This window comes from Dermacentor andersoni, chromosome 4 (assembly GCF_023375885.2).
Source record: "Dermacentor andersoni chromosome 4, qqDerAnde1_hic_scaffold, whole genome shotgun sequence".
NCBI lineage: Eukaryota > Metazoa > Arthropoda > Arachnida > Ixodida > Ixodidae > Dermacentor > Dermacentor andersoni.
Genome location: NC_092817.1, coordinates 158,869,789 through 158,996,833, shown reverse-complemented (window position 1 = coordinate 158,996,833; position 127,045 = coordinate 158,869,789). Strand labels below are relative to the sequence as shown.

General features: G+C 49.4%; 3 protein-coding genes and 130 non-coding genes across 133 annotated transcripts; all 133 read left to right on the top strand.

Moving 5' to 3' along the window:
• Positions 1–15,670: 15,670 nt before the first annotated feature.
• Positions 15,671–15,741, top strand: TRNAG-GCC (transfer RNA glycine (anticodon GCC)). Its single transcript has one exon. It is a non-coding gene; the product is annotated as a tRNA-Gly (tRNA).
• Positions 15,742–23,930: 8,189 nt separating this feature from the next.
• Positions 23,931–24,001, top strand: TRNAG-GCC (transfer RNA glycine (anticodon GCC)). Its single transcript has one exon. It is a non-coding gene; the product is annotated as a tRNA-Gly (tRNA).
• A 12,588-nt stretch (positions 24,002–36,589) lies between these two features.
• TRNAG-GCC (transfer RNA glycine (anticodon GCC)) lies at positions 36,590–36,660 on the top strand. The gene has a single exon. It is a non-coding gene; the product is annotated as a tRNA-Gly (tRNA).
• Positions 36,661–41,790: 5,130 nt separating this feature from the next.
• TRNAG-CCC (transfer RNA glycine (anticodon CCC)) lies at positions 41,791–41,861 on the top strand. Its single transcript has one exon. It is a non-coding gene; the product is annotated as a tRNA-Gly (tRNA).
• Positions 41,862–41,931: 70 nt separating this feature from the next.
• On the top strand, positions 41,932–42,002 carry TRNAG-CCC (transfer RNA glycine (anticodon GCC)). Its single transcript has one exon. It is a non-coding gene; the product is annotated as a tRNA-Gly (tRNA).
• Positions 42,003–42,072: 70 nt separating this feature from the next.
• TRNAG-GCC (transfer RNA glycine (anticodon GCC)) lies at positions 42,073–42,143 on the top strand. The gene has a single exon. It is a non-coding gene; the product is annotated as a tRNA-Gly (tRNA).
• A 70-nt stretch (positions 42,144–42,213) lies between these two features.
• TRNAG-CCC (transfer RNA glycine (anticodon CCC)) lies at positions 42,214–42,284 on the top strand. Its single transcript has one exon. It is a non-coding gene; the product is annotated as a tRNA-Gly (tRNA).
• Positions 42,285–42,354: 70 nt separating this feature from the next.
• Positions 42,355–42,425, top strand: TRNAG-GCC (transfer RNA glycine (anticodon GCC)). Its single transcript has one exon. It is a non-coding gene; the product is annotated as a tRNA-Gly (tRNA).
• A 70-nt stretch (positions 42,426–42,495) lies between these two features.
• Positions 42,496–42,566, top strand: TRNAG-GCC (transfer RNA glycine (anticodon GCC)). Its single transcript has one exon. It is a non-coding gene; the product is annotated as a tRNA-Gly (tRNA).
• Positions 42,567–42,636: 70 nt separating this feature from the next.
• Positions 42,637–42,707, top strand: TRNAG-CCC (transfer RNA glycine (anticodon GCC)). The gene has a single exon. It is a non-coding gene; the product is annotated as a tRNA-Gly (tRNA).
• Positions 42,708–42,833: 126 nt separating this feature from the next.
• Positions 42,834–44,039, top strand: LOC126530406 (uncharacterized). Its single transcript, XM_050177694.3, has one exon. It carries the CDS (start codon positions 42,834–42,836, stop codon positions 44,037–44,039), a length of 1,206 nt encoding a protein of 401 aa, XP_050033651.2.
• Positions 44,040–47,746: 3,707 nt separating this feature from the next.
• TRNAG-GCC (transfer RNA glycine (anticodon GCC)) lies at positions 47,747–47,817 on the top strand. The gene has a single exon. It is a non-coding gene; the product is annotated as a tRNA-Gly (tRNA).
• Positions 47,818–47,887: 70 nt separating this feature from the next.
• On the top strand, positions 47,888–47,958 carry TRNAG-CCC (transfer RNA glycine (anticodon CCC)). Its single transcript has one exon. It is a non-coding gene; the product is annotated as a tRNA-Gly (tRNA).
• Positions 47,959–48,028: 70 nt separating this feature from the next.
• Positions 48,029–48,099, top strand: TRNAG-CCC (transfer RNA glycine (anticodon GCC)). The gene has a single exon. It is a non-coding gene; the product is annotated as a tRNA-Gly (tRNA).
• A 71-nt stretch (positions 48,100–48,170) lies between these two features.
• On the top strand, positions 48,171–48,241 carry TRNAG-GCC (transfer RNA glycine (anticodon GCC)). Its single transcript has one exon. It is a non-coding gene; the product is annotated as a tRNA-Gly (tRNA).
• Positions 48,242–48,311: 70 nt separating this feature from the next.
• Positions 48,312–48,382, top strand: TRNAG-CCC (transfer RNA glycine (anticodon CCC)). Its single transcript has one exon. It is a non-coding gene; the product is annotated as a tRNA-Gly (tRNA).
• Positions 48,383–48,452: 70 nt separating this feature from the next.
• TRNAG-GCC (transfer RNA glycine (anticodon GCC)) lies at positions 48,453–48,523 on the top strand. The gene has a single exon. It is a non-coding gene; the product is annotated as a tRNA-Gly (tRNA).
• Positions 48,524–48,593: 70 nt separating this feature from the next.
• Positions 48,594–48,664, top strand: TRNAG-GCC (transfer RNA glycine (anticodon GCC)). Its single transcript has one exon. It is a non-coding gene; the product is annotated as a tRNA-Gly (tRNA).
• Positions 48,665–48,734: 70 nt separating this feature from the next.
• Positions 48,735–48,805, top strand: TRNAG-GCC (transfer RNA glycine (anticodon GCC)). The gene has a single exon. It is a non-coding gene; the product is annotated as a tRNA-Gly (tRNA).
• A 70-nt stretch (positions 48,806–48,875) lies between these two features.
• Positions 48,876–48,946, top strand: TRNAG-CCC (transfer RNA glycine (anticodon CCC)). The gene has a single exon. It is a non-coding gene; the product is annotated as a tRNA-Gly (tRNA).
• Positions 48,947–49,016: 70 nt separating this feature from the next.
• Positions 49,017–49,087, top strand: TRNAG-GCC (transfer RNA glycine (anticodon GCC)). The gene has a single exon. It is a non-coding gene; the product is annotated as a tRNA-Gly (tRNA).
• A 70-nt stretch (positions 49,088–49,157) lies between these two features.
• Positions 49,158–49,228, top strand: TRNAG-GCC (transfer RNA glycine (anticodon GCC)). The gene has a single exon. It is a non-coding gene; the product is annotated as a tRNA-Gly (tRNA).
• A 70-nt stretch (positions 49,229–49,298) lies between these two features.
• TRNAG-GCC (transfer RNA glycine (anticodon GCC)) lies at positions 49,299–49,369 on the top strand. Its single transcript has one exon. It is a non-coding gene; the product is annotated as a tRNA-Gly (tRNA).
• A 70-nt stretch (positions 49,370–49,439) lies between these two features.
• TRNAG-CCC (transfer RNA glycine (anticodon CCC)) lies at positions 49,440–49,510 on the top strand. The gene has a single exon. It is a non-coding gene; the product is annotated as a tRNA-Gly (tRNA).
• A 70-nt stretch (positions 49,511–49,580) lies between these two features.
• On the top strand, positions 49,581–49,651 carry TRNAG-GCC (transfer RNA glycine (anticodon GCC)). The gene has a single exon. It is a non-coding gene; the product is annotated as a tRNA-Gly (tRNA).
• Positions 49,652–49,721: 70 nt separating this feature from the next.
• Positions 49,722–49,792, top strand: TRNAG-GCC (transfer RNA glycine (anticodon GCC)). Its single transcript has one exon. It is a non-coding gene; the product is annotated as a tRNA-Gly (tRNA).
• Positions 49,793–49,862: 70 nt separating this feature from the next.
• Positions 49,863–49,933, top strand: TRNAG-GCC (transfer RNA glycine (anticodon GCC)). The gene has a single exon. It is a non-coding gene; the product is annotated as a tRNA-Gly (tRNA).
• A 70-nt stretch (positions 49,934–50,003) lies between these two features.
• Positions 50,004–50,074, top strand: TRNAG-CCC (transfer RNA glycine (anticodon CCC)). The gene has a single exon. It is a non-coding gene; the product is annotated as a tRNA-Gly (tRNA).
• Positions 50,075–50,144: 70 nt separating this feature from the next.
• On the top strand, positions 50,145–50,215 carry TRNAG-CCC (transfer RNA glycine (anticodon CCC)). The gene has a single exon. It is a non-coding gene; the product is annotated as a tRNA-Gly (tRNA).
• A 5,044-nt stretch (positions 50,216–55,259) lies between these two features.
• TRNAG-GCC (transfer RNA glycine (anticodon GCC)) lies at positions 55,260–55,330 on the top strand. The gene has a single exon. It is a non-coding gene; the product is annotated as a tRNA-Gly (tRNA).
• Positions 55,331–55,400: 70 nt separating this feature from the next.
• Positions 55,401–55,471, top strand: TRNAG-UCC (transfer RNA glycine (anticodon UCC)). Its single transcript has one exon. It is a non-coding gene; the product is annotated as a tRNA-Gly (tRNA).
• A 70-nt stretch (positions 55,472–55,541) lies between these two features.
• Positions 55,542–55,612, top strand: TRNAG-GCC (transfer RNA glycine (anticodon GCC)). Its single transcript has one exon. It is a non-coding gene; the product is annotated as a tRNA-Gly (tRNA).
• A 70-nt stretch (positions 55,613–55,682) lies between these two features.
• Positions 55,683–55,753, top strand: TRNAG-CCC (transfer RNA glycine (anticodon CCC)). The gene has a single exon. It is a non-coding gene; the product is annotated as a tRNA-Gly (tRNA).
• A 70-nt stretch (positions 55,754–55,823) lies between these two features.
• On the top strand, positions 55,824–55,894 carry TRNAG-CCC (transfer RNA glycine (anticodon CCC)). The gene has a single exon. It is a non-coding gene; the product is annotated as a tRNA-Gly (tRNA).
• A 70-nt stretch (positions 55,895–55,964) lies between these two features.
• On the top strand, positions 55,965–56,035 carry TRNAG-GCC (transfer RNA glycine (anticodon GCC)). The gene has a single exon. It is a non-coding gene; the product is annotated as a tRNA-Gly (tRNA).
• Positions 56,036–56,105: 70 nt separating this feature from the next.
• TRNAG-CCC (transfer RNA glycine (anticodon CCC)) lies at positions 56,106–56,176 on the top strand. Its single transcript has one exon. It is a non-coding gene; the product is annotated as a tRNA-Gly (tRNA).
• Positions 56,177–56,246: 70 nt separating this feature from the next.
• TRNAG-CCC (transfer RNA glycine (anticodon CCC)) lies at positions 56,247–56,317 on the top strand. The gene has a single exon. It is a non-coding gene; the product is annotated as a tRNA-Gly (tRNA).
• Positions 56,318–56,387: 70 nt separating this feature from the next.
• On the top strand, positions 56,388–56,458 carry TRNAG-CCC (transfer RNA glycine (anticodon CCC)). Its single transcript has one exon. It is a non-coding gene; the product is annotated as a tRNA-Gly (tRNA).
• Positions 56,459–56,528: 70 nt separating this feature from the next.
• TRNAG-GCC (transfer RNA glycine (anticodon GCC)) lies at positions 56,529–56,599 on the top strand. The gene has a single exon. It is a non-coding gene; the product is annotated as a tRNA-Gly (tRNA).
• Positions 56,600–61,588: 4,989 nt separating this feature from the next.
• Positions 61,589–61,659, top strand: TRNAG-GCC (transfer RNA glycine (anticodon GCC)). The gene has a single exon. It is a non-coding gene; the product is annotated as a tRNA-Gly (tRNA).
• Positions 61,660–61,729: 70 nt separating this feature from the next.
• Positions 61,730–61,800, top strand: TRNAG-GCC (transfer RNA glycine (anticodon GCC)). Its single transcript has one exon. It is a non-coding gene; the product is annotated as a tRNA-Gly (tRNA).
• A 115-nt stretch (positions 61,801–61,915) lies between these two features.
• Positions 61,916–61,986, top strand: TRNAG-GCC (transfer RNA glycine (anticodon GCC)). Its single transcript has one exon. It is a non-coding gene; the product is annotated as a tRNA-Gly (tRNA).
• Positions 61,987–62,056: 70 nt separating this feature from the next.
• TRNAG-GCC (transfer RNA glycine (anticodon GCC)) lies at positions 62,057–62,127 on the top strand. The gene has a single exon. It is a non-coding gene; the product is annotated as a tRNA-Gly (tRNA).
• A 70-nt stretch (positions 62,128–62,197) lies between these two features.
• Positions 62,198–62,268, top strand: TRNAG-CCC (transfer RNA glycine (anticodon CCC)). The gene has a single exon. It is a non-coding gene; the product is annotated as a tRNA-Gly (tRNA).
• Positions 62,269–62,338: 70 nt separating this feature from the next.
• TRNAG-CCC (transfer RNA glycine (anticodon CCC)) lies at positions 62,339–62,409 on the top strand. Its single transcript has one exon. It is a non-coding gene; the product is annotated as a tRNA-Gly (tRNA).
• Positions 62,410–66,534: 4,125 nt separating this feature from the next.
• Positions 66,535–66,605, top strand: TRNAG-GCC (transfer RNA glycine (anticodon GCC)). The gene has a single exon. It is a non-coding gene; the product is annotated as a tRNA-Gly (tRNA).
• A 70-nt stretch (positions 66,606–66,675) lies between these two features.
• TRNAG-CCC (transfer RNA glycine (anticodon CCC)) lies at positions 66,676–66,746 on the top strand. Its single transcript has one exon. It is a non-coding gene; the product is annotated as a tRNA-Gly (tRNA).
• A 70-nt stretch (positions 66,747–66,816) lies between these two features.
• On the top strand, positions 66,817–66,887 carry TRNAG-CCC (transfer RNA glycine (anticodon CCC)). The gene has a single exon. It is a non-coding gene; the product is annotated as a tRNA-Gly (tRNA).
• A 70-nt stretch (positions 66,888–66,957) lies between these two features.
• Positions 66,958–67,028, top strand: TRNAG-GCC (transfer RNA glycine (anticodon GCC)). The gene has a single exon. It is a non-coding gene; the product is annotated as a tRNA-Gly (tRNA).
• Positions 67,029–67,098: 70 nt separating this feature from the next.
• On the top strand, positions 67,099–67,169 carry TRNAG-CCC (transfer RNA glycine (anticodon CCC)). Its single transcript has one exon. It is a non-coding gene; the product is annotated as a tRNA-Gly (tRNA).
• Positions 67,170–67,239: 70 nt separating this feature from the next.
• TRNAG-CCC (transfer RNA glycine (anticodon CCC)) lies at positions 67,240–67,310 on the top strand. The gene has a single exon. It is a non-coding gene; the product is annotated as a tRNA-Gly (tRNA).
• Positions 67,311–67,380: 70 nt separating this feature from the next.
• On the top strand, positions 67,381–67,451 carry TRNAG-GCC (transfer RNA glycine (anticodon GCC)). Its single transcript has one exon. It is a non-coding gene; the product is annotated as a tRNA-Gly (tRNA).
• Positions 67,452–67,521: 70 nt separating this feature from the next.
• On the top strand, positions 67,522–67,592 carry TRNAG-GCC (transfer RNA glycine (anticodon GCC)). Its single transcript has one exon. It is a non-coding gene; the product is annotated as a tRNA-Gly (tRNA).
• Positions 67,593–67,662: 70 nt separating this feature from the next.
• Positions 67,663–67,733, top strand: TRNAG-CCC (transfer RNA glycine (anticodon CCC)). The gene has a single exon. It is a non-coding gene; the product is annotated as a tRNA-Gly (tRNA).
• A 70-nt stretch (positions 67,734–67,803) lies between these two features.
• TRNAG-GCC (transfer RNA glycine (anticodon GCC)) lies at positions 67,804–67,874 on the top strand. The gene has a single exon. It is a non-coding gene; the product is annotated as a tRNA-Gly (tRNA).
• A 70-nt stretch (positions 67,875–67,944) lies between these two features.
• On the top strand, positions 67,945–68,015 carry TRNAG-GCC (transfer RNA glycine (anticodon GCC)). Its single transcript has one exon. It is a non-coding gene; the product is annotated as a tRNA-Gly (tRNA).
• A 70-nt stretch (positions 68,016–68,085) lies between these two features.
• On the top strand, positions 68,086–68,156 carry TRNAG-GCC (transfer RNA glycine (anticodon GCC)). The gene has a single exon. It is a non-coding gene; the product is annotated as a tRNA-Gly (tRNA).
• A 70-nt stretch (positions 68,157–68,226) lies between these two features.
• TRNAG-CCC (transfer RNA glycine (anticodon CCC)) lies at positions 68,227–68,297 on the top strand. Its single transcript has one exon. It is a non-coding gene; the product is annotated as a tRNA-Gly (tRNA).
• Positions 68,298–68,367: 70 nt separating this feature from the next.
• TRNAG-CCC (transfer RNA glycine (anticodon CCC)) lies at positions 68,368–68,438 on the top strand. Its single transcript has one exon. It is a non-coding gene; the product is annotated as a tRNA-Gly (tRNA).
• A 70-nt stretch (positions 68,439–68,508) lies between these two features.
• On the top strand, positions 68,509–68,579 carry TRNAG-CCC (transfer RNA glycine (anticodon CCC)). Its single transcript has one exon. It is a non-coding gene; the product is annotated as a tRNA-Gly (tRNA).
• Positions 68,580–68,649: 70 nt separating this feature from the next.
• On the top strand, positions 68,650–68,720 carry TRNAG-GCC (transfer RNA glycine (anticodon GCC)). The gene has a single exon. It is a non-coding gene; the product is annotated as a tRNA-Gly (tRNA).
• A 70-nt stretch (positions 68,721–68,790) lies between these two features.
• On the top strand, positions 68,791–68,861 carry TRNAG-CCC (transfer RNA glycine (anticodon CCC)). The gene has a single exon. It is a non-coding gene; the product is annotated as a tRNA-Gly (tRNA).
• A 115-nt stretch (positions 68,862–68,976) lies between these two features.
• On the top strand, positions 68,977–69,047 carry TRNAG-GCC (transfer RNA glycine (anticodon GCC)). The gene has a single exon. It is a non-coding gene; the product is annotated as a tRNA-Gly (tRNA).
• A 70-nt stretch (positions 69,048–69,117) lies between these two features.
• TRNAG-GCC (transfer RNA glycine (anticodon GCC)) lies at positions 69,118–69,188 on the top strand. Its single transcript has one exon. It is a non-coding gene; the product is annotated as a tRNA-Gly (tRNA).
• A 70-nt stretch (positions 69,189–69,258) lies between these two features.
• TRNAG-CCC (transfer RNA glycine (anticodon CCC)) lies at positions 69,259–69,329 on the top strand. Its single transcript has one exon. It is a non-coding gene; the product is annotated as a tRNA-Gly (tRNA).
• Positions 69,330–69,399: 70 nt separating this feature from the next.
• Positions 69,400–69,470, top strand: TRNAG-CCC (transfer RNA glycine (anticodon CCC)). The gene has a single exon. It is a non-coding gene; the product is annotated as a tRNA-Gly (tRNA).
• A 70-nt stretch (positions 69,471–69,540) lies between these two features.
• On the top strand, positions 69,541–69,611 carry TRNAG-GCC (transfer RNA glycine (anticodon GCC)). The gene has a single exon. It is a non-coding gene; the product is annotated as a tRNA-Gly (tRNA).
• Positions 69,612–69,681: 70 nt separating this feature from the next.
• Positions 69,682–69,752, top strand: TRNAG-CCC (transfer RNA glycine (anticodon CCC)). The gene has a single exon. It is a non-coding gene; the product is annotated as a tRNA-Gly (tRNA).
• Positions 69,753–69,822: 70 nt separating this feature from the next.
• Positions 69,823–69,893, top strand: TRNAG-CCC (transfer RNA glycine (anticodon CCC)). Its single transcript has one exon. It is a non-coding gene; the product is annotated as a tRNA-Gly (tRNA).
• Positions 69,894–69,963: 70 nt separating this feature from the next.
• TRNAG-GCC (transfer RNA glycine (anticodon GCC)) lies at positions 69,964–70,034 on the top strand. Its single transcript has one exon. It is a non-coding gene; the product is annotated as a tRNA-Gly (tRNA).
• A 70-nt stretch (positions 70,035–70,104) lies between these two features.
• TRNAG-GCC (transfer RNA glycine (anticodon GCC)) lies at positions 70,105–70,175 on the top strand. Its single transcript has one exon. It is a non-coding gene; the product is annotated as a tRNA-Gly (tRNA).
• Positions 70,176–70,245: 70 nt separating this feature from the next.
• On the top strand, positions 70,246–70,316 carry TRNAG-CCC (transfer RNA glycine (anticodon CCC)). The gene has a single exon. It is a non-coding gene; the product is annotated as a tRNA-Gly (tRNA).
• Positions 70,317–70,386: 70 nt separating this feature from the next.
• On the top strand, positions 70,387–70,457 carry TRNAG-CCC (transfer RNA glycine (anticodon CCC)). Its single transcript has one exon. It is a non-coding gene; the product is annotated as a tRNA-Gly (tRNA).
• A 70-nt stretch (positions 70,458–70,527) lies between these two features.
• TRNAG-CCC (transfer RNA glycine (anticodon CCC)) lies at positions 70,528–70,598 on the top strand. Its single transcript has one exon. It is a non-coding gene; the product is annotated as a tRNA-Gly (tRNA).
• A 70-nt stretch (positions 70,599–70,668) lies between these two features.
• On the top strand, positions 70,669–70,739 carry TRNAG-CCC (transfer RNA glycine (anticodon CCC)). Its single transcript has one exon. It is a non-coding gene; the product is annotated as a tRNA-Gly (tRNA).
• A 70-nt stretch (positions 70,740–70,809) lies between these two features.
• On the top strand, positions 70,810–70,880 carry TRNAG-CCC (transfer RNA glycine (anticodon CCC)). The gene has a single exon. It is a non-coding gene; the product is annotated as a tRNA-Gly (tRNA).
• A 70-nt stretch (positions 70,881–70,950) lies between these two features.
• Positions 70,951–71,021, top strand: TRNAG-CCC (transfer RNA glycine (anticodon CCC)). Its single transcript has one exon. It is a non-coding gene; the product is annotated as a tRNA-Gly (tRNA).
• A 70-nt stretch (positions 71,022–71,091) lies between these two features.
• On the top strand, positions 71,092–71,162 carry TRNAG-CCC (transfer RNA glycine (anticodon GCC)). Its single transcript has one exon. It is a non-coding gene; the product is annotated as a tRNA-Gly (tRNA).
• A 70-nt stretch (positions 71,163–71,232) lies between these two features.
• On the top strand, positions 71,233–71,303 carry TRNAG-GCC (transfer RNA glycine (anticodon GCC)). The gene has a single exon. It is a non-coding gene; the product is annotated as a tRNA-Gly (tRNA).
• Positions 71,304–71,373: 70 nt separating this feature from the next.
• On the top strand, positions 71,374–71,444 carry TRNAG-GCC (transfer RNA glycine (anticodon GCC)). Its single transcript has one exon. It is a non-coding gene; the product is annotated as a tRNA-Gly (tRNA).
• Positions 71,445–71,514: 70 nt separating this feature from the next.
• Positions 71,515–71,585, top strand: TRNAG-CCC (transfer RNA glycine (anticodon GCC)). The gene has a single exon. It is a non-coding gene; the product is annotated as a tRNA-Gly (tRNA).
• Positions 71,586–71,679: 94 nt separating this feature from the next.
• Positions 71,680–72,918, top strand: LOC140217255 (uncharacterized). Its single transcript, XM_072287655.1, has one exon. The coding sequence runs from the start codon at positions 71,713–71,715 to the stop codon at positions 72,916–72,918; it is 1,206 nt and encodes a 401-aa protein (XP_072143756.1). The 5' UTR covers positions 71,680–71,712.
• A 4,565-nt stretch (positions 72,919–77,483) lies between these two features.
• TRNAG-CCC (transfer RNA glycine (anticodon CCC)) lies at positions 77,484–77,554 on the top strand. The gene has a single exon. It is a non-coding gene; the product is annotated as a tRNA-Gly (tRNA).
• A 70-nt stretch (positions 77,555–77,624) lies between these two features.
• On the top strand, positions 77,625–77,695 carry TRNAG-CCC (transfer RNA glycine (anticodon CCC)). The gene has a single exon. It is a non-coding gene; the product is annotated as a tRNA-Gly (tRNA).
• A 70-nt stretch (positions 77,696–77,765) lies between these two features.
• Positions 77,766–77,836, top strand: TRNAG-CCC (transfer RNA glycine (anticodon CCC)). Its single transcript has one exon. It is a non-coding gene; the product is annotated as a tRNA-Gly (tRNA).
• A 70-nt stretch (positions 77,837–77,906) lies between these two features.
• TRNAG-GCC (transfer RNA glycine (anticodon GCC)) lies at positions 77,907–77,977 on the top strand. The gene has a single exon. It is a non-coding gene; the product is annotated as a tRNA-Gly (tRNA).
• Positions 77,978–78,047: 70 nt separating this feature from the next.
• Positions 78,048–78,118, top strand: TRNAG-GCC (transfer RNA glycine (anticodon GCC)). The gene has a single exon. It is a non-coding gene; the product is annotated as a tRNA-Gly (tRNA).
• A 70-nt stretch (positions 78,119–78,188) lies between these two features.
• Positions 78,189–78,259, top strand: TRNAG-CCC (transfer RNA glycine (anticodon CCC)). Its single transcript has one exon. It is a non-coding gene; the product is annotated as a tRNA-Gly (tRNA).
• Positions 78,260–78,329: 70 nt separating this feature from the next.
• On the top strand, positions 78,330–78,400 carry TRNAG-CCC (transfer RNA glycine (anticodon CCC)). Its single transcript has one exon. It is a non-coding gene; the product is annotated as a tRNA-Gly (tRNA).
• A 70-nt stretch (positions 78,401–78,470) lies between these two features.
• On the top strand, positions 78,471–78,541 carry TRNAG-CCC (transfer RNA glycine (anticodon CCC)). Its single transcript has one exon. It is a non-coding gene; the product is annotated as a tRNA-Gly (tRNA).
• A 70-nt stretch (positions 78,542–78,611) lies between these two features.
• On the top strand, positions 78,612–78,682 carry TRNAG-CCC (transfer RNA glycine (anticodon CCC)). The gene has a single exon. It is a non-coding gene; the product is annotated as a tRNA-Gly (tRNA).
• Positions 78,683–78,752: 70 nt separating this feature from the next.
• Positions 78,753–78,823, top strand: TRNAG-GCC (transfer RNA glycine (anticodon GCC)). The gene has a single exon. It is a non-coding gene; the product is annotated as a tRNA-Gly (tRNA).
• Positions 78,824–78,893: 70 nt separating this feature from the next.
• Positions 78,894–78,964, top strand: TRNAG-GCC (transfer RNA glycine (anticodon GCC)). The gene has a single exon. It is a non-coding gene; the product is annotated as a tRNA-Gly (tRNA).
• A 70-nt stretch (positions 78,965–79,034) lies between these two features.
• Positions 79,035–79,105, top strand: TRNAG-CCC (transfer RNA glycine (anticodon CCC)). The gene has a single exon. It is a non-coding gene; the product is annotated as a tRNA-Gly (tRNA).
• A 4,954-nt stretch (positions 79,106–84,059) lies between these two features.
• On the top strand, positions 84,060–84,130 carry TRNAG-GCC (transfer RNA glycine (anticodon GCC)). Its single transcript has one exon. It is a non-coding gene; the product is annotated as a tRNA-Gly (tRNA).
• A 70-nt stretch (positions 84,131–84,200) lies between these two features.
• Positions 84,201–84,271, top strand: TRNAG-CCC (transfer RNA glycine (anticodon GCC)). The gene has a single exon. It is a non-coding gene; the product is annotated as a tRNA-Gly (tRNA).
• A 70-nt stretch (positions 84,272–84,341) lies between these two features.
• TRNAG-CCC (transfer RNA glycine (anticodon GCC)) lies at positions 84,342–84,412 on the top strand. The gene has a single exon. It is a non-coding gene; the product is annotated as a tRNA-Gly (tRNA).
• A 70-nt stretch (positions 84,413–84,482) lies between these two features.
• On the top strand, positions 84,483–84,553 carry TRNAG-GCC (transfer RNA glycine (anticodon GCC)). The gene has a single exon. It is a non-coding gene; the product is annotated as a tRNA-Gly (tRNA).
• Positions 84,554–84,650: 97 nt separating this feature from the next.
• LOC126516341 (uncharacterized) lies at positions 84,651–85,867 on the top strand. Its single transcript, XM_050166506.3, has one exon. The coding sequence runs from the start codon at positions 84,683–84,685 to the stop codon at positions 85,865–85,867; it is 1,185 nt and encodes a 394-aa protein (XP_050022463.2). The 5' UTR covers positions 84,651–84,682.
• Positions 85,868–89,736: 3,869 nt separating this feature from the next.
• Positions 89,737–89,807, top strand: TRNAG-CCC (transfer RNA glycine (anticodon CCC)). Its single transcript has one exon. It is a non-coding gene; the product is annotated as a tRNA-Gly (tRNA).
• Positions 89,808–89,877: 70 nt separating this feature from the next.
• Positions 89,878–89,948, top strand: TRNAG-CCC (transfer RNA glycine (anticodon GCC)). Its single transcript has one exon. It is a non-coding gene; the product is annotated as a tRNA-Gly (tRNA).
• Positions 89,949–90,018: 70 nt separating this feature from the next.
• TRNAG-CCC (transfer RNA glycine (anticodon CCC)) lies at positions 90,019–90,089 on the top strand. The gene has a single exon. It is a non-coding gene; the product is annotated as a tRNA-Gly (tRNA).
• Positions 90,090–95,086: 4,997 nt separating this feature from the next.
• TRNAG-GCC (transfer RNA glycine (anticodon GCC)) lies at positions 95,087–95,157 on the top strand. Its single transcript has one exon. It is a non-coding gene; the product is annotated as a tRNA-Gly (tRNA).
• A 70-nt stretch (positions 95,158–95,227) lies between these two features.
• On the top strand, positions 95,228–95,298 carry TRNAG-GCC (transfer RNA glycine (anticodon GCC)). Its single transcript has one exon. It is a non-coding gene; the product is annotated as a tRNA-Gly (tRNA).
• A 70-nt stretch (positions 95,299–95,368) lies between these two features.
• Positions 95,369–95,439, top strand: TRNAG-GCC (transfer RNA glycine (anticodon GCC)). Its single transcript has one exon. It is a non-coding gene; the product is annotated as a tRNA-Gly (tRNA).
• Positions 95,440–95,509: 70 nt separating this feature from the next.
• On the top strand, positions 95,510–95,580 carry TRNAG-CCC (transfer RNA glycine (anticodon CCC)). Its single transcript has one exon. It is a non-coding gene; the product is annotated as a tRNA-Gly (tRNA).
• Positions 95,581–95,650: 70 nt separating this feature from the next.
• On the top strand, positions 95,651–95,721 carry TRNAG-CCC (transfer RNA glycine (anticodon CCC)). Its single transcript has one exon. It is a non-coding gene; the product is annotated as a tRNA-Gly (tRNA).
• Positions 95,722–95,791: 70 nt separating this feature from the next.
• On the top strand, positions 95,792–95,862 carry TRNAG-GCC (transfer RNA glycine (anticodon GCC)). Its single transcript has one exon. It is a non-coding gene; the product is annotated as a tRNA-Gly (tRNA).
• A 70-nt stretch (positions 95,863–95,932) lies between these two features.
• On the top strand, positions 95,933–96,003 carry TRNAG-CCC (transfer RNA glycine (anticodon CCC)). Its single transcript has one exon. It is a non-coding gene; the product is annotated as a tRNA-Gly (tRNA).
• A 70-nt stretch (positions 96,004–96,073) lies between these two features.
• Positions 96,074–96,144, top strand: TRNAG-CCC (transfer RNA glycine (anticodon CCC)). The gene has a single exon. It is a non-coding gene; the product is annotated as a tRNA-Gly (tRNA).
• A 70-nt stretch (positions 96,145–96,214) lies between these two features.
• On the top strand, positions 96,215–96,285 carry TRNAG-CCC (transfer RNA glycine (anticodon CCC)). The gene has a single exon. It is a non-coding gene; the product is annotated as a tRNA-Gly (tRNA).
• Positions 96,286–96,355: 70 nt separating this feature from the next.
• TRNAG-CCC (transfer RNA glycine (anticodon CCC)) lies at positions 96,356–96,426 on the top strand. Its single transcript has one exon. It is a non-coding gene; the product is annotated as a tRNA-Gly (tRNA).
• A 70-nt stretch (positions 96,427–96,496) lies between these two features.
• TRNAG-GCC (transfer RNA glycine (anticodon GCC)) lies at positions 96,497–96,567 on the top strand. The gene has a single exon. It is a non-coding gene; the product is annotated as a tRNA-Gly (tRNA).
• A 70-nt stretch (positions 96,568–96,637) lies between these two features.
• Positions 96,638–96,708, top strand: TRNAG-GCC (transfer RNA glycine (anticodon GCC)). Its single transcript has one exon. It is a non-coding gene; the product is annotated as a tRNA-Gly (tRNA).
• Positions 96,709–96,778: 70 nt separating this feature from the next.
• Positions 96,779–96,849, top strand: TRNAG-CCC (transfer RNA glycine (anticodon CCC)). The gene has a single exon. It is a non-coding gene; the product is annotated as a tRNA-Gly (tRNA).
• Positions 96,850–96,919: 70 nt separating this feature from the next.
• TRNAG-GCC (transfer RNA glycine (anticodon GCC)) lies at positions 96,920–96,990 on the top strand. Its single transcript has one exon. It is a non-coding gene; the product is annotated as a tRNA-Gly (tRNA).
• Positions 96,991–97,060: 70 nt separating this feature from the next.
• On the top strand, positions 97,061–97,131 carry TRNAG-CCC (transfer RNA glycine (anticodon CCC)). The gene has a single exon. It is a non-coding gene; the product is annotated as a tRNA-Gly (tRNA).
• Positions 97,132–97,201: 70 nt separating this feature from the next.
• Positions 97,202–97,272, top strand: TRNAG-CCC (transfer RNA glycine (anticodon CCC)). The gene has a single exon. It is a non-coding gene; the product is annotated as a tRNA-Gly (tRNA).
• A 70-nt stretch (positions 97,273–97,342) lies between these two features.
• TRNAG-CCC (transfer RNA glycine (anticodon CCC)) lies at positions 97,343–97,413 on the top strand. Its single transcript has one exon. It is a non-coding gene; the product is annotated as a tRNA-Gly (tRNA).
• A 70-nt stretch (positions 97,414–97,483) lies between these two features.
• On the top strand, positions 97,484–97,554 carry TRNAG-CCC (transfer RNA glycine (anticodon CCC)). The gene has a single exon. It is a non-coding gene; the product is annotated as a tRNA-Gly (tRNA).
• A 210-nt stretch (positions 97,555–97,764) lies between these two features.
• TRNAG-GCC (transfer RNA glycine (anticodon GCC)) lies at positions 97,765–97,835 on the top strand. Its single transcript has one exon. It is a non-coding gene; the product is annotated as a tRNA-Gly (tRNA).
• A 70-nt stretch (positions 97,836–97,905) lies between these two features.
• TRNAG-GCC (transfer RNA glycine (anticodon GCC)) lies at positions 97,906–97,976 on the top strand. Its single transcript has one exon. It is a non-coding gene; the product is annotated as a tRNA-Gly (tRNA).
• A 70-nt stretch (positions 97,977–98,046) lies between these two features.
• On the top strand, positions 98,047–98,117 carry TRNAG-CCC (transfer RNA glycine (anticodon CCC)). The gene has a single exon. It is a non-coding gene; the product is annotated as a tRNA-Gly (tRNA).
• Positions 98,118–98,187: 70 nt separating this feature from the next.
• On the top strand, positions 98,188–98,258 carry TRNAG-CCC (transfer RNA glycine (anticodon CCC)). The gene has a single exon. It is a non-coding gene; the product is annotated as a tRNA-Gly (tRNA).
• Positions 98,259–98,328: 70 nt separating this feature from the next.
• On the top strand, positions 98,329–98,399 carry TRNAG-GCC (transfer RNA glycine (anticodon GCC)). The gene has a single exon. It is a non-coding gene; the product is annotated as a tRNA-Gly (tRNA).
• Positions 98,400–98,469: 70 nt separating this feature from the next.
• On the top strand, positions 98,470–98,540 carry TRNAG-CCC (transfer RNA glycine (anticodon CCC)). The gene has a single exon. It is a non-coding gene; the product is annotated as a tRNA-Gly (tRNA).
• Positions 98,541–98,610: 70 nt separating this feature from the next.
• Positions 98,611–98,681, top strand: TRNAG-GCC (transfer RNA glycine (anticodon GCC)). Its single transcript has one exon. It is a non-coding gene; the product is annotated as a tRNA-Gly (tRNA).
• Positions 98,682–98,751: 70 nt separating this feature from the next.
• TRNAG-CCC (transfer RNA glycine (anticodon CCC)) lies at positions 98,752–98,822 on the top strand. The gene has a single exon. It is a non-coding gene; the product is annotated as a tRNA-Gly (tRNA).
• Positions 98,823–98,892: 70 nt separating this feature from the next.
• On the top strand, positions 98,893–98,963 carry TRNAG-CCC (transfer RNA glycine (anticodon CCC)). Its single transcript has one exon. It is a non-coding gene; the product is annotated as a tRNA-Gly (tRNA).
• A 70-nt stretch (positions 98,964–99,033) lies between these two features.
• TRNAG-CCC (transfer RNA glycine (anticodon CCC)) lies at positions 99,034–99,104 on the top strand. Its single transcript has one exon. It is a non-coding gene; the product is annotated as a tRNA-Gly (tRNA).
• Positions 99,105–99,174: 70 nt separating this feature from the next.
• TRNAG-CCC (transfer RNA glycine (anticodon CCC)) lies at positions 99,175–99,245 on the top strand. Its single transcript has one exon. It is a non-coding gene; the product is annotated as a tRNA-Gly (tRNA).
• Positions 99,246–99,455: 210 nt separating this feature from the next.
• TRNAG-GCC (transfer RNA glycine (anticodon GCC)) lies at positions 99,456–99,526 on the top strand. Its single transcript has one exon. It is a non-coding gene; the product is annotated as a tRNA-Gly (tRNA).
• Positions 99,527–99,596: 70 nt separating this feature from the next.
• TRNAG-GCC (transfer RNA glycine (anticodon GCC)) lies at positions 99,597–99,667 on the top strand. Its single transcript has one exon. It is a non-coding gene; the product is annotated as a tRNA-Gly (tRNA).
• The last annotated feature ends 27,378 nt before the right edge of the window (positions 99,668–127,045 follow it).

Below are 127,045 nucleotides of genomic sequence, written 5' to 3'. Positions count from 1 at the left end.
TGGAAGCACAACGTCAAGCACCACGGCGTCAACTTTGTCGTCGGAAACGCCAACGAAGTGCGTGACATCGCCAGTACGCACTTCAAGGTCTTCGAGGTACGTAATAGACTGCACTGTCGACTACAGCGTAAGAAATGCTAACCCAGCCAGCACTTTCTAACGTGCGACGTCGCGCTAGAGAGCTTGGAGTTTGCCGAATGGAGTTTGCGTTCGCTTGCGTTTGGAGAGTTTGCGTTTATCTACGTTCACCGTGCATAATATATTTTCAAACCGTGCGCACAAATAAAGTGTTTTGTTCACTCTGATAATCGCACTATAATGTATGCTGAGCAAATGGGTGGTGCGACTCGCATTTAGAAAAAGACGCGAAAGCGGATGGGTAGCGAGGAAGGAGCACGCAGGTGACAGGTAACAATTCGGATAATGTAAGAAGCATTGAAGGGATACTAAAAATAAATGTCCAGCTATAGTGGTATCTGACACAGAAAGAGTGACAACTAGGATATTCTTTGATGTTACCAAGGATCGGAAAACTAGAAGTGAGCTAAAAACAAGCTGTTGTGGTGACTTCAACGTAAAAGTTCTTTCACTGTACATTCCCTTGACACAGCTGATTTTGGCAGCGTTTCAGGAATATTTAATTTGTAAACAAATGTTATATTATAAAGTATAAGCACTGTAAACTTACTAAGTACTAATAATAAATTTAGTGGGAAGACATTACAACGCAAAGGGGGCACGAACACCAGCATCGGAACTTCTGTGAACGTTTTATCCCAGAATGCTGGTGAAATAGCCGAAAACATAGGTAAATGCTTGACGTCACTATTGCGTCATTGGTACCCCAGATAAGGCGCGACCGAAGTTAAATAAGGAAGGTTTTACTCTATTGTTTTAAATAACTGCTTTCTTTTCACCAAGAAAATGCTGAGGGAGTTTTTAAATAGTCGCCCAACTTATCAATCCTAAACATTTGTATTTTCTACTCCTTTAACGTAACCAACATTGCAGGTGCATGTCATCGATGCCACAGGCACGCTGCAGCGGCGGGTCGGTTTACCGGGCCGGAATAGCGGGCTAAAGCAGTGATTAGGACACGCGGTGCATGTGCAGATGATTTATTGCTGCAGTTATCCTTTCAATATTGACGCACTTTCAGCCACCGTGAAAATCGGGGTGCTGCCATCTGAGTTCATGAACTCAGATGGCAGCACCCCGATTTGGCAGCACCTCGAGATCAAGCATGCATGCTTTATCTCGACAAAGTAAGAGGTTCATAACAACTCCCTGTCACGTACTTAAGCAACTCGCTTTTCAATGTCACGCTTCGAAACGAACCTCAGGTAATCCCTGCGTCTTTTCCACATCTACCCCATGCAGTGCACGTCGGCCGCCGTACCACTCCGCCGATGCTCCCGTGTGCGACGCTTTCGATGCGCACGCTCTCATTTGCTTCCTCGGCACAGTGCGACGCGATTCGACCTTGTCAGCTGGGTGGCAAAAATAAAAAAAAAGCTGGGAAGAGATTGATACTAGCTGATCCGTTACAGGTATAGCTAGTGGTAGGACGTACAGAAGTTCTGAGGAAGAGAAAAAAGTCGTAGTTTCGCCCGAAAGGCCAAGCATCGATTGCGATAGCAAAAGTAGCTTCGGAGAATTGGAATTCCTTGACGCTTTCTGGAATTAGCGCCACTTGGAACGAGTGAAGGAAACAAGGCGCATGACAGAAAATAAAATATAAGAATAAACAACATGGCACAAGGTTATTTCTTCTGATGTACTCTTTCTTATGCGTCTTGTTTCCTTCACTCGTTCTGAGTTGGGCTAATTCAAGCAAAAATCCCTCTACTAGCGTCCCATGGAGTCGTGAATTTTGCCATCGCCTGCTCTGGATATTCATTAATAAAAAAAAAGGACTAACATTTTCATATCGGAGAAGAACTCAACATATGCAACACTTCAACTCTTTCGACGCATAAATGAGCCCATGACGTGAAAATATCTTGAAATCCATGACGTCACGCTCGCATACCGGCTGTGTGGTTTGGGTGCAAAATTCACGAGCGGCAACATAGCGCGCCCTCCCCGCCCCTCCTTAGTTTTCTCCCCCAATAATGAACTTCTTCCCCCCCAAATCTTCACCCCCGTATTCAGAAATGCAACTTAAGTCGAAGCCCATGCTTGACTTGATTTAGATAACGCCTGGCGTTAGCGTGCCAAAAGACGCTCACAGCGTTTCCGTCGGCTCGTTCACGATAGGCGTCACTTGGATGAAGTCAAGCACGAGCTTCAACTTAAGTTGCATTTCTGAATGCGGTGGTTAGAGTACAGTTTTAAATACAAATGGGCTTGATGTGCGAATATAGTTAGTACATATTAGATCTAAGGAAGCTTGAAACCTTTTCCATCTTTATAATTTTAGATTGATGACACACGCACATAGCATAGGTACGCATTCTATAACCTCGCCATGAAGTAAGCAATTCAGGCTAGTAGCTGCTAGTTTCTTTTGTGGTGCATGTGTGTGCCTGTACATTTTCTTACAATGTGACGAGCTTTGCAAAAAAAAAAGACAAATTATTTTTCTAGCCGGAACTGGGGTGCTATGCAGGATGCGCCGAGTTTCTCGTTCACCCGAGTTTTACCCGAGTTTGCTCGACGGCAGTCAGTGAACGGAGATAGCGCGGGACGCGCGAAGGCTGCAGGCAAAAAAATACGTAGACAAAAAGCCGCGTATGGCAACATGAGCGCACCCTGCGCGGGACGCTGCTTTCCCGTTTCAAGCGCAGACGGCTGCACAACGAAACGCGCCAGCGCCGCGTATAGTTTTCAACGGATTATCGCAACTTAGCAATACCGTGACCGTCCCGCTGTCTGTCTGCACACTTGCCGTGAGCCGCTTGCCACGCCTTTTGCGGGCGCGTCATGGGCGTGCCTCCTCTTTCGGGGACTATCTTTCTATCCTCCATCGAATGCGAACAGGGTACATGCGGCGCATTCTTGAACTTACGCTTTCGCTCAAACGAATACGTTAAAATACAACAAATAAAATAACGAACATTTTTATTTCTTTAAGTATCTGTTTTCCGTTTTGAATGCTAGAAATTTTTGATGACAAACGGAGATCGAGCAAATTATTAAATTTTGCACTTCTTGCCGCGAGTGGCGACAGTGAGGCGAAAGCTTAGAAGCGGATACATTGAAGCGGGTCGCGCGCCCGAGGCAGTTCATACGGTGAGAAGTCACCTAGGGGCGCTACAGTACTATTCTCAATAACGTCAGTGATCACCACTCTTTCTCCAATAGGGGAATAGAAACGCAGCGCCACGGTACGGCTCATCATCGCAGGCGCTTTAAGGCCCCTGCTTTAACAACTAAAAATGACACACTAGTCATAAATACGGGAACAACGGCTGTCGCTGCAAAATGACCACGGAGGAAGGAAACTAAGGAGAGGCCCTGACGTCACTCTTTGTAAAGCAAAAGTGAAGCCGGAATTTGGCGTTGCTCATGGCGATGCTCCGCCTTTTGGGCCACCCTCCTCTCTTGTTTACATCTTTCGCGAAACCACGCCGCGCTGCGCGTGGTGTCGCGCGCTCGCGCAACATCTGGCAGAGCACAGTGCAGGTAACACAGCGCAACAAGACACGGTGACTAACGAAAACCCACCCACTCAGCGCCTTTGCCACGGCCCGAAACCTACCAGAGCAACACGTGTGAGCGCTCAAAACCATAACAACGCCGCCATTGTGGCCCAAAAGGCGTGGCCATACAACAAAAAAAAATAAAAAGCAGCAAAAAAATGAGAACCTACTACGTCATTTCCGCCACACTTTTCTTCTAGCGCGCGGAGGGGGTAGGGCCTCTCCTTAGTTTCCTTCCTCCGTGAAAATGACGGTCCGTAGTGCCCGTAGTGACGCAGTTCAGTGAAAATGTACCAGTTTATCATTGTGCGCGAAGCCTCGGCGATGCATTGCGTAGAAGTGCGTGCTTCCCAGCGACACAATTCATCGCTTGTCATCGCTTGGTCAGTGAAAGTGCCTCTGAGCGCATGTACGCAGTATTTGAGTGTTTTGTGCGTATCAAGGTGCTTGCGGATTACTTATGCTGGAGCCAGCAGCGATCGCAGAAGGATATCGTTAACGACACCGCAGCAATTGCATTTTGGCAGGTGAGGGCTCTTGTGTGTGGTTATGAAATAAGACTTCGAACTGAGGAAGGTGTTGGAACTGTTGAGTGCGCAGTGCTTGTGATGAAGAAATGCCATTGCACTGGGTCTAGAAGAGCGAGCGATTCTCGGACGCTGATCGTGTTTACGACGTTGTGGCTCCGATACATCACCGATGACAGAGCAGCCATCTCAAACGACTGCTGCGATACGCACTCCTCAGCATCGTCGTCACCCTCGGTGCATCGACGCCTTGCAAGCAGCTACAGTGACGTGCCGATAATTATTTACTGTGCGCTACGTCGCCACAATGCAGGCAATGAAACCGTGCTGTGGGGCCATCTCAGCCCGAGAAGATATATGCATAAGCCAGCGACAGTCAACGCTTTGTTTTTGATAGTAGTGCGCAGTACATCGCCGATGACAGTGCGTTGTGCGTGTTTTATGTCGGTGGTGAATATTGTTGATGCCTGTCAGCTCGGCACCGCGTCGCTGTTACCGAAAGATAAGTTGGGCGTGGCCCAACCGTGGTGGGTGCGCGCACAAGAGTTACATGCCTCGCGCGGGGCGTGACCTATGGCTTTGATTGACAGGCGAACTCGTGCTAAACTCGTGCATCGCGAAACCCCTTCCGAGTTCAACTCGGGAACATGGCGGCGGCAGCAGCAGCCTGTGTTATTTCATCCAGCGGCAGCAAGCGTCAGTATGACCGTCTGGACCCGTTCACGTACATGACCGCCGTGGAGTTTCAGCGTCATTTTCGCCTGTCGAAGACATCAGTGCGCTGGCTGTGTGACGAGCTAGGCGAAGACTCTCGTATATGGAGACAGCGTGGCGGGCTTCATTCGCTCACCGTCGAAGAGCAAGTCCTCTGCGCCCTCAGTTTCTACGGGACTGGGAGTTTTCAGGAAAGCGTCGGCGCCGAGCGTTACATTGGACATCATCAGACTACTGTGAGCCTCTGTGTCAGAGATGTCTGATGCGCTTGTTGATGCGGCAGTGCGGAAGCGGTGGCTGGCTTTCCCGAAGACTGCGGCTGAGCGGGCATTTATAAAAAAACGCTTCTTACTTCGCGGAAACATTACGAACGTAGTCGGGTATGTCGACGGAACGTACGTAGGAATTAAGGCGCCTTCAATGTCAGCGTTACTGTGATTAGCATTGAAGCAATGTCTAGACGCACCATATTGCCAAATTTGTCACTTCTGTGTAGCCGACTTAAATTTTGTGTTACCGACATCACACATGCGACAGCCTATGATAATGACTTTTTCGCTGGTTGCTGACTTTTTACCGATTGTTCTACTTGTCTATCAGGGTGCCTTCCAAATGGCTCACTTTTTTGGGGAAAGAGGTTAATGAAGTATAAATAGATAAATGGATATCACAAATTGTGTGAAGTACCCTGTGAATACTAATCTCATAAAGAACTTGGTTTTTCTTATGAGATTACTTAGTACTTAGTACAAGTTAGTATGCATAATGCTGAATTATGGTCATGCGTCATATATCGGCCGCACTATGAAACAGCAAGGCATTGCACTATTCGTTGCAGTGCGAGATGTGGATGTCGCGCCAAGCCGGTTGTGCCTATGCATTTATGGCGAAATGAAAATGCATTGAGAACCTTAGTGTGCTGGCTTGCATGAAGAAAATACTTCAGAGTGTTTGCTGTGTTCACTGTTGTGCATCTGCCAGTGGTTCAGTGTATGTTCTTTTTTTTTTTTTTTTGGGGGGGGGGGGGGGGCAGCGTTATTCTGTGTGGACAAATCATATATTTTCATCTCATAATGGGGCTCTAATTCTTCAGCAGTAGAACAATGCAGATCCACTGCTCTGCAGAACTCGGTGTGCGTGAAGATGTCGTGAACCACCAAGGCAAAATTACATATCGGGAGAAATGTGGTGCAGATGCCAATGAAAAGTGGGTCTTTAACCCGCCATGATAAAAATAAAGATTGCAGAGGGAATAGACCTTTTGTACAGCTTTGGAGCAATGATTACACAAACTGTGACATGCTCAAACGTGTAAAAGCTTGCCGCAATGCCAAAGTAGGATGAGCTATATGTAGCGTATTTTGGCATTGAACGTGTCTTGTAACTGCTATTTTTATTATAAGCCTCGCTGTCACTCCTTTCCCTCCGGCACTCCCTTTACTGAAACGCAGCACTGTCTTTCTATTGTTGTCATGATGATGGTGGTAACGGCAGCAGTAAGGCTGGTTAATGCTTGCCCCTTTGATTCCTGCGAGTTTAGTGGTACAGAATATGACACGTGCATACACCTGTGCAGCAAAATTTTATGCTTGTGGTGATTTGTTGGAGAGCTAATTCGTGTTGGGACATTTCAAAGATGTGCGCCATTGTGGCTTAATAACTAGAGCATTTATGAGGTTGAAGACTGGTTGTATTGGTATAGAAGCTTGAAGTTGAATTGCACAACAATTCGACGGGACACAAAGAAGAGAAATACACACAGCAGAACGCTACGCTGTGTGTGTTACTCTTCTTTGTGTGCCGTCGAATTGTTGCGCGATCCAACTTCAAATAGAGCATTGGGCTTCTTTGTTCTTTGGTGCAGGACCGAGGAAGTGTGAGCTATTCGACACCATGCCAGTGCCTTGCCACACAATTATGGAAGTCTGAAGGTTTGCAAACAAAGCTTTGCTTTCAAATCCACCTGCTCATGTAATACAAGCACTGATTGAAAGAACCGTCATACAAAAATAATGGTGAAATGAATGGCCTTTGAAAATTTGTATGTTGACACTAATGACATAATAGGTGCCACACCGAACTCGACAATTGTACTGGACAGAGCAGTTTGTTTCCTATGTGAAGCACAAGCTTCCATTACATGCTGTGCAGATAACCAAGCTCAGTTTGTTTTAACGTGGTTCACAACATTCACTGTAATCTGTTTTTGATTCTAAAGAAGTGCCAAACACCACCTCTTTTTCAAGGGTGTCATGGGAATATTTGGCGAGACCTTTTTACAGCCCCTCATAATGGAAGTGTGGCCAGCCAGCTTTGCTTGGGTGCCTTTATAGATTTCTGTTCCTGATCATTGTGTGCTATCAAGTTGCTAAAGTCTATGCAACCAGCGCTAGGCATTACGTGATTCTATAGTCGGATACAACTTTAGGAGGCCGCAGAATCTGCACTTCAATGGCAGGTGAACACAAGCCTGCACCAATGGGCACACACTCTACACTGACGTCGTGCCGCTGGACGCACTAATACCCGCTCATTGGAGAGGGACTATTTCTTTAGACGTGGAGGCAATGGGCAGCTGCACTTTGGTCATCTGGGCGGGGCCTCTCCTGTCTTGTGAAGTTGTATCCGACTAGAGGATGCCGCTTTTCATACAACACAAAAGGACAAAGTGTACAATTATTTGGCCTATGAAATGGATACATCACAAGTGAGCTATGCATGGGCTTAAGCTGTGTGAAAATTAGTACATGCAAATATATGACATTGTTAAAGAATATGTGGTATCGAACATGCATGTAATGGCACGTTTAAATCGGGGAGTGTTGCATTCATATGCACAGTCTATAGGTGATAGCATTATTAAGCTCATGCAGTTTCCTGTCTTTTCATTGTGAAATACACACACCATTCATCTTGTGGCTAATCAACACCCACTGTATTCTTGCACATAGAAAGAACAAACAACACAATGACGTATATGCTGCATTAGTGTCTTTTTCATTTACACAGTCCAAGAGTGGCACAGGTTGTCTTACGTTCTTGCCCATTTTGAAGAGACATCAAGTGCATGTTACAAGTGTCCCAATATGCACAGCACAATGTTTACTGCAATAATTTTATTCATGCTCTTGAATAATAAACAAAATAATAAACTGAAAGCTCCTTTATAAGGTGTGTTCTGGGGGCTCGACTGGAGAGCAGACCTTGCCACACTCTCAAGAGCACATGCCTGGCGCTCGCCTACTGCCACCAGGTGGTTGAGTGCCTCCAGCAGCTGAATGTTTTGCTGCAAAAAAAGTGGATTGTTGGAATGAATCAACCGCATATAAACCATTATTTACAAATAAAAATGCTCATTGCACTATTGGTACTAAATGCCCTTAACTGTGGAAGCCTTTATTGTATGCATAATAAAACAATTTGTCGGGAAAACGTTGCTTTATTTTTCATAACGGGTTGTTTTTTTCAGAGCCAATTGTAATTTTTATTAGTGTGCCAACAGCTGAGGTGTTCTCGCACCTTCACGAGTCTCTACTGTCAGCACCACAAACCTATTTTTGTTCACTGCAAAACCAATGCCGCTCCCTACAATCCCGTCTTATGCGAGTTGATTGCATCCTATGCCTACAAACATATTTTTGCCCATTACGCAATTTTCTACCATCCTCGGCTGCAGTTCTTGACATCTATTCTGTCACGATTATGTAATCACCGGTTATAAATTGGCAACAAGTGATTGAAGACGTGCATGGCCTGCCCGCCGATTCCATATTTTTTTTTCTTAATCTCAGCTAGCATATCAGTTGCCACGGTTTACTCCGCCACTGTCTTCCTGCCTTAATGCTATCTCCAACAATTTTTGTTATTTTGCTTTCTGCACAGTCCTCGACTTCTCAAGTTTCTTTGTTAACCTCCAGGTTTATGTGCCATATTGCATAACCGGTACAATGATTCTAAACATTTTTCAAGGATATCAGTAATGTGGCGATCACGATTCGGGAATGCCTCGCATGTGCTGTTCAAACCATGAAATTTTTGTATAAGTTTCCTGCTTTACATCAGTACCTGCTATTGATATTTCACCTGGATAAAGATACTCTTCCATAGATTCTGCGGGCTGAATGTCACTGATGAATTTCTGTTATCTCACCAAGTTAGTGAAGGTTACCTTTATCTTTTTCATATTTTCGCGGGCCCACGTACATGTAAAAGCACTAACACTCATTGGTTCTCAATGCCTTTTTTAAACTGCTGGACATTCAGTTCGTTACTATGATAGTGACTTAATCCGTGCACTATTATTATGCTAAATATGAAACAGTAGAAATATACTTATCTGCAGTGTGTCGATGTCTCCTTTACTGTGTTGGTTGCGAGATCCATCATCGGCACCGCCTCCTTGTCGCATCTTAGCTATATCGGCTGTCTTCCTTTAGCACACGCTATGCAATATTCGTGACGCTCGCAGTCACGCAGAGGGGAGGAACTCTGCGCACTCACAGAAGCAGCACCGGATAAGTTGTTTGTTCAGGATTGTGCCGTGAACAGTAGGTGCGCGTTGCGATCTGTAAAATCGCCTAAGCTATTGGCAGTCTTTCGGGGTGCACGGAAATATTGCTCACGGAGGAACAGAACTATCCAAGAAATAGTGGTCATCGTCGAGCCTGATCACTACGTCGCGCACTGCAAGCTCGTTGTACGAGTTTGTTTACACTGGGCTTCAATGTTTAGCCGCCATGCTCGCCCGATGAATGTATGTGATGACGCGACCACAGCGTTCCCTCGTGGTATAATGCGAAGCGTACTAAATAACAAATTAGTCGAATACACATTCAGTCTACATCTTGTAAGCTTTAAAATGCTTTTAAACCACGTTAAACTAACTAATAATATTGTACTAAATGCATTTGTTTTATAACTCGCTTGTGCGTGTAATGCACTCAGTGGAACGACAAACGAGTGAAAGAAGGCACGACCATGCACCGACGGTATGATCACGTGAGCCCCTCTTTGTCGACCGCCCAGAAGGCAACGCCCAAGGAATGATAGCCACCCAGAGTGAATCTAGATAAACCAATGAAGCTGGAGGCTTGTGGAAAGATAAACTGTGTCTCGGTACCATTTGTGCTTTCATCTTGGGGTGTCGCCAGAGCTCGTGAAGATCCCGAGTTTCGCCAAACTCGGCGTATCCTGCATAGCACCCCTGATTTATCGTGCGGTATAGCCGGCGCAAAGAATACGGACATGAACAAACGCCACTACCTACTGTAACTTGTTTGAGCGGAAATAATATTTATATGCTTCTCAGTTCTTCGCGTATTTCTTTATATGGGAGAAAGAATACTTTCTTTATATGGAAGAAATAATACTTACACGGAAATAATTTATGCATAATATACATGTACGCGTTTAAGAATTCTTTCTGTTCAAGATAAACTTCAGTTGTAGTGGCGTTACTTAGTGCATATTTTTGGTTGTGACCGTTTTCTTCGTGCAGGACATGTAAGCACCAACTATCTCGCCCAACAACAAACTGAGCTGATTTGATTACTATGTACAAGTTTAGCGTATCATCAGTTCCCTTCCAGCCATCATGCTATTTCCTCGTCTTCCTCTCGCAGTCGTTCCATGACATTCAGCGCATCCTCCACGCCTTCCACGACACCGACGCCAGGGAGAAGTCGTACACGCTGCTGGGCCTCCAGCCCCGAGATGCCGGCACCCAGACCGCCGACTGGGCCACGCTGCTGCAGTCGCTCGTGAAGTGGGTCGGCTGTGCATACTCCGTTTCATTTCATTTTTTTCATTTCATTTTATTACCTTAAAGGCTCCAATAAATCGAGCGTTACATAAGGGTTGGCAAGAATAAAAATACATAGTCACAATAACAGGAAGTTTTTTACATTTTCGATGAACTTGGATGGGCACATAATGACAGCAACGTCGTTAGGAAGGCCGTTCCAGTCTGCAGCTGTGCGAAGAAAAAAAGAATTTAAAAACGTGACAGTGCGTGAGCGTGGACGGGCAACCTGCAGCTGATGGCTGGTGCGGTGAGATATGCGTGTAGGAGGAAGGATATAGGTGCGATGCGCATAGGGCTATGAAAGAATTTGTGAAATAAAGATAGGCTGGCAATGCGACGACGGAGCGATAAGGGGGATAATGCGGATGCAGTTTTTAAGGAGGAAACGCTGATGTCAAAGGAATATGACGAGTGGATGAAACGAGCGGCGCGATTTTGTACAGATTCAAGATTATTAATTAGGTATGCCTGATGAGGATTCCAAATAGGCGATGCAAATTCTAGTTTTGACCTGACAAATGATTTGTAGGCTAACAATTTTACGTGTTGAGGAGCATGATGCAGATGGCGTTTTAGAAATCCTAACGTCCTGTTCGCGGATGATATTAGGTTAGTAACATGAGGATTCCAGGAAAGATCGCTTGAAAGTGTTACTCCTAAATACTTGTATGAATGAACTAGTTCAACCGGAACTTCAGATATTACATAAGGAAATAGGAGAGAATTACGGCGACGGTGAATGGACAAATATTTACACTTACGCGGGTTAAGTTCCATTAGCCACTCGTTACACCAGTCCTGGACTGCATTAAGATCACTTTGAAGAGAAGATTGGTCAGCGGTAGAAGTAATAACACGATATATCACGCAGTCATCCGCGAACATACGTATGCTAGATGTTACGTTTAATGGTAAATCATTTATGTATATTAGGAAAAGTAGCGGGCCGAGCACGGATCCTTGTGTAGTAGTTCCTTGCATCAGGCACAAGGCTACCAGTCCTGGGAGCGCAGATTCTTGAGCAGCGAGATGTAGCGTGATAGTACGACCCGCTGCTGGACTAATTGTCCTTGAGAAGGGGTCTTGTCGGGATGTGTTTACTTGGAAGCTGCACCGCAAGGGGCAGCTGCAGTTTATTGCACGATATTGCTTCGTTCCCTACTAAAATAACTATTGAGGCTCTACAATACCTAAAATACAGTTCTCCACTTCTTCGAATGAAATTGTGCAAAAAAAAAAAAAAAGATAATGGACCTCGTGCGCGTAGACAGTAATTTGTATCTAGAAAGTACAAACAATATTTGTTGTTACAGTGGTGAAATGCATGCGTGTAGTCAGCACGACCACAACACAACACGGTGGAGGATTCCCTTCAGGGTAGTTTGTCTTCGCCCTTCGCGAAAAATGACGCCTGCAGACTCGCTTGTGTGGTATCGTTCTAAGCGGCTCTTTTACGTGCCTCATAATCCAATCGTAGTTTTGGCAAGTAAAACCTCGGGATTCAAATTAAGTAACGAATTTTCCGATAGCGAATCATTCGGTTTCCCAACGAAATGACTCCGGGCACTGTGAACCGCGTAGCTTCGAACAGTGGATGGTTGAATGTGTTCGAATCGCATTGCTCAATGTAAGAGGGACTGCAGCTCCGGGGGTGTGTTCGTATACTCAGCACCCTTGCATTTCGGTATCACTTGTCGGAAAATGCACAAGATAACATGTTTTGCGTATGCACTTCCGTAAGACTTTGCAGAACTGATCGATAGTACGACGAGTGACAGTATAGTCAAAGGCGTCTGGGCACGTTGCAGACGCATCGTGCTCAGCAGAGAAACCAAAGGGGAAGAAAACCATGGGAGAAGCCCAGGTCATAGCCAGTCTGCCTGCAATGCATAAAATGAGACTTAAAGGGAAGCTGAAGAGTCTGTCGAATTCAAGAAGACGCTCATATACTGATGCGGGAAGCTTATAAACCATGTAGGTAAAATTTGGGTTTTTTTTTTCAATTAGGAGCAAGGTAATCGTCGGTTGAAATTGCGCTGTAGCTCCGCCCCCCGTCGAATGCCGCGCGCTGCTGCTGACGCTGACGATGCGAGCGGAGACCGGACACCGCGGTGTTGTGACGTCAACTCTAGTGTTTCGCTCCTTCGCAGCGCCCGCGACCGTGCCTGACCGCGCTTGTTTCTGCGTGCGTGCCATCGTAATCTGCTTCGGTCGACCCTGCATTCTTTTGTTGGTGCGTCTGCGTGTATGTAGAGTGGTAGTCAACGTGCGTGGTAGTCAACGTGAGTGGTAATCAACGTGAGTGGTAGTCAACGTGGTAGTCAACAGATGAAGGTCACTACACGTACCGCATGAACCGGGAAGCTTTTCACGCGTTTAAACCGTCTTTGTAGATTGCCGACAGCTTTGGACAGCGCACAAATGCCGATGATCGTATCCCCGCTTACGTTCCACGAGGAGGCATGCAGGAACACAACACTACAGTTGTTTGACCGGAAACGAGCTCACTAGATCGGCGAAAGATCGGCGAGATCACTAGATCGCTTTGCAAAAAACATACTCACCAAAGAGCATTTCCAACACGAGGAGATCCCAAGACTTTGCTTTCGTTCGCGTCGAAAGCACTGCTCACACCAGCATCGTTTGCTTCTTCGAGAGGCCGGCTCTTCGCAATCGGCTCGTACATGTAGGGAGTAACGCCGAACTCCTCAGAAAAACGCAGTCTCTCTAAATTTTCCATTACCGTCTCAGAAAAACAGCACCAAACTACCTGGCACCGCGCTTCATGTGTAGCGGCAGCGGTCGGTTACTAGTGTTGACGTCACGAGGCGCCCGACCAATCACAGGCGGAAACGAGACGCGCCAGCTGGGCGTGTCCGCTGCTGCACTTTTCGTCGAAATAAAATATATTTGCGCTTTCTTTCGCTCAATTTCGATACGATATTCGAATTCGGAGGGTTGAAAACCATTATGTACAGATGTTCACTCATTTTTTCTGGAAAACCTTTCAGCTTCCCTTTAACTCCCGTGCTCTTTTTCTCGCAGAGAAGCTCTACGGGACAAATGGAACAATTAGCAACGTCGTCAGTGAAACCGCTTGTGGGTTGCACCGCATTGCAGGGCAAGCAGGCGATGCGACCGCGCTTCTTTTAAGACAGTTATGCTGCCATAGTAAATTACCGTATTTCTGGGCAAAACAGGCGACCACTGAGACATACACTATGGGACAGCCTTCTGTATGGAGAATCTGTTAAACTATGTACATCTACATAGGAACAAAAATTGAACCTGACAAAAATAAGCGTATAAAAGTAAAAAGGGCATACATGTATCCATCCCTTTGTGATCGTCTGTTCCGTCTGTAATATAGGTATTCACCATCTCGGAGCATCCACTAGCCTATCCAATATGTTCTTAAGTACTTTTTATTATTTAGTATGCTCACACGGCGAGCACCCTTTCCTAAATATGCGTGTAAGGATGCCTAATATGTGCTCATCTGGTGACAAGCGAATTTGCATCCTTCATCGTCTTTGCAAGCATCACACACGACCGCAGTAGATTGACGCCAATTAGACCTCATGTACTGCAGAGACGAAAGGCACAGTTGGCATTCAGAACAGTAGGTGAAGTCCTTTCAAAGTATTTTTTTTTTTCAATTTCTTTAAAACTGGCAATGCATGCAATCTCTGGTATAGTCGTCGGTACAGTCGTCTGCAATTCGTTGTCTTCCTGATCTTCCTTCCTTTCTTTTCTCTTTCATTTTACAGCACGTACAATATCGATTTACTCGTCCTTAATACTCACTTGACAAGCTGGGCTAAGGACTGCGCAGTAACCGGGCCAACGATCCTCCGAAACACGCTCACGCAACAGCTTCCAGACATTGTAAGTCTCTACGCAACACATTTCGCTTCAACTTAACTATCTCCATGGCTCATGCATGACCACAAGTTTTTGTCAAGTGGGAAACGCACTCACGCCTCTACCCAGCGTCATAAAGACCCACCGTGGTGGCAGATAGTGGCTTGGGCGTTGCATTGCTAAGCACGAGAGCGCGAGATCAAATCCCGGCCGCGGTCCCGACCGACCGTTCCCGACCAAGACCACCCGGTCTTTCCTGGGCGCGTTAACAAACTTGATTTACTACCATTGTTATTATTATGAATAATAATGTTAATAATGGTAATGATATTATTAGACCTTATGGTTGTTCCTGGGCCCGGTGAATAAATGATTGCCTGATTGACTACTATTATTTGTAGGCTAGGCAAAATTCCATCAGAACAGTATACAAAAGACCAGATAGTGAAGCCAAAGAAGGCACAGAGAAAGTTAACTGTTATGTTTAATTTACATCGATAAATAATGGCGACCATCCTGAAGAACACTTCATTCAGCATATGTGTACGTATACGTGTACTACATGATTAGCACTGGGAGTGTTAGCCAGCGCCACACACGGTCAATGCGTCCCCTGGGGCGTCTTCATTGTCTCTGGCTTCGGTGTATTTTTCTTCATACGTGCGTTTATAATAGAGCCCCTAACTCGAATCCCCTCATTCTACTCGCTCACTGAGAATTCTACGAGGCACTTCTAGAGTGTGGCTAAAGCATGATTCAAGCGGATTATCTACATTTCTCGCTAATTATTTTTGAAGCAGAGCACTGTGTTCCTTACGCTGTGAGAAGTGTTCTGGATGTCCGTTGTCAAAAGGAGCTCGTAAATTTCTTTCTTGCGGTCTTACATTGCATCGAACACAGAAACACTTGCAACGCCACTGTGTACTATTCTTGTCTGAGTACTCCATCTTAGAGCACCCTACTTTGTCTCGCGCCGCGCTCTATATTTCGCACGACCGCACATGTTTCCTCTGACGAAGTGGCGTGTTTTCTGCAAGCAAGCGCTCGTCGTTACGATGACCTTTATGCAGCAGCCGGACGTTGGAATGCAAGACGCGCTGTGGCTGGATAAGGGGTAGGCGTCGGTGGTTCAGTGGTAGAATACTCGTCTGCCACGCGGGTGGCCCGGGTTCGATTCCCGGCCGACGCAGTTTCTTCTTTATTCGAGTGCACTTTTTTTTTGTTTTTACCTATCCATGATTTAAAAAATACAAGTTGTCAGACACTGCCTACAACTCGGAACTGTTTGTCCGAATCGGTTTTGTTCTTAAACATATTTATGTATTTTTTTAGTACGTAGGTGAAGTGTTATCCGGGTGACTAGGCTTCTTGAAGCTGTTTCTAAGTAGCTGTTCCCGCACTCCCCGTCTCTCTTGGCGGTTAAAATAATGTAGATTTCTTTTGATTTGAATGTGCTTCTGGAATGCACTCTTTCAACCACACCCCAGTGAAAGCTGTATACGGTCCTTGCATAAACTGAAGTACATTACATTTGTACCAAAGCCATCCTAAAGTAAAAAAAAAAAATCTACTGTTGTTCCAAAATAAAGAAACCTTTCTATGCTTTCAGTAGATTAGTTTTTACATGTGAAAAAAACGATAACTAAACAAGCACGAAGGCATCATTAACGTTAATTTCAACGTATTACGAGAATAACAGAGTTATGACTATAGCCGCTATAGCAGTGGATCATCATACTCGTAAGAGAAGTTAGAGCGAAAATAGATAGAAAATAGGGTACGGAGAACAAGCGCGGCATTAATCTCTGAATTACATCTCACATGAAAAGGATCCTCAAAGCACAGTCCTTTTAAGTAGCAATGAAGGAATTCTATAATGCGGAGCTGCCAAGTGTCCGCTTCAACTATATATTACGCAGAAGCGTGTGACGTGTCAACCTTGTACCTCTTGGTCGGAAAAGAAAAACGATACGAAAAGTTCATTTGCTTGCTACGGCTCACACGATTGGCGACATCCAATCAAATCACTTATTTGCACATATCTACGGCTAGCGGTCTACACTCTACGCCCACACTTTTGAAAGCCAGAACTTCTTGCTAAGAGCCTTGGCACCCCTTTTCTTTAAGTGTCCCCGCCAAAACCACAAGATCGTCCTCCGTATAGGCAACAGTAAGTGGAGGCCATTGCGTGACAAGAAATGCTCCCGAGTACTTCGTATCTTCCCGTGTGATCGTGTCTGTACTTGGCCTCTTTTTTTTTTATTTATAGCGTGTCAATACACGATATATATAGGCCATGAAAAAGCTTTACTAGAATTTAGCTTATCTTAACGAACCATTGGGATCCTTACATTTTCTCAACGCAGCGCTTTAAGTGCGCCCTTCTGGCACGTCCGTTTTGCGTGTGTTGCCATCGCGCCAACACCACCTTCATCGCTATCGTGCACGTTGCCACTTTTTAATACGGTTCAGTGATTAAACGGTGCAACGGGTTGCGAAACAAGATGAATTGTGTGCTGTTGTCTTGTTGTATGCAGATTAAGTTTTGTTGTTGTATGACAACCAAAAGATCGCGCGTACGCCCGAGAAGGTGCAACAATTTCTAAAACGCTGTGCCGCCCACTGCACGCCGGAACAAAGTCCAATCTGCTCTATGACGGAAAAGACGCGTGCATTAAAAGAAGGGCAAGTCGCAAAATACCTTTACAAATAACACAAGGAAAATGGCACTAAAATTAGAGGCATAATTATGCATAAAGAAACGTCAATATTCGCCAGAATGCAAGGTAAACTAAAGAATGCAGCAAGAAGAAAAGGAAATGCGGCATAACAATGCACAGCTCAGAACGAAACCACTACCGCACAACGGCGAACTTACATGAAAAATGTTCACGGCACCAAGATAAGTGTTTACACGCATCGTACCCCATGCACAGTCGAATGTTGCTCATATGAGAGTTAAAAATGCGAATCATCTATCCCTAGCGACATTCCGCAGAATCCTAAGCACACTATTCTGCTGATGAGTATGCTAGGGGCATGTGAGGATACCAGGAACAAGGCATAATATTTATTTTCTTTGTAGACTTGCTGAGAGCGTTGTTACTTCAGTCGTGGTGCGCTGGTTTCAAGATTGTAAGCTACGCCCAGTGGTTTACACCCCTCTCACACCTCAAATATGTTTTCGCGAAGGATGTCCCCTCCCCCGTCATCCTTTCTCTTGCGCTGGTGGCACTGCGAAATGCCGGATGGGCGGGAACAGACATAAATGCAGACAAAACAAGTTTGCAGACTGAACCGTAGTTGTCGCCTGCGTAACGCCAAGTACTGAATAATAACTGTTGTGAAGCAAACGTTTATGTAGAGATTATATACTGTAGCATTTATATTTATAATAATTAAGGTAGAATGTTTCGAATGGCGAAATGTGAGTTGATAGCAAACCAAAACCCAGTGGCTGAGTGGCCACCGGCGCACATACACTCTAGCAAGCGTGTTCGCATGACAGCGTACCAAGTGGCATTACAATGTCGTAAAAGCAGTAAGTGGCCATCTGGGTGCGCACTGCAAAAAGTGCAGTTGTCGGCCTTAATTCGAAAAGTTTGACGAGTTAGCAAAAAACTGGAACCTAATGGTCCGGGAAATAATAGAAACCACTTTTGGTATTTCTGTATGTTCTATGTCTGCAAATAAAGAAATGAATTGAATTGAATGCCCTTATTGAATGAGACATGTGTCAGTGTGCCATCTGTTTTGCTATCGACAAGGAAATTGCACATTTATCTCCTAACCAATCACAATACGAATTTACTGTGCGTATGCACCATAATGTAAAGAAGACAACCACTGCCTCGTTTTATTTTTTTAAAGTTTTTTTCTGCCTTTGACGAGTCGTTCTACCATACATAACTTTTTGTCTGTCGCAATAATAAATCAGTTGATAGAGAGCGTACCACGTGCCTTACTACGATGATCACATACACAGGTGAGTAAGAGAAAAGTCAGACGGCTCATGACAGTTTGTGCACGTAAGGAAGAGACTCATAACTATCTCCCTCTCTCTGCATATATATATATATATATATATATATATATATATTATAAATAAATGAAAACGAAGGTGGATGAAAAAACAGGTGGCCACATACGAACCCACGTCTTCGCATTAAGTGTGCGTTGCTCTTACCGATGACGAACCGTCGCTGACGTTAGTCGTAGGCAGGAATAGATAATAGCAGTTGCTTAGTGCGTTCAATTCACAGATAAAATATGGGCGCATCGCTCTTTTTTTAACGATCTCATGAAAGTACAATTCGAGCGACCAAAGAAGCCAATGTTTCTTCGCCATCACTCTCTGTCGACGGTAGAGCATGTTTCGCGAACACGCGCTTGCGGGGCTTTGTGACCTATAGTAAACTAGATGTAAGCCAAACACTGGCGCTTTTAGAGGAAAGCGTGTCTTGCGCGCGCGCACGCGTCGGTGGTTCAGTGGTCATTCTGCTTCCGGCTCCCCAGCTGAACGGATCGCGGGATCATGGGCTCCAATGGAGCGGCATATGCGGCTGTTAGCCGCGGCAACAGGCTTTCGACGGAAGAAGATAAGGATTACCAGATAATTTTGCCTCGGCTACCTACAGGACGTGTTGTTTTAAACACAGTTTTTTTGCACGGCGACGCTCGTGTTCGCCCGTTTCGTGTAGAAGATTTCCGGGACGCGCTTCAAGCTGTTGGTATGCTCTCTGGCGTCGTCGCCCTTGGAGCATACCAAATCAACCATGTATGGGCGGTGACGATGAAGACAGCCGAGGCTGCCGAAAAGCTGGCGGCCCTGAAGGAGCTGCAGGTGAAGGGGCGTCGCTGCCTGGTCATCGACCCCAAGAAACAACAGGTGAAGCTTCGTATCCACTGGCTTCTGCATGGGGTGGACGACGAAGACGTGAAGACCGCGCTGGCCTCCTTCGGCAAAGTGACGGAAGTGACCCGGGAGCGCTGGCGAGTGGATGGCGTTTCCGACAAGGGCTCGACGACCCGAGCAGTGCCGCTGCAGCTGAAGGCAGGAATGAAAGTCGACGACCTGCCCCACCAGATCCGCGTCGCCGGCGAGCTTGCGCTGGTGGTAGCCCCAGGACGTCCCATGCAGTGCCTGCGCTGCCGGGGCTCTGGCCACGTTCGTCGTGAATGCAAGGTTCCCCGTTGCTCGCGGTGCAGGCTTTTTGGACACAACGACGCGGACTGTGTGCGTTCATACGCAGTAGCCGCGGGTTCGGCGGAGAGCGAGCCGTCGACGTTAGACTATGTAATGGACGTGACCGAGGCGGAGGAAGCGGCCACGGGAGCTGGAAACGGCAAAGTGGCGGCAGAAACCGGCGCGACGACCAAGCAAGCCGAAGGAGGAAGGAATATCCCTCCCCCCAAAGAACCAGCAGCTACAGTCGAGAGCGTGAAGACGGCCCCGCAAGAAAATGAGAGCCACCAGCCAGTTACGGATGCAACGCAGGCAGAGGCGGACGACAACGCGACCCCTGCTAGCGCCCGTGCCGAATCCGTCTCGGCACCGGTCAAGAGATCCCTGCAGTACGAGGAGAAAGTCGACGGAAAGGCCGGCGGTGACTCCGAGGCACCACCCGCTAAGACGCTACCTGGAAGGCGCTCCACCCTCAAGCCTAAGCCGAACCTGGAGACTGACCGTAGGCTTACCCCGAAGCCGACCAAAGAGGAACCCGGGCGACGCCCACCGGATGGCCACGGAGGCGTCTAGCGGTCAGCTAGACGTTAAGGTGAGCACCATGCTCCGGGCCTTCTCCCCTCCGGTTTTCACCAATAATGGCTACCAACCCGTCGCTTAGCCTCGGCACGCTAAACGTTCGAGGTCTGGCCGCCAAAAGGAAACAGAGTCAGGTTTACAGACTACTAGTGGACCACGACCTCGACGTTTTAGCCGTGCAAGAAACCAAGGTAGACGGCGAGGAGGAGACCGGGAGCATGGTGCAAAGGTTCACGTATAACTACTATACGGTAGTGAGCCACGCCTTAGGGACTTCGGCAGGGTGTGTGCTGTTCGTGAGGAAGCTCCCTGGTCTTGTTATAGATGGTTACTTCTCCTGTACTTCTGGTCGACTTGTCTTTTGTGACTTCAGCTATTGTAATGTCCAATGGCGCGTGTTTTGCATTTATGCGCCTAATACTGTGCAAGAGAGGGCAAATTTCTTTTTGAGTTTAAAGCATCATTTACATGTGCAAAAAATGATAGCCTGTGTAGGCGACTTCAACTGCGTATTGAAAGCTGAGGATAGGTCTACGCGTCGCGTGGTTTGTGACAAAAGTAGTGATATCCTGGCGCAGATTACACACGAATTCGAATTAGAAGATATCGCAGAATGTTTTCGCGGTCACGGACACGTAAGCTACACTCACTTTCAGGGCACAAGTCACGCACGCTTAGACCGTATCTATCTTTCATATGATTTAGTTGAAAAATGCCAGTGCTACACAGTTACGGCCATATCATATTCTGACCACTGCCTGGTAAAATGCACGGTGGGCAGGAAGAAAGAACGAAACAAGTTCGTCTGGGAACTGTGGAAATTGAATGCAGAGCTGTTACAGGATGAAACTTTTAACGAAAATGTAGTGGCTGCTCTGAATTCTTTTGGAGCAGACAGTTCTACGAAATTTGGTGAGGAATGGGAGTTGCTGAAGCAAAGCATTAAATTGAAGGCAATCGAAAGAAGTAGCGTACTGCGATATGAACAAAAGGCCAGAGAAAAGGATTTAACAACATTGCTAGAAAAATTTGCGAAGCTTGAATGCATGCAACCTGGCGCCTATCAACAAGATATGCGCGCCGTTAAGAAGCTCGAGGTATTCGACGAAGATCGCTTCCGAGGTGCGCCAGTGCGCGCCAGAGCAGAAATGCTATCATGCGGGGAAACGCCAACGAAAAGAGCACTGGGGCTAGAAAAAAAAGCACTCGAGACGTAAGCAGATTGAGGCTATCGAATATGAAGGGGTGGTATTAACGGATAACAATGATATAGGGCGTGCTTTCTTTGAGCATTACAAAGAACGTTTTGCATTCAGGCCTGTCAACATGCACGATTTCAAGAAATTATTTTTGCAACGAATCCCACAGCTGTCGAGTGAGGTTAAAGAAACCTTAGAACGACCATTAACAGAACATGAAGTGATGAAAGCCATCGAAGACCTGAATCCTGGGAAGTCGCCAGGTCCAGACGGTCTTTGTGCCGCTTGGTACAAATCGTTCAAAAGCCACCTAGCTCCTATCTTAACAGCAGTTTTCAATGAAGCATATGGACTGAAAATACTTCCACCATCCTTTGGCCAGTCCCATACAGTACTAATACCGAAAACAGAAGAGACCGAAAAGCTCAAGCAACTTTCCTCCTACAGACCCATAGCGCTTACTAACTGCGACTACAAAATATTGATGAAGGTGTTGGCACGACGGGTCCAGTCAGTTATTCAGGATGTAGTCGGCCCACACCAGACGTGTGGTATTCGTGGAAGAACTATTTTCACTAACATCCATAAAATGAAGTGTGTGCTGGAGGGTTGTGACGCCATGTGCGATGCAGTAGCCATCCTCCAGCTAGACTTGGAGAAGGCGTTTGATTGTGTTTCTCACGACATATTGCTTACCATCCTTGAACACGTTAATTTTGGCCACATAATAGCTGAAGGGGTGACCATGGCGTACCGGAGCTGCTATACCAGACTTATAATTAATCAGATGTTGGGGGCCCCCATTAACGTGAAGCGCTCCGTTCGCCAGGGTTGTCCACTCAGTCCACTCCTGTTTTGTGTCTACATAGAAACGCTATGTCTGGCCATCATCGAAAATGAATGTATTAAGGGGTTTAGTCTTCAATCAGCAGAAGTGAAGCTACTGGCATACGCTGACGATGTGGCTGTGTGCTGTAAAGACAAACAAAGTGTATTGAATACTGTTAATATCGTCAAAAAGTTTGGTAACGTCACTAACAGCTACGTTAACTGGCAGAAATGTTTGGGGTTTTGGCATGGAAGATGGGCGTCTACACCAGACCACTTTTCGAACGTAAACTGGGTCACGACGCCAGTTAGGTACCTTGGAGCACCCCTTGATGCCTACAAGGACAGTAGCGAGTACTGGAAGGAGCGTACAAAAGAACTAAAAGAAAAAGCCGACCGATGGAACGCCTGTCACTTGTCAATGTTCGCGAGAGCGACAGCGTGCAACATGTTTCTCGTGTCAAAGATCTGGTACGTAATGCAGGTCCTACAGTGCTCTCGTATTAATGTGCAGAAACTGCACCGCGTGTTCGCTGTATTCGTGTGGGCATCGAGCTGGGAGCGATGCAGCCGAGATAATCTCTTCCGACGTGTGAAGGATGGTGGTCTGGGGTTGGCGCACCTTTTCTTGCGTCAACTGGTGAATAGATTCTCCTTCTTTCGAGATACAAACGACCCATTTCGGCGCACGGTGATCCAAATGAGGCTGTCAAGATCACTTCCCGAATTCGTTGTAGGTACGGAAATAATGCCAGGACCAGTCCGTGGTTTCTTGCGGGAAATAGTTCAGAGTGTTTCTTTTTTGCGTGTTCGTTTTTCAAGTGCATATTTGTGGAATGTAAAACGGAAAAAGTTATATCGTGATTTATGTGACAGTGTTTTGCTGGTACCTATGTACAGAGCCCCGTACAGTGGAGGCCCAGGCCTAGATGTATTGAAAAGGGTGAAGAAGATGCCAGTTCAACCAGCCACTAAATCGTTCTTTTTTAAATTACACACCGGTACTCTACCTGTTAAAATCTTCCTTGAACAACGTGGGTTCTACATGCCATGGGGAACCCACTGCCTTATATGTAAAAAAACAGAAAGCATAGATCACGTCTTCATGCACTGTTGGGAAGGGGTCTTTTTCTGGGACGTGTTACAAAGGACTCTAAAAAAGGAGCTACCTATAGATCCCCACGGAATCAGGTTTCTGCCAGTATATGACGACGAAGGTTTCCCGTACGACCTGATCATGCTTACGGGCCTCCACTGTTTATGGCGCGCAAGAATGGCGGGTCACCATTGTGACCCGGATGCCCGACCGGCGCGTCTGTACTTTTGTGAATCCATGCAACGGTATGTGGAAGTGATCAAGTTGCAACAGCCTGTTCCTGAGTGGCTGTCGAGGGTTGAACCCCTTACAGCACTAAAGGAATTTTAATCCGACAACGTCGTGCCACAGTAGCGGACGGCAGCGAATGTAAATATTACTGTTCTTTGTTCCGTTTGTGTATTCATTCCTTTTTGCTTCTTTGGTCTTTGTTTATATCATTTAGGAATTTGTGTTGTGATATGTCGAGGACTGGCAATAAAGAAAAAAAAAAGTCGGTGGTTCAGTGGTAGAATACTCGCCTGCCACGCGGGTGGCCCGGGTTCGATTCCCGGCCGACGCAGTTTACTTTTGAAAGGGGCTGTGAGAGGAAGCGGAAAGAACCAAACTGTGTAGAACCAAACCGAGCGCAAGAGCAGACGACATTGCGGCCGGCCTCAACAAGATGAAAAGAAAGACGAGGGAGGCTCGTGCAGCGCATGAAAAGGTGCTTGCGCAACGGAGATGGTTGGAACGCCGGCACGACTAGGGCCGCAGGGCCTACAGAACCCACATCTACCGGTGAGGTTCACCTAACCGAGCGTCCGTCTTCGGGACAGGGAACGCCTCGGGTCGTTGCACGGCACGAGACCCCGGAACGGCCTGCTGCAGCCTCGAACCCGCATCTACGCGCGAGGTTCGGGAGAGCGAGCGTGTCCTCGTCGAGACGAGGAGCGCCTCGGGTCGTTGCCTTGCACGAGGCCTCAGGTCGGCCTGCCGGCATCTTGGAACCCGCTTCTACGCGCGAGGTTCGGGTGACCGGGCGACCGAGTGGCCTGTTCTCGTCTACGGAGCTGTGGGCCGTCCACCTTTTCCTGCCCCGTGCTGCTGCGTTTGCTCTTCCACGCCGGTCATCACTCTACCAGCGAGTGTCCCACCTCAAGGACTCTACGCCTCACCACATTCCGGACTTCAACCGCAACCTCGTGAGACTATTTTTATGCGAAGCATACTAGCCGCACAACCACGCTCTTCCTTGCTGCGCCGCGCGCGGCCGCGTAGCTACCATATGACGTCATAACAGCTGCAAAGGCGGAGGCTCAACTCGTGCGCTCACTTGCGGCCGCGTAGCTACATAGCCGGGTCTCAGCTCGTGCGCTCGCCTGCGGTCGCACAGATGGTACTGCGGCCTAACTCCCGCTCCTCCCGCGAGGGCACTGACGTCACAACAGCTGCAAGCCGGGCTCAACTCTTGCAAGATGGGCTGGGTGGGAACCGAACCAGGGTCTCCTGAGTGTGAGACGGAGACGCTACCACTGAGCCACGAGTACGATGCTTCAAAGCGGTACAAAAGCGCCTCTAGTGAATGCGGTGTTGCCTTAGAAACGAGCTGTTTCTAAGGCTCAGGCGTGCGTCGCTTGCTCAGGCGCACATTTCGTTGCCGCGCCGAACGCTGCGTTGCTCGACGCTCACCGCGTCCAATGCGGGGCGCGTAGTCGCTGCGCCGTAGCCCATTGTCTTACACCCCTTCGCGGGTCGACGGGAACGCTGTCGCGTTCCACTCTTGAAGGCGAAGCAGAGTAACGCATGAGTTGTTTCTTCGTCTAGCCGAACCAAATATAGCCAAGCAACAGCCGTTCACCAGGCTAAACAGTGGTTCAACAACTAAAATAAAGGCTAGTATGCTTCGCATCCTGGGCTTAACCTTAGCTAAGCCACAGCCATTTTTTTTCCTGTTTACGAACAACCGTGTATGTGTGGGGCTAGTTTAAGATATTCTTCGTGTTTACGTGCCGTCCAATATAATTGTCGTCTGTTTGCTCATCATGCACTGTCTCCTCCATCTTCCTCGCGTCACACGCTTTGCAACGTGACGATCCTAACCTCATCACATATCTGGCGTCCGCGACAGGACTGCTCTTACGCTATAGAGAAGAGCAGCACATTGCATATGCGTGTCTGACGGGTGAGGATGGAGACAGACAAGCTTACGGCAATTGGAAAAGAACTGGGGTTGACTGGCCAGGCACTGAAACAATGGGTAGACGAAGAGCGCGCACGCGAAAGAGAAGCGCGTCAAGCACGTCTGGCTGGACGCAATGCAGCAAAAGAAGCTGATGCCGAAGCGCTAGCTAGATTAAAGGCGGAAAGGGAAGTGCTCGAGCTCAAGTTAAAGTTGAGGGAGCTAGATGCAACAGCGGGTAGCATGACTACTGAGCAGCTTACAGAGAGTGTGCACGCAGGTGCTACCGAGAGCTACCAAAGTCCGCACAAACTAATCCCAGCATTTAACGAAGAACGCGATGAGTTGGATGCATACATTCAACGATTTGAGCGCGTCGCAACGAGCCAGGGCTGGCCACAAGACAAATGGGTCCTATCGCTAAGCCTCTGTTTGACAGGCGTAGCTCTGAGTGTTGTCGGCAGAATGGCACCGGATCATGCCATGGACTATACGACACTAACAGACGCTTTTGCAACGCTTCAGGTTTACGGAGGAAGGCTACCGACGGAAGTTTCGGTCGGCGAAACCCGATAATTCCGAAACTGGTAGACAGTTTGCCGGTCGTCTATTGGGATATTTTGATCACTGGCAAGAAATGGCCAATACGGACCGGACATATGATGCTTTGCGGGACAAGATTGTCTCAGAACAGTTCCTGTTGACTTGCCATGAGAAACTGGCAGTCTTTTTGAGAGAAAGGAACTGTCAGGGGCTTGACAAGCTAGCGGAAGCTACTGATGACTACCTGGAGGCGCAAGGGTTAGTCAACCTTGGCAAAGGTAAAAACGAGAGAGAACCTAGCAAGCCACCAGCTCAAGCTCGAACTCCTGAGCAACAAGAAGAGAAGGAAAGACCACGCTGCTTTCTTTGTGGTAAACGCGGTCACAGAGCTGCTGATTGCTGGACCAATACGAAAGGTCCAAATACAAATACATCTTTCTGTGGAAAGTGCCGCCGCTGTGGGCATAAGACAGGTGACTGCCCCAAAAAACCCAGCAGTACCGAGAAGGCTTCGTGCTCGATGAAGCAAGTAGATGTGTCCAAGGTTGTTAACGAAAAGACGCAGACCTTGCGTCGAGTTCCCGGAAGTTCTGAACGCGGGAGAACGCAGACGCATAAACGAGACGAAAAGTCTATGTCTACGGCCAAAGGTGTGCTTGAAGGACATCCCACTACTGTCTTGCGAGATACAGGATGCGACTCTATTATTGCCAAAAGGTCCCTCGTACCAGACAGTAAGCTGACAGGAAAAATTTCCTCGGTCTGTCTTCTGGACAGAAGATTGTTGAAGTTACCTGAAGCAACCGTGGAGATCGCGTCACCGTTCTTCACAGGCAAGACTAGGGTTTTATGCATGGACAATCCTTTATATGATATTGTCCTGGGAAATGTGAAAGGTGTACGGAATGCCTCCAATCCTGACAATGAATGGAAAAGACATCTTTATACACCGAGCGCTGCGGATGAATCATTTAGAGCAGAAGGTGGAAACTGTTCTACCAATGAATCCATCTCTGCTGACACTTTATCATCGGCTACTAGAGAAACCAGGGACAAGTCGGAAGTGGCAGCGGCAACCAGACAGACAAGATCAGGTTCGCATTCATTACCAGTACCAGCTCTAAACCCCCTAGACATCAGCCCAATCGACTTGAAAAGCAGGCAGAGGGAGGGCAGCAGTCTACGTAAATGCTTTGAAGTAGTGGACCAAGAAATGAAGACGAGGTTCGCCGACGTCCAATTCTTTGTAAAGGAGGGAATTCTTTACCGAAAATACACACTGCGGTCAAAGAAACAAATGTAACAGCTTGTCGTGCCCAGAAGCCTTCGTCATCTTGTGATGAAAATGGCTCACGAAGGGATCCTTGCCGGACATCGAGGAATAAAGCGAACCACGGATCGTGTGAGCGAAGAGTTCTACTGGCCTGGATTCCAATCAGACATCACGCGATTTGTTAAATCTTGTGATACGTGCCAGAGGACTTTTCCCAAACATTTAATAGGTCGAGTACCATTGGGAAATGCTCCCGTCATTGATACCCCATTTAAGAGAGTTGCCATTGACATTGTGGGACCATTAACTCCCATGTCAGAGAAAGGGAATAAGTAAGTTCTGACAATGGTCGATACGGCAACGCGGTATCCTGACGCTGTGGCACTGCCTAGCATTGAAACAGAAAAAATAGCTGAGGCACTTCTGGAGATGTTCTCTCGTGTGGGAGTCCCACAGGAGATAATCAGTGACAGAGACACATCATTCTCGTCACGCCTGATGAAGGAGCTGAGCCGTCTTCTCTCTTTTACGCAGTTGCCAACAACTCCATATCATCCGATGGCAAATGGCCTTGTGGAGAGGTTCAATGGCACCCTTAAACAAATGAGACGAATGTGTCAAGAGAGCCCGAAAAAATGGGACCGGTACTTCTCACCATTGCTTTTTGCTTATCGCGAAGTCCCTCAGACAAGTCTGGGTTTTTCACCCTTTGACTTGTTGTATGGCCGTTATGTCAGAGGACCCATGGCGATATTGAAAGAATTATGGACAGGTGATGATATTGATGATGACGCAAAAACTTCATACGGGTATGTAGTTGAGCTACGGAAGCGTCTTGAAGACACTTGTCGTTTGGCCAAGGAGGAGCTTCAAGAAGCAAAACTTTTACAGAAGAAACACTACGACCGGAAGGCCAGACCACGTCATTTAGCTGTTGGAGACAAGGTCTTGCTGCTGCTGCCTTCGGACAACAACAAATTGATTATTACGTGGCAAGGTCCATTCACTGTACTTGAGAGGAGAAATGACGTCGATTACGTTATTGACCTCGGGACCAGGACGACACTGTTCCATATAAATCTACTGAAAAAGTATGAGGAACGGCCACCTATATCACTGCCATTACCGGAAGCGTCAGCTGCTTGTCAGACTGATGATACCGAAAATGACGATCTACCATGTGTACCATTTCAATGGAAAGAATCGGTGGCCGACGTGAGTCTATCGGAATCGCTCTCTCCTGACCAGCGCGCTCAAGTCACGGGTCTACTGAGCATATACGAGAATTTATTCACCGAGGTTCCCGGCAAGACACATCTCGTCCAGTGTAAGCTGAAACTTACCACGAATACACCCGTAAACATGCGGCCCTATCCAATACCATTTGCTACCCAAGAAGCGGTACAAAAAGAAATTGGAGAAATGCTACGACAAGGCATCATAGAACCATCTGAGTCCGCCTACCAATCACCTATAGTTATCGTGAAGAAAAGAGACGGGACGACGCGTCTATGCATTGATTTCAGGCAACTCAACAAGATACTGGTCAATGACAACAAGCCTATACCTCGGGTGGATATTATCTTTGGGAGACTGGGGAACGCACAGTATTTTTCAAAGTTTGACTTTTCTAAGGGTTACTGGCAGGTGCCCATGGATGAAGAGTCGAAACCAATGACAGCTTTTGCTACGGCATCGGGCCTATATCAGTTCCGCTTCATGCCGTTTGGCATTAAAACCGCACCAGCTGTTTTCAACCGCCTCATGAGAAAAGTAGTAGCAGACATACCACATATTTACAACTACTTCGATGACGTGCTCATTGCCACTGAAACGTGGGACGAACACGTGGGTACAATTGAGTCATTTCTACAACGAGTGAGAGAATCTGGGTTGACAATTCGTCCAACAAAAAGTGAAATTGGTCAAAGATCAGTGAAATTCCTCGGCCACCTTGTTGGAAACGGTGTCATGCAACAGCAGGTCGAAACACTAGACAAAATACAGGCTGCGAAGCGTCCACAGACGAAAAAAGAAGTACGCTCGTTTCTCGGACTTGCGGGGTATTACCGAGACTTCGTCCACAATTATTCCGAAGTAACTTACCCGCTCACGGAACTGACCAAGAAAAGAGGCCCTAATAAAGTAATTTGGGGAGAACGTGAACAGAAAGCCTTTGATGAACTCAAGATCCTCCTGTCTACACCACCTATATTGAGAGCACCAGATTTTTCCAAACCGTTCGTACTCCGCACCGACGCATCATCAACAAGTATAGGTGCCATACTTATGCAGCGCCATGAAGGAATTCTGCACCCGGTGTCATATGCAAGCCGCCGACTACAACCACGAGAAATTGCATATTCGACAGTTGAGCGAGAAGCCATAGCTCTTACGTGGGCCGTCCAAAAGTTACACATCTACTTGTTTGGACGCACGTTCATATTACAGAGCGACCATAAGCCCCTTGTTTACATCAAGTCGGCCAAGCACATCAACAGCCGTGTTTTACGTTGGAGCCTCATACTTATGGAGTATGACTTCTCGGTTGAGTATATTAAAGGCAGCGAGAATGTAGGCGCAGACTATATGAGCCGGTTGCCAAGCACATAAAGAGTGTGTCTGCGGAAACATATTGTTTCAAACGCACGAACTTCAAACCAGTGTAACTTTAATGTCCAACATTTGTTGGCATGTTAGTTCTGTGGATATTTTTTTTCACCCTCAATCGTGATGTTGTGTCTTGTTAATGTTGTCAGCATGGCGAGTGTGCGGTGCTCGGAACTCTAGTGTTATAGTAATTTTTATGTGTACTCTTACATGCCGAATGTGCGGTGCTCGACACTGTAGTGCTGTGGTAATTTTCGTGTGTACTCATACGTACCGAGTGTGCAGTGCTCGGATATGCGGTGCGGTGGTTATACTCTTGTGGTGCGTGTGTGCTACGGTGGACCAGCAGCTGTCGAGTACCCTTAAGTTCTTTGAACGAAAGAACTTTCTTAAGTAGGGGGTGATTGTGAAGAAGTATTCACAAAGTACCGAGCGCAAGAGCAGACGACATTGCGGCCGGCCTCAACAAGAGGAAAAGAAAGACTAGGGAGGCTCGTGCAGCGCATGAAAAGGGGCTCGCGCAACGGAGATGGTTGGAACGCCGGCACGACTAGGGCCGCCGGGCCTACGGAACCCACATCTACCGGTGAGGTTCACCTGACCGAGCGTCCGTCTTCGGGACAGGGAACGCCTCGGATCGTTGCACGGCACGAGACCCCGGAACGGCCTGCTGCAGCCTCGAACCCGCATCTACGCGCGAGGTTCGGGAGAGCGAGCGTCCGTCGTCGAGACGAAGAGCGCCTCGGGTCGTTGCCTTGCACGAGGCCTCAGGTCGGCCTGCCGGCATCTTGGAACCCGCTTCTACGCGCGAGGTTCGGGCGACCGGGCGACCGAGTGGCCTGTTCTCGTCTACGGAGCTGTGGGCCGTCCACCTTTTCCTGCCCCGTGCTGCTGCGTTTGCTCTTCCACGCCGGTCATCACTCTACCAGCGAGTGTCCCACCTCAAGGACTCTACGCCTCACCACATTCCGGACTTCAACCGCAACCTCGTGAGACTATTTTTTTCCTGTTTACGAACAACCGTGTATGTGTGGGGCTAGTTTGAGATATTCTTGGTGTTTACGTGCCGTCCAATATAATTGTCGTGTGTTTGCTCATCATGCACTGTCTCCTCCATCTTCCACGCGTCACACGCTTTGCAACGTGACGATCCTAACCTCATCACACGCGGCACGGGCCACATTCGTCGCGAGTGCCGTATTCCACGGTGTGGTGCCTGCCGACGCTTCGGTCATGAGGACAGCCAGTGCGAGCGCACGTACGCTAGCGTCACCGGACCCGTGGGCAACGACGACAACTCCGCCCTACTCATGGACGAGGCGGACATGGAAGACACGTCGTCCGCGGCGGGTGAAGCAGCTGACGTCGTGGCAAAGCCGGCGGTGCGCCTTGAACCGGAGGAGAAACAAGTCGCTCAGGCTGTTGTCACAGGACACCAACAAGCGACTGCATAGGGTACCGCGGCCATGCCGAATGCTGAAGAGAAAACCCCACCTGAGGCGGAGGTGACCTCCTGCCTCGTTGAACCTGAAGGCATGGACACCCTTACCGGCCCAACTACCCAACCGACGGGGAAACGGCCCCACAACCAGACCGTTAGCCGGACGGCGAAACAGGACGGCAGCGGCGGAGACGAGCCATCGCCCAAAGCGCCAGGTATAAGGAGGTCGACCTTGAAGCTTCGGCCGAACGTTACGGTCGATGCCCGGCAGGCGGGTAAAAAGCCGCCTCCGTAATTCCGTGCTGTCTAGTTCGAGTGGAGTTGGGGGGTTGGTGAGTGCAATGGCCGTCATCCTGAGCGCTAGTTTTTCAGAACCTTGCCAGGAAGGGGGGCCCAAGTTCCGGAAGGTCGAGCGGCGTCTCCTTTAAAGGCATTCCACGTGGTTATCGGCGCACCTTTATGAGCGCTCATACCTGTATAACTGTGATGGGCACCACTCTACCGTGTAGCCATGGCGGTTAATGTCGAAGGAAGGCTACGTGTAGCTACGTTAAATGTACGAGGGCTCAGTGCAAGAAGACGGCAATGTCAGCTAAGTCGTCTCCTCTTGGATAATGACTTACATATAGTAGGAATCCAAGAAACGAAAATTGAGAGCCAAGAGCTAACCGACAGAATGGTGTCCAATTTTAGAGCTCACTTTGACGTGTGCGTTTGTCACGCGGTTGGTGGATCAGGCGGCTGCGCTATATTCCTAAGAAATAATTTTGGCATTTGTGTGCAGTCAGTGTTTTCGTGTGAAACTGGGCGCCTCTTAGTGGCTGATTTCTGTTTTGTGGATGTGGATTACCGTGCTATTTGTATCTATGCGCCGAATATTGAAACGGACCGTCGATCCTTCTTTGAGCGTCTTGAAGCGTACGTAAACTGTTCCAAGGTCGTAATACTGCTGGGTGATTTTAACTGTGTTTGCTATGCTGAAGACCGAGCAAAATGTTCACGCGTTCGTGATAAGAGTGCCGAATTTCTAAACGCAGTGGTGCATGATTATGACCTGGAAGATGTGGGTACTGTTTTTGCCAGCGGTACTCGCCCGCGATTTACCCACTTCCAGCGTGATAGCCACGCTCGATTAGATAGATTATACGTGTCAGCCGAATTAGTGCCCTTATGTTGTTAATATGATGTGCAAGCTGTAGCATACAGTGATCACTGCTTGGTAACTGCCACGTTCGGGAAAGGACAGAGCAAACGGCCCTTTAACTGGGATCTCTGGAAAATGAATGCGCAGTTGTTAAATGACGATCCTTTTGTCGATGCTGTAGCGAAGGAACTAGAAAACCTGACTTCAACCAAGCCATTAAGCTTTGCCATTCAATGGGAAGAACTTAAACAGAAAGTAAAAACAATGGCCATTGAAAGAAGCAGTGTCATTCGACACAACCTGAAACAAGCAGAAACAAAGCTTCACCAGCAACTGCAATTCTTTATTAGCATGGAAAGTGTCGAGCCTCGTGTGTATGTTAACGAACTAAAGGAAGAGACAACTGAACTAGAAAGGATAGATACAGAAAAATACAAAGCAGCACTTGTAAGATCAAGGTCTGAGAAGTTGTGGGCGTTAGAAACTCCAACGAAACGAGCTTTATCAGACGAGAAAAAGTACGCTTGTCGGAAAGAAATCCGCCAGCTAGCTAAAGGCAATCACATTACATCTGACAAAAATGACATCAAGAGAGGGATCGCCGATCACTTTAAAGCAATTTTAGCTCATCCGCGGAATCCTAAATGTAGCTACCAGAATGAATTTCTCTCGTTGATGCCAAAGCTCGATGAAGAAGACAGGACACGGCTGGAACTGCCAATTAGCCTAGGTGAGATAGAGTGCGCAATGGACGAGTTATCCATAGGTAAAGCACCTGGGCCAGATGGCTTGGGGGCCACTTTCTATAATACCTTCAAGTCTGCATTGGCCCGTGTTCTTGACGAAGTTATCAGCGAAGCGTATGAGCGAAAAACATTGCCCTTGTCATTCACAACCTCGCATATCGTGCTAATTCCGAAGAGTGATGACGAGAAAAAACTTTTGTTGCCAGGGTCATATCGCCCGATAACTCTAGCCAATGTCGACTATAAAATATTCACGAAAGCTTTGGTCAAAGTACTGCAAAGTGTAATGAAAACATTGGTAGGGCCGCACGAGACTTGTCGCATTAAAGGCCGCAGCATTGCAACGAATGTAAACACGGCTCGAAGTGTGCTTGAGTGCTGTGATGTGATTGGCGATCACGTCGCGATGATGCAGATCGATTTGGCAAAGGCTTTCAACCTCGTCCCGCACAAGGCTTTGTTCTCCATACTGGAACATGCGAACGTTGGCAAAGTCATAACGGAAGGCGTCATGATGGCGTACAGAGAATGCTTAACGCGCAGCATTGTTAATGGGGAGCTCACCGATAGCTTTCCCGGGCTCTCGTCGGTGCGGCAAGGATGCCCGCTGTCGCCCCTTCTATTTGCTGCTTATCTCGAACTACTCTGTTTGGCGATCAGAAATAACGAGCGCATAGCAGGCTATCGGCTGCAGGCAGCACACGTTAAAATTTGGCATATGCCGACGATATCGCGATTTTCTGCACAACCAAAGCGAGCATTAAGGAGGCAACGACTGTCGTTGAAAATTTTTTTGATTCAACTGCAGCCCAGATAAACAGCGATAAGAGTTACGGCTTCTGGCATGGTAGTTGGAAAGACACGCCGGAGACCTTTTATCGACTGAAGTGGTCGACGTTACCAACGCAATACTTGGGTGTGCCTCTCGGAAATTACCGTGAACCTGAATCGTACTGGCTAGATCAAGTGTCGAAAGCAAAGGAAAAGGCTGACGGGTGGAGAGGAAAACAATTGTCAATGTTTTCTAGAGCCACTGTTTGCAACCTTTTTTTAGTTTCTAAGATATGGTACGTTATGAATGTGTTGTGTGCTGCGAGGGTAAGCGTACAAAAAGTTCCCCGTGTTTTCGCTATTTTCATTTGGGCCTCCACCTGGGAGAGGATGAGTCGAACGAACTTGTTCCTCCCGGTCAAGAAAGGTGGACTTGGTTTAGCTCATTTGTTTCTGCGACAAGTCGTCTCACACTTTGTGTTTTTACGGGATCAAAACGATCCTTTTCTCCGCACAGTGATACAGGTACGGCTGTGTAGACAACTTCCAGGATTCATTGTTTCGACTGTTCACAATATGCCAGGAGCAGTGACTGGTTACCTACGTGAAGTGGTAAGTTCATATAAGATGTTGAACGTACGTTTTTCACAGCAATACGTGTCCACCGTTACCAAGAAAAAACTATACAGAGATCTCGTGGACACGATGTTCCCTCCACCTTTGTACCGTTCTCCGCAACGTGGAGGCCCAGGACAAGACGTTCTAAAGAGAGTGAAAAAATGCCAATACGGCCGTCAGCTAAATCGTTTTTCTTCAAGTTGCACAAAAACACACTTCCCGTTAAGACCTGGCTTCATGAGAAGGGTATTTTCATCCCCTGGAGCACCGACTGCTTATTATGTAAAAAACCGGAAACCAGAGAACATGCATTCTTAGATTGCTGGGACGCCATCTTTCACTGGGATGTTCTGCAGAGAACATTGAAAAAACAGTTACCCCTGGACCCATATGGAATACGCTTCTTACCGATTGATAACGCCGAGGATGTCCCGTATGACCTTATTATAATCCTGAGCCTCCACGCTATGTGGAAAACTAGATTGCAATTTCAAAACGGAGACATTGTTGTTCGACCGGCTCGGGAAAACTTCATTGAGAGTGTTGTGTGTCTAAGAGATGCTTTCAAAGCGCTGCCTGATCCACCACAATGGATCTCCTTATTTGATGAATTAGCGTTGTTAAAAAGATTTTAGTACCGTGTTGGCCAAAGTGTGGTCCACACGTTTTATCTTTGTAAACCTTGATTGAGTACGTTGAAGTCGGCAATGAAGAAAAAAAAAGTCGGTGGTTCAGTGGTAAAGTACTCGCCTGCCACGCGGGTGGCCCGGGTTAGATTCCCGGCCGACGCAGTTTATTTTTGAAAGGGGCTGTGAGAGGAAGCGGAAAGAACCAAACTGTGTATAGTTACCAGCCAAAGGCGTCGGTGGTTCAGCGATGTCGTCGGCGATGTGCGCGACCCTTTTCTGCGCACCGTATGTCAGCTAAGGTTGAGTAACGCTTTGCCGGCACATGTTGTTAGCACGGCAAGCATGACGGGAACGCTGCGTGGTTATTTCAAGGAAGTGGTCGACAGTGTACACTTCCTTTCTGTTCGTTTTACAAATGATTATCTTTCTGAAGTGAAAAGGAAAATATTGTATAGAGATGTATGCGACATAGTGTTCCCAGTGCCCTTATACAGATCCATATACAGTGGAGGGCCAGGACAGGACGTACTCAAACGAGTAAAACATATGCAGGTGCCACCAGGGGTAAAGACCTTCTTCTTTAAGCTACACACCGGAACGCTCTCCGTGAAGACGTTTCTGGAGGAAAGGGGTTGTCTCGTACCTTGGGGGTCGCACTGCTTGATATGCAAGAAGCCCGAAAATATAGATCACGTTTTCCTACATTGCTGGGCGGCAGTTTTCTTCTGGGACGTCTTAAAGCGAACCCTGAAGAAAGAGCTACCGGTGGACCCCCAAGGTATCAGGTATCTGGCCATTAAAGATGACGACGGGGTTCCCTATGACTTTGTTATGTTGAATGCTCTGCACTGTATATGGCGGGCCCGTATGGCAGGGTACCATTGCGATCCTGACGCTAGGCCAGCTCGTGCTTATTTCAAAGAATGTATCTCGCGATTTATTGAAATTCAGAAACTAGAGGAATGTGTACCGGATTGGCTGTCAAGGCTAGAACCCCTGACAGCCATGAAGGAATTTTAGTTTGACAACGCCAGTCCAATATGGACAGACGGCTCAATTGTGCGGTTCCTATCCTTAGGCACCTTCCGTTGGTGTTTTTTTTTTTTTTGTGTGTGTTTCTTCCAATGGTTGGAATTTGTGATACATAAGTGTGTGATAACTGTATCGTCTGAGTAATGTCGAAGACCGGCAATAAATAAAAAAAAAAAAAAAAGGCGTCGGTGGTTCAGTGGTAGAATACTCGCCTGCCACGCGGGTATCCCGGGTACGATTCCCGGCCGACGCAGTTTATTTTTGAAAGGGGCTGTGAGAGGATGCGGAAAGAACCAAACTGTGTATAGTAACCAGCCAAGGGCGTCGGTGGTTCAGTGGTAGAATACTAGCCTGCCACGCGGGTGGCCCGATTTCGATTCCCGGCCGAGGCAGTTTATTTTTGAAAGGGGCTGTGAGAGGAAGCGGAAAGAACCAAACTGTGTATAGTTACCAGCCAAAGGCGTCGGTGGTTGATTCTGCTTCCGGCAGCCGAGCTGAGCGGTCGGCAGAATCATGGGCTCCAGTGGAGCAGCGACAGCGGCCACTTTTGGCCGCGGAAACAGGCTCAACGATGATAAGGATTATGCTTTTATTCTGCCGCAGCTGCCTAAAGGACAACTGGTGATTAACACCGTCTTTTTGCACGGTGATGTACGTGCGAGGCCGTACAAGGTGGAGGATTTCAGGGATGCCCTTCTGCCGACGGGCCTGCTGCCTGATGTGGTATGCATAGGGGCTTACCAAATCAACCATGTCTGGGCAGTGACCCTCTGCGATGCAGCTGCAACGAAAAAGCTGCTTGCCCTGAAGGAACTTCAAGTGAAGGGACGACGGTGCCTCATCGTTGACCCGCAGGACCAACAGGTGAAGCTTAGGCTTCACTGGCTGCTCTACGGCGTTGCCGACGAGGACGTCCGGACGGCTTTCGCGGCTTTCGGCAAGGTGGAGGAGGTGAGCCGGGAGCGGTGGCGCGTTGAAGGCATGGGAACCAAGACCTCAACCACCAGGACCGTCCTTCTCAAGCTGAAGGCCAGCATGAAAGTGGAAGACCTCCCCCATCAGATCCGCGTTGGTGGAGAGTTAGCCTTGGTTGTCGTTCCCGGTCGACCGATGCAGTGCCTGCGCTGCCACGGCACGGGACATGTCCGCCGTGAGTGCAGAGTCCCACGTTGTACCCGGTGCAGACGTTTCGGCCACGTCGACGCTGAATGCGTGAAGTCCTATGCCGCTGTGACCGGCCCACCAGCGAATGATGTTGCGGCAGAGCACGTGATGGACGTGGCCGAGGCGGAGGACGCGGCTAAAGGAACCGGTGACATGGTGTCGACAGCGACAACTACAGGGACGACGACTTTGGAGGTAGACGTAAAGGCGGCTGAGGCTACCCAGAAACCGAGTAGGGCGGAACAGGTCGCTACGACTGAGGTGCAGACGACGGGAAGCGTCAGTGAAGACGCACCTGACGACGCGACCGCAATGCAGGAGGACGAGAGCGTCACCGACGACGACCATACTGGGGCTCTTGCTGCCTCCGTCAAGCGCACCCACGACCAGACGAAGGACCGCGAGGATCGGGCAACCAGCACCAGTGAGGGACCGCCGACGAAGACGCCTCATGGGAGGCGGTTGGGCTACAAGCCAAAGCCCAATGTACCGCCTGAAAAGAAGCCTGCCGACAAAGCGGCCACGTCTAAGGACACCAACAAGCCGGGAGGTCCCGGAGGCGGCTAGCCGAGGGCTAGTCGTGAGCGGTAAGCACCATGCTCCGGGCCTACTTTTCTTTTAGATCAAGATGGCTCAAATACCGTCCCTTAGGATTGCTACATTAAACGTGAGAGGCCTGGCGGCTAGTCGTAGGCAAAGTCAGGTCCTACGGTTAGTCATTGACCACGACATAGACGTACTAGCCGTCCAGGAAACGAAGGTTGAAGGAGAGGAGGGGACCGGGAGCATGGTGCGACGTTTCACGACTAGGTTTTTTGTGGTGGTTAGCCATGCGTTAGGCACGGCTGGAGGGTGCGTTCTTCTTGTGAAAAAGCTGCCTGGACTGCAGATTCAAAATATTTTTTCGTGTCAGTCAGGAAGGACTGTTCTCTGTGATATTGTTATGTGTGATGCTGAGTTCCGCGTTATATGCGTATATGCGCCGAATTCAGTAGATGAGCGCGTCCGTTTTTTTTCGAACCTTTCACAATATGTATGTTGTAATATGCGCGTGATGCTGTTAGGTGACTTTAATTGTGTGTTAAGTGCTGGAGACAGAGTCAATAATACAGGTGTGCGTGACCGAAGCAGTGAAGTGTTATCAAATTTAATTAATGAAAATGAACTCGATGATGTTTTTGAATGTCTGGAAGGGGGGCGTCAAGTGACTTTCACCCGTTTTCAGGGCAGCAGCCATGCGCGTTTGGACCGAATTTACATTTCATTGGATACAATTCCAAGATGCCACAGTTATTGTGTAGTACCAGTGTCGTTTTCAGATCACTGCCTGGTGAAATGTAACGTAGGTATAATGAAAAGGAGACATGTATTTAACTGGGATATGTGGAAAATGAATGCCTTGTTACTAAATGACCAGCCCTTTTTACAGGTAGTACGGGATGCGGTTAATGAAGTTCAATGTGATGTTGTGGGAACAATCGTCGACAAGTGGGAAAGTTTTAAACAAAAGATTAAAATGAAAGCGATAGAAAGATCCAGTTGTAAAAAATTCGAGAAGGAAATGAAAGAAAAGGGTTTAAGAACACTGCTTGGGCAGCTGCTAACGCTTGAGTGCAAAGAGCCTGGTGCGTACAAACACGATGTGCGAAACGTCAAAGAAAAACTAGAACTGTTTGACAAGGAACGCTATCAAGGTGCCATCGTGCGAGCACGTGCAGATGCACTAGCGGCAGGGGAGACGCCCACGAAAAGGGCGCTCGGTTTAGAGAAGGCGTATGGACGAAGAAACCATGTCGACCAGATTTTAGTGAATGGGAATGTCGTTGACGACAGTGATAGCATTCGTCAAGCCTTCTTTGAGCACTACCAGTCGCTTTTTGCATTTCAGGAAGCGAATGTTGACGGTTTTAAAGCAGGTTTTCTGCATCGCATGCCACGTTTGAGTGATGATGTGAAAAAGCGATTAGAAGAAAAAATAATGGAGAGAGAAGTCGAAAAGGCAATCGACGATTTGAACATGGGTAAATCACCAGGACCTGATGGACTCAGCGCAGGTCTATATAAAGCTTTTAAAAGAGAGCTGGCGCCTTTGCTAGCACACGTATTTAATGATGCATACGAGAAGAAATCGTTACCACCTTCCTTCGGAAAAACGCACACCATTCTAATACCGAAGAGCGATCAAATAGACAAACTCAGATTAGTGTCATCCTACAGACCAATTTCACTAACAAACGTCGATTATAAAATATTTATGAAGGTTTTAGCTAGCAGACTTCAAGGCGTCATCAAGGAAATAGTCGCAGACCATCAAACTTGTAGCATCAAAGGGCGATCTATCTTTTCAAACATCCATAAGATGCGATGTGTGCTCGAGTGCTGTGACGTCACCGGTGGCGGTGTTGCAGTTCTTCAGCTCGACCTAGAGAAAGCGTTCGATTGTGTTGCTCACGTTATTTTGTTTGCCATCTTAGATCATGTTAATGTCGGTTCCATCATCACTGAGGGCGTGGCCTTGGCGTACCAGAATTGCACAACAAGATTAATTGTTAATAAGTCTCTGGGGGCCCCCATCAACGTCATGCGTTCAGTGCGCCAAGGCTGCCCCCTCAGCCCGCTGTTATTTGCTATCTACGTAGAAGCAATGTGTGTAGCAATTAATGAAAATGACGGAATACGGGGTTTCAGATTGGCAGCGACAGAAGTGAAGTTGCTTGCATATGCAGATGACATTGCAGTGTGTTGCACTGACCAACCGAGCGTAACGGAAACAATCTCTGTAGTAAAGCATTTCTGTGCCGTAACGGGTAGCAGAGTAAACTGGGGCAAATCTCTAGGGCTGTGGCACGGGGACTGGGTTTCTGCACCCGACTATTTCGCGAACATGAACTGGGTGAGAACTCCGACAAGGTATCTGGGTGTTCCCCTAGACAGGTACAATAGCAGCGACGAATACTGGAGGAACCAAACCAAAGAACTGAAAGAAAAAGTAGATAAACGGAAAGGTAATAACCTGTCCATATTTGCAAGAGCGACAGTTTGTAACGCGTTTTTTATTACTAAGTTATATTACGTCCTGCAAGCACTGTATTGTTCTAGAGTAAATGTGCAAAGGCTGCACAGAGTGTTCGCGGTTTTCATCTGGGGATCAACATGGGAACGGTGCAGCCGAACAAATTTGTTCAGAAGAGTGAAGGATGGGGGTGTGGGGCTGGCGCATCTTTTTGTTCGTCAAGTTGTGAACCGATTTTTGTTTTTTCGCGATGTGCGCGACCCTTTTCTGCGCACCGTATGTCAGCTAAGGTTGAGTAACGCTTTGCCGGCACATGTTGTTAGCACGGCAAGCATGACGGGAACGCTGCGTGGTTATTTCAAGGAAGTGGTCGACAGTGTACACTTCCTTTCTGTTCGTTTTACAAATGATTATCTTTGTGAAGTGAAAAGGAAAATATTGTATAGAGATGTATGCGACATAGTGTTCCCAGTGCCTTTATACAGATCCATATACAGTGGAGGGCCAGGACAGGACGTACTTAAAAGAGTAAAACATATGCAGGTGCCACCAGGGGTAAAGACCTTCTTCTTTAAGCTACACACCGGAACGCTCTCCGTGAAGACGTTTCTGGAGGAAAGGGGTTGTCTCGTACCTTGGGGGTCGCACTGCTTGATATGCAAGAAGCCCGAAAATATAGATCACGTTTTCCTACATTGCTGGGCGGCAGTTTTCTTCTGGGACGTCTTAAAGCGAACCCTGAAGAAAGAGCTACCGGTGGACCCCCAAGGTATCAGGTATCTGGCCATTAAAGATGACGACGGGGTTCCCTATGACTTTGTTATGTTGAATGCTCTGCACTGTATATGGCGGGCCCGTATGGCAGGGTACCATTGCGATCCTGACGCTAGGCCAGTTCGTGCTTATTTCAAAGAATGTATCTCGCGATTTATTGAAATTCAGAAACTAGAGGAATGTGTACCGGATTGGCTGTCAAGGCTGGAACCCCTGACAGCCATGAAGGAATTTTAGTTTGACAACGCCAGTCCAATATGGACAGACGGCTCAATTGTGCGGTTCCTATCCTTAGGCACCTTCCGTTGGTGTTTCTTTTTTTGTGTGTTTCTTCCAATGTTTGAAATTTGTGACACATAAGTGTGTGATAACTGTATCGTCTGAGTAATGTCGAAGACCGGCAATAAATAAAAAAAAAAAAAAAAAAAAAAGGCGTCGGTGGTTCAGTGGTAGAATACTCGCCTCCCACGCGGGTCGCCCGGGTTCGTTTCCCGGCCGACGCAGTTTCTTTTTTAAAAGAGCGGTCCGATGAAGCGGAACGATCCAAACTGGTGTTTAGTAGTCAGCAACTTCGCGTCGGTGGTTCAGTGGTAGGATACTCGCCTCCCACGCGGGTCGCCCGGGTTCGATTCCCGGCCGACGGAGTTTCTTTTTGAAAAGAGCGGTCCGATGAAGCGGAACGATCCAAACAGGTGTTTAGTAGTCAGCAACTTCGCGTCGGTGGTTCAGTGGTAGAATACTCGCCTGCCACGCGGGTGGCCCGGGTTCGATTCCCGGCCGACGCAGTTTCTTTTTGAAAAGAGCGGTCCGATGAAGCGGAACGATCCAAACTGGTGTTTAGTAGTCAGCAACTTCGCGTCGGTGGTTCAGTGGTAGAATACTCGCCTCCCACGCGGGTCGCCCGGGTTCGTTTCCCGGACGACGCAGTTTCTTTTTGAATAGAGCGGTCCGATGAAGCGGAACGATCCAAACTGGTGTTTAGTAGTCAGCAACTTCGTGTCGGTGGTTCAGTGGTAGAATACTCGCCTGCCACGCGGGTGGCCCGGGTTCGATTCCCGGCCGACGCAGTTTCTTTTTGAAAAGAGCGGTCCGATGAAGCGGAACGATCCAAACTGGTGTTTAGTAGTCAGCAACTTCGCGTCGGTGGTTCAGTGGTAGAATACTCGCCTGCCACGCGGGTGGCCCGGGTTCGATTCCCGGCCGACGCAGTTTCTTTTTGAAAAGAGCGGTCCGATGAAGCGGAACGATCCAAACTGGTGTTTAGTAGTCAGCAGCTTCGCGTCGGTGGTTCAGTGGTAGAATACTCGCCTCCCACGCGGGTCGCCCGGGTTCGTTTCCCGGCCGACGCAGTTTCTTTTTCAAAAGAGCGGTCCGATGAAGCGGAACGATCCAAACTGGTGTTTAGTAGTCAGCAACTTCGCGTTGGTGGTTCAGGATTCGGCTTTCTGCCGCGCTAGCGAGCGGACGTGCCGATCATGAGCTCCGTAGGAGCAGCTTCAGCGGCCCAGCAGGGCCGCTGTACCAGGAGTTTTGCCTCAGAAGACCCGGAATACCAAGTTTTGCTGCCTCAATTGCCGACAGGTCGGATAGTTTTAAATACAGTTTTTCTGCATGCGGATGTGCGTGCCAGGCCGTATCGTGTGGAACATTTCCGAGATGCGTTGGCTAGCTTAGGCCTACTTGCTGATGTCATCGCCCTAGGGGCGTATCAGATGAGCCACGTTTGGGCGGTTACTTTCAAGAGTGACGAAGGCGTGAAAAAGCTTTCAAGCGCCAAGAACCTCAAGGTGAATGAACATCGGTGCATTGTCGTTGATCCAGCCAATCAGGCCGTGCGGCTGAAGCTGCATTGGATGCTCCATAACGTGTCGGACGAGGATATACGAACAGCCCTGTTACCGTTCGGAAAGGTCACGGACGTTTTCCATGAAAAGTGGAGTGTTCAAGGAGTTCAAGACAAAGCATCGTCGACACGGGCGGTGTCCCTGGTACTGAAGACGGGTATGACCGTAGAAGACCTGCCCCATCAACTTCGTGTAGCTGGTGAGCAGACCCTTGTTGTGGTACCGGGCAGAGCACCCCTTTGCCTGAAGTGCCGAAACACCGGACATGTCCGACGTGACTGCCGCGTCCCGAGATGTGCAGTATGCCGTCGCTACGGCCACCAGGATACGGAATGTGTTAAGACTTACGCATCCGTCGCAGGACCTGCGCTTCGAGAGGACGTGGCTGACCTGTTAATGGACGAGGCTGACGTTGATGAGGCTTCCCGCGTGCTAGTACCACCGGCGGACAGAGTTGCAACACCTTCTGTGCCGGTTGCTAAATCCACGATGGTGGTAAATGTGCTGCCTACGGGCCCGAAAGATGCAGTGCAAAGGGCATGCGACGAAGGAGCCAAAGAAGAATCGGCCGTAAAATCCGCCACTGCCGAGGAGGCCGCCACGGAGCACGGACCGGCAACTCCCTTGATGGACGTCGAAGAATCGAGTGCAAGCAATGCGGCTATGAAAAGAGCGAGAGACTCGACCGGAAACCTGGACGGCAACCTGGACGGCAACCTTGACAACGGGGCCAAAGACGAGCCGCCGCCAAAAGCGCAGGCGGGTCGTCGTGTGCCCGTGCGCCTGAAGCCAAACATCCCGCCGGACAGACGGCCGGCGGCAAAACCGCCTAAGTAGGACCCGGCGCCTACTGGGGCGCCCGGACTAACGTCGTGAAGAGATGGCGTCCTTTTTGGAATCGGGCTTCGCGTACCCTCTAAAGGTACGCGTGTGGATCGAGTGGTTTTCAGTGCAGAAGTTATGCATGCAAATTTGTCTACAGTGTGTCCGGATCGCGTGTTCTTCAGCGGCACCGTGCGATCGGCTTGCTTTTGCAGATAAATGGCGGTGAAACTAGAGAGAGCACTGAGAGTTGCCACGTTAAATGTTCGTGGCCTTGGAGCGCGAAGGAGGCAATATCAACTTAGCCGCTTGTGTATGGAGAAGGAACTCGATGTAGTTGCCTTACAAGAAACTAAGGTCGAAACCCAAGAGCAGACCGATCGCATGGTGACGCCTTTCACGGCGCATTACAATGTGTGCGTGTGCCATGCGAATGGCACATCAGGCGGATGTGCGCTGTTAATACGGAAGAGTGCTGGTATTATTGAAGAAAGTGTAACTGTTTCTGAAACTGGCCGCTTGCTTATTGTAGATTTTTCTTTTTCTCACGATTTGTGGCGGTTCATATGCGTTTATGCGCCAAACAATGTGAATGATCGATTTTTGTTTTTTGAATGTATCGAGCAGTATCTAAGATGTGATCGCTTCGTCATATTTCTTCGTGATTTTAACTGTGTGTGTTCTCCGGAAGACCGACTAAAAAGGGAAAGGGTTCGCGATAAAAGTGCTCTCCTTTTGAGCAGACTAATTGAAGACCACAACTTAGAAGATGTTGGCCTAACCCTCACTGATGGTATGATTCCGCAGTACACGCACATTCAGCGAAATAGCCGAGCAAGGCTGGACAGAGTGTATGTTTCTGACGACTTGATCACCCTTTGTAATAGTTATAACGTCGCACCGCAATCGTTCACGGACCATAGCTTGGTAAGCTTCTCGATTGGGGAAAAATTTAAAAGAACACGATTCAACTGGAACATGTGGAAATTCAACGAAAAGCTGCTTGATGATGAACCATTTGTGCGCAGAGTTAAGGAAAAGATAACAGAGTTGATGACAAATGAGGATGAATATTTTACTGCCACATGGGAGGAATTTAAGATTCAAGTTAAGTTCATTGCAATAGAAAGAGGAAGCAGCCTTCAGCACGATAAAGTACAGAAACAAAGAGAGCTGCAAAGACAGCTAGAATATCTGTCAAGCGCACAAAATGCGGGTCACGATCTATTAGCTGAAAACGTAAAGAAAGTAAGACGCGAGCTTGAAGTTATCGACGCCGAGCGATACAAAGCAGCAGTTATACGCGCTAGAAGTGAACGCCTATGGATGGGTGAGATACCAAACAAACGGGCAATGAGCGATGAAAAGCGTCACGCGTCAAGAAATGAGATCCAACAGATACGTTTTCAAAACGAGGTGACGTCAGACGCTTCGTCGATTGAGAAAGCTTTTGTGGAGCACTATCGCGAATTGTTCGGCAATGTGACGCGTTCTGGACTGGTCTTCGAGAGTGAATTCATGAGCGAGATGCCAAGGTTGGATGACGACGTTAGAGAAAGTCTTGAGAGACCAATAGCTGTGTCCGAGATCGAAAGGGCGATAGAAGAACTGCCATCAGGCAAATCGCCAGGGCCGGACGGCCTAGGCGCCGCTTTTTACAAGGCATTCAGTCAGGAGTTTGCGTGTATATTGCACCGACTACTCTCAGAGGCGTATGAAATTAAAAAAGTACCACCCTCATTCCGGACTTCACACATAGTATTAATTCCGAAAACCGATGACCGGGAAAAACTCCTTTCAGTAGGTTCATACAGACCGATAAGTCTGACCAACACAGATTACAAAATATTTATGAAAGTACTGGCTCAACGATTTCAAAGCGTGATTCAGCAGCTTGTAGGGCCACACCAGACGTGTGGCATTAAAGGCCGCACCATTTTTACGAACACCCACATTGCAAGGAATGTGCTCGAATGTTGTGATGGCATTGGGGGTCGGGTGGCCATGTTGCAGCTAGACCTTGCGAAGGCGTTCGACCGGGTGTCACATGAGGTGCTTTTCGCTATACTGCAGTACTGTAATGCTGGGAGTGTCATTGTACATGGCGTTAAAATGGCTTATGAAGACTGTTACACGCAGCTTATAGTTAATAAGTGTCTTAGTTCGCGGGTGCCACTCCGCTCGTCTGTACGGCAAGGCTGTCCCTTGTCTCCTTTGCTTTTTGCCCTGTACCTCGAACCCTTTTGTATGGCAGTCATACGGGATGAAAACATTCGTGGTTTTAGGCTGCACGCCGCAGAAGTTAAAATGCTAGCTTATGCAGATGACGTCGCCGTCTTTTGTGAAGACAGGGAAAGCGTGGTCGAGGCTGTCCGCCTTGCAAGATCCTTTTGTAGGTACACTGGTGCCCAGATAAACTTCGAAAAAAGTGTTGGGATATGGCATGGAAGCTGGGACGCGACACCCACGAAATTCGCCGGTATGCAGTGGACTACAGTGCCTTCACTGTATCTAGGAGTGCCCCTTGAGCACTATCGGGACTCGACACAGTTGTGGACCGGACAAATAGAATCAATGAAAGAAAAGATAAAAGGATGGCAGGGCCGGGGATTGTCAGTGTTTGCACGTGCTTCAGCTTGCAATATATTTTTAATTGCCAAAGTTTGGTACATACTGCAAGTAATGTTCATGTCCCGTGTAAACGTTCAAAAAATGCATCGAGTGTTTGCTATCTTCATCTGGAACTCCACTTGGGAGCGATCCAGTCGAACAAATCTTTTTCGCACAGTTCGAAATGGGGGCCTTGGGCTCTCACACTTGTTCATTAGACAGATCGTATCGCGGTTCATCTTCCTGCGAGATGAAAGAAATGTTTTTCTACGTACAGTCATTCAGGCGAAAATGACAACAGAACTGCCTGAATTTGTTGTGTCCACATCTAGTGCTATCACTAGAGCGACTGGTTACTATCGTGAAGTCGTTGCAGCTTTTAGAATACTCTGCGCACGTTTTTCGCTGGAGTATTTGTGCTCAGTGAGAAGAAAGAAACTGTACGCAGATTTAGTTGACAGCATGTTACCTATCCCACTGTATAGGAGTGTTCACTGTGGATGCCCAGGAAAAGATGTGCTGAAACGAGTCAAAAGGATGCCTGTAAGACCTGCTGCGAAAACTTTCTTTTTCCACCTACACACGAACACCCTCCCCGTTAAAGTATGGCTAGAACAGAAAGGAATATTCGTACCCTGGACTACCGATTGCCTGCTGTGTAAAAAGCCTGAAACAATTGAACACGCCTTCATTGAGTGTTGGGACGCTGTCTTTCACTGGGACATCTTGCAGCGCACTCTTAAAAAAGAACTCCCCATAAACCCCTATGGAATTCGGTTCCTTCCAGTTGAAAGCGATGACGGGCCACCGTTCGACATGTTCATGTTGCTGGGCCTCCACAGTTTGTGGAAAACAAGAATGGCTATACGTCATGCTGATGTGAATGTGTGCTCTGCGCGAGAGAACTTCATTGAAAGTATGTCACTATTACGAGAAGTGTATCGTGCACAAGGCGAAACCCCAGACTGGGTTAGCATCCTTGATGAGCTGGTGTGCCTCAAGAAATTTTAGCGACCATCCCACCTGATGTGATGTGGGTGCACTGTGTATATGAATTTGTTTTTTTTTTGTGTGTTAATGTCTAAGCAGGCAATAAAGAAAAAAAAAAAAAAGCGTTGGTGGTTCAGTGGTAGAATACTCGCCTGCCACGCGGGTGGCCCGGGTTCGATTCCCGGCCGACGCAGTTTCTTTTTGAAAAGAGCGGTCCGATGAAGCGGAACGATCCAAACTGGTGTTTAGTAGTCAGCAACTGCGCGTCGGTGGTTCAGTGGTAGAATACTCGCCTCCCACGCGGGTCGCCCGGGTTCGATTCCCGGCCGACGCAGTTTCTTTTTGAATAGAGCGGTCCGATGAAGCGGAACGATCCAAACTGGTGTTTAGTAGTCAGCAACTTCGCGTCGGTGGTTCAGTGGTAGAATACTCGCCTCCCACGCGGGTCGCCCGGGTTCGTTTCCCGGCCGACGCAGTTTCTTTTTTTAAAAGAGCGGTCCGATGAAGCGGAACGATCCAAACTGGTGTTTAGTAGTCAGCAACTTCGCGTCGGTGGTTCAGCTGTAGAATACTCGCCTGCCACGCGGGTGGCCCGGGTTCGATTCCCGGCCGACGCAGTTTCTTTTTGAAAAGAGCGGTCCGATGAAGCGGAACGATCCAAACTGGTGTTTAGTAGTCAGCAACTTCGCGTCGGTGGTTCAGTGGTAGAATACTCGCCTCCCACGCGGGTCGCCCGGGTTCGTTTCCCGGCCGACGCAGTTTCTTTTTGAATAGAGCGGTCCGATGAAGCGGAACGATCCAAACTGGTGTTTAGTAGTCAGCAACTTCGCGTCGGTGGTTCAGTGGTAGAATACTCGCCTGCCACGCGGGTGGCCCGGGTTCGATTCCCGGCCGACGCAGTTTCTTTTTGAAAAGAGCGGTCCGATGAAGCGGAACGATCCAAACTGGTGTTTAGTAGTCAGCAACTTCGCGTCGGTGGTTCAGTGGTAGAATACTCGCCTGCCACGCGGGTGGCCCGGGTTCGATTCCCGGCCGACGCAGTTTCTTTTTGAAAAGAGCGGTCCGATGAAGCGGAACGATCCAAACTGGTGTTTAGTAGTCAGCAACTTCGCGTCGGTGGTTCAGTGGTAGAATACTCGCCTGCCACGTGGGTGGCCCGGGTTCGATTCCCGGCCGACGCAGTTTCTTTTTGAAAAGAGCGGTCCGATGAAGCGGAACGATCCAAACTGGTGTTTAGTAGTCAGCAACTTCGCGTCGGTGGTTCAGTGGTAGAATACTCGCCTCCCACGCGGGTCGCCCGGGTTCGTTTCCCGGCCGACGCAGTTTCTTTTTGAATAGAGCGGTCCGATGAAGCGGAACGATCCAAACTGGTGTTTAGTAGTCAGCAACTTCGCGTCGGTGGTTCAGTGGTAGAATACTCGCCTGCCACGCGGGTGGCCCGGGTTCGATTCCCGGCCGACGCAGTTTCTTTTTGAAAAGAGCGGTCCGATGAAGCGGAACGATCCAAACTGGTGTTTAGTAGTCAGCAACTTCGCGTCGGTGGTTCAGTGGTAGAATACTCGCCTGCCACGCGGGTGGCCCGGGTTCGATTCCCGGCCGACGCAGTTTCTTTTTGAAAAGAGCGGTCCGATGAAGCGGAACGATCCAAACTGGTGTTTAGTAGTCAGCAACTTCGCGTCGGTGGTTCAGTGGTAGAATACTCGCCTGCCACGTGGGTGGCCCGGGTTCGATTCCCGGCCGACGCAGTTTCTTTTTGAAAAGAGCGGTCCGATGAAGCGGAACGATCCAAACTGGTGTTTAGTAGTCAGCAACTTCGCGTCGGTGGTTCAGTGGTAGAATACTCGCCTCCCACGCGGGTCGCCCGGGTTCGTTTCCCGGCCGACGCAGTTTCTTTTTGAATAGAGCGGTCCGATGAAGCGGAACGATCCAAACTGGTGTTTAGTAGTCAGCAACTTCGCGTCGGTGGTTCAGTGGTAGAATACTCGCCTGCCACGCGGGTGGCCCGGGTTCGATTCCCGGCCGACGCAGTTTCTTTTTGAAAAGAGCGGTCCGATGAAGCGGAACGATCCAAACTGGTGTTTAGTAGTCAGCAACTTCGCGTCGGTGGTTCAGTGGTAGAATACTCGCCTGCCACGCGGGTGGCCCGGGTTCGATTCCCGGCCGACGCAGTTTCTTTTTGAAAAGAGCGGTCCGATGAAGCGGAACGATCCAAACTGGTGTTTAGTAGTCAGCAACTTCGCGTCGGTGGTTCAGTGGTAGAATACTCGCCTGCCACGTGGGTGGCCCGGGTTCGATTCCCGGCCGACGCAGTTTCTTTTTGAAAAGAGCGGTCCGATGAAGCGGAACGATCCAAACTGGTGTTTAGTAGTCAGCAACTTCGCGTCGGTGGTTCAGTGGTAGAATACTCGCCTCCCACGCGGGTCGCCCGGGTTCGATTCCCGGCCGACGCAGTTTCTTTTTGAAAAGAGCGGTCCGATGAAGCGGAACGATCCAAACTGGTGTTTAGTAGTCAGCAACTTCGCGTCGGTGGTTCAGTGGTAGGATACTCGCCTCCCACGCGGGTCGCCCGGGTTCGATTCCCGGCCGACGCAGTTTCTTTTTGAAAAGAGCGGTCCGATGAAGCGGAACGATCCAAACTGGTGTTTAGTAGTCAGCTACTTCGCGTCGGTGGTTCAGGGATTCCACTTCCGGCCACCACAGCGTGCGGACGCGGAATGTCGGCTCCCGCAAGGGCGGTGTTTGCGGCCCAAAAGGGCCGCGGTATCAGGTTTATGGATGCTGCTACACAGGAGTACCAGATTATTTTGCCGCAATTGCCGAAAGGTACGACCGTCTCTAATACCGTCTTTTTGCACGGGGATGTCAAGGCGAGGCCCCATCGCGTAGAACATTTTCGAGACGCGCTAGACCGTCTGCAGTTGATGCCGGAAGTGTTGGCTTTAGGAGCCTATCAAATGAATCACGTATGGGCTATTACCTTCAAAGATGAAAAAGGAAAGAAGTTGCTGACTACGGAAGCGTTAACTGTGAAGGGTGAGCGATGTTTGGTGATTGACCCACGCAACCAAGACGTACGCATGAAGCTTTACTGGCTGCTGCACACCACACCAGATGAGGACGTGCGAGCGGCGCTGGCACCCTTCGGAACAGTGACCGAGATGTCAAAGGAAAAGTGGCGTGTAGCCGGATGCAGTGACAAAGGGTCGCACACAAGACTCGTGTCTTTATGCTTGAAACCTGGCCTTACCACAGAAGATCTTCCGCATCAGCTACGTGTCGGCGAGGACCACGCACTCGTGTTGGTGCCTGGCAGAGCACCGCTCTGCCTCCGGTGTCACGGCACCGGTCATATACGGCGCGAGTGCCGCGTTCCACGTTGCGGGATCTGTCGTCGCTTCGGCCACGAAGATACCCAGTGCGTGCGAAGTTACGCGAATGTGACAGGGTTTGGCCAGAGCGACGTGATAAACGAACACCTAATGGATCAAGCTGACGCAGAGGACACAGCTGGGGCGGGTGAGGTCCAGCCTAACTCTGACGAGGCGCCAGCCGCTACGAGCCATGACAAAGAGCAGCCGGAGGAAGCCAGCAAAGAAGACAAGATGGCACAGAAGCAGGCGACAGAAAGCAGCGAAGAAGGCGAAGCTGTGCTCGGAACCGCCGAGAAGACCATGGACGAGAGCTCTGGAATCGTCGGCGGCAGCGCAGAGGCGGTGAATAGCGGCCATTCAACCGCTGTTTCAAAAAGACCACGAGATGAAAGCGTTGGAAAGGCTGGAAAAGGAGAAGACCGGAGTGCAGCTGAAGGACCGCCTGCCAAGACTACCACCTCTCGGCGGCTTTCGCTGAAACCCAAACCGAACGTGCCTCCGGACAAGAGGACACCGCCAGCAGTGCCCCTCCCATAGGGGGCCCGCTGGTTTGTAGTAAGGAACGAATGAACTGAGGGTGGACGTGTACGTTGCAGTTTCCATGATGTGTGCCGACAAGGAAGACGCGAGGGCTTCGACCAGTGTGGCGGAGCCATTTAACGATGTCGTCCAGTCCAGGGCTGTAAGTCCGTTACCAGTAAACTTGCATCAGACGCCAAGTAGTCCGTCTGTCCCTCAGCTTTCTAAACATGGCTTAAAAATAGGGACACTCAATGTGCGTGGCTTGTCGACGAGAAAGCGGCAAGCTCAGCTTAAAAGGCTATTAATTGACCATGACATTGATATTCTTGCAGTTCAGGAGACAAAAATTGAAGGTGAGGAACAGACGGATAGAATGGTTGAAATGTTTAAATCAAATTACAATGTTTGTGTTAGTCATGCTAATGGGAAGTCTGGAGGATACGTTATTTTTCTGCGTAACACTGTCGGTATTATTGAAGAAACTGTAGTAGCGCTCGATAATGGCCGATTAGTTATGTGTGACCTATCTTGCAATGAAGTAGACTGGAGAATTATCTGTATTTACGCCCCGAACAAAGCAAATGAGCGAAAAGTGTTTTTTGAATATATGGCCACCTTCATAAATTGTGATAGGAGAATTCTTTTATTAGGTGATTTTAATTGTGTATATTTGCCCGAGGATACATCTAAAGATGTGTTCATGAACCACAAGAGTGCAGAAATGCTCCGATCCACCGTTCAAGAGTATCACCTTGTTGATGTGGGTGATGTACTACGTGAACACCAAGTAATGTTCACTCATTTTCAAGGGCGGAGTCACGCAAGGCTCGACAGGGCGTATGTGTCCGTGGAACTGGTACCGACTTGTAATCAATACACGGTTAAACATGTCAGCTTTAGTGACCACAGTTTAGTGATGTTCACAATTGGATCAAAAGTGAAGGAGTACCGATTTAATTGGCAGCTGTGGAAGCTCAATGACAAGTTGCTACAGGACGAAAGATTCGTGGACGAAGTAACGGAAAAAATTAAAGAATTGCGTGCGAGAGAGCCTAAAAAATGGTTCTATGCGTGGGATCAATTTAAAAGCGAGGTGAAAAGTTTGGCAATTCAAAGGGCGTGTGTTTTAAGCCGTCAGGCTAAACAGCAAGAAATAGAACTAAACAGTACGCTGAAGTATGTTGTAGATGTTGAAAGCGCAGTCCCTGGGCATTTTACGACTGAAATCAAAGAAACAAAAGAGCAGCTGGAAGCCATTCAGACTGAAAGATACGAGGCAGCGGTCATAAGATCACGCGCCGAGCGCATCTGGTTAGATGAAGCCCCGACGAAACGAGCACTCGGAGACGAAAAGAGATATGCGACAAAGAAACAAATCAAAGAAATTTGCTATCGCGGCGTTCTTTCACGTGATCAAGAAACCATCCGAAGCGCATTCGAAGAAAGGTATTCTAACTTGTTTAACAGTAAAGTAGAAATAACTGAGGAGTTCAAGACACATCTTTTGCCACTCGTGCCAGTACTGCAGGACGAAGTAAAGACGGAACTCGAGAAACCTATAATTATTGAAGAGTTAGAACGAGCAATCGATGAGCTTAGTAAGACAAAGGCTCCGGGGCCCGATGGCCTAGGGCCTAGCTTTTACAAGTTTTTCAAGCGTCAAATGGCGGAAATACTCTACAACATCATAACTGAAGCGCACGAAGTTAAACGCCTGCCTCCATCTTTCAGTTCCAGCCATATTGTCCTGATACCAAAGACTGATGAGCCTGCCAAGTTGCAGTCGGTCGAAGCATATCGACCAATTAGTCTCACGAACGTTGATTATAAGGTGTACATGAAGGTCCTGGCCAAAAGGCTCCAGTCAGTTATTACTTCTGTGGTTGGCCCACATCAGACATGTGGTGTTAAGGGGAGAACGATATTAACCAACATCCACACAGCGAGAAGCGTTCTCGAGTGCTGTGACGTAACCCGCGGACACGTGGCCATGGTACAGTTAGACCTAGAGAAAGCCTTCGATAAGGTTGCCCACAGCATATTGTTTGCTCTGCTCGAACACATCAACATTGGAAAAGTTATTCAAGAAGGGGTGCGAATGGCATACGCGGACTGCAGTGCAAGGCTCATAATTAATAACAAGCTGAGTGCTAGTATACCGGTTCGGTCGAGTGTACGTCAGGGATGCCCGGCCTCGCCCTTGCTTTTCGCCATATTTCTAGAGCCATTCTGTTTAAAGGTGTTGCACAACGAGAAGATCAATGGATTCCGACTGCATATGCACGAAGTTAAAATCCTGTCATATGCTGATGACATAGCAATTTTTTGTGGCGACCAAGACAGCATTGTTGAGGCAGTCAAAGATGCGAAAATGTTTTGTAGTCTTACTGGTAGTGCCATAAGCTGGCAGAAAAGCATCGGTTTTTGGCACGGAGAATGGGAAAGTACGCCTGCTTATGTGGAAAATATCAAATTCATCCAGAATCCCTCTCGATATCTAGGAGTCCCATTGGAACACTATCGTGATGCAAAAATGCATTGGGTAGGTGAAATAGAACGAGTCAAAGCACAGACGGTGAAGTGGGGTGGTCACAACCTGTCTATGTTCGGACGTGCAACAGTGTGTAATTTGTTTCTGGTAGCAAAGCTGTTCTACCTACTGCAAGTTTTATGTATGTCCAGAGTATGCGTGCAGAAATTGCACCGAATTTTTGCTGTTTATATATGGGGATCGTCATGGGAGCGCACAACTCGTTTAAACTTGTTCCATCCCATGCGCAAAGGAGGCTTGGGCCTATCTCATTTATTCCTAAAGCAGGTAGTTTCAAGATTTTGCTTTTTACGAGACCAAAGAGATGGTTTTTTGCGATCCGTAATTCAATGGCGATTGTGTGATGCGTTGCCCGATTACATTGTGACGTCACATGCTGGACCTAAGGAAGCGATCAAAGGCTTCTGGTCAGAGGTGGTGAATGCTTATCGCCTCCTCAGTGCACATTTTTCCGCAGATTACTTGCATACTGCAAAACGAAAACGATTGTATAAAGACTTATTAGATATTATGTGCCCAGTGCCTGTGTACCGAGCTCTGTATAACTTAGGACGCGAGAAGGACGTATTGAACCGGGTGAAAAAGATGCCTGTGAAGGCGACCACTAAATCATTTTTCTTTTGTCTGCACACTGGTACGCTCCCTGTCAAGCCGTGGCTCCAAGAGAAAGGATTCTTCCTTCCTTGGGGCGTTAACTGCAACATTTGCCAAAAGCCTGAAACAATAGAGCACATATTCCTAGACTGCTGGGATTCAGTATTTCTGTGGGACATTCTCCAGCGAACAATTAAGAAGGATTTGCCGTTGACCACTTTTGGTATTAAGTTCTTGCCGGTGACTGACATAGAGGGCGTGCCATGTGATATGGTGATGCTCCTCTGTATGCACAGCGTGTGGAAGACTAGGATAGCTGCAAGAAATGAGGAGCTGAATCTAAGACCAGCCAGGGACTATTTCATTGACGATATTATTTATGTGCGCGAAGTCTTAAAAACCCAAACAGAGCCACCACACTGGCTACCTATCCTTGATCAGCTAGTGATGATCAAGCATTTTTAACTAAGCTCCACATTTGAATGCGCAGCGGTTCCTCTTTTTGACATCACTGCATATGTTGAATTCAGAGATTGAATTCGTGTTTTGTATATCCTATATGTACAGTTCTCAAAACAGGAAATAAAGAAAAAAAAAGCGTCGGTGGTTCAGTGGTAGAATACTCGCCTGCCACGCGGGTGGCCCGGGTTCGATTCCCGGCCGACGCAGTTTCTTTTTGAAAAGAGCGGTCCGATGAAGCGGAACGATCCAAACTGGTGTTTAGTAGTCAGCAGCTTCGCGTCGGTGGTTCAGTGGTAGAATACTCGCCTTCCACGCGGGTCGCCCGGGTTCGTTTCCCGGCCGACGCAGTTTCTTTTTCAAAAGAGCGGTCCGATGAAGCGGAACGATCCAAACTGGTGTTTAGTAGTCAGCACCTTCGCGACGGTGGTTCAGTGGTAGAATACTCGCCTGCCACGCGGGTGGCCCGGGTTCGATTCCCGGCCGACGCAGTTTCTTTCTGAAAAGAGCGGTCCGATGAAGCGGAACGATCCAAACTGGTGTTTAGTAGTCAGCAACTTCGCGTCGGTGGTTCAGTGGTAGAATACTCGCCTCCCACGCGGGTCGCCCGGGTTCGATTCCCGGCCGACGCAGTTTCTTTTTGAAAGGAGCGGTCCGATGAAGCGGAACGATCCAAACTGGTGTTTAGTAGTCAGCAACTTCGCGTCGGTGGTTCAGTGGTAGAATACTCGCCTCCCACGCGGGTCGCCCGGGTTCGTTTCCCGGCCGACGCAGTTTCTTTTTGAATAGAGCGGCCCGATGAAGCGGAACGATCCAAACTGGTGTTTAGTAGTCAGCAACTTCGCGTCGGTGGTTCAGTGGTAGAATACTCGCCTGCCACGCGGGTGGCCCGGCTTCGATTCCCGGCCGACGCAGTTTCTTTCTGAAAAGAGCGGCCCGATGAAGCGAAACGATCCAAACTGGTGTTTAGTAGTCAGCAACTTCGCGTTGGTGGTTCAGTGGTAGAATACTCGCCTCCCACGCGGGTCGCCCGGGTTCGATTCCCGGCCGACGCAGTTTCCTTTTGAAAAGAGCGGTCCGATGAAGCGGAACGATCCAAACTGGTGTTTAGTAGTCAACAACTTCGCGTCGGTGGTTCAGTGGTAGAATACTCGCCTCCCACGCGGGTCGCCCGGGTTCGATTCCCGGCCGACGCAGTTTCTTTTTGAAAAGAGCGGTCCGATGAAGCGGAACGATCCAAACTGGTGTTTAGTAGTCAGCAACTTCGCGTCGGTGGTTCAGTGGTAGAATACTCGCCTCCCACGCGGGTCGCCCGGGTTCGTTTCCCGGCCGACGCAGTTTCTTTTTGAATAGAGCGGTCCGATGAAGCGGAACGATCCAAACTGGTGTTTAGTAGTCAGCAACTTCGCGTCGGTGGTTCAGTGGTAGAATACTTGCCTGCCACGCGGGTGGCCCGGGTTCGATTCCCGGCCGACGCAGTTTCTTTTTGAAAAGAGCGGTCCGATGAAGCGGAACGATCCAAACTGGTGTTTAGTAGTCAGCAACTTCGCGTTGGTGGTTCAGTCATTCTGCTTCCGGCAGCCGAGCTGAGCGGTCAGCAGAGTCATGGGCTCCAGTGGAGCGGCGACAGCGGCCACTTTTGGCCGCGGAAACAGGCAAAGTGACGATAAGGAGTATGCATTTATCTTGCCCCAACTGCCTAAAGGACAAGTGGTGATTAACACCGTCTTTTTGCACGGTGATATTCGCGCCAGACCTTACAAGGTCGAAGATTTTAGAGACGCCCTACTGCCGACGGGACTATTGCCTGACGTGGTATGCATAGGGGCGTACCAGATCAACCACGTCTGGGCAGTGACCCTCAGCGATGCGACTGCCACAAGAAGGATGCTGGACCTCAAGGAACTACAAGTTAAGGGACGACGGTGCGTCATCGTTGACCCGCAGGACCAGCAGGTGAAGATTAGGCTTCACTGGTTGCTGTACGGCGTTGCCGACGAGGACGTCCGGACGGCGTTCGCGGCTTTCGGCAAGGTGGAGGAGGTGAGCCGTGAGCGGTGGCGCGTGGAAGGCATGGGCACCAAGACCTCAACGACCAGAACCGTCCTCCTCAAACTGAAGGGCAGCGTGAAGGTGGAGGACCTTCCTCATCAGATCCGCGTCGGCGGTGAGTTGGCCTTGGTCGTCGTTCCTGGTCGACCGATGCAGTGCCTACGCTGTCACGGCACGGGACACGTCCGCCGAGAGTGCAGAGTCCCCCGCTGTTCCCGGTGCAGACGTTTCGGCCACGTCGACGCGGATTGCGTCAAGTCTTATGCCGCTGTGACAGGCCCACCAGCTATTGACGTGGCGGCAGAGCACGTGATGGACGTGGCCGAGGCGGAGGACGCGGCTAAAGGAACCGGTGACATGGTGTCGACAGCGACAACTACAGGGACGACGACTTTGGAGGTAGACGTAAAGGCGGCTGAGGCTACCCAGAAACCGAGTAGGGCGGAACAGGTCGCTACGACTGAGGTGCAGGCGACGGGAAGCGTCAGTGAAGACGCACCTGACGACGCGACCGCAATGCAGCAGGACGAGGGCGTCACTGACGACGACCGTATTGGGGCTCTTGCTGCTTCCGTCAAGCGCTCCCACGACCAGACGAAGGACCGCGAGGATCGGGCAACCAGCACCAGCGACGGACCGCCGACGAAGACGCCTCATGGGAGGCGGATGGGATTCAAGCCAAAGCCCAACGTACCGCCTGAAAAGAAGCCTGTCGACAAAGCGCCCACGCCTAAGGATACCAACAAGCCGGGAGGTCCCGGAGGCGGCTAGCCGATGGCTAGTCGTGAGCGGTAAGCACCATGCTCCGGGCCTACTTTTCTTTTAGATCAAGATGGCTCAAATACCGTCCCTTAGGATTGCCACATTAAACGTGAGAGGGCTGGCGGCTAGTCGTAGGCAAAGTCAGGTCCTACGGTTGGTCACTGACCACGACATAGACGTACTAGCCGTCCAGGAAACTAAGGTTGAAGGAGAGGAGGGGACCGGGAGCATGGTGCGACGTTTCACGACTAGGTTTTTTGTGGTAGTTAGCCATGCGTTAGGCACGGCTGGAGGGTGCGTTCTTCTTGTGAAAAAGCTGCCTGGACTGCAGATTCAAAATATTTTTTCGTGTCAGTCAGGAAGGATTGTTCTCTGTGATATTGTTATGTGTGATGCTGAGTTCCGCGTTATATGCGTATATGCGCCGAATTCAGTAGATGAGCGCGTCCGTTTTTTTTCGAACCTTTCACAATATGTATGTTGTAATATGCGCGTGATGCTGTTAGGTGACTTTAATTGTGTGTTAAGTGCTGGAGACAGAGTCAATAATACAGGTGTGCGTGACCGAAGCAGTGAAGTGTTATCAAATTTAGTTAATGAAAATGAAGTCGATGATGTTTTTGAATGTCTGGAAGGGGGGCGTCAAGTGACTTTCACCCGTTTCCAGGGCAGCAGCCATGCGCGTTTGGACCGAATTTACATTTCATTGGATACAATTCCAAGATGCCACAGTTATTGTGTAGTACCAGTGTCGTTTTCAGATCACTGCCTGGTGAAATGTAACGTAGGTATAATGAAAAGGAGACATGTATTTAACTGGGATATGTGGAAAATGAATGCCTTGTTACTAAATGACCAGCCCTTTTTACAGGTAGTACGGGATGCGGTTAATGAAGTTCAATGTGATGCTGCGGGAACAATCGTCGACAAGTGGGAAAGTTTTAAACAAAAGATTAAAATGAAAGCTATAGAAAGATCCAGTTGTAAAAAATTCGAGAAGGAAATGAAAGAAAAGGGTTTAAGAACACTGCTTGGGCAGCTGCTAACGCTTGAGTGCAAAGAGCCTGGTGCGTACAAAGATGATGTGCGAAACGTCAAAGAAAAACTTGAACTGTTTGACAAGGAACGCTATCAAGGTGCCATCGTGCGAGCACGAGCAGATGCACTAGCGGCAGGGGAGACGCCCACGAAAAGGGCGCTCGGTTTAGAGAAGGCGTATGGACGAAGAAACCATGTCGACCAGATTTTAGTGAATGGGAATGTCGTTGACGACAGTAATAGCATTCGTCAAGCCTTCTTTGAGCACTACCAGTCGCTTTTTGCATTTCAGGAAGCGAATGTTGACGGTTTTAAAGCAGGTTTTCTGCATCGCATGCCACGTTTGAGTGATGATGTTAAAAAGCGATTAGAAGAAAAAATGATGGAGAGGGAGGTCGAAAAGGCAATCGACGATTTGAACATGGGTAAATCACCGGGACCTGATGGACTCAGCGCAGGTCTATATAAAGCGTTTAAAAGAGAGCTGGCGCCTTTGCTAGCACACGTATTTAATGATGCATACGAGAAGAAATCGTTACCACCTTCCTTCGGAAAAACGCACACCATTCTAATACCGAAGAGCGATCAAATAGACAAACTCAGATTCGTGTCATCCTACCGACCGATTTCACTAACAAACGTCGATTATAAAATATTTATGAAGGTTTTAGCTAGCAGGCTTCAAGGCGTCATCAGGGAAATAGTCGCAGACCATCAAACTTGTGGCATCAAAGGGCGATCTATTTTTTCAAACATCCATAAGATGCGATGTGTGCTCGAGTGCTGTGACGTCACCGGTGGCGGTGTTGCAGTTCTTCAGCTCGACCTAGAGAAAGCGTTCGATTGTGTTGCTCACGTTATTTTGTTTGCCATCTTAGATCATGTTAATGTCGGTTCCATCATCACTGAGGGCGTGGCCTTGGCGTACCAGAATTGCACAACAAGATTAATTGTTAATAAGTCTCTGGGGGCCCCCATTAACGTCATGCGTTCAGTGCGCCAAGGCTGCCCCCTCAGCCCGCTGTTATTTGCTATCTACGTAGAAGCAATGTGTGTAGCAATTAATGAAAATGACGGAATACGGGGTTTCAGATTGGCAGCGACAGAAGTGAAGTTGCTTGCATATGCAGATGACATTGCAGTGTGTTGCACTGACCAACCGAGCGTAACGGAAACAATATCTGTAGTTAAGCATTTCTGTGCCGTAACGGGTAGCAGAGTGAACTGGGGCAAATCGCTAGGGCTGTGGCACGGGGACTGGTTTTCTGCACCCGACTGTTTCGCGAACGTGAACTGGGTGAGAACTCCGACAAGGTATCTGGGTGTTCCCCTAGACAGGTACAATAGCAGCGACGAATACTGGAGGAACCAAACCAAAGAACTGAAAGAAAAAGTAGATAAATGGAAAGGTTATAACCTGTCCATTTTTGCAAGAGCGACAGTTTGCAACGCGTTTTTTATTACTAAGTTATATTACGTCCTGCAAACACTGTATTGTTCTAGAGTAAATGTGCAAAGGCTGCACAGAGTGTTTGCGGTTTTCATCTGGGGATCAACATGGGAACGGTGCAGCCGAACAAATTTGTTCAGAAGAGTGAAGGATGGGGGTGTGGGGCTGGCGCATCTTTTTGTTCGTCAAGTTGTAAACCGTTTTTTGTTTTTTCGCGATGTGCGCGACCCTTTTCTGCGCACCGTATGTCAGCTAAGGTTGAGTAACGCTTTGCCGGCACATGTTGTTAGCACGGCAAGCTTGACGGGAACGCTGCGTGGTTATTTCAAGGAAGTGGTCGACAGTGTACACTTCCTTTCTGTTCGTTTTACAAATGATTATCTTTGTGAAGTGAAAAGGAAAATATTGTATAGAGATGTATGCGACATAGTGTTCCCAGTGCCCTTATACAGATCCATATACAGTGGAGGGCCAGGACAGGACGTACTTAAACGAGTAAAACATATGCAGGTGCCACCAGGGGTAAAGACCTTCTTCTTTAAGCTACACACCGGAACGCTCTCCGTGAAAACGTTTCTGGAGGAAAGGGGTTGTCTCGTACCTTGGGGGTCGCACTGCTTGATATGCAAGAAGCCCGAAAATATAGATCACGTTTTCCTACATTGCTGGGCGGCAGTTTTCTTCTGGGACGTCTTAAAGCGAACCCTGAAGAAAGAGCTACCGGTGGACCCCCAAGGTATCAGGTATCTGGCCATTAAAGATGACGACGGGGTTCCCTATGACTTTGTTATGTTGAATGCTCTACACTGTATATGGCGGGCCCGTATGGCAGGGTACCATTGCGATCCTGACGCTAGGCCAGCTCGTGCTTATTTCAAAGAATGTATCTCGCGATTTATTGAAATTCAGAAACTAGAGGAATGTGTACCGGATTGGCTGTCAAGGCTAGAACCCCTGACAGCCATGAAGGAATTTTAGTTTGACAACGCCAGTCCAATATGGACAGACGGCTCAATTGTGCGGTTCCTATCCTTAGGCACTTTCCGTTGGTGTTTCTTTTTTTGTGTGTTTCTTCCAATGGTTGGAATTTGTGATACATAAGTGTGTGATAACTGTATCGTCTGAGTAATGTCGAAGACCGGCACTAAATAAAAAAAAAAAAAAAGCGTTGGTGGTTCAGTGGTAGAATACTCTCCTGCCACGTGGGTGGCCCGGGTTCGATTCCCGGCCGACGCAGTTTCTTTTTGAAAAGAGCGGTCCGATGAAGCGGAACGATCCAAACTGGTGTTTAGTAGTCAGCAACTTCGCGACGGTGGTTCAGTGGTAGAATACTCGCCTGCCACGCGGGTGGCCCGGGTTCGATTCCCGGCCGACGCAGTTTCTTTCTGAAAAGAGCGGTCCGATGAAGCGGAACGATCCAAACTGGTGTTTAGAAAAGAGCGGTCCGATGAAGCGGAACGATCCAAACTGGTGTTTAGTAGTCAGCTACTTCGCGTCAGTGGTTCAGTGGTAGAATACTCGCCTGCCACGCGGGTGGCCCGGGTTCGATTCCCGGCCGACGCAGTTTCTTTTTGAAAAGAGCGGTCCGATGAAGCGGAACGATCCAAACTGGTGTTTAGTAGTCAGCAACTTCGCGTTGGTGGTTCAGTGGTAGAATACTCGCCTGCCACGTGGGTGGCCCGGGTTCGATTCCCGGCCGACGCAGTTTCTTTTTGAAAAGAGCGGTCCGATGAAGCGGAACGATCCAAACTGGTGTTTAGTAGTCAGCAACTTCGCGTCGGTGGTTCAGTGGTACAATACTCGCCTCCCACGCGGGTCGCCCGGGTTCGATTCCCGGCCGACGCAGTTTCTTTTTTAAAAGAGCGGTCCGATGAAGCGGAACGATCCAAACTGGTATTTAGTAGTCAGCAACTTCGCGTCGGTGGTACAGTGGTAGAATACTCGCCTCCCACGCGGGTCGCCCGGGTTCGTTTCCCGGCCGACGCAGTTTCTTTTTGAATAGAGCGGTCCGATGAAGCGGAACGATCCAAACTGGTGTTTAGTAGTCAGCAAGAGGCTGAATGCACGAAGTCATACGCCCGCGCCGCGACTCGAGGAACATTCGGCGATAATAGTGAGCTGCACATGGACGAGGATGAAGCTGAGCAAGCTGCCTCCAACCCAGTGGTCGAGAGCCCAACGGCCGCAGCGCTGAGCGATGAAAAGGAAGGCGCCATGCCAGGGACTCGTGAGTCAGCGCCCAGCACCCCCAAGTCGGCAACCACGAGCATGGATACCAATTCACCGCAAGATATTCCACGCCCTTCTGAAAAAAGCAACGAGGAACCCATGGAGTCTGACCCTGCGGCTGCGAAACGACGCCACGACGATGTCAGTGCAATGAGCCAGGAGCAACGACTGCGTCTCCTAGAACGCCAGTGGGGCGTAGGCGAAGGGAAAAAGCAGCGTGTCACCAGCGGGCTACGATCGTCGTCGCTTCCTCGCGACGACAACCCGAAGACCTAATAATGGAGGGACGGCACTACACGGCGCAGCGTTGTGTGCATGAAGGTAAGCGCCGTACTGGCGGCCTGGTCTTGCTTAACGATGGCGGCATTTGAAAGACACCTCGTAGTAGCCACGCTTAATGTCAGGGGTCTTTCATCCAGGAGGAGGCAAAATCAGCTGCTGAGACTCGTGACTGAGCAGGAATTGGATATTGTAGCGATACAAGAGACCAAAATCGAGAGTCAAGACCAGACCGACAGAATGGTGCTCTGGTTCAGTAGTCGGTATGATGTTTGCGTGTCTCATGCCGTGGGTACCTCGGCAGGTTGCATGCTGTTGATTCGCCAGTCTCTGGGAGCGATTGTGGAAAGAGTTGTGACTTGCGTTTTCGGCCGATGGATTGTCTGTGACATCACACTTGCTGGTTTGGAATTGCGTATTATCTGTATCTACGCACACACTAACACGGAAGAGAGGCGAAACCTTTTTGAGATAGTCGGCAACCATTGTGACACAGACCGTCTGCTTGTCTTACTTGGCGATTTCAACTGCGTAAGCATGGCACGAGACAAAACCAGTGCGACGCCCTACCGAGATGCGAGTACTGCCTGTTTAAGTGACATAATTGATCGCTGTCATCTAGAGGATGTTGGTGATTGTCTCGGATGTGGTTCTGGCGTTCGGTTTACCCATTTCCAAGGAACGAGTCACGCGCGTCTGGATCGGGCGTACGTATCTGTTGAACTGATACCGTACTGCGGCGAATACAGCGTACAACCAGTGCCGTTCAGTGACCATTGTCTTGTTGTCTTCCATGTAGGTAAAAGAAAAGGAACGAAAAGCAAATTTGTGTGGGAAAACTGGAAACTTAATGAGAAGCTTCTAAACGATGATATCTTCGTGGATCGCGTTACGTCGGCGATACACGAACTGCCAATGGCGGACAACGAACTTCTGGGAGCGAAGTGGGAAAGATTTAAGCAGGCAATGAAAATGATGGCAATTGAGCGATCGTGCGCTATAAAGCAAAAGCAAAGGCTGCAGGAAAACACGCTGAGAGATGACCTAAAGTTTTTGATAATGCAAGAAGGAAAGCAGCCAGGCACTTGCACCGAAGAAATGCGCACCGTCAAGCAGAAACTAGAGGCAATAGATACGGAGCGATATCGAGGAGCGATCGTGAGGGCGAGGGCACAGCGGCTGTTAGCGGGCGAAATGCCCACAAAACGTGCTTTCGGCTTGGAAAAAAGGCACGCCCGCAAGAATGACATACCAAAAATAGAGTGGAACGGTGTAATCTTCGTAGACAAAGGAAATATAGAAAGGGCCTTTTATGAATACTACAGCGGGCTCTTTGGTTACACCAAAGTAAGAACCGAAGACTTCAAGACCCGTTTCCTCTCTTTAATGCCGCGGCTTAGTGATGATACGAAAGAGCGGCTAGAACTGCCCATTTCAACAGAAGAAGTGCGGAAAGCCATAGAAGACCTCAACCCGGGAAAGTCCCCAGGACCAGACGGGCTAGTAGCACCGCTTTATAAGGCATTCAAAGATGATTTAGCACCGGTTTTGGCTACACTGTTTAATGAGGCTTATGACAAGGATATGCTTCCTCCTTCATTTTTAACATCCCATACAATTTTAATACCAAAAAGCGAAGATGAAGCTAGACTGCGACAGGTTACCGCTTACCGACCCATATCCCTGACTAATGTAGACTACAAGATCTTCATGAAAATTCTGGCTAAAAGACTCCAAGCCGTGATGCAAGAATTAGTGGGACCACATCAGACCTGTGGTATCAAAGGTCGCACCATATATACCAACATACACACAGCCCGGTCCGTGCTCGAGTGTTGCGACGCTTTGCATGAAAGCATCGCAATGCTCCAGCTCGATCTAGAGAAAGCCTTCGACAGGGTGCCGCATGACCTCTTGTTCTCTGTTTTAGAGCACGTTAATGTCGGATCAGTCATCTGCCAAGGCGTAGCCATGGCGTACAGAGGATGCACGACGCGGTTGTTAGTAAATAAGGGGGTGGGAGCGCGCATCCAAGTGCAACGCTCTGTGCGTCAGGGTTGCCCCCTGTCACCATTGCTTTTTTGTTTGTATATTGAACCTTTTTGTTTGAGCGTTATTGAAAGCAACAGCGTTCATGGTTTTCGTTTGCATGCGGCGGAGGTCCGCATTCTCGCGTATGCTGATGACATTGCCGTATTCTGTGCTGACTACGAAAGCGTTCGTGTTGTGGTTCAAATTGTGAAAGACTTTTGTTCTGTGAGCGGGAGTGCTGTGAACTGGGCTAAGTGTTTGGGGTTCTGGCACGGCGACTGGCCCTTAACCCCAACGAATTTCGCAAACATGACTTGGACAGCAACCCCAGTAAAATATTTAGGAGTGCCGCTGGAGAATTATCGCGACAGTGAGCCATATTGGAAATGCCAAGTTGCTGAAATGCGTGAGAAGGCCGACAGGCTCAAAGGCTTCAGCTGGTCTATTTTCGCGCGTGCCACAATTTGTAACCTTTTTTTTTGTAACCAAGCTGTGGTATGTCTTGCAAGCAATTCATTGTTCTCGCGTCAATGTGCAGAAGCTGCACCGTGTATTTGCGGTTTTTGTGTGGGGAAGCACTTGGGAGCGGACACGACGCACCAATCTGTTTCACCGCGTCCGCTCTGGAGGACTAGGTTTGGCCCATCTATATCTGCGCCAGTTGGTTAACCGATTTATGTTTTTTCGTGACACGAATGACCCCTTTTTGCGAACTGTGTGTCAGGTTAGGTTGGGCAGGGTTTTGCCAAATTTGGTTGTTAGTTCGGAGAGTATGCAAGGGAGCATTTTTGGCTTCCGTAAAGAGGTGTACATGGCATGTCGCGTCTTGCAAGTGCGATTTTCGTTTGAATATTTGTCAGTGGTGTCGCGAAAGAAACTTTATAAGGACCTGTGTGAGGTCTTTCTTCCGGTACCGTTGTACAGGTCGTTGTACTGTGCAGGTCCATGGCAGTCAGTTCTAAAACGTGTGAAAAGAATGACTGTACCAGGCGGAGTTAAAAGTTTCTTCTTTAAGCTCCATACGAACACTCTTGAAGTCAAGACGTATTTGGAAGCGAAGGGTTTCTTTGTGCCTTGGGGAAATCATTGTTTCATATGCCGGAAGCCGGAAACTATCGAACATGTTTTCTTAGATTGTTGGGAAGCCCTTTTCTTTTGGGACATTCTCCAACGCACGATTAAAAAAGACTTACCGGTTGATGCTTTCGGAATTAGATTTCTACCCGTCGAGAGTGAAGACGGGGTTCCTTTTGACATGATTATGATATTGGGCCTGTACAGTATTTGGCGATCCAGGATGGCGGTCAGCCACGCAGACATTGATGCCAGGCCGATAAGACAGTATTTTTGTGAATCTGTTAGCAGAGCTATTGAAGGATACAAGATACAAGACCCAGTGCCTGAGTGGCTTCCAAGAATGGAAGCTTTGCTACACATGCGTGAATTTTAATCTCATCACGTAACCCCAAGTGAGGGTGACGTATTTTTAGCATACGTGTTGTGTTCTTCGCGCGGACTGATTTTGTAAACTGACGTGTTGAAATCGGCAATAAAAAAAAAAAAAAAAAAAAAGCGTCGGTGGTTCAGTGGTAGAATACTCGCCTGCCACGCGGGTGGCCCGGGTTCGATTCCCGGCCGACGCAGTTTCTTTTTGAAAAGAGCGGTCCGATGAAGCGGAACGATCCAAACTGGTGTTTAGTAGTCAGCAACTTCGCGTCGGTGGTTCAGTGGTAGAATACTCGCCTCCCACGCGGGTCGCCCGGGTTCGATTCCCGGCCGACGCAGTTTCTTTTTGAAAAGAGCGGTCCGATGAAGCGGAACGATCCAAACTGGTGTTTAGTAGTCAGCAACTTCGCGTCGGTGGTTCAGTGGTAGAATACTCGCCTCCCACGCGGGTCGCCCGGGTTCGTTTCCCGGCCGACGCAGTTTCTTTTTGAAAAGAGCGGTCCGATGAAGCGGAACGATCCAAACTGGTGTTTAGTAGTCAGCAACTTCGCGACGGTGGTTCAGTGGTAGAATACTCGCCTGCCACGCGGGTGGCCTGGGTTCGATTCCCGGCCGACGCAGTGTCTTTCTGAAAAGAGCGGTCCGATGAAGCGGAACGATCCAAACTGGTGTTTAGTAGTCAGCAACTTCGCGTCGGTGGTTCAGTGGTAGAATACTCGCCTCCCACGCGGGTCGCCCGGGTTCGATTCCCGGCCGACGCAGTTTCTTTTTGAAAAGAGCGGTCCGATGAAGCGGAACGATCCAAACTGGTGTTTAGTAGTCAGCAACTTCGCGTCGGTGGTTCAGTGGTAGAATACTCGCCTCCCACGCGGGTCGCCCGGGTTCGTTTCCCGGCCGACGCAGTTTCTTTTTGAAAAGAGCGGTCCGATGAAGCGGAACGATCCAAACTGGTGTTTAGTAGTCAGCAACTTCGCGACGGTGGTTCAGTGGTAGAATACTCGCCTGCCACGCGGGTGGCCCGGGTTCGATTCCCGGCCGACGCAGTGTCTTTCTGAAAAGAGCGGTCCGATGAAGCGGAACGATCCAAACTGGTGTTTAGTAGTCGGCAACTTCGCGTCGGTGGTTCAGTGGTAGAATACTCGCCTGCCACGCGGGTGGCCCGGGTTCGATTCCCGGCCGACGCAGTTTCTTTTTGAAAAGAGCGGTCCGATGAAGCGGAACGATCCAAACTGGTGTTTAGTAGTCAGCAACTTCGCGTCGGTGGTTCAGTGGTAGAATACTCGCCTCCCACACGGGTCGCCCGGGTTCGATTCCCGGCTGACGCAGTTTCTTTTTGAAAAGAGTGGTCCGATGAAGCGGAACGATCCAAACTGGTGTTTCGTAGTCAGCAACTTCGCGTCGGTGGTTCAGTGGTAGAATACTCGCCTGCCACGCGGGTCGCCCGGGTTCGATTCCCGGCCGACGCAGTTTCTTTTTGAAAAGAGCGGTCCGATGAAGCGGAACGATCCAAACTGGTGTTTAGTAGTCAGCAACTTCGCGTTGGTGGTTCAGTGGTAGAATACTCGCCTGCCACGCGGGTGGCCCGGGTTCGATTCCCGGCCGACGCAGTTTCTTTTTGAAAAGAGCGGTCCGATGAAGCGGAACGATCCAAACTGGTGTTTAGTAGTCAGCAACTTCGCGTCGGTGGTTCAGTGGTAGAATACTCGCCTGCCACGCGGGTGGCCCGGGTTCGATTCCCGGCCGACGCAGTTTCTTTTTGAAAAGAGCGGTCCGATGAAGCGGAACGATCCAAACTGGTGTTTAGAAGTCAGCAACTTCGCGTCGGTGGTTCAGTGGTAGAATACTCGCCTCCCACGCGGGTCGCCCGGGTTCGTTTCCCGGCCGACGCAGTTTCTTTTTGAATAGAGCGGTCCGATGAAGCGGAACGATCCAAACTGGTGTTTAGAAGTCAGCAACTTCGCGTCGGTGGTTCAGTGGTAGAATACTCGCCTCCCACGCGGGTCGCCCGGGTTCGATTCCCGGCCGACGCAGTTTCTTTTTGAAAAGAGCGGTCCGATGAAGCGGAACGATCCAAACTGGTGTTTAGAAGTCAGCAACTTCGCGTCGGTGGTTCAGTGGTAGAATACTCGCCTCCCACGCGGGTCGCCCGGGTTCGATTCCCGGCCGACGCAGTTTCTTTTTGAAAAGAGCGGTCCGATGAAGCGGAACGATCCAAACTGGTGTTTAGTAGTCAGCTACTTCGCGTCGGTGGTTCAGTGGTAGAATACTCGCCTGCCACGCGGGTGGCCCGGGTTCGTTTCCCGGCCGACGCAGTTTCTTTTTGAAAAGAGCGGTCCGATGAAGCGGAACGATCCAAACTGGTGTTTAGTAGTCAGCAACTTCGCGTCGGTGGTTCAGTGGTAGAATACTCGCCTCCCACGCGGGTCGCCCGGGTTCGATTCCCGGCCGACGCAGTTTCTTTCTGAAAAGAGCGGTCCGATGAAGCGGAACGATCCAAACTGGTGTTTAGAAAAGAGCGGTCCGATGAAGCGGAACGATCCAAACTGGTGTTTAGTAGTCAGCTACTTCGCGTCAGTGGTTCAGTGGTAGAATACTCGCCTGCCACGCGGGTGGCCCGGGTTCGATTCCCGGCCGACGCAGTTTCTTTTTGAAAAGAGCGGTCCGATGAAGCGGAACGATCCAAACTGGTGTTTAGTAGTCAGCAACTTCGCGTTGGTGGTTGAGTGGTAGAATACTCGCCTGCCACGTGGGTGGCCCGGGTTCGATTCCCGGCCGACGCAGTTTCTTTTTGAAAAGAGCGGTCCGATGAAGCGGAACGATCCAAACTGGTGTTTAGTAGTCAGCAACTTCGCGTCGGTGGTTCAGTGGTACAATACTCGCCTCCCACGCGGGTCGCCCGGGTTCGATTCCCGGCCGACGCAGTTTCTTTTTTAAAAGAGCGGTCCGATGAAGCGGAACGATCCAAACTGGTATTTAGTAGTCAGCAACTTCGCGTCGGTGGTACAGTGGTAGAATACTCGCCTCCCACGCGGGTCGCCCGGGTTCGTTTCCCGGCCGACGCAGTTTCTTTTTGAATAGAGCGGTCCGATGAAGCGGAACGATCCAAACTGGTGTTTAGTAGTCAGCAACTTCGCGTCGGTGGTTCAGTGGTAGAATACTCGCCTGCCACGCGGGTGGCCTGGGTTCGATTCCCGGCCGACGCAGTTTCTTTTTGAAAAGAGCGGTCCGATGAAGCGGAACGATCCAAACTGGTGTTTAGTAGTCAGCAACTTCGCGTCGGTGGTTCAGTGGTAGAATACTCGCCTCCCACGCGGGTCGCCCGGGTTCGATTCCCGGCCGACGCAGTTTCTTTTTGAAAAGAGCGGTCCGATGAAGCGGAACGATCCAAACTGGTGTTTAGTAGTCAGCAACTTCGCGTCGGTGGTTCAGTGGTAGAATACTCGCCTCCCACGCGGGTCGCCCGGGTTCGTTTCCCGGCCGACGCAGTTTCTTTTTGAAAAGAGCGGTCCGATGAAGCGGAACGATCTAAACTGGTGTTTAGTAGTCAGCAACTTCGCGACGGTGGTTCAGTGGTAGAATACTCGCCTGCCACGCGGGTGGCCCGGGTTCGATTCCCGGCCGACGCAGTGTCTTTCTGAAAAGAGCGGTCCGATGAAGCGGAACGATCCAAACTGGTGTTTAGTAGTCGGCAACTTCGCGTCGGTGGTTCAGTGGTAGAATACTCGCCTGCCACGCGGGTGGCCCGGGTTCGATTCCCGGCCGACGCAGTTTCTTTTTGAAAAGAGCGGTCCGATGAAGCGGAACGATCCAAACTGGTGTTTAGTAGTCAGCAACTTCGCGTCGGTGGTTCAGTGGTAGAATACTCGCCTCCCACACGGGTCGCCCGGGTTCGATTCCCGGCTGACGCAGTTTCTTTTTGAAAAGAGTGGTCCGATGAAGCGGAACGATCCAAACTGGTGTTTAGTAGTCAGCAACTTCGCGACGGTGGTTCAGTGGTAGAATACTCGCCTCCCACGCGGGTCGCCCGGGTTCGTTTCCCGGCCGACGCAGTTTCTTTTTGAAAAGAGCGGTCCGATGAAGCGGAACGATCCAAACTGGTGTTTAGTAGTCAGCTACTTCGCGTCGGTGGTTCAGTGGTAGAATACTCGCCTCCCACGCGGGTCGCCCGGGTTCGTTTCCCGGCCGACGCAGTTTCTTTTTGAATAGAGCGGTCCGATGAAGCGGAACGATCCAAACTGGTGTTTAAAAGTCAGCAACTTCGCGTCGGTGGTTCAGTGGTAGAATACTCGCCTCCCACGCGGGTCGCCCGGGTTCGATTCCCGGCCGACGCAGTTTCTTTTTGAAAAGAGCGGTCCGATGAAGCGGAACGATCCAAACTGGTGTTTAGTAGTCAGCAACTTCGCGTCGGTGGTTCAGTGGTAGAATACTCGCCTCCCACGCGGGTCGCCCGGGTTCGATTCCCGGCCGACGCAGTTTCTTTTTGAAAAGAGCGGTCCGATGAAGCGGAACGATCCAAACTGGTGTTTAGCAGTCAGCAACTTCGCGTCGGTGGTTCAGTGGTAGAATACTCGCCTCCCACGCGGGTCGCGCGGGTTCGTTTCCCGGCCGACGCAGTTTCTTTTTGAAAAGAGCGGTCCGATGAAGCGGAACGATCCAAACTGGTGTTTAGTAGTCAGCAACTTCGCGACGGTGGTTCAGTGGTAGAATACTCGCCTCCCACGCGGGTCGCCCGGGTTCGTTTCCCGGCCGACGCAGTTTCTTTTTGAAAAGAGCGGTCCGATGAAGCGGAACGATCCAAACTGGTGTTTAGTAGTCAGCTACTTCGCGTCGGTGGTTCAGTGGTAGAATACTCGCCTGCCACGCGGGTGGCCCGGGTTCGATTCCCGGCCGACGCAGTTTCTTTTTGAATAGAGCGGTCCGATGAAGCGGAACGATCCAAACTGGTGTTTAGTAGTCAGCAACTTCGCGTCGGTGGTTCAGTGGTAGAATACTCGCCTGCCACGCGGGTCGCCCGGGTTCGATTCCCGGCCGACGCAGTTTCTTTTTGAAAAGAGCGGTCCGATGAAGCGGAACGATCCAAACTGGTGTTTAGTAGTCAGCAACTTCGCGTCGGTGGTTCAGTGGTAGAATACTCGCCTCCCACGCGGGTCGCCCGGGTTCGATTCCCGGCCGACGCAGTTTCTTTTTGAAAAGAGCGGTCCGATGAAGCGGAACGATCCAAACTGGTGTTTAGTAGTCAGCAACTTCGCGTTGGTGGTTCAGTGATTCGGCTTTCTGCCGCGCTAGCGAGCGGACGTGCCGATCATGAGCTCCGTAGGAGCGGCTTCAGCGGCCCAGCAGGGCCGCGGTACCAGGAGTTTTGCCTCAGAAGACCCGGAATACCAAGTTTTGCTGCCTCAATTGCCGACAGGTCGGATAGTTTTAAATACAGTTTTTCTGCATGCGGATGTGCGTGCCAGGCCGTATCGTGTGGAACATTTCCGAGATGCGTTGGCTAGCTTAGGCCTACTTGCTGATGTCATCGCCCTAGGGGCGTATCAGATGAGCCACGTTTGGGCGGTTACTTTCAAGAGTGACGAAGGCGTGAAAAAGCTTTCAAGCGCCAAGAACCTCAAGGTGAATGAACATCGGTGCATTGTCGTTGATCCAGCCAATCAGGCCGTGCGGCTGAAGCTGCATTGGATGCTCCATAACGTGTCGGACGAGGATATACGAACAGCCCTGTTACCGTTCGGAAAGGTCACGGACGTTTTCCATGAAAAGTGGCGTGTTCAAGGAGTTCAAGACAAAGCATCGTCGACACGGGCGGTGTCCCTGGTACTGAAGACGGGTATGACCGTAGAAGACCTGCCCCATCAACTTCGTGTAGCTGGTGAGCAGACCCTAGTTGTGGTACCGGGCAGAGCACCCCTTTGCCTGAAGTGCCGAAACACCGAACATGTCCGACGTGACTGCCGCGTCCCGAGATGTGCAGTATGCCGTCGCTACGGCCACCAGGATACGGAATGTGTTAAGACTTACGCATCCGTCGCAGGACCTGCGCTTCGAGAGGACGTGGCTGACCTGTTAATGGACGAGGCTGACGTTGATGAGGCTTCCCGCGTGCTAGTACCACCGGCGGACAGAGTTGCAACACCTTCTGTGCCGGTTGCTAAATCCACGAAGGTGGTAAATGTGCTGCCTACGGGCCCGAAAGATGCAGTGCAAAGGGCATGCGACGAAGGAGCCAAAGAAGAATCGGCCGTAAAATCCGCCACTGCCGAGGAGGCCGCCACGGAGCACGGACCGGCAACTCCCTTGATGGACGTCGAAGAATCGAGTGCAAGCAATGCGGCTATGAAAAGAGCGAGGGACTCGACCGGAAACCTGGACGGCAACCTGGACGGCAACCTTGACAACGGGGCCAAAGACGAGCCGCCGCCAAAAGCGCAGGCGGGTCGTCGTGTGCCCGTGCGCCTGAAGCCAAACATCCCGCCGGACAGACGGCCGGCGGCAAAACCGCCTAAGTAGGACCCGGCGCCTACTGGGGCGCCCGGACTAACGTCGTGAAGAGATGGCGTCCTTTTTGGAATCGGGCTTCGCGTACCCTCTAAAGGTACGCGTGTGGATCGAGTGGTTTTCAGTGCAGAAGTTATGCATGCAAATTTGTCTACAGTGTGTCCGGATCGCGTGTTCTTCAGCGGCACCGTGCGATCGGCTTGCTTTTGCAGATAAATGGCGGTGAAACTAGAGAGAGCACTGAGAGTTGCCACGTTAAATGTTCGTGGCCTTGGAGCGCGAAGGAGGCAATATCAACTTAGCCGCTTGTGTATGGAGAAGGAACTCGATGTAGTTGCCTTACAAGAAACTAAGGTCGAAACCCAAGAGCAGACCGATCGCATGGTGACGCCTTTCACGGCGCATTACAATGTGTGCGTGTGCCATGCGAATGGCACATCAGGCGGATGTGCGTTGTTAATACGGAAGAGTGCTGGTATTAGAGAGTTTTAGCAGTGCCGTATTACGATACAGTAAGTGCGGTATACGGTACGGTATTACCGTTCCGTACTAACATACCGCGATGACCGAAGACGTTTTAGTTGCTTGTGCCGCTCGATGCGTACGGTAATGTGGTAATGATGATAGCGGCTAACATTGGGGCTTTGCAGAATGCAATAATTATGCGCTGAGCGCGAAATATTCATTTTGACAAATACTTTTAGAAAGCTTTACCTTGTCCATACGCGCATTATTTTTTACAGGAATGCCGGCTACGCCAAACTTAAACGCCAGTCACAAGGCCGGTAGCGACATCTTGTGTCACTTCGTCCTGCAACACGTGAAACCTTTTGTTACATAGGTGTTCTTATCTAATCAATACATAAAAAAGGGCTTGTTTCTTGTAATTTGCACCGCTGCTGACACTTTACACCAGCAGATAAGCAGAATATAGTTAGTTACTGCAATAAAATCTCTGCGTCCCCTCTAAGTAAACTCTGCATCACTAGATGGCGCCACCTACCTGGTTTTTTTTTTATGCCACTGTTTACTTGTCATTTCGTCGCTCCGCAGAAGGTGATTTAGAGTAACCTCTTGCCTTGGTATTATCATAGTAAAAAAAGCACGCGAGACGTGGACTCTGTGGCCGACATCAGCTTCTCACTGTTTTGGCTTGGTGCAGCTCGGCTCGCGACACACGGTGCCAGCCAAGCCTTACAGACTCCTTACCGTCTAGTATGCCGTACGGAAAGTCATTCCGTACGGTAAAGTTCGCGCATGCGCAGTCCTCGACCGGTACGGTATTACGCACTTACCGTACCGTATGCCGTACTTTCCGTAGCACCGCTAAAAGTCCCTATTATTGAAGAAAGTGTAACTGTTTCTGAAACTGGCCGCTTGCTTATTGTAGATTTTTCTTTTTCTCACGATTTGTGGCGGTTCATATGCGTTTATGCGCCAAACAATGTGAATGATCGATTTTTGTTTTTTGAATGTATCGAGCAGTATCTAAGATGTGATCGCTTCGTCATATTTCTTGGTGATTTTAACTGTGTGTGTTCTCCGGAAGACCGACTAAAAAGGGAAAGGGTTCGCGATAAAAGTGCTCTCCTTTTGAGCAGACTAATTGAAGACCACAACTTAGAAGATGTTGGCCTAACCCTCACTGATGGTATGATTCCGCAGTACACGCACATTCAGCGAAATAGCCGAGCAAGGCTGGACAGAGTGTATGTTTCTGACGACTTGATCACCCTTTGTAATAGTTATAACGTCGCACCGCAATCGTTCACGGACCATAGCTTGGTAAGCTTCTCGATTGGGGAAAAATTTAAAAGAACACGATTCAACTGGAACATGTGGAAATTCAACGAAAAGCTGCTTGATGATGAACCATTTGTGCGCAGAGTTAAGGAAAAGATAACAGAGTTGATGACAAATGAGGATGAATATTTTACTGCCACATGGGAGGAATTTAAGATTCAAGTTAAGTTCATTGCAATAGAAAGAGGAAGCAGCCTTCAGCACGATAAAGTACAGAAACAAAGAGAGCTGCAAAGACAGCTAGAATATCTGTCAAGCGCACAAAATGCGGGTCACGATCTATTAGCTGAAAACGTAAAGAAAGTAAGACGCGAGCTTGAAGTTATCGACGCCGAGCGATACAAAGCAGCAGTTATACGCGCTAGAAGTGAACGCCTATGGATGGGTGAGATACCAAACAAACGGGCAATGAGCGATGAAAAGCGTCACGCGTCAAGAAATGAGATCCAACAGATACGTTTTCAAAACGAGGTGACGTCAGACGCTTCGTCGATTGAGAAAGCTTTTGTGGAGCACTATCGCGAATTGTTCGGCAATGTGACGCGTTCTGGACTGGTCTTCGAGAGTGAATTCATGAGCGAGATGCCAAGGTTGGATGACGACGTTAGAGAAAGTCTTGAGAGACCAATAGCTGTGTCCGAGATCGAAAGGGCGATAGAAGAACTGCCATCAGGCAAATCGCCAGGGCCGGACGGCCTAGGCGCCGCTTTTTACAAGGCATTCAGTCAGGAGTTTGCGTGTATATTGCACCGACTACTCTCAGAGGCGTATGAAATTAAAAAAGTACCACCCTCATTCCGGACTTCACACATAGTATTAATTCCGAAAACCGATGACCGGGAAAAACTCCTTTCAGTAGGTTCATACAGACCGATAAGTCTGACCAACACAGATTACAAAATATTTATGAAAGTACTGGCTCAACGATTTCAAAGCGTGATTCAGCAGCTTGTAGGGCCACACCAGACGTGTGGCATTAAAGGCCGCACCATTTTTACGAACACCCACATTGCAAGGAATGTGCTCGAATGTTGTGATGGCATTGGGGGTCGGGTGGCCATGTTGCAGCTAGACCTTGCGAAGGCGTTCGACCGGGTGTCACATGAGGTGCTTTTCGCTATACTGCAGTACTGTAATGCTGGGAGTGTCATTGTACATGGCGTTAAAATGGCTTATGAAGACTGTTACACGCAGCTTATAGTTAATAAGTGTCTTAGTTCGCGGGTGCCACTCCGCTCGTCTGTACGGCAAGGCTGTCCCTTGTCTCCTTTGCTTTTTGCCCTGTACCTCGAACCCTTTTGTATGGCAGTCATACGGGATGAAAACATTCGTGGTTTTAGGCTGCACGCCGCAGAAGTTAAAATGCTAGCTTATGCAGATGACGTCGCCGTCTTTTGTGAAGACAGGGAAAGCGTGGTCGAGGCTGTCCGCCTTGCAAGATCCTTTTGTAGGTACACTGGTGCCCAGATAAACTTCGAAAAAAGTGTTGGGATATGGCATGGAAGCTGGGACGCGACACCCACGAAATTCGCCGGTATGCAGTGGACTACGGTGCCTTCACTGTATCTAGGAGTGCCCCTTGAGCACTATCGGGACTCGACACAGTTGTGGACCGGACAAATAGAATCAATGAAAGAAAAGATAAAAGGATGGCAGGGCCGGGGATTGTCAGTGTTTGCACGTGCTTCAGCTTGCAATATATTTTTAATTGCCAAAGTTTGGTACATACTGCAAGTAATGTTCATGTCCCGTGTAAACGTTCAAAAAATGCATCGAGTGTTTGCTATCTTCATCTGGAACTCCACTTGGGAGCGATCCAGTCGAACAAATCTTTTTCGCACAGTTCGAAATGGGGGCCTTGGGCTCTCACACTTGTTCATTAGACAGATCGTATCGCGGTTCATCTTCCTGCGAGATGAAAGAAATGTTTTTCTACGTACAGTCATTCAGGCGAAAATGACAACAGAACTGCCTGAATTTGTTGTGTCCACATCTAGTGCTATCACTAGAGCGACTGGTTACTATCGTGAAGTCGTTGCAGCTTTTAGAATACTCTGCGCACGTTTTTCGCTGGAGTATTTGTGCTCAGTGAGAAGAAAGAAACTGTACGCAGATTTAGTTGACAGCATGTTACCTATCCCACTGTATAGGAGTGTTCACTGTGGATGCCCAGGAAAAGATGTGCTGAAACGAGTCAAAAGGATGCCTGTAAGACCTGCTGCGAAAACTTTCTTTTTCCACCTACACACGAACACCCTCCCCGTTAAAGTATGGCTAGAACAGAAAGGAATATTCGTACCCTGGACTACCGATTGCCTGCTGTGTAAAAAGCCTGAAACAATTGAACACGCCTTCATTGAGTGTTGGGACGCTGTCTTTCACTGGGACATCTTGCAGCGCACTCTTAAAAAAGAACTCCCCATAAACCCCTATGGAATTCGGTTCCTTACAGTTGAAAGCGATGACGGGCCACCGTTCGACATGTTCATGTTGCTGGGCCTCCACAGTTTGTGGAAAACAAGAATGGCTATACGTCATGCTGATGTGAATGTGTGCTCTGCGCGAGAGAACTTCATTGAAAGTATGTCACTATTACGAGAAGTGTATCGTGCACAAGGCGAAACCCCAGACTGGGTTAGCATCCTTGATGAGCTGGTGTGCCTCAAGAAATTTTAGCGACCATCCCACCTGATGTGATGTGGGTGCACTGTGTATATGAATTTTTTTTTTGTGTGTTAATGTCTAAGCAGGCAATAAAGAAAAAAAAAAAAAAAGCGTCGGTGGTTCAGTGGTAGAATACTCGCCTCCCACGCGGGTCGCCCGGGTTCGATTCCCGGCCGACGCAGTTTCTTTTTGAAAAGAGCGGTCCGATGAAGCGGAACGATCCAAACTGGTGTTTAGTAGTCAGCAACTTCGCGTCGGTGGTTCAGTGGTAGAATACTCGCCTCCCACGCGGGTCGCCCGGGTTCGATTCCCGGCCGACGCAGTTTCGTTTTGAAAAGAGCGGTCCGATGAAGCGGAACGATCCAAACTGGTGTTTAGTAGTCAGCAACTTCGCGTCGGTGGTTCAGTGGTAGAATACTCGCCTCCCACGCGGGTCGCCCGGGTTCGTTTCCCGGCCGACGCAGTTTCTTTTTGAAAAGAGCGGTCCGATGAAGCGGAACGATCCAAACTGGTGTTTAGTAGTCAGCAACTTCGCGTCGGTGGTTCAGTGGTAGAATACTCGCCTGCCACGCGGGTGGCCCGGGTTCGATTCCCGGCCGACGCAGTTTCTTTTTGAAAAGAGCGGTCCGATGAAGCGGAACGATCCAAACTGGTGTTTAGTAGTCAGCAACTTCGCGTCGGTGGTTCAGTGGTAGAATACTCGCCTGCCACGCGGGTGGCCCGGGTTCGATTCCCGGCCGACGCAGTTTCTTTTTGAAAAGAGCGGTCCGATGAAGCGGAACGATCCAAACTGGTGTTTAGTAGTCAGCAACTTCGCGTCGGTGGTTCAGTGGTAGAATACTCGCCTCCCACACGGGTCGCCCGGGTTCGATTCCCGGCCGACGCAGTTTCTTTTTGAAAAGAGCGGTCCGATGAAGCGGAACGATCCAAACTGGTGTTTAGTAGTCAGCAACTTCGCGTCGGTGGTTCAGTGGTAGAATACTCGCCTCCCACGCGGGTCGCCCGGGTTCGATTCCCGGCCGACGCAGTTTCTTTTTGAAAAGAGCGGTCCGATGAAGCGGAACGATCCAAACTGGTGTTTAGTAGTCAGCAACTTCGCGTCGGTGGTTCAGTGGTAGAATACTCGCCTCCCACGCGGGTCGCCCGGGTTCGATTCCCGGCCGACGCAGTTTCTTTTTGAAAAGAGCGGTCCGATGAAGCGGAACGATCCAAACTGGTGTTTAGTAGTCAGCAACTTCGCGTCGGTGGTTCAGTGGTAGAATACTCGCCTCCCACGCGGGTCGCCCGGGTTCGATTCCCGGCCGGCGCAGTTTCTTTTTGAAAAGAGCGGTCCGATGAAGCGGAACGATCCAAACTGGTGTTTAGTAGTCAGCAACTTCGCGTCGGTGGTTCAGTGGTAGAATACTCGCCTGCCACGCGGGTGGCCCGGGTTCGATTCCCGGCCGACGCAGTTTCTTTTTGAAAAGAGCGGTCCGATGAAGCGGAACGATCCAAACTGGTGTTTAGTAGTCGGCAACTTCGCGTCGGTGGTTCAGTGGTAGAATACTCGCCTGCCACGCGGGAGGCCCGGGTTCGATTCCCGGCCGACGCAGTTTCTTTTTAAAAAGAGCGGTCCGATGAAGCGGAACGATCCAAACTGGTGTTTAGTAGTCAGCAACTTCGCGTCGGTGGTTCAGTGGTAGAATACTCGCCTCCCACGCGGGTCGCCCGGGTTCGTTTCCCGGCCGACGCAGTTTCTTTTTGAATAGAGCGGTCCGATGAAGCGGAACGATCCAAACTGGTGTTTAGTAGTCAGCAACTTCGCGTTGGTGGTTCAGTGGTCATTCTGCTTCCGGCAGCCGAGCTGAGCGGTCAGCAGAGTCATGGGCTCCAGTGGAGCAGCGACAGCGGCCACTTTAGGCCGCGGAAACAGGCTAAACGACGACAAGGATTATGCCTTTATTTTGCCGCAACTGCCCAAAGGTCAATTGGTGATTAATACCGTCTTTTTGCACGGTGATGTACGTGCGAGACCGTACAAGGTGGAAGATTTCCGGGACGCCCTTCTGCCGACGGGCTTGCTGCCTGATGTGGTATGCATAGGGGCGTACCAGATCAACCACGTCTGGGCAGTGACCTTCAGTGATGGGAGTGCCACAAAAAGGCTTCTGGACCTCAAGGAACTCCAAGTGAAGGGACGACGGTGCGTCATCGTTGACCCGCAGGATCAACAGGTGAAGCTAAGGCTTCACTGGCTGCTGTACGGTGTTGCCGACGAGGACGTCCGGACGGCATTCGCGGCTTTCGGCAAGGTGGAGGAGGTGAGCCGGGAGCGGTGGCGCGTCGAAGGCATGGGAGCGAAGACCTCAACTACCAGGACCGTCATTTTGAAATTGAAAAGCGGCGTGAAAGTGGAGGATCTGCCCCATCAGATCCGCGTCGGCGGAGAGTTGGCCTTGGTCGTCGTGCCCGGTCGACCAATGCAGTGCCTGCGCTGCCACGGCACGGGACACGTCCGCCGTGAGTGCAGAGTCCCCCGCTGTTCTCTATGCAGACGTTTCGGCCACGTCGACGCTGACTGCGTAAGATCTTATGCCACCGTAACAGGCCCAGTAACTTGTGACGTTGCGGCAGAGCACGTCATGGACGGGGCCGAGGCGGAGGACGCTGCTAAAGGAACTCTAGACACGGTCCCGACAGCGACAGCCAGTGGAACAACGAGTTTGGCCGTAGACAGCAGGGTGGCTGAGACTACCGTGATGCCGAGTGGGACGGTGCAGGGCGCGACCGCTGAGGGCCAGCCTACGCGGAGCAGTAGTGAGGACCCGCCCGACAACGATGCGATAGCAATGCAGCAGGAGGAGGCCGTCCTCGACGGCGACCGGACTTCGACTCTTGGTGCGCCAGTCAAGCGCCCCCATGACCAGACTAAGGACCGCAACGACGGCGCGACCAGCACCAGCGAAGGGCCGCCGACAAAGACACCTCTTGGGAGGCGCACGAGCTTAAAACCAAAGCCGAATGTCCCACCTGAGAGAAAGCCTGCGGACAAAGTGCCGCCCACAAACAACGCCGGGAAACCGGGAGGTCCCGGAGGCGGCTAGCCGAGGGCTAGTCGTGAACGGTAAGCACCATGCTCCGGGCCTACTTTTCTCTTTAGCTCAACATGGCTCAGATACCGTCCCTTAATATTGCCACTTTAAACGTGAGAGGGTTGGCGGCTAGTCGTAGGCAAAGTCAAGTCCTACGGTTGGTCACTGACCACGACGTCGACGTACTAGCCGTCCAGGAAACTAAGGTTGACGGGGAGGAGGAGACCGGGAGCATGGTGCGCCGTTTCACGTCTAGGTATTTTGCGGTGGTAAGCCATGCGTTAGGCACGGCTGGGGGGTGCATTCTTTTTGTGAAGAAACTGCCTGGACTGCAGATTCAAAGTACCTTTTCTTGTCAATCTGGAAGGATTGTTTTTTGCGATATTGTTTTGTGCGAGTTTCAGTACCGTGTCATATGCGTATATGCGCCCAATTCAGTAGAAGAGCGTGCCCGTTTCTTTTTGAACCTTTCGCAGTATGTTCGATGCGATAAGCGCGTTATGCTCTTAGGAGACTTCAATTGTGTAATGAGCGCTAGTGACAGAGCCAATAATGCCGGTGTGCGTGACAGAAGCAGTGAAGTCTTGTCAAAACTAATTAGTGAAAATGAACTAGATGACGTTTTTGATTGTCTGGAAGGGGGGCGTGACGTGACATTTACACGTTTTCAGGGCAGTAGCCATGCGCGGTTGGACCGAATCTACATTTCGCTGGATACAATTCCAAGATGCCACGGTTATTCTGTAGTACCCGTATCGTTCTCAGATCACTGTCTCGTAATATGTAATGTCGGTATAGGGAAACGGAAACATGCGTTTAATTGGGAGATGTGGAAAATGAATGCCTCGTTATTAAATGATGAATCTTTTGTAAAGGCAGTACGGAATGCCATTGATGAAATACGCAAAGATGAAGCTGAAACAATAGCTGAAAAGTGGGAATGTTTCAAAGAAAAAGTTAAAATGAAAGCCTTAGAAAGGTCAAGCTGCCTCAAATTTGAGAGGGAATATAAAGAAAAGGCTTTGCGAACACTACTTCAGCAGCTGATAACGCTGGAGTGCAGAGAGCCTGGTCTGTACAAAGACGATGTGCGGAGCGTCAAGGAAAAGCTTGAACAGTTCGATAAAGAACGTTATCAAGGTGCCATCGTGCGAGCACGAGCAGATGTATTAGCGGCGGGGGAGACGCCCACAAAAAGGGCGCTTGGACTCGAGAAGGCGCACGGACGGCGAAACCATGTGGATAAGATTTTAATGAACGGGGTTCTTGTTGACGACAACGAAAGCATAGGACGCGCCTTCTGTCAGTACTACCAGTCGCTCTTTGCATTTAAGGCAGCGAATGTAGAGAGTTTCAAAGCCGATTTTCTTCAGCGGATGCCGAGACTGGGAGATGACGCTAAAGAACGATTGGAAGGCAACATTACCGAGAACGAAGTTGAAAAGGCAATCGGCGATTTGAACTCGGGCAAGTCGCCTGGGCCTGATGGACTCTGTGCGGGGTTATATAAGGCTTTCAAAAGTGAACTGGCCCCATTGTTAGCAGACGTATTCAATGACGCGTACGAGAAGAAATTATTGCCCCCATCTTTTGGAAAAGCGCACACAATACTAATCCCTAAGAGTGATCAAACAGACAAACTCAGATTCGTGTCATCCTATAGACCGATATCACTAACAAACATTGATTACAAGATCTTTATGAAGATTTTAGCTGCGAGACTTCAAGGCGTCATCAAGGAAATTGTCGGAGACCACCAAACTTGCGGCATCAAGGGACGGTCCATTTTTTCGAACATCCATCAGATGCGGAGCGTGCTCGAGTGCTGTGACGTCACCGATGGTGGCGTTGCAGTTCTTCAGCTCGATTTGGAGAAAGCGTTCGATTGTGTCGCTCATGTTATTTTGTTTGCCATCTTGGATCATGTTAATGTCGGTTCCATCATCAGGGAGGGCGTGGCCTTGGCGTACCAAAATTGCACAACAAGATTAATTGTCAATAAGTCTCTGGGGGCCCCCATTAACATCATGCGTTCAGTACGCCAAGGCTGTCCCCTCAGTCCGCTGTTATTTGCCATATACATAGAAGCAATGTGTGTAGTAATTAACGGAAATGACAAAATACGTGGTTTCAGATTAGCAGCGACAGAGGTGAAGCTGCTCGCATATGCAGATGACATTGCAGTGTGTTGCACAGACAGACCAAGTGTAACGGAAACAGTATCGGCAGTGAAACATTTCTGTGATGTCACGGGTAGTAGAATAAATTGGGGCAAATCCCTAGGCCTGTGGCACGGGAAATGGGAGTCTGCACCGGACAACTTCGCGAACCTCAACTGGGTCAAAACGCCGACGAGGTATCTGGGCGTTCCTCTCAATAGCTACAATAGTAGCGATGAATATTGGAGGAGCCAAGCCGATGAAATGAAAGAAAAGGCGGACAGATGGAAGGATGTGAAGCTGTCTATTTTTGCAAGGGCGACAGTCTGTAATATGTTTTTTGTCACGAAGTTATATTATGTCATGCAGGCGTTGTATTGCTCGAGAACAAATGTGCAAAGGCTGCACAGAGTGTTTGCTGTATTTATCTGGGGGTCAACATGGGAAAGGTGCAGCCGAACAAATTTGTTTAGAAGAGTGAAAGACGGGGGTGTGGGTTTGGTTCATCTTTTTGTTAGACAACTAGTCAACCGATTCTTGTTTTTTCGCGATGTGCGCCATCCTTTTCTGCGCACAGTATGCCAGCTCAGGTTGAGCGGTGCTTTGCCGGCACATGTCGTTAGTACGGCATGCGTTACCGGATCACTTCGTGGCTTCTTTAAGGAAGTGGCCGACAGCGTAAGATTTCTTTCTGTTCGATTTTCAATGGATTACCTTTGCGATGTTAAAAGGAAAAGATTGTATAAAGATGTGTGCGACATTGTTTTCCCAGTGCCGTTATACAGAGCCATTTACAGTGGAGGGCCAGGACTTGATGTACTTAAACGCGTAAAACACATGGAGGTGCCACCAGGGGTAAAAACGTTTTTTTTTAAGCTTCACACCGGTACGCTCTCAGTGAAGACTTTCATGGAAGAGCGAGGTTGTATCGTACCATGGGGAACGCATTGCTTGATCTGCAAAAAGCAGGAAACCATAGATCACGTTTTTTTGGAATGTTGGGAGGGCTTCTTTTTCTGGGACGTCTTAAAGCGAACCCTGAAAAAAGAGTTACCGGTGGACCCCCAAGGGATAAGGTATCTGACAATTAAGGATGATGACGGGGTTCCATATGATTTCATTATGTTAAACGCTCTCCACTGTATATGGCGGGCTCGTATGGCAGGGTACTATTGTGATCCTGACGCTAGGCCCGCTCGCGATTATTTCAGAGAATGTATGTCGCGATTCATAGAAATACAGAAAATGCAACAATGTGTTCCGGAATGGCTGTGGAGGCTAGAACCTCTGACAGCCATGAAGGAATTTTAAGTTGACAACGCCTGTCCAATAGGGACAGACGGCTTTGTTGTACGGTGTGACTCTTTTCTTTCCTTTTTGTTTTTATTGCAATTGTGATACTGTAATGTGTGGAAACTGCACGTTCTGCGAAAAAACCGGTAATAAATAAAAAAAAAAGTTGGTGGTTCAGTGGCAGAATACTCGCCTGCCACGCGGGTGGCCCGGGTTCGATTCCCGGCCGACGCAGTTTCTTTTTGAAAAGAGCGGTCCGATGAAGCGGAACGATCCAAACTGGTGTTTAGTAGTCAGCAACTTCGCGTCGGTGGTTCAGTGGTAGAATACTCGCCTCCCACGCGGGTCGCCCGGGTTCGATTCCCGGCCGACGCAGTTTCATTTTGAAAAGAGCGGTCCGATGAAGCGGAACGATCCAAACTGGTGTTTAGTAGTCAGCAACTTCGCGTCGGTGGTTCAGTGGTAGAATACTCGCCTCCCACGCGGGTCGCCCGGGTTCGATTCCCGGCCGACGCAGTTTCTTTTTGAAAAGAGCGGTCCGATGAAGCGGAACGATCCAAACTGGTGTTTAGTAGTCAGCAACTTCGCGTCGGTGGTTCAGTGGTAGAATACTCGCCTGCCACGCGGGTGGCCCGGGTTCGATTCCCGGCCGACGCAGTTACTTTTTGAAAAGAGCGGTCCGATGAAGCGGAACGATCCAAACTGGTGTTTAGTAGTCAGCAACTTCGCGACGGTGGTTCAGTGGCATTCCACTTCCGGCCACCGAGCGTGACGGACGTGTAAATCATGGGCTCCGTAGGAGCGGCTTCAGCGGCCCAGACGGGCCGCGGTACCAGGATTTCTGCCTCGGACGACGAGTATCAAGTTGTTTTGCCTAGTCTGCCAACAGGGCGTTTTGTTTTGAATACCGTTTTTCTACACTGTGATATCAGGGCCCGCCCATACCGGGTGGAAGATTTTCGCGACGCGCTCGCCCAGTTATCGCTCCTGCCGGAAGTGGCTGCTCTCGGGGCCTACCGTATGAGCCATGTGTGGGCCGTGACCTTCAAGGACAGCGACGCGGTGAAAAAGATCGTCAGCGTTGGAGAGCTGCAGGTCAAGAAGGGCCGGTGTCTCGTCATCGACCCCGCCAACCAGGACGTACGCCTGAAAGTGCATTGGCTGCTGCCCAGCGTTCCTGACGAGGACGTACGTTTTGCCTTCGCGCCGTTTGGAAAGGTCACCGACGTAGTCCGCGAGCGCTGGCGGGTTCACGGCGTGACTGATAAGAACTCAACAACAAGGCTGGTTACGCTGAAGTTGAAGCCGGGCGTAAAGCTCGACGACCTTCCGCATCAGGTGAGCGTCGCCGGGGAACTGGCTCTCGTGGTTGTGCCGGGCAGAGCTCCTCTCTGCCTACGCTGCCGCGGCACGGGCCACATTCGTCGCGAGTGCCGCATTCCACGGTGTGGTGCCTGCCGACGCTTCGGTCATGAGGACAGCCAGTGCGAGCGCACGTACGCTAGCGTCACCGGACCCGTGGGCAATGAGGACAACTCCGCCCTACTCATGGACGAGGCGGACATGGAGGACACGTCGACCGCGGCGGGTGAAGCAGCTGACGTCGTGGCAAAGCCGGCGGTGGGGCTTGAACAGGAGGAGAAACAAGTCGCTCAGGCTGTCTTCACAGGACACCAACAAGCGACTGCAGAGGGCACCGCGGCCATGCCGAATGCTGAAGAGAAAACCCCACCTGATGCGGAGGTGACCTCCTCCCTCGTTGAACCTGAAGGCATGGACACCCTCACAGGCCCATCTACCCAACCGACGGGAAAACGGCCCCACAACCAGACCGTTAGCCGGACGGCGAAACAGGACGGCAGCGGCGGCGACGAGCCACCGCCCAAAGCAACAGGTATAAGGAGGTCGACCTTGAAGCTTCGGCCGAACGTTACGGTCGATCCACGGCAGGCGGGTAAACCGCCTCCGTAATTCCGTGCTGTCTAATTCGAGTGGGGTTGGGGGGTTGGTGAGTGCAATGGCCGTCATCCTGAGCGCTAGTTTTTCAGAACCTTGCCTGGAAGGGGGGCCCAAGTTGCACTTGAGTGCCCTTTCCGGAAGGTCGAGCGGCGTCTCCTTTAGAGGCATTCCACGTGGTTGCAGGCGCACCTTCATGAGCGCTCATACTTGTGTAATTGTGATGGGCACCATTCTACCGTGTAGTCATGGCGGTTAATTTCGAAGGAATGCTACGTGTAGCAACGTTAAATGTACGAGGGCTCAGTGCAAGAAGACGGCAATGTCAGCTAAGTCGACTCCTCTTGGATAATGACTTACATATAGTAGGAATCCAAGAAACGAAAATTGAGAGCCAAGAGCTAACCGACAGAATGGTGTCCAATTTTAGAGCGCACTTTGACGTGTGCGTTTGTCATGCGGTTGGTGGATCAGGCGGCTGCGCTATATTCCTAAGAAATAATTTTGGCATTTGTATGCAGTCAGTGTTTTCGTGTGAAACTGGGCGCCTCTTAGTGGCTGATTTCTGTTCTGAGGATGTGGATTACCGTGCTATTTGTATCTATGCGCCGAATATTGAAACTGACCGTCGATCTTTCTTTGAGCGTCTTGAAGCGTACGTAAACTGTTCCAAGGTCGTAATACTGCTGGGTGATTTTAACTGTGTTTGCTATGCTGAAGACCGAGCAAAATGTTCACGCATTCGTGATAAGAGTGCCGAATTTCTTAACGCAGTGGTGCATGATTATGACCTGGAAGATGTGGGTAGTGTTTTTGCCAGCGGTACTCGCCCGCGTTTTACCCACTTCCAACGTGACAGCCACGCTCGATTAGATAGATTATACGTGTCAGCCGAACTAGTGCCCTTATGTTGCGAATATGATGTGCAAGCTGTAGCATACAGTGATCACTGCTTGGTAACTGCCACGTTCGGGAAAGGACAGAGCAAACGGCCCTTTAACTGGGATCTCTGGAAAATGAATGCGCAGTTGTTAAATGACGATCCTTTTGTCGATGCTGTAGCGAAGGAACTAGAAAACCTGACTTCAGCCAAGCCATTAAGCTTTGCCATTCAATGGGAAGAATTTAAACAGAAAGTAAAAACAATGGCCATTGAAAGAAGCAGTGTCATTCGACACAACCTGAAACAAGCAGAAACAAAGCTTCGCCAGCAACTGCAATTTTTTATTAGCATGGAAAGTGTCGAGCCTGGTGTGTATGTTAACGAATTAAAGGAAGTGAGAACTGAACTAGAAAAGATAGATACAGAAAAATACAGAGCAGCACTTGTGAGATCAAGGTCTGAGAAGTTGTGGGCGGGAGAAACTCCAACGAAACGAGCTTTATCAGACGAGAAAAAGTACGCTTGTCGGAAAGAAATCCGCCAGCTAGCTAAAGGCAATCACATTACATCCGACAAAAATGACATCAAGCAAGGGATCGCCGATCACTTTAAAGATATTTTAGCTCATCCGCGGAATCCTAAATGCAACTACCAGAATGAATTTCTCTCGCTGATGCCAAAGCTCGATGAAGAAGTCAGGACACGGCTGGAACTGCCAATTAGCCTGAGTGAGATAGAGTGCGCAATAGACGAGTTAACCATCGGTAAAGCACCTGGGCCAGATGGCTTGGGGGCCACTTTCTATAAAACCTTCAAGTCTGCATTGGCCCCTGTTCTTCACGAAGTTATCAGCGAAGCGTATGAGCGAAAAAGATTGCCCTTGTCATTCACAACCTCGCATATCGTGCTAATTCCGAAGAGTGATGACGAGGAAAAACTTTTGTTGCCAAGGTCATATCGTCCGATAACTCTAGCCAATGTCGACTATAAAATATTCACGAAAGCTTTGGCCAAACGACTGCAAAGTGTAATTAAGACATTGGTAGGGCCGCACCAGACTTGTGGCATTAAAGGCCGCAGCATTGCAACGAATGTACACACGGCTCGAAGTGTGCTTGAGTGCTGCGATGTGATTGGCGATCACGTCGCGATGATGCAGATCGATTTGGCAAAGGCTTTCGACCTCGTCTCGCACAAGGCTTTGTTCTCCATGCTGGAACATGCGAACGTTGGCAAAGTCATAACGGAAGGCGTCATGATGGCGTACAGAGAATGCTTAACGCGCATCATTGTTAATGGGGAGCTCACCGATAGCTTTCCCGTGCTCTCGTCGGTGCGGCAAGGATGCCCGCTGTCGCCCCTTCTATTTGCTGCTTATCTCGAACCACTCTGTTTGGCGATCAGAAATAACGAGCGCATAGCAGGCTATCGGCTGCAGGCAGCACACGTTAAAATTTTGGCATATGCCGAAGATATCGCGATTTTCTGCACAACCAAAGCGAGCATTAAGGAGGCAACGACTGTGGTTGAAAAATTTTGTGACTCAACTGCAGCCCAGATAAACTGGGATAAGAGTTACGGCTTCTGGCATGGTAGTTGGGAAGACACGCCGGAGACCTTTTATCGACTGAAGTGGTCGACGTTACCAACCCAATACTTGGGTGTGCCTCTCGGAAATTACCGTGAACCTGAATCGTACTGGCTAGATCAAGTGTCGAAAGCAAAGGAAAAGGCTGACGGGTGGAGAGGAAAACAATTGTCAATGTTTTCTAGAGCCACTGTTTGCAACCTTTTTTTAGTTTCTAAGATATGGTACGTTATGAATGTGTTGTGTGCTGCGAGGGTAAGCGTACAAAAAGTTCACCGTGTTTTCGCCATTTTCATTTGGGCCTCCACCTGGGAGAGGATGAGTCGAATGAACTTGTTCCTCCCGGTCAAGAAAGGTGGGCTTGGTTTCGCTCATTTGTTTCTGCGACAAGTCGTCTCACGCTTTGTGTTTTTACGGGATCAAAACGATCCTTTTCTCCGGACAGTGATACAGGTACGGCTGTGTAGACAACTTCCAGGATTCATTGTTTCGACTGTTCATAATATGCCAGGAGCAGTGACTGGTTACCTACGTGAAGTGGTATGTTCATATAAGATGTTGAACGTACGTTTTTCACAGCAATACCTGTCTACCGTTACCAAGAAAAAACTATACAGAGATCTCGTGGACGCGATGTTCCCTCCACCTTTGTACCGTTCTCCGCAACGTGGAGGCCCAGGACAAGACGTTTTAAAGAGGGTGAAAAAAATGCCAATACGGCCGTCAGCTAAATCTTTTTTCTTCAAATTGCACACAAACACACTTCCCGTTAAGACCTGGCTTCATGAGAAGGGTATTTTCATCCCCTGGAGCACCGACTGCTTATTATGTAAAAAACCGGAAACAATAGAACATGCATTCTTAGATTGCTGGGACGCCATCTTTCACAGGGATGTTCTGCAGAGAACATTGAAAAAACAGTTACCCCTGGACCCATATGGAATACGCTTCTTACCGTTTGATAACGCCGAGGACGTCCCGTATGACCTTATTATGATCCTGAGCCTCCACGCTATGTGGAAAACTAGATTGCAATTTCAAAACGGAGACATTGTTGGTCGATCGGCTCGGGAAAACTTCATTGAGAGTGTTGTGTGTGTAAGAGATGCGTTCAAAGCGCTGCCTGATCCACCACAATGGATCTCCTTATTTGATGAATTAGCGTTGTTAAAAAGATTTTAATACCGTGTTGGCCAAAGTGTGGTCCACACGTTTTATCTTTGTAAACCTTGATTGAGTACGTCGAAGTCGGCAATAAAGAAAAAAAAAAAAAGCGACGGTGGTTCAGTGGTAGAATACTCGCCTGCCACCGGGTGGCCCGGGTTCGATTCCCGGCCGACGCAGTTTCTTTCTGAAAAGAGCGGTCCGATGAAGCGGAACGATCCAAACTGGTGTTTAGTAGTCAGCAACTTCGCGTCGGTGGTTCAGTGGTAGAATGCTCGCCTCCCACGCGGGTCGCCCGGGTTCGATTCCCGGCCGACGCAGTTTCTTTTTGAAAAGAGCGGTCCGATGAAGCGGAACGATCCAAACTGGTGTTTAGTAGTCAGCAACTTCGCGTCGGTGGTTCAGTGGTAGAATACTCGCCTCCCACGCGGGTCGCCCGGGTTCGATTCCCGGCCGACGCAGTTTCTTTTTGAAAAGAGCGGTCCGATGAAGCGGAACGATCCAAACTGGTGTTTAGTAGTCAGCAACTTCGCGTCGGTGGTTCAGTGGTAGAATACTCGCCTCCCACGCGGGTCGCCCGGGTTCGTTTCCCGGCCGACGCAGTTTCTTTTTGAAAAGAGCGGTCCGATGAAGCGGAACGATCCAAACTGGTGTTTAGTAGTCAGCAACTACGCGTCGGTGGTTCATTCTGCTTCCGGCTCCCGAGCTAAACGGATCGTAGGATCATGGGCTCCAATGGAGCGGCATATGCGGCTGTTAGCCGCGGCAACAGGCTTTCGACGGAGGAAGATAAGGACTTCCAGATTATTTTGCCTCGGCTACCTACAGGACGCATTGTTTTAAATACAGTTTTTTTGCACGGCGACGCTCGTGTTCGCCCGTTCCGTGTGGAAGATTTCCGGGACGCGCTTCAAGCTGTTGGTATGCTCTCTGGCGTCGTCGCCCTTGGAGCATACCAAATCAACCATGTATGGGCGGTGACGATGAAGACAGCCGAGGCTGCTGAAAAGCTGGCTGCCCTGAAGGAGCTACAGGTGAAGGGGCGTCGCTGCCTGGTCATCGACCCCAAGGAACAACAGGTGAAGCTTCGTATCCACTGGCTTCTGCATGGGGTGGACGACGAAGACGTCAAGACCGCGCTGGCCTCCTTCGGCAAAGTGACGGAAGTGACCCGGGAGCGCTGGCGAGTGGATGGCGTTTCCGACAAGGGCTCGACGACCCGAGCAGTGCTGCTGCAGCTGAAAGCCGGAATGAAAGTTGACGACCTGCCCCACCAGATCCGCGTCGCCGGCGAGCTTGCGCTGGTGGTAGCCCCAGGTCGCCCCATGCAGTGCCTACGCTGCCGGGGCTCTGGCCACGTTCGACGAGAATGCAAGGTTCCCCGTTGTTCCCGGTGCAGGCTTTTTGGACACAACGACGCGGACTGTGTACGCTCTTACGCAGTAGCCGCGGGCTTGGCGCAGAGCGAGCCGTCGGCATCAGAACATATGATGGACGTGACCGAGGCGGAGGAAGCGGCCAAGGGTGCTGGAAACAGCAACGTGGCGGCAGAAACGAGCGCGACGACCAAGCAGGCCGAAGCAGGAAGGAATAATATCCCTCCCCCTAAGGAACCAGCAGCTACAGTCGAGAGCGTGCAGACGGCCCCGCAAGAAAATGAGAGCCACCAGCGAGCTACGGATGCAACGCAGGCAGAGGCGGACGACAACGCGACCCATGCTAGCGCCCGCGTCGAATCCGTCTCGGCACCGGTCAAGAGATCCCTGCAGCACGAGGAGAAAGTCGACGGAAAGGCCGGCGGTGACTCCGAGCCACCACCCGCTAAGACGCTACCCGGAAGGCGCTCCACCATCAAGCCTAAGCCGAACTTGGAGGCTGACCGCAGGCTCACCCCGAAGCTGACCAAAGACGAACTCGGACGACGGCCACCGGACGGCCACGGAGGCGTCTAGCGGTCAGCTAGACGTTAAGGTGAGCACCATGCTCCGGGCCTTCTCCCCTCCCGTTTAAATCAGTAATGGCTACCAACCCGTCGCTTAGCCTCGGCACGCTAAACGTTCGAGGTCTGGCCGCCAAAAAGAAACAGAGTCAGGTTTACAGACTACTAGTGGACCACGACCTCGACGTTTTAGCCGTGCAAGAAACCAAGGTAGACGGCGAGGAGGAGACCGGGAGCATGGTGCAAAGGTTCACGTACAACTACTATACGGTAGTGAGCCACGCCTTAGGGACTTCGGCGGGATGTGTGTTGTTCGTGAGGAAGCTTCCAGGACTGGTTATTGACGGTTACTTCTCGTGCACTTCCGGTCGACTTGTCGTTTGTGATTTCAGTTATTGCGATGTCAAATGGCGCGTGTTGTGCATTTATGCACCTAATACAGTGCAAGAGAGGGCAACTTTCTTTTTGAACCTAAAGCATCACTTCTCTGTGCAAAAAACAATAGCCTGTGTAGGGGATTTCAACTGCGTATTGAATGCTGAGGATAGGTCTACGCGACGCGTAGTTTATGACAAAAGCAGCGATATCCTCGCACAAATTATACATGAGTTCGAATTAGAAGATGTCGCTGAGTGTTTTCGGGCTGACCGAGACGTGATGTACACTCACTTTCAGGGCACAAGTCACGCACGATTAGACCGGATCTATCTATCATACGATTTGGTAGAAAAATGCCAGTGCTATGCAGTTACGGCCATATCATTCTCGGATCACTGCCTGGTAAAATGCAGGGTAGGCAGCAAGAAAGAACGAAACAAATTCGTTTGGGAACTGTGGAAAATGAATTCTGAGCTGCTACGAGATGAAACTTTTAATGAAAAGGTAGTGGCTGCTCTGAATTCTTTTGCAACGGATAGTTCTATAAAGTTTGGCGAGGAATGGGAGTTGTTGAAGCAAACCATCAAAATGAAAGCAATTGAAAGAAGTAGCGTACTGCGTTATGAAGAAAAGGCCAGTGAAAAGGATTTAAAAACATTGCTGGCAAAATTGGCGACGCTGGAATGCAAGCAACCGGGCGCTTATCAAGACGATATGCGCGCTGTTAAGAAAAAGCTCGAAGTGTTCGACGAAGAACGCTATCGAGGCGCACTCGTGCGTGCTAGAGCAGAAAGACTAACATGCGGGGAAACGCCAACGAAAAGAGCGATGGGACTAGAAAAAAAACATTCCAGACGTAAGCAGATTGAGGCCATTGAATATGAAGGGGTGGTATTAACCGATAACAATAACATAGGGCATGCGTTCCTTGAGCATTACAAAAAACTTTTTGCATTCAGGCCTGTCAACATGCACGATTTCAATAATTTATTTTTGCAACGAATGCCACAGCTGTCGTCTGAAGTTAAAGAAACCTTAGAACGACCATTAACAGAACATGAAGTGATGAAGGCCATCGAAGACCTGAATCCTGGCAAGTCGCCAGGTCCAGACGGTCTTTGTGCCGCCTGGTACAAATCTTTTAAAGGCCACCTAGCTCATATCTTAACCGCCGTTTACAACGAAGCATACGAACTGAAAATACTTCCACCATCCTTTGGCCAGTCCCATACCGTACTAATACCGAAAACAGAAGACACCGAAAAGCTCAAGCAACTTTCATCATACAGACCCATTGCGCTTACTAATTGCGACTACAAAATATTGATGAAGGTGTTGGCACGGCGTATGCAGTCAGTCATTAAGGATGTAGTCGGCCCACACCAGACGTGTGGAATTCGCGGAAGAACCATCTTTACTAACATTCATAAGTTGAAGTGTGTGCTGGAGTGTTGTGATGCCATGTGTGAGGCAGTTGCGATCCTCCAGCTAGACTTGGAGAAAGCATTTGACTGTGTTTCTCACGAGATATTGCTCACCATCCTTCAACATGTTAATTTTGGCCACATAATCACTGAGGGGGTGACCATGGCGTACCGGAGTTGCTATACGAGACTTATAATTAATCAAATGCTGGGGGCCCCCATTAACGTGAAGCGCTCCGTTCGCCAGGGTTGTCCACTCAGCCCACTCCTGTTTTGTGTTTACATAGAAACGCTATGTCAGGCCATCATTGAAAATGAATACATTAAGGGATTTTGCCTCCAAGCAGCAGAGGTGAAGTTATTGGCATATGCTGACGATGTGGCTGTATGTTGTAAAGATACGCAAAGTGTATTGAACGCAGTGAGTATCGTCAGACAGTTTGGTAATGCCACTAATAGCTTCGTGAACTGGCAGAAATGTTTGGGGTTTTGGCACGGGGAATGGGCGTCCACACCAGACCACTTTTCCAACGTAACCTGGGTCACGACGCCAGTTAAGTACCTTGGCGCACCCCTTGATGCCTACAAGGACAGTAGCGAATACTGGAAGGAGCGAACAAAAGAAGTAAAAGAAAAAGCCGACCGATGGAACGCCGTTCACTTGTCCATGTTCGCGCGAGCTACAGCGTGCAACACGTTTCTCGTGACAAAGATCTGGTACGTGATGCAGGTCCTACAGTGCTCTCGGATTAATGTGCAGAAACTGCACCGCGTGTTCGCTGTATTCGTGTGGGCATCGAGCTGGGAGCGATGCAGCCGAGATAATCTCTTCCGACGCGTGAAGGATGGTGGTCTGGGGTTGGCGCACCTTTTCTTGCGTCAACTGGTGAATAGATTCTTCTTCTTTCGAGATACAAACGACCCATTTCTGCGCACGGTGATCCAAATGAGGCTTTCAAGATCACTTCCCGAGTTTGTAGTAGGTACCGAAATAATGCCAGGATCTGTCCGTGGGTTCTTTCGGGAAATAGTTGATAGTGTTTCTTTTTTGCGTGTTCGTTTTTCAAGTGAATATTTGTGGAATGCAAAACGGAAAAAGTTATACCGTGATTTGTGTGATAGTGTATTGCTTGTACCCATGTACAGAGCCGTGTACAGTGGAGGCCCAGGCCTAGACGTCTTGAAAAGGGTGAAGATGATGCCAGTTCAACCAGCCACGAAATCTTTCTTCTTTAAATTACATACCGGTACCTTATCTGTTAAAATTTTCCTGGAACAACGTGGGTTCTACATGCCGTGGGGAACCCACTGCCTCATTTGTAAAAAACCGGAAAGCATAGATCATGTCTTCATCCACTGTTGGGAGGGGGTTTTCTTCTGGGACGTGTTGCAAAGGACTTTGAAAAAGGAGTTACCGATAGATCCACACGGAATCAGGTTTCTGGCAGTTAATGATGACGAAGGATTCCCGTACGACCTTATCATGCTAACAGGCCTCCACTGTTTATGGCGCGCAAGAATGGCGGGCTACCATTGTGACCCGGATGCCCGACCGGCGCGTTTATACTTTCGAGAATGTATGCAAAAATATGTAGAAGTGCAGAAGTTGCAACAGCCTGTTCCTGAGTGGCTGCCGAGGGTTGAACCCCTGACAGCGCTCAAGGAATTTTAATACGACAATGTCATGCCACAGTAGCGGACGGCAACGAATGTGTATATTACTGTTTCTTGTTCCGTTTTTGTATTCATTATTTCCTTTTTGTCTTTTTCTTTCGTTTCTGTGTATATCATTTAAGGAATGTGTGTTGTGGTGACATGTCGAGGATTGGCAATAAAGAAAAAAAAAAAAAAAAAAAACGCGTCGGTGGTTCAGTGGTAGAATACTCGCCTGCCACGCGGGTGGCCCGGGTTCGATTCCCGGCCGACGCAGTTTCTTTTTGAAAAGAGCGGTCCGATGAAGCGGAACGATCCAAACTGGTGTTTAGTAGTCAGCAACTTCGCGTCGGTGGTTCAGTGGTAGAATACTCGCCTGCCACGCGGGTGGCCCGGGTTCGATTCCCGGCCGACGCAGTTTCTTTTTGAAAAGAGCGGTCCGATGAAGCGGAACGATCCAAACTGGGGTTTAGTAGTCGGCAACTTCGCGTCGGTGGTTCAGTGGTAGAATACTCGCCTGCCACGCGGGTGGCCCGGGTTCGATTCCCGGCCGACGCAGTTTCTTTTTGAAAAGAGCGGTCCGATGAAGCGGAACGATCCAAACTGGTGTTTAGAAGTCAGCAACTTCGCGTCGGTGGTTCAGTGGTAGAATACTCGCCTCCCACGCGGGTCGCCTGGGTTCGTTTCCCGGCCGACGCAGTTTCTTTTTGAATAGAGCGGTCCGATGAAGCGGAACGATCCAAACTGGTGTTTAGAAGTCAGCAACTTCGCGTCGGTGGTTCAGTGGTAGAATACTCGCCTCCCACGCGGGTCGCCCGGGTTCGATTCCCGGCCGACGCAGTTTCATTTTGAAAAGAGCGGTCCGATGAAGCGGAACGATCCAAACTGGTGTTTAGTAGTCAGCTACTTCGCGTCGGTGGTTCAGTGGTAGAATACTCGCCTGCCACGCGGGTGGCCCGGGTTCGATTCCCGGCCGACGCAGTTTCTTTTTGAAAAGAGCGGTCCGATGAAGCCGAACGATCCAAACTGCTGTTTAGTAGTCAGCAACTTCGCGTCGGTGGTTCAGTGGTAGAATACTCGCCTCCCACGCGGGTCGCCCGGGTTCGATTCCCGGCCGACGCAGTTTCTTTTTGAAAAGAGCGGTCCGATGAAGCGGAACGATCCAAACTGGTGTTTAGTAGTCAGCAACTTCGCGTCGGTGGTTCAGTGGTAGAATACTCGCCTCCCACGCGGGTCGCCAGGGTTCGATTCCCGGCCGACGCAGTTTCTTTTTGAAAAGAGCGGTCCGATGAAGCGGAACGATCCAAACTGGTGTTTAGTAGTCAGCAACTTCGCGTCGGTGGTTCAGTGGTAGAATACTCGCCTCCCACGCGGGTCGCCCGGGTTCGATTCCCGGCCGACGCAGTTTCTTTTTGAAAAGAGCGGTCCGATGAAGCGGAACGATCCAAACTGGTGTTTAGTAGTCAGCAACTTCGCGTCGGTGGTTCAGTGGTAGAATACTCGCCTCCCACGCGGGTCGCCCGGGTTCGTTTCCCGGCCGACGCAGTTTCTTTTTGAAAAGAGCGGTCCGATGAAGCGGAACGATCCAAACTGGTGTTTAGTAGTCAGCAACTTCGCGTCGGTGGTTCAGTGGTAGAATACTCGCCTGCCACGCGGGTGGCCCGGGTTCGATTCCCGGCCGACGCAGTTTCTTTTTGAAAAGAGCGGTCCGATGAAGCGGAACGATCCAAACTGGTGTTTAGCAGTCAGCAACTTCGCGTCGGTGGTTCCGTGGTAGAATACTCGCCTGCCACGCGGGTGGCCCGGGTTCGATTCCCGGCCGACGCAGTTTCTTTTTGAAAAGAGCGGTCCGATGAAGCGGAACGATCCAAACTGGTGTTTAGTAGTCAGCAACTTCGCGTCGGTGGTTCAGTGGTAGAATACTCGCCTCCCACGCGGGTCGCCCGGGTTCGTTTCCCGGCCGACGCAGTTTCTTTTTGAAAAGAGCGGTCCGATGAAGCGGAACGATCCAAACTGGTGTTTAGTAGTCAGCAACTTCGCGTCGGTGGTTCAGTGGTAGAATACTCGCCTGCCACGCGGGTGGCCCGGGTTCGATTCCCGGCCGACGCAGTTTCTTTTTGAAAAGAGCGGTCCGATGAAGCGGAACGATCCAAACTGGTGTTTAGTAGTCAGCAACTTCGCGTCGGTGGTTCCGTGGTAGAATACTCGCCTCCCACGCGGGTCGCCCGGGTTCGATTCCCGGCCGACGCAGTTTCTTTTTGAAAAGAGCGGTCCGATGAAGCGGAACGATCCAAACTGGTGTTTAGTAGTCAGCAACTTCGCGTCGGTGGTTCAGTGGTAGAATACTCGCCTCCCACGCGGGTCGCCCGGGTTCGATTCCCGGCCGACGCAGTTTCTTTTTGAAAAGAGCGGTCCGATGAAGCGGAACGATCCAAACTGGTGTTCAGTAGTCAGCAACTTCGCGTCGGTGGTTCAGTGGTAGAATACTCGCCTCCCACGCGGGTCGCCCGGGTTCGATTCCCGGCCGACGCAGTTCCTTTTTGAAAAGAGCGGTCCGATGAAGCGGAACGATCCAAACTGGTGTTTAGTAGTCAGCAACTTCGCGTCGGTGGTTCAGTGGTAGAATACTCGCCTCCCACGCGGGTCGCCCGGGTTCGTTTCCCGGCCGACGCAGTTTCTTTTTGAAAAGAGCGGTCCGATGAAGCGGAACGATCCAAACTGGTGTTTAGTAGTCAGCAACTTCGCGTCGGTGGTTCAGTGGTAGAATACTCGCCTGCCACGCGGGTGGCCCGGGTTCGATTCCCGCGGAGGCAGTTTCTTTTTGAAAAGAGCGGTCCGATGAAGCGGAACGATCCAAACTGGTGTTTAGTAGTCAGCAACTTCGCGTCGGTGGTTCAGTGGTAGAATACTCGCCTGCCACGCGGGTGGCCCGGGTTCGATTCCCGGCCGACGCAGTTTCTTTTTGAAAAGAGCGGTCCGATGAAGCGGAACGATCCAAACTGGTGTTTAGTAGTCGGCAACTTCGCGTCGGTGGTTCAGTGGTAGAATACTCGCCTGCCACGCGGGTGGCCCGGGTTCGATTCCCGGCCGACGCAGTTTCTTTTTAAAAAGAGCGGTCCGATGAAGCGGAACGATCCAAACTGGTGTTTAGTAGTCAGCAACTTCGCGTCGGTGGTTCAGTGGTAGAATACTCGCCTCCCACGCGGGTCGCCCGGGTTCGTTTCCCGGCCGACGCAGTTTCTTTTTGAATAGAGCGGTCCGATGAAGCGGAACGATCCAAACTGGTGTTTAGTAGTCAGCAACTTCGCGTCGGTGGTTCAGTGGTAGAATACTCGCCTCCCACGCGGGTCGCCCGGGTTCGATTCCCGGCCGACGCAGTTTCTTTTTGAAAAGAGCGGTCCGATGAAGCGGAACGATCCAAACTGGTGTTTAGCAGTCAGCAACTTCGCGTCGGTGGTTCCGTGGTAGAATACTCGCCTGCCACGCGGGTGGCCCGGGTTCGATTCCCGGCCGACGCAGTTTCTTTTTGAAAAGAGCGGTCCGATGAAGCGGAACGATCCAAACTGGTGTTTAGTAGTCAGCAACTTCGCGTCGGTGGTTCAGTGGTAGAATACTCGCCTCCCACGCGGGTCGCCCGGGTTCGTTTCCCGGCCGACGCAGTTTCTTTTTGAAAAGAGCGGTCCGATGAAGCGGAACGATCCAAACTGGTGTTTAGTAGTCAGCAACTTCGCGTCGGTGGTTCAGTGGTAGAATACTCGCCTGCCACGCGGGTGGCCCGGGTTCGATTCCCGGCCGACGCAGTTTCTTTTTGAAAAGAGCGGTCCGATGAAGCGGAACGATCCAAACTGGTGTTTAGTAGTCAGCAACTTCGCGTCGGTGGTTCCGTGGTAGAATACTCGCCTCCCACGCGGGTCGCCCGGGTTCGATTCCCGGCCGACACAGTTTCTTTTTGAAAAGAGCGGTCCGATGAAGCGGAACGATCCAAACTGGTGTTTAGTAGTCAGCAACTTCGCGTCGGTGGTTCAGTGGTAGAATACTCGCCTCCCACGCGGGTCGCCCGGGTTCGATTCCCGGCCGACGCAGTTTCTTTTTGAAAAGAGCGGTCCGATGAAGCGGAACGATCCAAACTGGTGTTCAGTAGTCAGCAACTTCGCGTCGGTGGTTCAGTGGTAGAATACTCGCCTCCCACGCGGGTCGCCCGGGTTCGATTCCCGGCCGACGCAGTTCCTTTTTGAAAAGAGCGGTCCGATGAAGCGGAACGATCCAAACTGGTGTTTAGTAGTCAGCAACTTCGCGTCGGTGGTTCAGTGGTAGAATACTCGCCTCCCACGCGGGTCGCCCGGGTTCGTTTCCCGGCCGACGCAGTTTCTTTTTGAAAAGAGCGGTCCGATGAAGCGGAACGATCCAAACTGGTGTTTAGTAGTCAGCAACTTCGCGTCGGTGGTTCAGTGGTAGAATACTCGCCTGCCACGCGGGTGGCCCGGGTTCGATTCCCGCGGAGGCAGTTTCTTTTTGAAAAGAGCGGTCCGATGAAGCGGAACGATCCAAACTGGTGTTTAGTAGTCAGCAACTTCGCGTCGGTGGTTCAGTGGTAGAATACTCGCCTGCCACGCGGGTGGCCCGGGTTCGATTCCCGGCCGACGCAGTTTCTTTTTGAAAAGAGCGGTCCGATGAAGCGGAACGATCCAAACTGGTGTTTAGTAGTCGGCAACTTCGCGTCGGTGGTTCAGTGGTAGAATACTCGCCTGCCACGCGGGTGGCCCGGGTTCGATTCCCGGCCGACGCAGTTTCTTCTTGAAAAGAAGCTGTCGGATGAAGCGGAACGATCCAAACTGGTGTATGGGAATAAGCAACTTCGCGTCGGTGGTTCAGTGATTCCGGTCACCGCGGTGAACGGACGCGGAATGCGTTGCTCCGTAGGGGCTGTTACATCGGCCCTTGGCCGTGGCACCAGGTGTGTACGGATAAGCCTTACCCGGATTATCAAGTTGTTTTGCCCCATCTGCCTACAGGTACATCAGTTTTGTGCACGGTATTTTTGCGCGCGGTCGTTAAAACCAGGCCGTATCGGGTCGAGGACTTTCGAGATGCACTCGCGCGTCTTGCACTGCTGGCGGAAGTGGTGGCCCTTGGCGCCTTCCAAGGGAACCATGTATGGGCGGTGACCTTCCGTGATGAAGCTTCGAAGAAAAAGATGCTAGCGGCAGAAGCTTTCAACGTGAAGGACCAACCCTGCGTCGTTTATGATCCGTGCAACCAAGGCATCAGACTGAAACTTCATTAGCTGTTGCATTTCGTTCACGACGACGAAGTTCGAACAGCGTTAGCCCCTTACGGAAAGGTTACCGATATCACCCGGGAAAATTGGCGAGTACAGGGATGCAATGATAAAGGGTCCACCACCCGTTTGGTGACACTCGTTATTAGAGGTAGGGTTCTTCTAAAGGGGAGAGGGCGTAAGGCGGGTGGGTGCGGCAACGAGCGAAGGTTTGTTAGCGGCGACGGTGTAAAATTGAGAATAAAGGAGTGCTGTGCACAAGGCTAGTGAAACGGCCGCCTGTCACTCACGTGTCAACGACCGTGTGTCAGCCGGCGTGTCAACGGCGTGCACAGCACCCCTCTATTACCTGTTTCGCTGGTGGTCATGGGACATCGTGTCTCCGAAAAATATAATAGAAGTAGCGGCAGAAACCGGTGCTCGTGAAAAAAAATATAACAGAACGTACTGAAATGGAATAAATAAATAAAAGGAAAAATACACCGCAAGAAAGGAAGAAAACAAAAATATATAAAACTAAGCAACTAAACACGCCGGGTCCGACACACGGCCGTTGACACGTGGCTAACAGACGGCTGTTTCACCGGCTGTGTGCACAGCACTTACTTATTCTCAATTCTAAACCCTCGCCACTAACACACCTTCGCTCGTTGCCGCACCCACCCGCCTTACCCACTGTCCCCTTTAGAAGAACCCTACCTATATATACTGTGGCGAGGAAGGCGTATGTCGCCTTGAAAAAGACAAATCCACTTGTCGAAACGTTGGCTCCCGCTTTCACCTTGTTCTCGTTTTGCTCATCGATTTGCATATAGCAGTTGCATGCAGCACGTAGCTGGGCCTGGTTAACTAAAGCATATTAGGTGACTATTTGATCCCCTTCAGACCACCCCGTTTTGAAGGGGATGCTAATGAGTCATCATTATCATCATCATCATCAACAACAACAACGGTAATGTACCGTGCCACGGGTCAAGGGATGTGACATGTGCGCCAGTCTGGATGCTTGTGTTTACTCTTCGGTACACGTTATGGCGCCTCCTCGCAAGGTACGAACAGCTGCTTAAGAAGCGAATCGTAGAGCTACGTGCGCGGCTGCAACCAGGCATCATCGGGCTCAGCAGGCCGCTGTGCAAAAAGCAGGGCAAGCTGCAGCACAACTCTTCGGCGTGAAACTCAACGGAACCCTAATTCCAGAGTTAGAAACCACGTGAATTCTCCGGACTCACTTCAACAATCGGGGCAACAACTCATTTGCTATCCAGAAACTAAGAACGTCCTTTCTTGAAGGCTCACCATGATTAGCCGGGTGGCCAAACGATAATGAGGGATGATAGAACATGACGTACCGTGACTCATATGGGGATTTGTCATCACTCGCATAACCTCTAGCTTCCCTTACCTGAGGACGCTGAAAGCAGACGAGCACCAAATAGACAGTATCATACGTGTTACCCCCAAGAAAGGCTTTGAACCTTACCTGTGGGCCCTCACAGATTGCCTCCTTCAAATGGGATTTTGTAATGCGGCATCCGAATTATTCGAAGTCCACCACACCAATCAAGTCATACGCCTGGTCATCACTAAAACGGGACGGAAAACGCTATCAGAACTTTGCATCGAAGCCCTCATCCAGACGAGAGGGAAACCGCGCATTCCATCCGAATGGAGACGTCATTATCAAACCATTACTATGCAGTATGCACCCACAGCCTCACGGGCACCGACGCCGGGCCCGGGCCAAAGCTCACGACATATACTGAGACACCGAGGGCGCCTGCTTTGTCGATGAGACTGGACCAGTCTAAGGTACACACACGGCAACCGTCATTCACCAAGCAAAACATATTGATTGCGTATCGGCTCAAGACAGAGACGCAACTTGCATGGAAGAAACAGGAATTGCTCTCGACCTGCGAAACACCGGATCTGCCTTCGTTTTCACGGACTAACAAGCGGCCTACCGCAATTTCTGCAAAGGCTAGATTGGCATCATTGCGCGTCGAATGCTCACGCAGATACAGTCCCGACGCTCAGAGCGAGAGTGAAAGCAACTGATATATATGGTCGGCCACGGCGGAGTTAGATGCAACTAGATCGCTCACGCAAGGGCCCGAGAATTACTCTTCCGGACCTCCGACCCTGGCATATCGCACCCTCCCTTAGCTCTACGCACGGACTCGCTTCTCACACGCACCAAAGTTATTCAATACGAAAGACTTGAAAGGCGGAAACTTTCCCCCGGGACCAAAACTCTGTAAAGAATCCCAGGTAGCGTGGCATCGCACACTCCTACCCCAACCCATACATACTAAGATAGATCCCGACACACAGCACACAGTGCAGGTTCTGCGACAATCACACAGCCACCCTGTACCGCATGGTATGTAAATGTCAACATAATGCAGCTCGTCCAGCTCGGTTCCGAAGAACCAAGAAGCCCTCGTGAAACGGGCGAAGACAGTGACCCGCGCCAATGGGATCCCTGACTAAGGATCCCACTCGCTGATCTTCTCATTTCAGACTCAATAAATGTTTTATTCTCTCTCTCTAGCAGTTGCAGGCTCCACGTAGCTGGAACTCGTTAACCCAAGCATGTTAGGTGACTATCTGCCACCACCCCATTTTGAAGAGGATGCCAATAAACCATCATTATCATCATCGACAACAGCAACGTAGCGTGTTTGCTTAAAGGCAAGGCCATATTCTTGCGAACACTTCCGCTATGGTATCGAACTTGTTGGGCTGCTGTCGGAGCTATTCGGAGCATAACAAACGAATTTCCAATTGGCAGTAACGTTCAAAGACCAAGTAGGAAAGAATACAGTGGTTATGGACACCCTTAACAAGAGGAACGAACGCTGCATGGCATGATGATCGACTCCTGCGACCGAGGCGTATGTTTGTCTGAAGCTCGACTGGTTACTTTATGGTGTACCCGACGACGAGGTGCGAACGGCTCTTGCGGCCTTCGGAAAGGTGACAGAAATTACCAGAGAAGAATGGAAGGCGAAAGGCTGCATTGGTGAAGGACAGGCAACGCGCTCTGTAAAGCTGAAACTGAAGGGCAGCTTTACCATCGAGGATTTGCCTCATCAGTTACGTGTCGCTGAGGTGGTCGCACTAATTGAGTAACCTGACGCTGAGGTCGTCTCACGGATCTGGCTCCGTACTCCTCGCTGTCGTAGCGCTCTGGCTGCCCACTGCTTGGTGACGTAAGGAGACAGCTCTCATAGAGGAGCGCGGCTTTGCGCTTGCTGCAGCATGGTAGTTTATTGCAACATCCCAGCATTGCAGTTTATTCTAATAGTGGACATTCTTCGTGCCACAGTTCCACGGGCAACCACTTTTTATCCAAACGCAAAAGTTAATGTGGCTTATACAGTGAGCTCCCTTCAGTTCACATTACAATGAGCCACCTGAAACCAAAATTTTGAAAGTTAGTCACGATTTTTTTGTAATTAGCGACTAATTACCACGTCTCACCTTTCACCCTGTGGTCGGCACCACTGACGGCACGGCTCCGAAAGAACCGTCATTTCGTAGAAATGTTTTTGTTGAGAAGTCTTCGTAGAAACGCCCTGTATACTAGATTTTTCCGTAAGGCAAGTTCGTGTACTTAACATCGACAACTCTCAACTATTCCTGGTGTGTCTATCTAAAACCATAATGCCTATTGCATTGCCTCCTTCCTTTCACTCGCTTTGTCTACCCAAAAAGCTTCTAATATTTCCCCATCAGTGTACCTCAGGAGCCGTTTGAGCACGCGAGCGCTGTGAAACGGTGCATGTATGCATGAGCACCCGCGGCAGTGGTCAGCCAGATGACCATCGGCCACTAAAGCACTAAATGCTCCTCGGCATTCCCCAAAGGAATCATTTAAACACGGCCCTATTCGGCCGATACAGCATTTGCCGCATGGCAGAGGAACCACGTAAACCCCAACCTGCATGACAATAAGGAAAGCGCGTGGCATGCTTTTTCACACAAGCATCCGTGCTTTGCGCTCCACATACCAAGCGACACGTGGTAAATAAAGCTCCACTGGCTGCGCGTCCTCTTCCTGCAGGAGACTGCTGTGCAGCTCATGAACAAGACTTCGCTGCCCAACACCGTGGTGGTCCTCTTTTCGTTGAGCGCCGCCGTGGTCAAGTTCACCGTCTCCCCGACAGAGCCGGCGCCTAGCGGTTACGGTGCCGCCTGCAAGAGCGCCTCAATCGAGGAGTACCGCATGGTGAGCCGTTGTCATCGCTTTTCTTCTGGCGTGTGTCTGTGACGTTAGCCAGTAAGTCTCCTTAATGTAAATAGACATAACTTCCTTTGGTTCACAAGTCGTATAGTGGTTCCATCAAACGAAACGAAAGAACCGTTGTTCAGGAGAAACGTTAGACGCCCGACACCATAATGCACACTCATTTCGTTACATAATCTAAGGATTTTCCGACACTATTAGCGTAAGTCGTGAGGCCACGAACAGCAATAGCAGCAAAAAACAAATTCGGACTATCGGCGCTTCGCCACTGGAGGCATGAAGAATGCACAGAGCCTACACAACACCCTGGTGCTAACAGCACAAAACGTAGACGAGACACGATACGAGAGGAGGACACCACAAGCGCTGACTTTCAACAACGTTGAAACTTAGCGTCCAGCAGGCTAACAGGAATCTAGGTATTCATGTCAGGGATTGCCCCTCTAAAGCTTGCACCGCGGAATTCAGACGCTGTGAAGTGCTGAAGAAACACAATGACCAGCTGGTCCGGGAGATAATTGAGGCAACCGAGATTACCAGACTTCGTGATCAATGCGTTAATTAGCACGCCGTCCTTGTTATTGACAGAAAAAGAACTTGAGCTTTTGCTTTGTTGTCATTTGACCCACCCTGCTTGGACCTGTACAAGGTCTGCAGTATTGAATAAAGAAAGAAAGAAGAAAGAAAGAAGTACAATCACTATCTTGAGTGCAAAAAAAGAAAGAGTGCGTGTTTCACATGATGGGCGATCACGTGTCTGTGACACATGCGGGCAATGGTATAAGAAGCCGTATTTCTTTCAATTAAACGTTGTTGAAAGTCAGCGCTTGTGGGGGCATCCTCTCGTCTCGTGTCTCGTCAACGTTTTGCGCTGTTAACACCAGGATGAAAAACCAACAAGCCCAAACTGCTATTCTAGCTACACAACACATGCTGCCTCGGCCACGCTCGAACTTGTGTCCTGCGTTCCGCCGCGGCCACGGTGCAGCCAACAAAGAAATGTGGCGTTTCGGCAGAAGTCGTGCGAGTAGCAGCTTTAAAACTGAAGTGATCAACGAAAGCATTGACCACGGCCACCCCTCGATTTTAAAGCTGGCCTCTCTAGGTGAGCCCTCCCGGACTTTGCTTATCTTATTGTGCTGCTGCTGCCTTGTCGAACAACTCCCGCGCAATACAGCACCGATTCGTTGAATCGATATGTACACCCTATCTGTACTTAACTCTACATATGCGCCGTCGGCCGACTGTGTTCTTTACGTAACTACGCGCAGGGAACCGCCAAGCGGTACCCAATTATGCTGACTGTAACAAATGTATGCCTTCAAGCGCTTAATTTTTTTATCAAAGCGAGGCTTTGTATGCCTGCTTTCTCGGAGTTTAACTGACAGTCTGTTCAGTCGGCTTCTTGCCGAGTAAGGTGGCCTTACAAAAATCTTTTTTTTGTCTTTCTAGGGAAATTTTACGGACCCCCCAATGTGTAACTTTCCCTGAAAAAAAAAAGCATGCCGACAGTTTGCAGATTTTCTGCCGCCCTTTGTCACCTCCCTGCTACCAATCGAAACATATGTATTTTTTTTTTTTTTTTGCAGAAGGTTTGCAGAGCTCTTGTGGTCACAGGATGCAGAAAGTGTGCTAAATTCGACAGAAGTTACATGCATAATAGACCAGGATGGCAGTAAATAGCTTGCCCTCTAGGCAGCGTATTTGCGCCATGGTGGCTCAGGAGTGAAAAATTGAGCGAAATTGCAGTCTTGGACCAAATTTAGAAATGCACACAAGAATGGACACGACAGCGTCAAATGCTGCGAGCAGAACATGTCAAAGAAAGTCAGCAGCCGCATCATAATCTTGAGAACACCAGAGACGACAAACTTGCACTTTGAAAATACATCCAACACATGACACGGATGTCGCTTTTTTTGTACAGGTAACAGCGAGCAAGGCTATCAGTATACCATATAGCCATGATTGTAAGTACCTCGAAAAGGTCCAATCAGCAGCTGAATTCTTTTCAGAATTATTACTCTTACGGCCGCGCATACGAGATCGGTCTCTTTGAAAACCTGGCAGGACAGTGGCTGTAAAGTAAATCAGAGATAACAAAATGCCATGTACCCCTCGTTACGTTTTCTTAACTCTGATTTACTGTAAAGCTAGTGTCGTGCCAGGTATTCTTCGTCCATCTCCTCCGACGGTGGTCAGTTAACTATCGTCTCTCTGCAAGAGAGTATAAAATAAGCGGCAGAAAATTGTGCTCGTAGAAGAAAAAATAAAATGGAGTAGATATATAAGTAAAAGAAGAAAAGAGAGGGAGGAAAGAAAAAAAAAAGAAACGAGAAAGAGACCCAATAAAAAATAACGAAGTGATGTTGCCTATAGTTGGAAATTCAGCATAGCGAGTAGATTCTAAAGCTCCTTTTGAAACGTTTACGCCTATTGGTTGCGATGTCTTGAACTTGTGGACGAAGTGTCATTCTGCGTATTTTCTGTCTCGCGCGGAACGGAAATTTCACTGTAGGATCTAGAGTCTAAGTTCGCCAAAGTTATGACAAAGTTGGTCGGAGCACTCGGCGATAACTTTGGGAAGTTTTTGAATTGTGTCCGCGCGATGTCCGTTGAACCTGACCTTCATTGATGTACCGTTTCACCGATAAATTGTTTCTTGCAGAAGGACATTCAAGCATATGAATCACATCGCAACTAGCCCAAGAAAAGCTAGCTTTCACTTCATGTGTATAACTATTTGCGGTGCTTTTGATATTATAGTCACTTTGACGGTGTCTGCAGGTTTGCACCTGGGGCCGCAACATGCTTTTATTACGGGGGAATGATGTCGGCTGACTTTTGCGTGCACTAACATGTTTTTTAAGGTTTCTGTTGCAGCGATGGGTCACCCCTGGTACCACTGGGAACGCTTTCCTTAGACGCTCGTTACGTGATCATATTGTCTGGCATTTTCATAGGATGTTTATGTTTGGTAGGCCATTAGAATATCTTGTTATAAAGGCTGGTGGCCTCTGATTCTGGTTCAGGCTATTTCTTGGCGACTTCCGGCTGCCTCCAATCTTTAAGCGACGTCATAAGCTTTGCCGAGAGGAACTTGCGGAGTGTTTCTGCTAGCGTTGCTTTAGGATCATTTAGGTGGTGGATATAATCGTTGTCTTCACTGCAGATTTTTCTTATTCGTTTCGCTTGTCCGACAAATATTTCTCGCTTGCACTGTCGCGGGTGATGACAGCTGTAGTCTAGATATTGCTCGCTATCCGTAGGCTTCCCGTAAAGCGTCGTTCTCAGTTTTCCATTTTTTATGCAGAAGGTCGTGTCGAGCAACTTGATTCCCGTCGGAAAGGGCCCCAATAAGTCCATGCCAATCAGCTCGAATCGTCGCCAAGCAGGCTTGATGGGCCGTATCACTCTTATCGTCGTTGTCTTGGGCTGCTGAATGTCTCGGCACGTCTTGACGTAGTTAGCGATAACATTAGGTTGTTAACAGGTAAAATGTGGTTCCCAGAAAGAAGTGTGAAATACGCGCGCTTTGCAAGGTATACTGATGTTGTCGTTCATGTCTGAGCGTCGCATACGCAGAGCGTGCCCATGTGGCACGCCCTCCTCCCATTACCGACAACTGGCTGAGCTCAGAAGATGCACTGTGAAGCGACAAATCTTATGTTACGTGCGCCCCAGTGACACTGGCCAACTACTGACAACAGGAAAGAATGAGGCTCTACCATTACAGACTCTGCACCTGCCAATATGATCCCTTTTGGACGGACATTTAGGCGGCCGAGGAAGCAATGCGCGTCCTCCTCCATACTATCCACGCAAATACACATTTTGACGCGCAATATTCCGCAACATAAAGTCCCCGTGGAAACAAGGTTCACGATCAAAATGTCCCCACGTTTCTGTGTGGGACCTTTTTGGGTCGAGCAAACGCGAGACAGAAGCTCTCATTAGCTACGGTAACTCTATGTTCTTCTCGCCCGCCTGTGGATGAAAGGACTTCGTGACATCCTAAGTTTGGCGTGTTGTAAGCGCCAAAACAGAAAATAGTGGAGTCTTTGTGAACATCCTAAATAAAGTTTAAACAACGCTAGGGCGACTAGAACTGAGACGTGTGAACAGCGCGGAGCACTTCCCTTGCCCGGTGATGTTGCCTTGCGTGATCTCTCCGCTAGGTCGAGGTAGGGCACTGCGATCGGCGGCGCAGCTAGAGACATTAGGGCGTCGGAAAGTGCTCAATAGTCGCTATAGGCAAGAGGCTTTTGTGCATTCCTGTAAAAAAAAAAGCAGGGACGAGATTAATACTACCAAACTCGTTACATGTGTAGGTTACTGTTCCACGTGCGTTTGCAAAGCTCCCTCGTGTTAGCGTGCCTTATAGATGGCGTCAGAAAAGAAAGAAGAAAAATCCCAGCGGTGGTGATTTGTGCTAGAATGCAACTTCGGGTGCAATTTGTGCATGGGGAAGCATTTGTCTTTTGCGTACTCCAGCATGCAAAGAGAAATTTGCACATTGGGAGCGAGCTATCCTAAGGGCTGGCCGAGCTCTACGGGATAACTTCTAACAGCAAGATGACGCTCAACAGGAAGGTACTTAATGCTGCAGTGCTCATGGCGGCAGCAGAAATGGGCACGTGAAATATGCTGACTACACAGTTTAACGTAACGATGTTCGCCACCCTAACTGCGCCTTACCTTGACATTCGGTGAGCGGAACGTTGTGGGCACAGCACCGCTTCGTCGTAGCCTTCGTAGTGCAAGCTGCATTAAAGAACCAGCGTGAGCATCGGGAAGGGGATGAAGGGCGCTTTTTAATCGCCTATAACTCCGCTTCTACTGAACACATCGATATACTTTTTTTTCTGCAAAATATTTCTAAAACAGTACACTTTAGTGACATGTATTTCATGACTTTGATAAATAGTGCGGTAGGATCTATTTAGGTGTCATAACTTACATGTTTGCATTGGCATGTGGCGTTGCGTCGAGCGTTTGTATGCGTAACACCGACCCAAGCGAGGAAATAAAGTTAATATGCACCTATAGCGCTTAGGACCTCACACCGCGCATTAGTTACATGAACTTTCTTTTGACTTCTCCTAGCCCCCCCTCCCCCCCCCCCCCCCCGGTCGGCCTTCGCCCGTTAGTTTCTCAATCCTTCACAATGTAATTGGTACTAGCTAGTTCTTTAGTACAATTTCTGGAAGACTGTACAAGTGTAAACCTGTTTGGGGTGTGCCCAATGTCAAGTTACACATAAGGTATACCTGGACTTGTATCGCTAAAGGGTGTTATGGAATTGTAAACGCGATTCAAGTGGTAGAGTAGCCGCATGTCACATATACAACGCTTTCTTAGAGTACATACGCATATGTACTCCAACGCATGCACTCTATAGCAGTGAGAAGTAGCGCTAGTGTAGTCGAACTTTCTACTCTATGGAGTAGTAACTGCAATAGCGCTGATTTTACTCTATTGCAGCTGGTTAAAGTAACCGCCCTGGTGCTGGTTTTATATTACTGCAGCTGGTCGAGGCAGTTTCACATCTAATAAAGGGAATAGTAACGGAAAGCTTGTTTCAGAAATTACAAATGCTGAGTTTTCCAACTTTAAAGGATTGCAGTTACGTCTGCGTATGTCGCAGCGGTCGGTCGACAGAACATATACATTTCATGATATTGCAAGGTGCGCAGGATCAAAATAAAGGCTACAGCATGCATCGCATTCGGTTCTATAAAATTTGATTAACTGATTCATAGATTTCAATGCGTGCGTTATGTCGCTATCATTTCTTTCCCTTCTGTACTAAGTTTATTGCCAGTAACCTTCTATTGTCAATATTACCTAATATTTTATTGTTGTTTGCTCGATTCTGTCTTGCTATGCGTGATTGTAATCTCCTGCGTGGACAATCGTCTACCTAGGTATCAGGCATGCTATCAGGTGCAACTTTTCTCGTGCTAAAATCAATCATCGTGGATAAGATATGAACAGAGACGCGCAATATGTCAAGACCAACCGATGATCTACCGCAAGCACATGAAACGAGGAATCATCTATACCGGCGATATCTATCTAAGCATAAGAACATTTGGCGCCTTTCTCCCTTTCATTGGTAATAACCAACGCAAACTTCTTTGGTATGTATCATATCTAGAATAGTAACTCATATCTGAAACAATGAATGATAAGTACTTTGTAACGTATTATAATTTTCTAGCGCAGGCTAAGGAGGAGGAGGAGGAGGAAAGAACTTTATTGTGTGCCCTGCGAGTTGGCGGGGAGGGCCAAAGGCCCCGCCTAGGTGACGGCCAGGAGTTCTTGGGTCCTGGCGGCATCCTCGGCCCGCTGGACGGCCCATAGTTGATCTTCGAGGGTGGGGCTGAGCAGCGCGGCTTCCCAGCGCGTGCGAAGGCTGCTGCTAGAGGCCGCGTTTTCTTTATTGTTATTTATCCCTCGGCATTCCCATAATATATGCTCCAAAGTGGCTCTGGATTCACATGTTTTGCATTTGTCCGTAGGATATACATCCGGATATATAATGTGCGAGAGCGCAGGATTCGGATACGTCCTAGTTTGTAACTGCCACCATGCGACAGACTGCTTTTTTGTCAATTTTGCGTGAGGTCGCGGGAATATGCGTCTCTGTAACCTATAATGTTTCGTAATGTCATTATATGTTGTCATTCTGTCCTCCCACTCCCACTCATTTACCGCACCGTCACGTCCGGAGGGCGTCGGGGCGTCACTTGCGACTGCGAGGACTCCGTAAGCCCTCGAGCCGCGTCGTGTGCCGCCTCGTTGTTGCCGTCCTCCGCGAGGGTGTGAGCGGGTGTCCAGGTGATGTATATTTTTCTTTTGTAATTTTGGCCTCCTGCAAGAAGAATTCGCAGTGCCTCCGGGGAGATTCGGCCGTTGGCAAAGTTTCTTGTTGCCGCCTGAGAGTCGCTGACTATCACGGTTGCGTTAGTCTGAGCTACTGCGAGCGCTATGGCTACTTCTTCAGCTATCTCGTTACTTGTGGTGCGTATCGTCGCGCACGTCTTGCACCGTTTCTCCCTATCGATTACGGCTGCCGTAAACCCCCGTCTGCAACTGTATCGAGCCGCGTCTACGAACACTGCGTCCTTGTCGCTGCCGGATTTCTTCTGTATTTGCTTAGTTCTCTCTTCTGTCCTTATTGTGTTCTGGGTGCATATTCTTTGGTATGGGAGGTATTACCAATCTTTCCTTCGTCTCTCTCGGGATGTCCACCTTGACACCATGCTGTGTGTGGTAACCTATGTCTAATCTCTCTAGGATGTGTCTGCCTGCTCTAGTCTTAGAGAGGCGTTCTATTGTGCCGTACATTGCGCTTCAATGAGCTCGTCTATAGTGTTGTATAGGCCTAATTGCAGCAACTTGTCCGTGCTGGTGCTGATCGGTAGTCCTATGGCTAGCTTGTATATTTTCCGAATGAGGCATTCTAGTTTGATCTTTACCGCGACCTGCCATTTTAAGTACGGCGCTACGTACACTAGTCTACTTATTACGAAGGCCTGTATTAACCTGGTCGTGTTTTCCTCTTTCATCCCGCTATGTTTATTTGTTATCCATCTGATTAGCCTCATGATTTGCGCTACAGTTCCCTCCAGTCTTCTGAGGGTTTCTCCGTTGTTACCCTTGGCTTCAATGAGGAGCCCCAATACCTTGATCCTATCGACCTTGGGTATGGGTTTCCCATCGGCCGTCTTTAACTGTATCTCCTCTCTATGGGTGGGCTCTTCCCTGTAGTTGCCTGGTTTGCGACCTCTGCGAGTCGGTCTGTACAGTAACAGCTCCGATTTCTCTGCCGAGCATGTTAGCCCTGTCCCCTCTAGATATTTTTCGATTGTTTCAACCGCTGTTTGAAGCGTTTGTTCTATCTGCCCGTCACTTCCGTTTCTCACCCATAGGGTGATATCGCCAGCGTATAAGGTATGATTTAGACCCTCGATCTCTTGTAGCTTGGCTGGCAGCCCGATTAGCGCCAGATTGAATAGCATCGGTGATAAGACCGAGCCTTGTGGCGTACCTGCGCTGCCTATCTCGATATCCTCCAAAACTAGGTCCGCTATCGTGATCTTTGCCTTTCTACCCGTTAGAAAATTGCGTGCATAATCGTACGTGCGTTTTCCCAGTCCTAGTTCGCCTACTCTATCTATAGTATCGTTGCATGTGTTACGTTATCGAAGGCCTTTTTTTAGGTCCAACCCGAGAATTGCCTGTGTCGATCTGCCCGAATCGTCTATGATCTGATGTTTTAGTTGTAACAGAGCGTCCTGCGCTGAGAGGTTTCTCCTGAATCCTATCATCGTGGGCGGGAGCGCGTCGCAGTCTTCGAGGTAGGTGATTATCCTCGCTAGGACCACGTGCTCCATGAGTTTCCCCACACAAGAAGTGAGAGATATGGGTCTCAAGTTCTCAATTTGCAGTCGCTTGCCCGGTTTAGGTATTAACACGATTTGTACCATCTTCCATTGCTGCGGAATCTGCCCTGCCTCCCAGCATTCGTTAATATATTCGGTTAAATTTGCTATAGACTCATCGTCCAAGTTCCTTAGCGTTTTATTCGTTACACCGTCTAGTCCGGGTGCCGACTTGGTATTGAGTTTCTGCAGGGCTGCCCTGACCTCTGACTCGCCGATTTTGCTGTCTAATTCGTCATTTACCTGCCCTGTGTAGTCAGGGTGTATGACGGGCAGCGCTTGCGAGATGTATCTTTTCTCGATTTCTTTGAGGAAGTCCTGCTCTGTCCCTCGATACGTTTGTATTAGTCGATTTATATTTTGCCTATGTGCCGACTTTGTCCCGTCCGGGTCTAACAAATATCGAAGGATGTTCCACGTTTTTGCCATTCCTATCTGACTGTCCATGTTGTTGCATTTTCCCTCCCACTGTTGTTTGCATAGCTGCTGGGCGTACCTTTCTATGTCCTTGTTCAATTTGGCTATCTTTCTACGAAGCGTCCGGTTGTGTTTTTGTTTTTTCCATCTCCGTTGCAACCCTGCCTTAGCTTCCCACAAGTGTAGAAGCTTACTGTCTACGTTCTCTAAATGCGCCTCCGGCGGGACCGTTTTCGTAGCTGCCGCCACATCTCCCTTTAGTTTTTCGGTCCATTCCTCAATACCTTGTGTCGTGTCGTCGGCCTCCTCCCTTATTTTCCTGAATTTGTCCCAGTCGACAATCCTAAGTGGTCTACCCTTTGTCTTGCGCGGTCCTGCCCTTACCGTTATTTCTAGTATATTGTGATCGCTCCCAAAGTCGTGTTGCGTATTTGTCCACTGCGTGTCCCGTATGTTCTTGGTGAATGTTAAATCTGGCGTCATATCCGCGCAAACGCTGGTACCTATTCTCGTGGGAACCGATGGGTCAGTCACCAGGGTCAGGCCTTCCTGTTGCGCGTCTAGCCATAGGTTCCTGCCTTTTTGAGTTTCGATTTTGTAACCCTATGCCGCGTGCTGGGCGTTAAAATCGCCTCCGATCACTACCGCTCGGTTGTCCGCTATGGCTAGGGTTTTTTTAAAGAGCGATCGAAATTTATGGTGTCTGCACTTTGGACTGCTATAAATATTTAATGCAAAGAGACTGTCCTTCGTTTTCCGCATGGGTATGAGTTCTAAAAGAATGTGATCGATTGACTTAACTTCCGTGTCGTGTTGAACGACCAAGTGATTTCGCTTTACCAACGTCGTTAGCGCCTTCGTCTCCCCTTCGGCACTACCAAAGGACTTGTAACCCGACAATTTTGCCACCCCATTTGTTTCCTGCATCATTATAATATCCGGGTTTTCTTTGTCTTTAAGGTGTTGCAAAATGTATCGTTTTCGATCGTATCCTCTACAATTCCTTTGCCAAATCGTGTATCTAATTAGTCTGTCCATGGCGGCGTTACAGGTTCTCCAATCCCTCGGCGGGTACCGGGGGCCTAGTGTACGGCTTAATGGCCGTCTTAACCGGTCCCCCCCTACTTGTTTGCGGTCCCGATATTGCTAATTTGGCTTCGAAGTCAGCCATCATTTGTTGCACTTGTTGTAGTATCGCCTTTCCTAGCGCCTCTATCTTTGCCTCAAGCCTCACTTCCAGTTGTTCTAGTTTAGTTTCACATTTTGTTTCGTTCTGTATGATGCTGGTTTCGATTTTCTGTTCAAATTCTTCCTGTCTTCCTTTGAGCGTCGTGGCGGGCTTGGGTTTGTTTACTCCGGTTTCAATCGGAGCGTTCTCGGTTTTACTTTTAATGGCGGTGAGGGCTACGTCCTCTTCCATTGCTGTCTCTTTTTCCTCCCTTATAACTCGCGAGGTTTCCTCGTTGCGTGGCACTTTCCCGCTCCTCAAACGGTCGTTCTCTTGCCTGAGTTTTTTTTAAATTTCATCCATAAATGCAACATTGCTCTGCCTGATTTGCGCCAATTCTTTCTCTGGCGTCTTAACTCTATTTTGAAAAGCAGCCTCTGCCTCCGCACGCGCCCCGGAAGCCGCGTTCGCCCAGCTCACCTGTAAGGGTCCCGCGGCGCCGTTGACGTTGCTCTTTCCTTTTGGGCCCTGGGATCCTCCTCCCCCCTGTGCTCTGGGCGATTCGGTATTACTGGTCTTGGGTCTGGATCTAGATCTGGACCGCGATCTTGATCTGGTTCTGTTCGACTTCGAGCGGCCCCTTTCCCTTGCCTGGAGCTTGGGGAAATCTTCTAGTCCAGATTCGTCCTTTGTCCGGTGTTCCGACCGCTGTCTCCAGTTTTCCCGTCCTGGCCTGTACAGTCTTTCAGCTTCCCTTTCGTGGTACATCGCTTCTTCTTCCTCTCGTCTGACTCGCTCCCAGCAGCGCCTCTTTACCAAATACGGTAACTTGTATCTGGCATTACATCGGCGATCCGCCGTAGGGTGGTCTTTGCCGCAGAGCTGGCACTTCGCTTCGCACTCGTGGTCCTGTGGCGGGTTCTCCATGCCGCAGCCTCTGCATATCCTGCTGTTCTGGTTCGGGCAGACATCGGCTCTGTGTCCGGGGCGTCCGCACTGGTAGCATATGTCTATTTGCTTCCGGTATAGTGAGCACTTGACCAGTGCCCTTCCGTATCTCACGTAGTTTGGGCCGTGATGCCCGTCGAAAAGGATGAAGACGTTCGTGGTGTTTCCCATCCTTTTGGCCATGAGGACCGTCGGATTCCTTGGTGTTACAAGCATGTCCACTATTTCTCTAGGAGACACTCTAGGCTAAGGACTTCCTAAAGTATCATTAGCACGACTTTCTCGTTTGTGCTGTCTGTCGGCTTTGTGTGCATTTGCTTTGTAAAATTTTAATTCCTCAACTACGTCCGGTTTTCCCGTTACCTATTAAGCGCAGTGACACATTGTGCACGTTGTCGGCGCCTGGATGTTCCTTATGCGTACTTTCTCTTGAACCGGAACTGCAGGCGTGCTGGGAGCAGATGAAGAGCGCCGCCCTGGTGGACGAGGCGCAAGTTATGATGGGCAAGCTGGGGCCCAACGGACAGCCCTGCCTCTGGGAGTCTAAAGAGACAGTTGCGCAAAAGGTGCGCATCCGTGGCGTGCGCTTGTGCACGTGACGGCGTCAGCTGTCAAAGGGACACTCAAGACAGAAGCGAGAAAGTTAGAAAAAGACAGATACTTTTGCCGGCGTGTGTATAGTCTCCTACATGAAACTCTGCATAGGGTTATGGATGAGGAATTGAAATGCTCTAAGAGAGAGAGAGAGGGCGGAAGGAAAGAAAACTGTGTGAAATGATGGACTTGGTAAGATGACAAGTAACATATTGAGGTCGACTTCGTAAAAGATGTACATGCAAAATGATGTTCAGTGTGTTACATTCAAAATGACGGCAATGTCAAATTGAAATTTGGTCATTCTAATGTGCATGTATATCATTTTTCAACTCCAACAGTCAATCAGTTTCAAGACAACTGAAGTGTTCTTTCGATGTGCTATTGCGACTCATCTGATGGGGAAAAAGTCCATTCATAATGGAAGGAACGATAGCCCAGCTTACCTTTTAGTTTCGTGCGACGTCAAAAATGTCAAAGTATTTCTTCATGTTCTAGGTGATTTCAGAGTGTCAAAACTGGCTAAGTCTTGTCCTTGGTTTCATTTATTCAAAGAAAGTTATACTGTGGCGTTTAACGTCCTGGAGCTGTATATGCAATGGGCAATGATCGAGTTATACGCCGTGATGGAAGGCGTGGGATTATTTTGACCTCCGGGGGTTATTTATCTTGTCGTTCTTCTTTGAAATAAATCTAATCAATAATATTGAAATACACATGCACTCATGGTCTAGTCTGACAACGCCCACCAACATACAGGGATCGTTGTTCCCGTAAACCGTCTATTGATTTTTGAGACAGCCGGTAAGTACTGTAGATTCACTATATAACGTTACTTCCAGGAGCACTCCTGTTTTCTTGATATTCGGGAAATAAATGCCTCTCAAATAACCGGCACGCTAGGAATAACTGCACCGGCGTGCAATAACTACAGACACGACCTTGAGTGCGCAAGTATAGCGCGGTCTTCCCATTGTGTTCCCAGGTGAAGTCGGTGTTCAACCACTACAAGCGTTCCCGCTTCGGCTGGGCCATCGACCGCATCGAGAAGGCCGACTTGTACGACACCTGCCTGGACACCGCGCTGCCTGGTGGATACCCGCTCACGCGCACCGTGCGGAAATTGATTCGCGCCCAGCCGGCTACAACGCCTTGACCTATACGCCAGTGCGCCACATCGTATACATCTGAATTACCGACGTCAATAAATTAGGTTCTTATCTCTGTCACGAAGCAGTCTGAAGTCTGAAACATGTTTTTCTTTTTTTCGCCGAGCTGCGTACTTTGCTGCGGTTACGCCCAAGGTGCATGCATGCGGAGGAGGCATGCGCTCGGTGCTTTCGGCCGCAGCGCAGAAACAAAACGAAACAAATTGATCCCTGTTTAACAGGAATTGGGCAAAACACGAAAGCGAAACATATATTGTAGTAAGCAGTGACAGCTTCGTTGCACATTCGCAATTAGAATTCCATAAATGCGCACAGTGTTTTATTAATGCGATTAGCATTCTCAATTCACGTACTTTGCGGGGACTATCAACCTAGCTATCTCTCTACGTCGATAACCATTTTCCCGCCAAATTGGGTCGCTGTGTATGTGGCACTCGGTATGTGCCATTTTTTAGTCAACCTCTTCAATGCCAACTTGGAGAACTCCGTGTGTGCCACGTGACCTGTGCCGTTATTCAATGAACCTGACGCCAACTTAGGCCACTGAGTATGTGCTACTAGACATGTGTGCCTTTCAATGAGTCTCTTTGAGACCAACATGGGTTGCTACGTATGTGGTGCACTTCACGTGACATTAATTCCCTCCTTTCACGCAATTGTGTTACCGGCTGCGTGTTAGTGCTCATGTCATCATCATCTACGTCATCACCATCATCAGCCTACTTTTATGTCCACTGTAGGACGAAGGCCTCTCCCTGTGATCTCCAATTACCCGTCTTGCGCTAGCTGATTCTAACTTGCACCTGCGAAATTCCGAATTTCGTAAGGCCAGCTAGTTTTCTGCCTTCCTCGATTGCCCTTCCCTGCCCTAGGCGCCCATTCTGTAACTCTAAATGTCCACTGGCTATCTACCCTACGCATAACATGGCCTGCCCAATTCCATTGTTTTCTCTCTATGTCAACCAGAATATCGGCTATCCACGTTAGCTCTCTGACCCACACCGCTCTCTTCCTGTCTCTTAATGTTACGCCTAACATTTTTCGTTCCACGGCTCTTTGCACGGTCCTTAACTGGTTCTCGATCTTCTTTGTTAATCTCAATGTTTCTGGCCCATATTTTAGCACCAGTAGAATGCAATGATGGTACACTTTTCTTTTCAACGACAGTGGTAAGTAAGCTCCCAGTCACAATTTGGTTGTGCCTGGCATATGCACTCCAACCAATTTTATTCTTTGCAAGTTTTCTTATGATCAGGCTCTCCTGTGAGTAATTCACCTAGGTAAACGCATTCCTGTACAGACTCTATAGACTGATTGGCGACCCTGCATTCTTGTTCTCTTACCAGGATATTGATCATTATTTTTGTCTTCTGCATATTAATCTTCAACCCCACTCCTAACTTTCTCAGTTGAGGTCCGCAATTATTTGTTGCAATTTGTCCCCAGTGTTGCTGAACACGACAATGTCATCTTCAAAGCGAAGGCTGCTGAGATATTCGCCGTTGATGCTCTCTTCTAAACCTTCCCTGTCAAATAGCTTTCTAAGCATGCAGTGAATAGCATTGGAGAGATGGTGTTTCCTTGCCTGACGCCTTTCTTGGTAGTTAACTTTCTAGTTTTCTTGTGGAGAACCATGATATCTGTGGAATCTTTGCAGATATTTCCCCAAGATATTCACGTATGCATTCTGTACTCCTTGATTACGCAATGCGTTTGACTGCTGATATCTTTACCGAATCAAGTGCTTATGTGCCGCTCTTCAGTTCACCTCTTTCAACAAAACTTGGGTCACTGAATATGAAAACTAGGTGTGTGCCACACTCCAATTAACGTTTCGATGTCAATTAGGGCCACTGAGCCTGTTCCACTCTTCAATAAACTTGTTTACAACAACTTCAGTACCTGGGTATAAGCCACAAAATATGTACCACTCTTCAATGAACGTCTTTTACGCCCACTTGGGTCACTAAGTTGGAGTTACTGGATATGTGCAGCTCTTCAACGAACCTCTTTGACGCTTAACTTGGGTCACTGGGTATCAGCCATTGGATGTGTGCCACTGTTCAATGGCGAGAAAATCATTTCAATCTCGCAGGTGCTGGGCGGGTGTCAAACCCACGTTTATGTACTCCGACAATCTTCGTTGAATATGCGTTCCCACACACTACATGCGGGGACTTTTGTTATGGCGGCGCTAGATGACGCCGCGTGCCCGGTGGGGAGCGCGAGAGAGCAGGCCGGCTCCATATGCGCCTCATACGTGACGCGTTTCCGCCGTTGCAATACGGTATGTCGATGCATTGCTTCAATGATAATCGCACTAACGTCGACATTCATCGTGATTTGGGTGCCTCCTCATTTTAATAATTACATTTTCGCTCCAATGCTCAAACGATGACAAGGATAGCAAGCACTTGAGGCCTGTGCTGCAGTGCAGCATAGACAGCACCCTCGGTGCACGCATATCCGACGCAACGGTGAGTGCGTATGTGGGGAGTGTGCGAGAGCTCCGGCGCCATGACGCGCTTATGCCCATATAGCCCATGACGTTTTCCGTCATCCAAAGCTCTGAAGAGCGTGGATCAAGAGGCACACGGTCCAATTCGGCGTCCGGTATGTTGTCTGTCGCGCCCGTACGGCTTCCGAAACCGAGGCGCTTCGCCGTGTCGTGTAGCACATAATCCGACGCCCGGTGTGTGACGAACTGGACAGGTTTTCGTTCTCCCACTCGTCCGACAACCCTACCACGTCTAAGCTACTGGCGAGATCAGTAGCTGCGATGCAACGGCATTTCTCAGCTGGAGAGCACACACCGACCGTCTGAGCGAGTCTGCTGACTTGGCTTGCACGTTTGCTCTTCGCATCGACGGCGTCGAGTAAACCAATTATATTTAATTACGCTTACGGCACTCGCTTACGGCTCGCTTACGGCGCTCAATAAAAACACCACGCGGCAGCCCTCCTGGACATTTATGGAGGTACTCTCAAAACGAGGGAAGTTTTTGGCTATCGATATAATAATCTTGGGCAAACTGAAAGCAGGGAATCGTTTACAGACGCTATCTATTTACCGAATACGTACAGTCAACGCCACTGCGCACGGTCGCCCCGATGGAGTCTCCGGAGCCGGCTTCTTGCGTGAAAAGTAACCAAACGCTGAAAGTAAACTATGTGAAATATGTTCTTATAGTGGGCTATCTGTATAACCAAATGGGGAATAACATAATGGAGCCTCAATCCAGCGATCGCACGGGTTCGCAGAGACCGACTGCGCGTCTGCATGCATGTCCGCGCACAATGTTTTGCTTTCGCTGTGAGCGCGTTTTCGCACCATGCCGTGAGCTTTAGGCCGCAGCATATGATCATTTGAAAGTACACTAGCAACCATTGTTGCCTGGACGCTATCAGAACTGCTAAAAAATAATTCCGTTATAAAGACTTCGACGCCTAGCTACGGCGACTGCGATGTGCCGTCGCGACTATTCAATCTTTTTTTGTCTTCTAAATTCTTGGACATTTCAATATTATTTCTCAAGTTGTGTCGCACTGTATGTTTACCGGTCTGCTCAGCGTGCGATTTCCCTCTGCTTGTTTTTCGTAATCCAGTGCAATAATTCATAACACAAACATGACCATATGCTGTGCCTTCTTTTTATGTCTGTCTTACCGCTCCCTTTCCGTTCCAGTGAACTCGCCAGTGCCTAGCATCAACAAGTTCATAGACCAAACCGTTATGACATTAGCCGGGCAGCGGGCGCGGGCGAGCGTCTCAGTGTCCGTTTTCTGCTACTCACCGAACATCGCGCAGTCCCGGCGCTGTAGCAGAAATGTTCCTCGCGTCTGTGCTTGCAGCATACCAGAGTTGTAGCCGATGGCTGTCTGCCGGTTCTAAGTTTCGCCAGCCAAGCTTCACGCAGCTTCTTGTCCTGCGGCTACGTTTGACTAAGGCTGACGCCGGGGTCCGTTGCGTACGTCCGGCACTGCGGCACCGAGCAATAGCCTACCATGCTGCACGCCTCCAAAGGCAGCCACTACCTATTATAGTACTTTCAAATGCTGTCATGCAGACACCCAAGGCGGTAAAGCCTCTCCACTTAATGAGAACCACGGCGCAGATGGGGCTTTAAACTTTCGTTTTCAGCTCGCTTCGGCGCTTCCGAAACAGCCGACGCGGCCGCTGTGCCCACGTGATCTCTCATGCCACGTCACGCCGACAGTGGCGCTAGCTTTTCCAGCGGTGGAGCTCGGCCCCAGTCACGCCCCCAATACTGTATATCGCTGACTGTCGGCAGCGCCGTCATTGGAAAACGCGCCGTTGTGAAGTGTTTGTCGCTCACGCGGCACACCTTTACAGACAATTTTCGTGTAAAATAAACTGCCTTGTGCAAAAATGTTTGTCATGCACCTTTCGACAAGGATATCATGTTTTCAGAGTGTATGAACTGGGGCGCTAATCTGCACGCATCGCTTAATCGTTCGGATGCACGTCCCGTGTGTCCTGAATTAGAGGTCACTCTACCTGAATCCCTGTATGACGCATGCCGGAGCCCAAGGCGCCACTCGTTGGACCGGACGACAAACTGTACCGCGTGTCTCCTGCTTTAGACCGCGGGACACTTCCAAGCACTTTCACCATTACATCTCTTACATGCTTTCTACGGGATTACTCTGGCATGAAAGAAATTACGCCTAACGGCCCCAACTGCAACAAATATACGACAGCAATTAAGAGCGCAGGTATTTTCATAAAGCAAACCTTTCTAAATTTTATATGCCTGTTTAGAAAACATTTATTTACAAAATGCTGTCGGCATCACCGTGACGTTCCACATAAAGTCTAAATGCGATAACGACGTCGCCGTGCGCCCTACGCTGTATGTGCCATTGAAAGCACGCAAGGGATAGCCGACGACCACGGTTCAAGGGCAAAGAATCCACCAAGCCCGTCGACTGCTACGCCAGGTTGTATGGATGAAGGAAGAGGGTTTGTTCGCTTACTTACACGGCTCCAGTTAGGGATGCCCATTCCATGCAGGAGCAAGTTTAACTTCCGAGTTCAGATCAGGACCCTCTCCCCCTTGCTTGAAAGGTCCCCGCATTTAATACCGTCGTCTTCCCTAGGCGAGTCGAATAGGGCATCTGAAGACTCATCAACATCAACATCATCAGCCTATTTTATGTCCACAGCAGGACGAAGGCCTCTGCCTGCGACCTCTAATTGCCCCAGTCCTGCGCCAACCGATTCAAACTAGCACTCTGAAATTTAAAAATTTTATCGCACCATCTAGTCTTCTGCCAACCTCTACTGCGCTTCCCTTCTCTTCGTACCCACTCTGTAACCGTAATGGTCCAACCGTTATCTAACCTGCACATTACACGACCTGCCCAGCGCCATCTTTTTCTCTTAATGTCAATTAGAATATCGGCTATACCCGTTCGCTGTCTGATCGAAACCGCTCTCTTTCTGTCTCTCAAGGTTATGCCTAGCATTCTTCGTTCCATCGCTTTTTGCGCGGTCCTTAACTCCTTCTCAAGCTGTCCAGCAGCAAATCACAATCGCCGACTCCGTTGCTATACAACGCCCATGCTCGTAACACTCCGCAGGAAATCCGCCTCCGAAGCCCGATGGTTTCGAATATATGGCAAGAAAGCAACCTGCGAATGCAAGGCCACCGTCGTAGCTTGGTAGCCTTGCATGGGGCCCCCCTTTTCATCCTTAGCTAAGGCTACCAGGTCACGGTGGTGTGATGGCCTTTTCTGTTGACCCGTCAAGAGTTTCCACGCTGCGTTGACCTCTACATATGCGCTGATGAATTGGCGATGGTTTGCCTCGTGGCAAACGTCTAATTAACTGCGACTAACAGGACGCTGTCGTTGTTCCCCCTTTTCATCCTTAGCTCAGGCTGCCAGGTGTTTGGTAGGGTGATGGCCTTTTTTGAGAGCCGTCAAGAGTCGGTGTTCACGCTGCGTTGATGTCTGGATAGGCGTTGATGGATGCGTGGCGGTTTGCCTCGTGGCAAACGTCTAATTAACTGTGACTCCCAGGTGGCCATCGTTGCTTTGGCCCTTTCATCCTTAGCTCAGGTTACCAGATAATGGTGGGGTGGCGTTGAGACGTCATGAACACCTCCGCCGCCAAGTGATTCTATCTGAGGGTGACTAGGTGTCAGGTTGCCCGAAACGTCGGTGTTCGGTCACAGCATCGGGGATCGTTCTAGTAGTGATTGCTGATGTTACACGCTTCTATGTGTCCAACCTCCCTGGGAATACACAGGCACACACACACACTGGTCGGCATGCCCGAAAGACACGCCTACTGGACGCTATGATCCTCGTGTCATTCTACAATTTTCTACCCCTCTCTTTGTCTCTCTCCTTTCTAATCGTGATAAGCTCTCGGCAAAACAGAAATATGTTGTCGTTCTCCATAAAATAGCGTTCTCCATAGCGATTCGTGCCAAACACGTCCCGTAAGATTTACTCTGAGCTCGGTGCCCCGGCCCAGCCCATCTGCATTCTTATTCCGGCTAAATACGACCATCTCATTCGTCTCCCGTTTTTTTTTCGACATTTGCTTCAGCCATGCAAGAGGGCCATACACGCTCTCGATCGTGAATTTATTGCCTTGAATATGGCATCCTAGCTTTTGAATTACCCAATCCACGCAAACACTCTTTCTCCGAGGTGCTAAACCCCTATGCTCGCGGTGTCAATCTTCGACTGATGTGGCGCACAGGATGCGCTTCCCTACATTCGTTATTTTAGGCACGGTATGATATCGATAATATCGTGACGTCATGACACAGTGCAAATTTCATAACGTGTGTGAGAAGCGTAGCCATGATGACGTTTCTCATAAACAAATAAACGCAAGTGCAGCGATTACGTGTGGCAGCCACAGTGATCGCAGGAACGGAGAGAGCCAATACATCATGACGTCACATTGCATTGATCTCCATTGTACCCGGAACTAGCTAGCGCGGGGGAAGGAGGATAATAGCAAATTATAATAGCGATACCTTTACTGCTCCAGGTAAAAACCCAGAAAACGCCTGGCTCCGTAAATCTGACGTTCAAGCTCAGCCAAGGTCAAACTGGGACTTAGCTTGCCACTACCGGCTGCTGGGCGCCCATATCTTGAAAGCAATGTGCGATGTGGAGAAAGTGCGCCGGGTGCGTGTAGCTTTGTATGCGCTGTGCTTTCGAGGCTTAGTTCGCGTGGAATCGAGACGCAGCATGAAGGTCAGCTCGCTCGCTTCTGCTGTCGCGCCGAGCAGCGACTGTGTTGCCTTGCGGTGCAGTTGTAGATGAGGTAGTTGCTGAAGGCGCCGAACAGCATTTGTGTCATTTTCCAAAGCAAGCAAGACCGTTATATCACTCTACAAACTTGGTCTAACCGCATTCAACCACGGCAACTATTTATGGCGCTGTCACGAAAGAAAGTGTTTCTTTTTCTACTTCGAGATTGCTTACACGTTCATTTAACGCAATAAAGAGCAACATCACGCCAGTCAGTACTCCCTTATAGCCTTTCAGACGCGATTTGAATCTTGGAAGAAGCGCCGTTATATGTAGGTGGCTGTCGACAGCGCTTGGTAAAAATAGAGGCAAAGTAAACTTTATATTCACTGAAAATTCGGAACTCCGGACACATCATCAGAGTGCGGAAACTCCCTATACCTTCCTCGGGACATCTAAGTGGCCCACGGTCACATGCCGACGCTCCGCGCCAGCGCGGCTTCGAAAGCTGACGGTCGCCGGGCATCCTACTCTAAATAACACTACAAACAAAACGAAACAACGCATTGATGACGTCACTGGTGACGTTTCCAATAAAAGGGGAGAAGGGTAAGCACGCAAGCCGCCCTTTTCCACGACATGCGGTGGCTTGGTCGGGCGTTCATGACCGGCTTGGCCTGCGCGCTCATCGTGTACGCATGTATAGTAATACTTCATGTCTTGCGAATGTCTTTTTACAGCGAAGCTGTATGTGACTAGGATCCCGGGATTTCGTCTCCTCCATAGCCTAAAGCTCAACCATTCACAAAGGGAGGCGTACGCCACTGGGTTCCTTGTGGCACCACCAGATGGCGCTGGCCTCCGGGCATGCGTAGGGTGCCTCGATGCGCGCGCCTTCTCGGAGGGTGGAGTCATTCTGTGAAGGGGTCAGTGCCGCCTTCCGACCGCCGGCCGCCATTGCGCTCCCCACATTTCGTTACGGTCGGTAATACTTGCACGGCGTTTTCTGGTCCGAAATGCCCGGGTGTTGCGTGCCCCAGTGCGCGAACCACTGACGGAATGACTGGAAGAAGCACTGACTTCAGTTGAGTGCAGCATTTTGCACCATACTGGTGGCTTTCTTGCGAAAGGAATTTTGAAAAAAAAAAACGAAAAACTGCGAGCAGTGCAGGGCTGCAATGCTGGGCTCGACGAGCCATTAGCATGCATACTTAACTGCACTAAAAGAGTGTGTTCATGATGGTAAGAACTTAGGTTATCCGAGCGGTGAAGTTATGAGCCTGCTCACATCCTGCGAAGAGCACTTTAATGGAGTCACGTCCTGGACTGACAACCTGGTCACCCTGAGGTCTCCTCTAGAAGCTGTGACAGAATATTTAATCAAGAGGGCTCAGTGCAGTCGAGACATGCCAGCGACACAAGTATTCTCTGGAACACATGCTATCAAGTTATGCAAGAGTAAGGCTACGCATTCACCTGCGCCAGCTCGAAGGTGCGAGAATTAGTGGGCATGGAAGCAAAACATTCGCTGCAGTTAATTTGTAGTGAGTTGTAGCACTTGTTGTTTTTGAAATTCTTAATGTTCCCGACCAAATAAACAAGCTATCACATCGGAAATTGCTATCTATCGAATGCACTTTTTCTCAGTGTTGAGAAGCCGTGTGGCCACTTAATTAGCAGCATCGACGACCGGTTTATACCAGTTACCAGTTGACAATACATTCGTGCAGAAAACATGCTAAACAGGACTTTATAGTCGATTACTACGTGAGAGTCGTGATTTAGTGCTATATAAGCCACATGTAAGGCACCAAATAATTTGGTATACATTCAATATTTTGTTTACCTTCATCTGTATATTTACAGTAAGATAAAAGAATTCAAAACAAAATTAAGAATAACTATGGAAGCACTGCTAAACAGAATACTGCCACAAAATAAAACGTTCAATGGAAGCGCATGCTATATACTCAAGCTAAACAAAAAATGCGCCAGAAATGGTTCATTCCGTAGTATTAGTGTGTAATATCCCGCAGAACAAATATAATTTACGCTTCGAACTACAATGAAGCAATAAAAGCGGCCCGTATGTATAGGCTCCGTAGCTATCGCGCTCGACTGCTGATCCTGAGGACGTGGGAGCCACCCAGCCACGGCGGCCGAGTTTCTATAGAGGTTAAAAGCATGGTGCTGTGTACTAGTTCGGTATCGATTCATGTTAATAAAATCTCAGGTGGTAGAAATTTCCGATGCCCTCTACCACGGAGCCATCACACCCGATGCTTCGAAATCACACCGAAAGGCTGTGGAAGTGATATTGGTTGAAATATGCGACGTTAAAGAATTCGCAAATGTCAGCACAGGAAACACAGACACAAACAGGTAAGACAGACAGGTAACACAGACACAAATGAACAGCTGCCACATTCACTGCGGTTTCCGTGACCCTGAAACAACCATTCAACATTGGTAGAACATCACTTACACACGGCCTCGTTTCAACCGCAGAGTGGTTATTTGTAACGATCATTGCTTTCTACTCAGCGTTGAAGCATTCAGCCGTAAATGGGCTAACTGATTATTGATTCGAAAACAAGATTTGAAAGTAGGTGGTACGATGACAATTATTTTTTTGTCCCGTGGCGGCAC

Coding starts and splice junctions, on each gene's coding strand:
- LOC126530406 (XM_050177694.3), top strand. CDS start 42,834: ATGAGCTCCGTAGGAGCAGCTTCAGCGGCCCAGCAGGGCCGCTGTACC.
- LOC140217255 (XM_072287655.1), top strand. CDS start 71,713: ATGAGCTCCGTAGGAGCGGCTTCAGCGGCCCAGCAGGGCCGCGGTACC.
- LOC126516341 (XM_050166506.3), top strand. CDS start 84,683: ATGGGCTCCGTAGGAGCGGCTTCAGCGGCCCAGACGGGCCGCGGTACC.